The sequence below is a fragment of the Dermacentor albipictus genome, chromosome 2 (assembly GCF_038994185.2).
Source record: "Dermacentor albipictus isolate Rhodes 1998 colony chromosome 2, USDA_Dalb.pri_finalv2, whole genome shotgun sequence".
NCBI classification, from domain to species: Eukaryota; Metazoa; Arthropoda; class Arachnida; order Ixodida; family Ixodidae; genus Dermacentor; species Dermacentor albipictus.
The window spans coordinates 67,598,783-67,742,961 of record NC_091822.1 but is presented as its reverse complement, the minus strand read 5'-3'; the positions used below and the strand labels follow the sequence as shown (position 1 = coordinate 67,742,961).

Sequence of the window (144,179 nt, the reverse complement as noted above, 5' to 3'; positions counted from 1 at the left end):
GGAAACCCACAAAACTCGACGAATGGCGTCAGCTTTGGAGTTCCTTGAGCGTTATCAGGATGAAGGAAACAACCTATTGAAATCAATCGTGACTGGGGATGAAACCTGGATTGAATACGACACACCGGAAACAAAACGACAATCACAACAATGGATGCATTCAAATTCACCAAACAAACCAAAGAAATTAAAAAATACCTTCAACAACAGAAAGACCATGGCTACTGTGTTTTGGGATGAACAAGGTGTGTTGCTTGTGGAATTTATGGAGCCCGGAACAACAATCACTGCAGCTGTTTATTGTGAAACTTTACGACGTTTGCGTAGAGCCATTGAGAACAAACGAAGAGGAAAGCTGATCGCTGGAGTTGTTCTGATCCATGACAATGCCCGTCCACACACTGCTGGAGCAACTCAACGGCTTCTCGAACAGATGGGACATTTTCGATCATCCGCCATACAGTCCAGACTTAGCACCCTGTGACTTTCATCTTTTTCCTGGACTGAAGGCGTGGCTTGGTGGGAAGCGCTTTCAAACCAATGGCGACCTTCAAACCAACGCCAAGGACTACTTGAATTCATTGGCGGCAACTTTTTTTGAAGAGGGTATTGCAAAGCTTGTCCACAGATATGACAAATGCCTCAATCTCTTCGGTGATTATGTCGAAAAGTAACCGTAACTGTACTAATCTTTTGGTTATAAAACAATTGTTTTAGATGAACTTGTCTTTTAGTTATAGCCTATCGGAGGTTAAAAAAAAACGGCCCTCGTACTATTGCATGCATAAGGCGAGAAATCCGAAGTGACCTACTTGAAAACGATTGCAAGCTGTACACGTACACTTGTGACTGTTAGAGGTCATTCCAATGTAGGTGTGTCCCCTCTGGCCACATCTTCATTATTCTTCTGGTCTTTTGCCGCATGTACTCTTTCGTCACTTAGAAGCAGATGAGGAAGCCACCATGGCCGCAATTTGTTTAAGCCGAACAGGCATGATGCCTGTGGTAACCGGGAGCAGCAAACGGATGCGACTGCAAGGGATCTGCGCACTACACCGTTAAATGTCCGTGGATGCGTGCACACCACAAACGCCTTGCTCTTCGGTGCTGTGGCCGAGTATCACGTCGCTACGCTTATTTTCTCTACCCAAATACAGGGTAGCCGGTCGTTTAGGTCCTCGTTTAACATATCTGCCTTTACGTCTTCCTTTCGCGCTCCATTGCATTGTGACGTACGTTTTATTTCTTTTTTTAACGGTTGACGGCCGCTACTATAATAGGCTGAAATAGGAAGAATCAAATACAACTGGGATGGTCGGGGGCTGCTCTCGTCGGACTCATGATACCTACACTTAATATTACGATTTTGTACCTATTCCAAATGAGAGCGATAACTTCTGGTCACAGAAAAACGATGCTCTTCGCACAGCACTTTCGTTTTTTTCACGTTTAGGAACCGCAGTGAAAGGCAGGAGGATAGCACACCTTCCCAAAATGAAATATCCTAAAAAACAACCATCTGTTTGACTGCTGAGCGTATTGCTAGGGCTGATAATAGGCAACACATTTTAGGCGCTTTCAACGTTTAAACGTGAAAATCAAATACCCCTTATTATTTTTGTGGGACTTCTTCTTACACCTAATTCTCATGAATTGCTGAGAAATCCGCATTTATGTATGATTTGCTCTTAAGTTGTCCAGGTAATTATGCATAAACAAGTTGCCATCTGTTTCTTAAAAGTCAGTTGGGAAAAATAAATTAAGGCGCTGAAAGGCAAACCGGAATGCGAGGAAGTCTTGTGTCCACATTTCCCGCATTCACTCAATGAAGATATAGCTTGCCTTTAATGCCACATAAGTGTGATGGTGAACAACTAAGACAATTCCAAATGTAGCAAATCTAATACCTAATTTCGCGCATATACACTTGTGCAGCATTCAGTACACGTGCGCTGCATACGGATGGTTCGCGTGGATCGTAAGCGTATACAAAAAATGCGCCACTAGTTCACACTATTATCGCATTAAGAGCAAAGTACGCAACATTTGCAACCAGCCAAAGCGTAGCGCTCAAAGCATAGCAATGTCAGCGCTATGCCGTCCATCGTTGGAATCACATCTACAGGCCACGGCGGTGCATCATGAGAGATAAATCACCGTACATTCTAGCGATCTTTTGCTATGAAATCCACAAAACCATACTGGAAATTTCGTATACAAGAATGCGCGCGTTATGGCAAACAGGACTTTTGTAACAGCTCTTGAAGAAAGATCGTCGGTAAAAGACAAACCAGATGTAGTACAGTCGCCTTAAATGGCCGAAGGGGCCCCCAATACGGAGCTTCTGCGCCGACATACAAAAACTTAATGGGCTGAACGTTTTTACGATTACTGGTATTTAATAAACCAATCAACTGTCGACGTAGCCGTGCAGTCTTAGGGCTGCACGGCTACGTCGGCACAGTCACCTATTTAACGTGACTGTGCCGTTAACATGCACATTGAGCACATGGAAATGATGTCGCAGTATCCCTGTATTTTCTTCTTTCGCTTTGAACCTTAGACAGAAGCCTCCGTGGTCGAGTACTGGCTTTGGCTTTGCGCTGCTAAATCAAAGGGCGTGGGAACGAATCCTGGCGCTACAGGCCACATTTCGATGGAGGCGAATTGGAAACAGAAAGGCAAGTCTACCGTGCATTGGGTGAACGTGAAATAATCCCCACGTGATCAAAATGATTCCGGAGGCCCCTACTACAAAGTGGCTCACAATCGTAGAGTTGGTTTAGGCAAGTAAAACGCAAAAATTGAATAAAACAATGAATTACAGAGAATACATATATTTCTCCCAAAGCACTCATCCTAAAATTTCCATGTTTTCTGTTGCAAAGCACATCTCTGTAGGGCCCAATTGTTATATATTACTGATAAAATTATCGAATGCTTCGCCCGTTCGCCCGAGGCAACTCCTTTTAGTACGAAATGCCCTTATTACCTATACTTCAGCTGTTTTTAATCTATCTATCTATCTATCTATCTATCTATCTATCTATCTATCTATCTATCTATCTATCTATCTATCTATCTATCTATCTATCTATCTATCTATCTATCTATCTATCTATCTATCTATCTATCTTCTTACCCCAACCCATGTGGCGTAACAGTCTACCTGCTTCGGCCGGAAGGCATGTGATCCTTTTATTCCTGATGACTCCAGGAAACGAAACCTGATGCCACTAATTCTCACAAATTGAATCGTGAGTGCACACAACGTTCTCACGGGCCATTTGTGATCTACCGTAGTGCTGATGTGCTTCTTGTATGCTGTAGCAGAGCCCATGGCAAAGGCAAAAGCGCACGGTTGTGCTCATGCGTTTAATTTTATGAACCTCATTTGCCTCAAGAAATTGTGTCCAAGCTTTTGCATTTGCCTGTTCAAAAGGGGCTGCACCATGAATATCCTGGCGGTTTGTTTTAAGGGCACCAAATTTTATTAAATAAAGCAATGTATATCTTGCTGACGTTATTGCTAGCATGCGAGTGTTCAGATGTTAACCTATGGATATAGATAACGTTTAGCAGTTGTGTGCGTAGTTAACGAAGCTACGTTGAATAACTTTTAAATTATACATCTCAGGTTGCTCAAACAAATGAGCTGCTTCGAACCCGGCCTTGTCATTATGTAGCTGAGCAAAAAAAATATTTATTAAACGTTCCCTTGTAAGAGGTAAGAGCAAATATTTTGCAAATAAACGCTTTCTCAAAGCGTAACTGACCCAGAAAAACAGATTGTGTATTGCTTCATAAATGTGGCTTTACGAGCATGTTCCTTGCGGCCAGACCGCCCTTGATATGTAGTCACGTTTTAAATGCGTAAGCATTTATATGCCTACCCAAGGGGGACAGCTATGCCTCCTTCCGTCTGTTTCGTAAGACGAATCACTATAAAGAAACTAATGCCCTTCTAGAAGAAGGAATCACTGTATAAAAGTAAATTCGAAAGGAAAAACGTTGGATGTCTTGCGATTTGAGCCTATGGGGTGACGCTCAGAAAAGGAGTATGTCACCGAAGACAATTTTAATGGTATTGGAATGATGTTGTTTCGTAGATTTTAAATATGCATTTCACGAGCTTGTTCTCTCAACTGCGGTGTTAATAAGTCGACTAACAATTGAGACAAAGAACAAAAAATACCTGCGCTAAAGAGGCACGCTTGCAGAAAGGGAATATATCTGAACCATGTGAAAGTGATTGATTGAGTGAATAAAAATTTGTGTCCAGGAAAACAGAATAAAACATGCACCCGGCTCATTCCACAACGACACCGACACGTCTAGTCTTTTTGCCCAATCGCGAGCGAGCTGAACGACCAGGATTTGGCCTTCAAAGACGGCACTTCGCAGGAACGCATCACAGTCTTCCTTGGTGAAGTTGAGGCCCAACGACCCTCACTGCCAGAGCAAGTGCGACAAAGCAGGAGCCTCATGACAGGGTGCGCAAGAACAATTCTGGTAAAGGTCAGGATTTGACGTAATAGTTCTGATGAAACCCGCGAGGTGGAGAGCAGTTGTAGCATTTGTTACGATTGGGTACATGTTTTATTTTCCCTTGAATAAATGTCAGGATATATGCTGTTAAGGGGCGCCGAATTTAGGTAGGACTTAGTTTACAAGAGTCTGAGCATGGCCGCTTGGGTAGCTTAGAATGAGGCGGCGGAAGATACCCTTCTCTCTAACTGAAAGAATCTAATCATTTCATTGATCGTGATAAGAGTTCCTCTGTGTCTTTAAGAGAGTCGCCCTATCCGAGGACAGCGCGGTCGGTAAAGCCACGCACAGCCTCATGGGCAGACTCGTCGAGCTTCAGAGCAACCCTCTCGTTCGCAACGACGTGGGCAGGGAACGAAAGGATGGAGTGTGGGGAGCTGTCGCCGTATTTGGCAGCTTTCAAAATTTGAACTACTTGCCGGATTACCTAGCATTTCTGGAATGGCCTGGCTGCCGCTTTCGAAGCGCTATACACCCTCTCTCTCCGACTGCCTTGCACGGCGAGTGCAATGCCCACTTGCTCGGCCACCTCGGGGTCCGTCACCCGGACCAAGGCACAATTGGGGACTTGGTCCAGTGTGTCGGCGACGGAAACCGCAATTTCCTTCCTGTCTCGGCACGCGGCGTGTATAGTCGACTAAGCTTGTTTGGGTGCTGTCCTTGCAGATTTGCTTTAGTATCGTCCACGCTCTTGCCTGCGTGTCTTCGACAAAGTTCAACACTTTTCGCGTCGCGCATAAATGCAATCAGTTTACACAAGGTTCCGCGACAGACAGCGAATGGACCGATACATATAGGCGCGTCCTGCGCTATGCGGTAACATTTGTTAGGCGGTGAAACTTGGTCGCCCGATAAGGATAAACAAGTACATGTGTCGGTATAATTTCCGCTTTTGGTCTCGCTGCGTCTGTGTAGAACCTGTAAACATCATCAGAACATCTTGTCAGGCTAGTTAGCAAGTTTTCACCAACGCTCCACGTTGAGTCAAAGCACACCAAACACAGGCACACAAGGCATGCATAGCACCCTTTCTGTGCTTGTGTTTCATGTTCCGCTGTAAAGAGAATTCCATTGGCAACACGTGAGTGCCATATGATGTCTTATTACATTTATGGAAACATGACATGAAAAGCCCGTTCAATATAAGTTTTCTAGTGCACGTGACAAAAACCGGTATTGTTCTTGTCAAATAGTACTCTGGACCATGCATGGCTAGTTCAGATTTTATTTGGTTGCATGATTTCAAGTAGAAATATGCCCCCCAAATAAGTACGCAAATGTCAAGATTTTGTGATCCTATATATTATTACGATATTATCGGTAGATACCCGAGAGACGAGCAGCCATGAGAACGACGACGAAGTGGGTCTGTGCCCTTGGCGCGAGTGAATGTCGGCCTGGCGCTCTGGCTCCAGTCTAGTGTAAATAGTCTGTATATAGCCTCTTTTGTCTGTGTTTTTCAACATGTAACATTCTGGTGGAGGTCAGTGATCCCCCTCCTCGCCACGGAACTCCGGAGTGGTCGGTACGTCGAGCTTGCCACCAGGCCTCCCGGTGACGAGCCCGCCTCTGCAACGGCTTCGGCTGGTACGACTGCTCCGGTCGTCACTGTTGCCCAACCTCGTGACCCTGTTGTGTTCTCTGGCCGGGAGGGACAGGACGTTGAAGAATGGCTCAAGCTACATCAACATGCCAGCGCTAATAACAGGTGGGGCCCAACCATTATGCTCGCCAATGTCATCTTTTATCTTGGCGGCACCCCACGCGCGTGGTACCAGACGCATGACGACGAGATCAGCAGTTGGGCCTCTTTCATTGAAAAGCTACGGGAGCTGTTCGGCGACCCCATTGTCCTCAAGGTTGCCGCGAGAAAGGCTCTTGCGTCTCGCGATCAGACGTCTACAGAACCGTACGTTTCCTACATCTTCGACGTCTTGGCTTTATGCCGCAAAGCTGACGATGCTATGTCTGAATCAGATAAAGTGTCACATGTGCGAAAAGGCATCGAAGACGATGCTTTCAATTTGCTTGTTTCCGGCAATGTCTCGACAATCGACGCCATCATTAAAGAATGTCGTCGCCTTGATCAAGCCAAGAGTCGTCGTATTACACACCACATCACGCGGCTACCCATCACCGCTGCTACGTCGACATGTGAGGGTCGATCGCGTCAGGCCACCACCTGTGATGACGTTACCCGTATTGTTCGCCGCGAGATCGAGCCGCCTGTTCGCCAACTTTCTCCACGACGCCTCCCGATCCGCCAGCAACCACGACTGCCATGATTCAGGCCATAGTCCGAAAAGAATTTGAGAACATGGGTCTGAACTTCGTGTGTTCAACATATAAACCCAGCGTTCCCCAGTTCTCTACCGGCCCCCCTCGTCCCAGACAGTTCTTTTGCGCCACATCTCGCCGCAACCCGTCCGATTGGCGTACCCCTGTTGACAGACCAATCTGCTTTCACTGCTGCCGCATCGGCCACGTCGCTCGTCACTGCCGCAACCGATGGCCTCCACCTCCTCGGACATACGCCGCTACTTACTCCCGCACCTTTGGACCTTCTGTTCCCTATGCCACCCGCCGTGAACCCACTGCCGCTGATGCTCCTGCTCCGAACCTTCGCTACAGCCGCTCGCCCTCACCTCGACGCTGTCAGTCCCGTTCGCCCCAACCCCGCCGCTTCTCTTCGCCGCCTATCACCTCCCGGGCCCAGCCGGAAAACTAGGCACTGCAGCTTCTGGAGGTGAAGGTGCGTTGTCGACACTGCCCTCAAATACTCAGCTCACGTTAAATACGAACCAAAACGTTCTTGACGTTGACGGATATCCTGTCACGGCACTCATCGTTGCAGGGGCACATATTTCTGTTATGAGTGCTGCCTTCTGACGACGACTGAACAAGCTGCTCAGCCGAGCGTCGGCACGCGTCGTCCGCGTTGCGGATGGCGGTACTGTGCCTATCGTCGGCATGTGTACGGCAGTGTTAGCATCGCCGGCCGCCACACTCCTGTCTTCTTCACCGTGATTGCTCATTGCCCCCACGACCTCATTCTCGGCCTTGATTTTCTCTCCGCGCATTCTGCTCTTATTGACTGCTCTGCCAGTACCCTTCGCCTTGAGTTACCGATTCTCGCAGAACCTTCTGACGCACCCCAGTGCCGCCTACACCCCACTGGCTTTATTTGCCTGCCGCCAAAATCAATAGCCTATATTGAATTCTTGTCTTTCCCACCAGTCGCTGATTGCGAGTACCTCGTCACTCCTGTGCGCGGCATTCCACTACAGTATGACGTTACCGTGCCTCACAGTATACTTGCTATTACTGCGAACCGCACTTTCATGCCTATCTTTAACTTTGAGTTGGCGAAGCAAATTCTGCCGCAAGGTATTTGCCTTGCCAACGTTGACTGTCTCGGTGACCATCACGTGTGAACTTTATCAACCGATCCTTCATGCGAGCTTAGCAGGCCTCTCGTGCCAGCCTCGGCCGCCGATCCCAAGATACAGAAAATGGTTGCGACGGACCTGTCTTCGGTGCAGGCTGAAGACCCTTATCAAGTATTATCGGCCTACAGAGATATTTTCGACTCGATGATCGCCCTTTAGGCCAGACGCTCGCGGTCAAGCATCGGATTCTTACCGGCGATGCTACTCCTATTCACCGACGACCGTACGGAGTTTCTGCGTCGGAACGCCAAGTCATTCAAAGCGAAGTGAACAAAATGCTAGACAAAAACATCATTGAAACTTCTTCGAGTCCATGGGCGTCACCTGTAGTGTTTGTTAAGAAAAAGGATGGCACATGGCGCTTCTGTGTAGACTACCGTCATCTGAACAACATTACTAAGAAGGACGTCTACCCGCTCCCACGTATAGACGACGCCCTTGACTGCCTCCATGGTTACAGCTATTTCTCTTCTATTGATCTTCGCTCTGGATACTGGCAGATTGCTGTTGGCGATATGGGCAGAGAAAAACCGCGTTCATCACACCTGATGGCCTATACCAATTTAAAGTAATGCTATTTAGAAAATGCAACGCCCCTGCCACCTTTGAGCGTATGATGGACTCCTTGCTCCGAGGTTTCAAATGGTCCACATGTCTCTGCTACTTCGACGACGTCATCGTCTTCTCACCCACGTTTCACACTCACCTTGAGCGTCTCACAGCTATACTTGATGTATTTCGAAAGGCGAAGCTGCAACTTAACTTGTCCAAATGTCGTTTCGGCCGCCGCCAAATTACTGTTCTGGGCCACCTCGTTGATGCTTCCGGAGTAGAGCCTGATCCCGACAAAACTCGCGCTGTCCGAGACTTTCCGGTTCCGAAGACAGCCGCCGACGTTCGAAGTTTTGTAGGGCTATGCTCGTGCTTTCGTCGTTTTATTCAAGATTTTGCGGCAATTGCTAGACCCCTCACTAATCTTTTGAAGAGAGGCGTACAATTCTCGTGGGGTACTGCAGAAGCCGCCGCGTTCTCTCGTCTCGTTACCCTTCTCTCCTCGCCACCCATTCTCGCCCACTTCAACCCTGATGCCGCTACAGAATCGCGTACAGATGCCAGCTATCATGGCGTAGGTGCCGTCTTAGCCCAGCGTCAGCGTGGCCAGGATCGCGTTATTGCTTATGCGAGCCGCCTCCTCACACCACCGAAGGGCAACTATTCCATTACGGAACGAGAATGCCTTGCTGTAGTCTGGGCGATAGCGAAGTTCCGTCCTTACCTCTACGGTCGCCCTTTTTCCGTAGTCACTGACCATCATGCCCTCTGCCGGCTCTCATCGCTAAGAGATCCTACAGGCCGGCTCGGTCAATGGGCTTTGAGGCTACAAGAATTTTTATATTCCGTAGTGTACAAGTCTGGCCGCCTGCACCAAGACGCTGACAGCTTGTCGCGTTACCCTGTTGACGACCGTGACGCCTCCAATATTGCCAGGGCTGCTTGCGTATTCTCTGTGTTGCAGCTGCTTCATTTCGCCGACGAGCAACGTCGTGACGCCTACATCAGAGCACTCATCGACCGTTTTGAACACTCTCCGGCCGACGCCACACTACGCCTCTTCGTCCTCCGCGACGGTACTTTGTACCGTCGTAACCTTCATTCCGACGGCTCTGAGTTCGTACTTGTCATACCTAAACACCTGCGCTCAACCTTTTTAGAAGAGCTCCACGACGCACCAACGGCAGGACACCTCGGCATATATCGAACCTATGACCGTGTACGTCGCCGTTTTTTTCTGGCCGGGCCTTGCCCGTTCCGTATGACGTTACGTCGCCGCCTGTGAACTTTGCCAACGACGCAAGAAGCCTTCCCAGCTCCCCGCTGGTTACCTGCAGCCACTCGACATCCCTGCCGAGCCCTTCCATCGCATCGGCTTAGACCTTCTCGGCCCACTTCCGGAATCTAGATCACGAAACAAATGGGTTGCAGTCGCGGTGGACTACGCGACCAGCTATGCCGTAACCCGCGCTATTCCGACCAGTTGCGCAGCTGATGTTGCAGACTTCCTCCTGCATGATATCATTTTGATTAATGGTGCTCCGAGTCAATTGCTGACAGACCGTGGCCGTACGTTCTTAGCTAAAGTCATTGACGACATCATATGCGTGCCTGCTCAATACAGCATTAGTTTACCACCTCCTACCACCCTCAAACGAACGGCCTCACTGAGCGTTTGAACCGCACCCTTACAGACATGCTATACAAATACGTTTCAGACGACCACCGTGACTGGGACCAGGCTCTACCTTACGTCACCCTTGCGTATAACTCTTCGCGTCTCGACCCTGCTGGCTTTTCTCCTTTTTACCTCTTGTATGGCCGTGAACTTGTATGGCCGTTGAGTGGGTCCGGTGGTGGCATGGCAAACGCCCGTTTCAAGAACGTCTGTTTCACATTGCAGATTGCCGCTATCACCAGTAGTCCCGATGATCTGCTACCAGATTCTGCAACCGACACGCCGCACAGGCTCCTACCGCTATCGAGCAGCGCCCAAACCGACAGTGGTGTTCGATCTGCGCCGGCGCAGGGATGCGCTGCTGTTCCGGAGATGGATTTTCCGTCCATTAGCGTGCCTTTGAGCAACTATCTCTACCACACACGTCATGGTACAAAGGTGGCGCTGGCAGCATGGATGCCCAAGGCTATAAGAGCAGCTCCGTAGGATCACTACTTCAGTGGGTCCGGTGGCGGCATGGCGAACGCCCGTTTCTAGAACGTCTGTTTCATCTTGCAGGTAACATATAATTGTAAATGTTACACAAGTGATAATCGTTGTTTGCTGCTGCTGCCGGACCCTCTGAATCGTACTGCTGTTTTGAAAGAATTAGTGCCTTGCCTAAAAATGTCATTGCTGTTGCTTTGCGGTGACGTTGAGACCAATCCTGGACCAAATGTGGACGAAATGCTGTCGCAACTGCTGGCTGGGCAGGCCCGCATTAGCCATATAGCTAGCCTATCTTAAACGGTTGCATCCTTTGATAGTCGTCTAAAAATGTTGAGGAAATGGCGGCGACTATGTCAAACATTGCACCACGGGTAAGCGAACTGGAGCACACCGTCCGTGCGCTTCAATAACTAGTAGGCAAGCTAGATCGTCAGAACGATGAGTTAGAAAATCGACTCCGTAAAAAGAATTTGGTTATTCAAGGCTTGCGTGAGGAGCCTTCCGAGTCGGCTGATCTGCTTAAAACTGTATTGGAACTCGTATCAGTTAAACTCGGTGTAAAATGTGACGACATAGAGCGTTGCCACAGGCTTGGAGCTGAAAGAAAGGATAAACCTCGGCCGGTAATCATTAAATTACTGGATTTCAGAACAAAAGTTGCTATATTGAACAACGCCCGGAAACTTAAGGGAACTAATATATATATAAACGAGGACTACTCTGCACGGGTACGGGTGGCACGTAGAGCCCTGTGGCAGAATTCGCAAGATATGCGCAAGACTGCTGGTAAATTTGGACTTAAACACGACATACTCACGATTTATGGTGTTCGTTACATGTGGGACACTGATAAGAATGTCATTGTTCAGGCTTCAGCGCGTTCGCCATCAACGGTGTCAGCCTCTGTGCCTTCGGCTCCCGTGAAATCGGCTTCTGCAAAAGCGACTGGCAAGAATAGAGCTTCTGCTAATAATGCTTCGGCTCGTGTTGACTGACGCTGCGAGCAGAATATAACTGTCCTCAATGTAAATGCGAGGAGTGTACTCAACAAAGTTGAAGCTCTCAATTGTTTGGTGGAAAGCCACAACCCATCAATTGTCTGTCTTACTGAGACTTGGTTACATGAATCTGTTATTGATATCGAAATTTTGCCTCCCGGTTATGCACTACTTCGGAAGGACAGAGATGTTGGCCGTGGTGGTGGTGTGGCAGTTCTCATTAAAAGAAGCCTTAAATTTTCTTTATTACCTGAACTTCCTGGCATTGAGGCTATTTGGTGCAAAGTGTACAGCAGAGGTATTGTAATAGTTGTTGGTGTTATTTATCGCCCTCCGAACTCCGACGATATTTTTCCTGCTATCAATGAGTACCTTATTAATAACAAGTTGTGTGGTTGCAAATTATTCTTAGCTGGGGATTTCAATCTCCCATGCATTAAGTGGAGCACACTTACCCCAACTGGCCGTGATAGGGCGCTTTGTGCTTCCCTGATCGACCTGGTTATTTCATTTGGGTTAACTCAACTAGTGGATTTTGTAACGCGCGAAAACTCAATATTAGACCTTGTATTTGTAAACCAACAACTCTTATCGCACGGAGTTAAATGTGAAGTCACCGAAGGCTTATCTGACCACAAAGCAGTTGAAATTGACTTGAACTTAGTGTGCCCTCGACTAAGACCTGCATTCACAACCGTTTTGAACTTTTCTGCAGCTGACGATACTTCCGTACTTGACACTTTAGCCTCAACTTTTGATGACTTCCAATCCTGTAGTGAACTGTACAATGTAGACACGCTGCTCCTTAAATTTTGTGATATTGTCCATGAATGCCTGTCAAAGTACGTGCCCCAATAATGTAGTAAACGGAACCAAAGACACCCTTGGTATAATAGGGAGATAATTCAGCTCACTCGTCGCATTAAGCGGCTGCGTAAGTAAAGCCGTTCTGAGTGTAAGAACAATGCTTCTTTATTCAACACGTTTAAGTATAAATTAAGAGCGAAAATGCAAGAGGCTAAGAGCTTTTACTTTAGTAATACATTGGCTACATTTATGAAAAAAATCCATCTAGGTTCTGGAGATCGATTAGTCCTGCATCGTCTGTACCTTCTTCCTTTATTCTTCATGACCAATCCTGCTCCCAATCTGAAACTATAGCCAATGCCTTCAACAACTTCTTCGAATCTGTTTTTCCTACCGATAACGGCACCAATCCCCCATATTCCGCGTGCCGCAATCTGCCCTCTCTTCCAAATCCTGAAGTAACCTCCTCTGGAGTACATAACCTCATATTAAAACTTGATGTAACGAAAAGCCCAGGCCCAGACGGCATTCCTAATATGTTCCTAAAGAGGTACTCAGAATGGTGCGCAAGCTATCTGACTATAATATTTAAAAAATCAGTAGACTCTACAACAGTTCCCCGGCTGTGGAAATTGGCTAATGTCATGCTCGTATTGAAGTCAGGAAACAAACAAATATTACCGAATTATAGGCCAATATCTTTACTTTCCACCAGCTCTAAACTCTTGGAGCACATTATTCACAAGAACATTGTGGAATACCTAAATGCCAACAATATTCTTTCCCAATCGCAGCACGGTTTTCGTGCTGGCTATTCCACTGTTACGCAGTTGTTTGAATTTACGCATGACATTGCTTCTTCCCTTAACAGCCGAGGACAGCTTGATGCCATATTTATTGACTATTCTAAGGCCTTCGATTTGGTTTGCCATGCTAAGCTTTTAGTTAAACTTCGTACATATTTTGGTGACAGCAAGCTGGTTGATTGGATAGCTGATTACTTACGGTCACGCTCTCAGTTTCTTACGTATAACCACGCGAAGTCGTCAGAGGTACAGATTACATCTGGGGTGGCGCAAGACTCGGTGCTGGGGCCGCTATTGTTCATTATTTTCATAAATGACGTAGCAGAAATCATTGGCGATACTCAAGTTAAACTTAGAATATATGCAGACGACTTCGTAATCTACAACACCATCTCTGATGCTCATGATCAGGTTGCGCTAAATAACGTTTTTTCATTGTTTTGTAACTGGAGTGAAACGTGGCAAATGTCTATTAACTTAAAGAAGACTGTAGCAATGACCTTTTCAAACAAGAAGCAGCCCCTTTCTTTTACTTATACTAATGATGGGGTCGGTCTAATATATGTTACGCAGTTTAAGTACCTCGGTTTAACTCTAGCGTGAAATTTAAAATGGTGCAAGCATGTTGAAATAATCTGCAATAAGGCTCGTCGAAAACTTTGGTATCTCCAGGGCACGTTAAGCAACTCAACAAGAGAATGCAAATTGACTGCGTACAAAACTTTGGTCAGGCCCATACTAGAATATGCATTGGTTGTTTGGTCACCTCACCTCAAGCACGACATAGCTATGTTAGAATCTCTCCAAAAAAAAAGCAATCAGGTTCATTTTTTGTCGCTATGACCGGCAATTCTCGCCTACTTCGCATGCACACGTTTGAACGTTGCAATCTCTCGAACATCGGCGTAATTCTTATCGCGTTATCCTTCTTCATCAGATAGTTCACACCGGCTTGAGTGTTCTGGCGCCGATTTCTTTTGTTGCAGCTTCTGAACGCTGTACTCGACGATCTGATCCCCTGAACATTGTGCCCTTCAGGTCGAATATTGATTCTTTTAAGTTTTCCTTCTTTCCGCGGACAGTGGACTTATGGAATAAATTTGATGGGTCTCTGCGCAGACTCGGTACTGAGGATTTTGAAAAAGAATTGCGTAATTATGTATTCTGGTAATGTTTTCTAGTATTCTGGTGGATTTTGTTAAAAGTACATGAAATTGTATTTTTTTTTAAATATTCTGTACTCACTCGTGCTATGTCTCAGAAACTGAGACAGCAGTATTTGTAAACAAAACAAAAAAGAAACGATGCTACCACTGGACACTGTGCTTTCGTCCACCACAGCATCAACTAGCGCTTATGCCCGTGATGCTATCGCCCATGCTGACCATGCTCGCCAACTTCCGCGCGCTCGTCTACAAGTCTCTCAAGACAAACAAAAGCAGCGCTACGACCTCCGTCACCGTGATGTCAATCTTGTCCCCGACACCTTCGTGTTGCTTTTGTCACCATCGCGTACAGTTGGCATTTGTGAAAAACTGCTTTCCTGCTACACGGGCCCATATCGCGTGCTTCGCCAAGTGATAGATGTCACCTACGAAATCGTTCTCGCCACGCCCACTACGTCCTCTGCTGTGACTACCAGTGACATTGTCCACGTCGCCCGACACAAGCCCTACAACTCTCCACGTGCCTTGGATATTTAACAGCACCGTGACGGCGCTTTTGCCGCCAGGGGGTAGTATAACGATATTATCGGTAGATACCCGAGAGACGAGCCGCCGTGAGAACGATGACGAAGTGGGTGTGTGCCCTTGGCGCGAGTGAATGTCGGCCTGGCGCTCTGGCTCCAGTCTAGTGTAAATAGTGTGTAAATAGGTTCTTTTGTCTGCGTCTTTCTACACGTAACAATATGAATGGTACATGTTAACACTTCCTGATTTCTCAATAGCTGGCTGAGAATTCTGAGCATCAGATTACAGGGATAGTTTTGTTGTTCAATGAATGTTTTTGATTGATCTTGTTAAGAATTATGCAATTGAGCGTTTTGTTTACTTTGGCTTGAATTTTCTGCAAGGTACTCATAAGAGCAAAGCTCCATTCCAGTAGTTGAAAGCTACTGGGCAACTTAGCCCCAGAAGAATTTCTGCTATAAAGCAGCAAACCAAGCTAAGGGAGAACATGGTGGCGCGCGAGAAGAACTGGCTTCGCAGGGTCGTATGCAGTAGCGCCAAGCCCGGCGCAAGATTTTTCGAGCGTTAATTCGCTCGTTGTCAGAGACCTAAATTGTTCGGCAATTAAGTTAAGCAAGCGACAAAGAAAAAAAGTCCTTGGCGCATGCTGAGCAAACTTCGATGCCTAATGTGGCAGGCCACCCGGAGCAGTAGCAAGCGACCAGAAAGACAGGGCCGTGCTCATGGCAGTTGCGCAGTGGTTCTTGTACGAAAATAATGGACTGCAGAAGAACACATTGGCTACCACTAATAACTTATATGTCTTACCTTCATGCATCGACCCCCCCCCCCCCCCCCCGAGGACTGCACTTCCACTCCAACAGTGGGCACAGCGGAACACGACAGGGTCGGCGTATTAACTTCCTCTGAAGTGGAACATAACTAATGCCTAAGTATTTCCAGTGCAACGTGCACTAATATACGTCAGCAATAGCACAGTTTTTTTAAAAAAGCAAAGCTTCATATTCTTTCAATAGCTACTTATCCAACCATTAGATGGGGACGAAGAGGCAGGATATCGCCATCTCGCGGACTTGCCTGATTGTGATTCATTTATTTATTATTTATTTATTTAGGAGATACTGCAGGCCACGGAATGGCCGAAGCAGGAGTGGGAGAGTTACAGGAAAAATGTACACGACTAAATACACAATATTGCAGGCGTGGCAAAATAAGAGACAGGTACGTAACATAGTAATGTACAAGATCAAAATCACAGTTCACGACAGTATATAATGAATTCAGTATGCTTCCCGAATCAAAAATATGGTGCGGCAGGTTGTTCCAATCTGTTACCATGGGAGGAAACAATAGTATTTAAAATTGATAGTACGGGCAAAGATAGCGGTGAAATTGTGTGAATGGTATCGTCCTGTAGGACGCGAACATAACGAAGCAACGATGTCTGTTAGGACCAGAATACATTTTTTTTTCTAGACAGATGGAAAATAAATTTTAGTCTTGCGATTTTTCTTCGACATTCTAAAGACTGAATTTTATTTTTATTCATTACCTCAGTTTACGAGTCAGAGTGGCGAAAACGGTAGAAAATAAAACAAACATCTAATCTTTGGATTTTCTCGAAATTGTTAATCTATTTTTCAGTGAGCGGACCCCAAAGCTCAGATCCATATTCCAGTCTAGACCGTATTGCTGTATTATATGCGAGAAGTTTTGTGCGAGGGCGAGAGCTTTTAAGTTTATGCCTTAGCAAGCCTAATTTCCTGTGTGTGGAATAACAATTTTTTTCATTCCTGATGTAGGTGCATGGGACCTATTTTCGATGGAACCCGGGCTAAAATACGTTTACTTTAAGCAGTCTGTTCAAGGAATTGAATTTGAAACGCTCCCTATCGTTAAATATGATGTTCGCTGAAACCAGTGAGAAAAAGACAGCAAGATGCCAGAGAGCAATAATCAAGCAACAATAATTTTTCCCATTTTCCAACTACAACGAGGCATAATTTCGACGTCCCTCTTCGAATTCACAAGCATATAAAGCACAGAAAAGGAGGCGCACGTGGTTTATTCCAACAATAATTCAATGTCTGTAGCAGGAAATGTCACCACCACAATTATTAAGTCGTGTAAAATAGTGAAATTCTCTCTGTTCGGCAAAATTGAATAAAAAGCGTGTTTGCTTTTTCGCGACTGACAGCTGGAGGGTCATCTGAGCCAGCTGGCTCGATAAGGCAGCATTTTCAAAAACTGCGCTCATGTTCCAGCGCCTTCTGAACGATTGCAGCTGTCAGACACAGTCGGTAAGGTAAAACTTCGCAGACTTTTATGTGCAATAATTAGGAGGTGTTCCTGTGGAACTTTTGTTTGCTTCCTAGTTCAATTTATTGAGCGCCATAGCTATATTACGCGGTAGAGCTATTCTGTGTGCGTGAAGCAATTGGATTATTTCGGTCTTCAGTTTTTTTTGAAGTATACGAGTACTAAGCACGGAATGTGAGTCGAACGTGCAATAATATTGTCAGAAAATCTTTCCACATGAGAGTAAAGCTGTGCCCAGCGAAAAAGAATGTATTACTTCAATTATGCGCGCTTCGCAGCTGATGTATGAGCACAATATTGTCATTTTCGTGTATATTTTTCACTAATAAAGCAAAATTTTCCATTTCCTTTAAATACACGGGAAAAGTGATCGAAAAATTGTTATGAAAACGTTTCAAGGCAACCCGCTATAATGACCGTAGCCGGATAGCGGGACACTTTTTTGGCACAGCAGCGAGAGATAGCCTTTTAATATTTCATAGAAAAATATTTCATGGTGAAGTACAGCGCAAGACTACACTGTAGTTAATTTATACAGATTTTACGTATGTATTTGATGATAATGAGCCCTTCAGCATTAGTGCAAGAGTGGGTTATGCGCGTTATCAGAAGGGGCACTCCAAATGGTGTTAACTGTTCTATGCTGATAACGCACGTGCCGTTCGTTACTGGAAAGTTCCAGGCCCGCAGCTTTAAAGAAAGGAAATGCATCAAGGCAGATGACGATTATCGTTGTGTGGCAGAAGAGGCACGCCAAAGGGTGTAAACTGCTCTTAGAATGCACGCCAGTATAATTTCGTATGAATGAGTTCTTTTAAAAAGTGATAGCCCAAAATACGAAACATTGTTCCAGCGCATATTTGGACACGGACGAGGAGAGAAAGACAACACGAACGCCGGACTTCAACTGAATTTTATTCATCGGAAACAGGGCTTTATGTACACATGGGGAGGGTGTGGGGACTGCTAGTGCGCAGGACCACTCAAAAATATTTCCTTGGTCTAGGCAAAGGTCATTAGAGGTGTCAAAACAAAACGAAAAAAGAACAACTTTTTGAAGTCCGGCGTTCGTGTTGTCTTTCTCTCCTCGTCCGTGTCCAAATGTGCGCTGGAACAATGTTTCATAATGCTAATCATAACCAACTAGCCCAGCTGTCCATACTTGGGCCAAAATACAAATACCAACATCAACTGAGAGTGATGCAAATACTAGGAGCAGGCGTAATGAACAAAATATTTTTATGGCGCTAAACTACGGGGAAAAAGTGTCGCGACGCATTCCTCTGGGCCGCCATTGCATTTGGCTGCTCGCTAGCTTAATTTGCGCGGTTAGTCGCACCACAAATTATGGTGGAAACTCACTGCAATGGCGGCCCAGTGCAACGTCATGCAACGTCAAATTGACGATACGAAGCAGCCCTTCCTGAGGCACTACCCACAGCATATTCCTTCAGCCAATCAACAAGCTGGCATGGGGGCTATGTTGGACCGCCGCCACATATTCACGAAATTGCAGATGCATTGCATTGGCTTCTGTACGTCCCCGCTCACCTTGTTCTTGAAGCGCTAACGTCGCAAATAGCTGCCAAGTACAAGAAAAATTTATTAGTCGATAAATCTTGCAGCTCCACATCACGTTTCGTCAGCTTGATGAAAACGCAAAATTTCATTTTGCGAAACTTCCGTTTCCCGACACAAATTTCAAAGCACGTGACCTCTCGACAGCCAATTAGCGAGTAAACATGGCGGATGATGGCGGCTATGCAACCGCCATGCGTGTCGAGAATAGCGCCCATGACCTTTCTTTTTCTATTAGGGGAATGGAAGCGCAGCGCCGCGGTGCGGCTGTTCATCGCAGGTGCTTCACTAGGACATTAAGGCCCCCGCATTATCTACTAAAAACGATATACAAGTCAGAGATACGTTAGCAATGGCTGTCGCTGTAATATGGCGGTACGTTATTTTAGGGTCCGTAGTGACGCAGTTCAGTGATGAAAATGTACCCGTTTATCTCGTGTGCGAAGCCTCTGCGATGCATTGAAAAGAAGTGCGTGCTTCCCGGCGACACAATTCATCGTTTCTCATCGCTTGCCCAGTCGCTGCGTCTGTGTAGAATCTGTAAACATCATCAGAACATCTTGGCACGCTAGTTAGCAAATTTTTACCAACGCTCCACGTTGAGTCAAAGCACACCAGACACAGGTACACAAGGCATGCGCAGCACCCTTTCTGTGCTTGTGTTTCATGTTCCGCTCTAAAGAGAATCCCATTGGCAACACATGCGTGCCATATGATGTCGCTTCACGTTTGCGGAAACATGACATGAAAAGCCCATTCAGTATCAGATTTCTAGTGCACGTGACAAAAACCGGAATTGTTCTTGTCAAATAGTACTCTGGACCATGCAGGTTAGTTCAGATTATATTTGGCTGCATGATTTCAAGTAGAAATACGCCCCCGAAATTAAATACGCGAATTTCAAGATTTAGTGATGCTATATATCAATGGTACATGTTAAGCCTTCCTGATTTCTCAATAGCTGGCTGAGAATTTCGAGCATCAGAATTTAGGGGTTGTTTTGTTGTTCAATTTAGGTTTTTAATTGATCTTGTTAAGAAACATGCAATTGGGCGCTTTGTTTACTTTGGATTGAATTTTCTGCAAGGTACTCACAAGAGCAAAGCTCCATTCCTGTAGTTGAAAGCAGCTAGGCAAGTTAGCCCCAGAAGTATTTCTGGTATAGATCAGCAAACCAAGATAAGGGAGAACACGGTGGTGCGCGAGAACTGGCTTCGCAGGCTCGTATGCTGTAGCGCCAAGCGCGGCGCAAGATTGTTGTCAGGGACCAAAATTGTTCGCCTATTAGGTTTAGCCTATAATCACGAACATCGAGCACCGCAGACGAGCAAGCGAGAAAAAAAAAGAACTCCTTCACGCACGCTGAGCAAATTTCGATGCATAACGTGGCAGGCCACGCGGCGCCGTACCAAGCGACCAGAAAGACAGCACTCGCCGTGCTCATGCCAGTTTCGCAGTCCACTATCAAGTAATAACTTATCTGTCTTCACTTCATGGAACCCCTCCCCCCCCCCACTTCCACTCCAACAGTGGGCACAGCCGAACAAGACAGGGTCGGCGTAGTAACTTCCTCTGAAATGAAAACTAACTAACGCCTAAGTATTTCCAGTGCAACGTGCACACATATACGTCAGCAATAGCACAGTTCTTTTAAAAGAGCAAAGCTTCATATTCTTTCCGTAGCTACTTATCCAACCATTAGATGGGGACGAAGAGGCAGGATATCGCCATCTCCCGGACTTGCCTGATTATGATTTATTTATTTAATATGTATTTATTTAGGAGATATCGCAGGCCGCGGACTGGCCGAAGCAAGAGTGGTAGAGTTACCGGAAAAATGTACACGACTAAATATATAATATTGCAGGCGTGGCAAATGAGAGACAGGTACGTAACATAGTAATGTACAAGATCAAAATTACAGTTCACGACAATATTTAATGAATAAGTATGCTTCCCGAATAAAAGATATGGTGTGGCTGGTTGTTCCAATCTGTTATCGTGGGAGGAAACAATAGTTTTTAAAATTTTTTGTATGGGCAAAGATAACGGTGAAATTGTGTGAATGGTATAGTCTAGTAGGACGCGAAGCTTACGAAGCAAGGATGTCCGTTAGGTCTAGAATGCATTTCTTTGCTAGACAGATGGAAAATAAATTTTAGTCTTGCGATTTTTCTTCGACATTCTAAAGAATGAATTTTATTTTTATTCATTAGCTCAGTTCATCAGTCAGAGTGGCGAAAACGGTTGAAAATAAAACAGACATCTAATCTTTGGATTTTTCTCGGGATTGTTATTATCTTTTTTAGTGTGCGGACCCCAAATCTCAGATGCATATTCCAACCTAGACCGTATTGCTGCATCATATGCGAGGTGTTTTCTGCTAGGGCGACAGCTTTTAAGTTTATGCCTTAGCAAGCCTAATTTCCTGCGTGTGGAATAACATTTTTTTTTCATTCCTGATGTAGATACATGGGACCTATTTCCGATGGAACCCGGCCTAAAATACGTTTATTTTAAGCAGTCTGTTGAAGGAACCGAATTTGAAACGCTCCCTATTGTTAAATATAATGTTCGCTAAAAACAGTTAGAAAAAGACAGCAAGATCTCTGAGAGCAATAAAAAAGCCACACTAAATTTTCCCATTTGCCAACTACAACGAGGCATAATTTTGACTTTCCTCTTCTAAATCACAAGCACATAAAGCACAGAAAAAGAGGGGCACGAGGTTGATTTCAACAATAATTCAATGTCTGTAGCAGGAAATGTCACCAGCACAATTATTAAGTCGTGTAAAATAGTGAAATGCTCTCTGTCCGGCAAAATTAAATAAAAAGCATGTTTGCCTTTTTCGCGACTGACAGCTGGAGCGTCATCTGAGCCAGCTGGCTTTATAAGGCAGCATTTTCAGAAACTGCGCTCATGTTCCAGCGCCTTCTGAAAGATTGCAGCAGTCAGACACAGCCGCCAGGGTAAGACTTCACAGACTTTTATGTGCAATTATTGTAGCGTTCCTAACTAGAACGGCAACAGAAATGACATCATCTAAGTGAGACGGGTGTCGTCCGCCATTTTATTCCAACTTCTTCCTTCTCACTTCTCCCCTAGCACCTTCCTTCGTCTTCTTTCATGCGTCCAGCGCAGACCGCTTCACTCTTCCGGATTTCTTTTAATTACACCTCCTGGGGTAATACTTGAATACGTTTCCAATAGCGGCGCACTCCGTTTGGCCCGAGGCTCCGGCGTACCAGACATTCTTCAATATTCCATGCTGGCATGCAGTCTTAATAACTTGAAATGGTCCGCAATATTTTGAATTTGAGGGCACAGCTCCTTTCCTTACAAGGACATAGTCTCCAGGCTGTATGTCCGGTATCTCGCTACTGTGCCTTTTATCAAAGTTTCGCTTCATGCGGCGCTTGTAGATCTCCTGTTCTTTGACAGTTTTCCTTACTTCCGCAAGTTCGAGGTTCTCTAGGAGACCTAGCTCACGATCTGCAGGAAGTATGGGCGCTGTACCTGAAGTTACAAAATGAGGGCTGCAGCCTAAACTCGTGGTGTATGATCTGTTGTGATGCTTCACAGCGGCCTCGAGACAGCACTTCCAGCCACCGGCAAAGTCTGGATACATCTTCAGATACTGTTTGATGTCTCGTATGGCACGTTCCGCTAGGCCGTTTGCTGCCGGGTGGTATGGAGAAGAATACTTTATCATGATGCCGTGCTCCTGGGCCCACTTTGATAATTTGGCACTCCGAAAAGCCGGCCCGTTGTCGCAGACGAGCGTCTTTGTGTGTTTAAAACACTCAGCTTTGAGGAGGTCTATTACGCTGTTTGCGTCTTCTTTGCCAGCTTTAGCCGCAATCGTCCGTGTGCACTCATCTATGGAGAGCAAGAAAGCTTGCGTTCGCTTGACTCCTTCCCCCTTCTTTGTGAGCTCCGCGAAGTCCAAATGAATTACTTCGAACGGGATGCTTGAATATTCAGGGTTTGTCATAACGTCTGTCGATTGCTTGAATTTAACTTTGTTCACCTGGCAGAGGTGGCATGTGCGGATGTAATGGCTGATGTCGTTTTTCATGCCCGGCCATGTGAATCTCATGAGCAATTTCTTATAAGTGCGCCAGAAGCCATCATGTCCACCCGATTCAGGGGTGTCGTGGTATAGATGAAGAATCCTTGGAATCATAGTTGGTGGTACGTGATACCTTCCATTGATAAACTGGAGCTCTTCTGTACCTTCCCATAGCTTAATATGATTGATTGTATCTGGATTATTGCTTGATTCCTGTACAAGTAATCTTGATAGTGCGTCAGCGTCAGTGAGGAGTGGGCCAGGACGGTGCGAAATTACGAAATCAAATTGTTGCAGATAGTTCACCCATCTAGCAATGCGGCCTCTTGGCTGGGACATGCTCAGAAGTTGAGTCAATGCTTGATGGTCCGTGAAAAGTATGAATTTGGCACCTTCCAGGTAAGTACGAAAGTACTGCACAGCTTTTAAGACGGCCAGAGCTTCCTTTTCTGTGGTACAGTAATTGATTTCGGCGGGTTTCAGGGTATAGCTGTAGTACCCCACGACGTAGTGTTTGGTTTGATCAGCTTGTTTGGATGGCTTCTGGTATAGAACTGCACCGGTAGCATAATGTGATGCGTCCGTGTTCAGCACGAAAGGCAAGGAAAAATCCGGTATTCGCAAGATGGGGTCCGACGATATTAGTTTTACAAGCTCACGATAGACAGCTTCGCACTTCTCGTCCCAATGAAAAGGCACGTCTTTCTGAGTTAAACGTGTGAGGCACCTTGTTCTCAGTGCGTAGTCTTTGATAAACGCCCGGAAGTGTCCTGCAAGGCCAAGAAAAACGCGCAGGGAGTGCACATCATAAGGCTTTACCAGCTTGGAGATTCTCTCTACCGATTCTTGCTTGGTGCTTTTAGTCTGTCCATCAAACACCCTGCCAAGAAATACTACGGTATCTTGAAAGAATGCACTTTTCTTGAAGTTGACTTTGAGTTGGGCAAGACTGAGGGCATGAAGAACTTTTGAAAGATGACTACGGTGTTCGTCCTTTGTCTTTGAGTAGATGATGATGTCGTCGATGTACACATTGCAAAATGTGCCCAGGTAAGGTTTCAGAATGTCCGTCATAATCTTCTGAAACCACGCAGGGGAGTTTTTCCAACCAAATGGTAGGCGGTTGTACACAAACAAGTCAAATGGGGTTATGAACGCGGTGTACTTCTTCGTTTCTTCACTTAGTGGAATCTGCCAAAAGCCCTTGCAGAGATCTATTCGTGAAAACCAATGGCAACCACCGGTTTCGTCAATGATGTCGTCGATTCTCGGCATTGGATAAGGTATCAATTCAGTTTGACGATTGAGAGCCCGGTAGTCTGTGCAGAGGCGGAATGTCCCGTCTTCTTTAGGTGCAATAGTGATAGGAGAAGCAAATGGGGATACAGAAGGCCGGATGATACCTGCGTCTAACATTTCTTGCAACTCCTTTTTCAGCCACACCTTTTTATCTCTGGACATATTATAGGGGGTTCTACGAACCACTGTTTTATCTGCGAGCTCGAAAGGAACGACATGGGATTTCATTGCTGGAGGGTAGCTTCCTATGCATATAATCTCTGGGTACTTAGTCTTGATGTCTTCGTGGTGAAAAATTAGCCTTGATACACTAGGTTCTTCACCAGGGTCTTCTATTCTTATCGTGTCTTCGGCCATTACCTTGTCATCCCAATAGAGGTTCATCTTAAGTTTTTTCATGTCTGGACGGGACAAAAGAAAATCGTAGGTGACATTGGGAATGGCCAATACGTCACTGGTAATAGCATTTCCTTGAAATTCAATAGCCAGGGTTACCCATTCGCTATGCATGGTCACTGACCCATCGTAGGCTTGGACACGCAATGTTCTACCAGCGTGCAGACGACTGGCATCCACTCGAGTCTTGTTGATAATAGATACCGAAGCTCCACTGTCAACGAGAGCCTTCACTTCAATGTCATCTACCTTAATGGGGGCGTACAATAAGCTTGACGACACCAAATATACTGTCTCACTGAAGCTCTTTTTCTGGGGCTTGTGATGCACGGTAGACAGATTATGTGGAAGTAGGTTGCCGTGAACTGCGGTAATTGGTTCTTCACCATCCTCACAGTCATGATTTAAGCTTCCCAGAGATTTGTTTGTGAAGCTGTGTTCACATTCAGTTGACGGCAACGACTCTAGATTGGAATCAAGTTGCTCTGTTCTACCATCTGGCTGTCTTCTCGATGTAATTTTTGGCACTGAGGTCTGTAGAAAGTTCAGAAGGTCATCAAACGTTCTTGGACCTTTGAGCTGGACATGACTACGGATCTCGATACACAACCCTTGCGTTATCAAAGCTACAACAGCAGAAGACGACAGCTTCGGTTCTGCAGAATACAACAGGCGACGCTTCTCAAGACAGTACTCAAGCAGAGAGCCACCTGTATAACTGAACCGCAGTGCCGCATCCCATCTTTCTACTACGTTGCCTTCGAAAGCCCCTAAAAAGTTGCTTTTCCACAGTTCCCAACATGTTGTTCCATAATCCATGAGTTGCACGTCATACCATTTTCTGGCTATACCGCCCAAATAGCGGCGCATATGCAAAATCTTTGTGTCGTCGGAGTGCCACAGATTCTTGTCACAGGCGTACTCGAAAAAACACAGCCAGTAGTGTGCATTTTGCGATTTTCCTTCAAAAACATCTGGTTCAACAATACTTCGTGCTGACTGCTCTCGACTAAGCGCTTGGACGAAAGTTCTCATTATTTCGATCTGTTGTATAATGTTCCTTTGCAGTTCCATAACACTCAAGTCTAGGCTCACCTTCCCGGCAGGCGTTTCCTCTTTCAGGGTGCCACGTCGTATGGGTTCCAGAACGAGTTCGCTCAGTGTCTGCAGTTGTAGATTCACTGTCACCGATCCTGTTTGCACGAGGGCTTGGCGGCTGATTGCAGCTTGTTGCAGTACCACGTTGATCAGCGCGGTAGAACTAACTTCAAGAGGAAGGTCCGTCGCTGGCTCACCGTGCACTTGGTATCGGGTGAACACAACAGACTCTGATGACGCCTGGTCGACGAAAAACGTCACCCGCATCGCTGGTCTTCGAAAACTGTCGGCTGCGCCAAAATGTAGCGTTCCTAACTAGAACGGCAACAGAAATGACATCATCTATGTGAGACGGGTGTCGTCCGCCATTTTATTCCAACTTCTTCCTTCTCACTTCTCCCCTAGCACCTTCCTTCGTCTTCTTTCATGCGTCCAGCGCAGACCGCTTCAATTATTAGCAGGTGTTCCTGTGGAACTTGTGTTTGGCGCCTAGTTCAATTTATTGAGTGCCATGGCTATATTACGTGGTACAGCTAGTCTGTTTTCGTGCAGCAGTTGAATTATTTTGTTCTTCAGTTTTATTTGAAGTATACGAGTACTAAGCACGGAATGTGAGTCGAACGTGCAATAATAGTGTTAGAAAATCTTTCCATATGAGAGTAAAGCTGTGCCCCGCAAAAAAGAATGTATTACTTCAATTATGTGCGCTTCACAGCTGATGTATGAGCAAGATATTGTCATTTTCGTGTATATATTTCACTAATAAAGCGAAATTCTACATTTCTTTTAAATACACGGGAAAAGTGATCGAAACGTTTTTATCGAAACGTTTCAAGGCAACCCGCTATAGTTACCGTAGCCGGGTAGCGGTATACTTTTTTTGCGCAGCATGACAGATTGCGTTTTAATAGTTCATTGAAAAACATTTTATGGTCAAGTAGAGCAGAATAGTACACTGTAGTTCAATTATACAGATTTTACTTATGTATTTGGTGATAATGAGCCCTTCCGCATTAGTGCCATAGTGGGGTGTTCCTGTGGAACTTGTGTTTGGCGCCTAGTTCAATTTATTGAGTGCCATGGCTATATTACGTGGTACAGCTAGTCTGTTTTCGTGCAGCAATTGAATTATTTTGTTCTTCAGTTTTATTTGAAGTATACGAGTACTAAGCACGGAATGTGAGTCGAACGTGCATTAATAGTGTTAGAAAATCTTTCCATATGAGAGTAAAGCAGTGCCCCGCAAAAAAGAATGTATTACTTCAATTATGTGCGCTTCGCAGCTGATGTATGAGCAAGATATTGTCATTTTCGTGTATATATTTCACTAATAAAGCGAAATTCTACATTTCCTTTAAATACACGGGAAAAGTGATCGAAACGTTTTTATCGAAACGTTTCAAGGCAACCCGCTATAGTGACCGTAGCCGGGTAGCGGTATACTTTTTTTGCGCAGCATGACAGATTGCGTTTTAATAGTTCATTGAAAAACATTTTATGGTCAAGTAGAGCAGAAGAGTACACTGTAGTTAAATTATACAGATTTTACTTATGTATTTGGTGATAATGAGCCCTTCCGCATTAGTGCCATAGTGGGGTGGTCGGATAATGAATTACGATAGAATGAACTGTGGGGTAACACTTGACAGTGGAAATTATACAATGCCGGAATTTGACACTACGAGGGACACTTGCTCTTCTCGTCTCAATAAAAGCTTCCATACAGTTTACGTTTACCGAGAAAAACGTACAAGAGATTTTTGATGCGCTGGCAGCGGCAGTTGCGACGTATACGCACGTCATTTATTCAACTGCAAAGCAAGGTGCCCTGCAGTGACCATAGGATGGTAAGAACCCGAATTAGCTTAGACTTGCGGAGGGAACGGAAGAAACTGCTACATAAGAAGCTGATCAATGAGTTAGCGGTAAGAGGGAAAATAGAGGAATTCCACATCAAGCTATAGAACAGGTTTTCGGCTTTAACTCGGGAAGATGACCGTAGTGTGGAAGCAAAGAACACCAATGTTATGGACATCATTAAGGAGTGCGCAATAGAATTCGGTGGTAACTCAGTTAGGTAAGATAGCAATAAGCTATCGCAGTAGGCGAAAGAACTGATCTAGAAACGCCATTGTATGAAAGCCTGTAACCCTACAGCTAGAAAAGAACTGGCAAAACTTTTGCACTTAATCGACAAGCTTAAGACAGCTGACATAAGGAAGTATAATATGGAGAGAATTGAACATGCTCTGAGGAAAGGAGGAAGTCTAAAAGCAGTGAAGAAGAAACAAGGAATAGGCAAGAATGAGATGTATGCGTTAAGACAGAAATCCCGCAATATCATTACTAATATGGATGAGATAGTTCAAGTGGCTTAGGAGTTCCATAGAAATTTATACAATACCAGTGGCACCCACGACGATAATGGACGAGAGAATAGTCTAGAGGAATTTGAAATCCCAGAAGTGACGCTGGAACAAGTAAAGAAAGCCTTGGGAGCTATGCAAATGGGAAATGCAGCTAGGGAGGATCAGGTAACAGCAGATTTCCAGAAGCATGGTGGATAGATTGGTCTAGAAACACTGGCCACTCTGTATATGCAATGCCTCATGACCTCGAGCGTACCGGAATCATGGAAGAACGTGAAGATAATCCTAATCAATAAGAAAAGCGAAGCCAAAGACTTGACAATTATAGACCGATCACTTTACTGTCCGTTGCGTACAAAGTATTTACTGAGGCAATCGCAAATGGAATCAGGAACAGTTTAGACTTCTGTCAACCAAAGGACCAGGCAGGATTTAATACAGGCCACTGAACAATAGACCATATTCACACTATCAGGTCATAGGAACATATGCGGAATATAACCAACCTTTATATATAAATATATATATATATATATATATATATATATATATATATATATATATATATATATATATATATATATATATATATATATATATATATATTATAACACCAAGCTCGATCAAGTTGTCCAGCGCTGTTTATTCCATAAAAGGCAGCGCCCTCAGCTCACGCGCAAAGACGAACAACCGGGAGGATGATGATGGCTATGTACAAATGAAAACGACGAAGTACGTTAATAGTGCTTACACTAACTGCTCCCCGTCATGGAAGGGGCCAGCCTGGCCGCAGATTAGAGATTATATAAACGGGGAGTGAAGGGCTTCATCCGCGAGACGTGAACAATTTCGGCATTCTGGCGGCGCCGGTCAGTGACGGAGTGTACTGGGCGGACGCGATAGTTCACTGCAGATGTTTGCTGCACAACGGTGTATGGGCCAATGTAGCGTGGAAGGAACTCCTCACAGAGGCCTGGGGTGCGGACTGGAGTCCAAAGCAGGACTTGGTCTCCTGGGTGAAAACGTAGGCCATGGCGTTTGTTGTCGCAGTAACGCTTGCGCTCAGCTTGGGCAGCTTCTGTACTTTGCCGGGCGATTTGACGGCAATGTGCAACTCGGGCAGCAAAATCTTCTGGAAGCGACGCGTTAGGCGAAGAAGGTGCGAAAAATAGTTCTCTGTCGTATACGGTGGAAGGAGATCGTCCATACACAAGGAAGAAAGGGCTGTAGCCGGTAGTCCGTGGAATAGCAGTATTATATGCGAATGTCACAAAAGGAAGACTTTTATCCCAGTCAGTGTGGTCAGGACGGATGTACATGGAAATCATGTCAGACAGCGTACGGTGGAAGCGCTCAGTAAGGCCACTGGTTTGCGGATGAGAAGTAGAAGTAGATTTGTGGACGGTATTAGTGGCTCGAAGAACTTCCTCGAGAACTTGTGAAATGAACGCCTTGCCACGGTCACTGAGAAGAACGCGAGGAGCCCCATGGCGCAAGACGATGGCGCGCAAGAAAAAGTCGGCGACCTCAGAAGCGGCGCCGGATTGCAGAGGGGCAGTCTCGGCATATCTTGGTAAATGGTCGACCGAAGTGACAATCCAACGGTGACCAGAGGGTGTCAACGGCAAGCGACCATATAAATCAATGCCAACAAATTCAAAAGGTGCGTCCGGGCAAGGGAGAGGTTGTAGTAAACCGGCAGGAGGGGATGTCGAGAGTTTGCGGTGCTGACATGACGCACAAGAGGCAATGTATTTGGCCACAGTTGAGGATAGGCCAGGCCAGAAGCAGCGGGTCTTTATGCGGTCGTAAGTCTTCTGGAAGCCTAAGTGGCCAGCCGATACATCGTCGTGAAGTGCCTCTAATACGCGCAAACGAAGGCAGAGAGGTAGAACTGGGACCCACCGGTGACTTGTTGGGTGGTAAACGTAGCGGTGTAGCACGCCACCTTGAAGGCGGAATTGTCGATGTTGGCGTCGCAAGCGGCTGTTGGGTAGTTCGGCGAACCCACTAAGGCGATCCATGAGAGCTCGACAGTAGGAGTTGGCCCGCTGAAGCAAAACGAAATCAGAGCGTAATGAAAGCGTAACTTGGTCCAGGGGCGTTATCGAGAGTTGTTGAGAGGCAGGCGTAGCATCGGAACGACGTGGTTGGGAAGACGACGGTGCGTTACCTGGAGAGAGTGAGAGTGGGCAGCGAGAGAATGCGTCTGCATCACGATGGCGTTTTCCAGACTTGTACGTTATAGTGAAGTCATATTCCTGCATGCGGAGTATCCAGCGTCCTAAGCGTCCTGACATGTTTTTCATTGATGACAGCCAACACAGAGCATGATGGTCGGTGACGATGCTGCAGTGGCGGCCGTAGAGGTATGGACGGAATTTCTGAATCGACCAAACGATAGCCAGGCACTCTTGCTCTGTATTGGTGTAGTTCCGCTCAGCTGGAGAAAGTGTTCGGCTGGCATATGCTATGACTTGTTCTTTAGATGCTGTATTACGTTGCAGAAGTACTGCGCCAATGCCTTGTGCGCTTGCGTCAGTATGGAGTATGGTGGGGGCACGATTATCGAAGTGGCGAAGCACTTGTCTGGAAGTAAGATGCCGCTTAAGAGCTTGAAAAGCCGACTCGCAGTCGCTAGTCCACGTGAAAGAGGCACCGGTAACCATAGGCTTGTGTAGAGGAGCTGCTATTGCTGCGAAGTTGCCTATAAACCTACGAAAATATGACGCCAAGCCGAGGAAACTACGTAGATCTTTCTGTTGCTGGGGGCGAGGAAACTGAAGAACGGCACTAATCTTTTCGGGGTCAGGCTGGATGCCATCTTCTGAGACGACGTGACCCAATGCGTTTATTGCTTTGCTTGCAAATTTGCATTTTTTGTATTGATCTGGAGACCAGCATTCGCAAGCCACTTGAGAACTTCGTCTAATCGATGAAGATGTTGGCTGAAGTTAGACGAAAAGATGACAATATCGTCCAGATAACAGACGCATGTCTTCCATTTTAGACCATGAAGTACGTTGTCTATCATGCGCTCAAACGTGGCAGGAGCATTACAAAGGCCAAAAGGCATCACGTTAAATTCATAAAAGCCATCCGGTGTAGCGAATGCGGTCTTTTCTTTGTCAGTCTCGTTCATCGGAATTTGCCAATATCCTGATCGAAGATCAAGGCTGGAGAAATACTCCACCCCTTGTAGTGTGTCCAAAGCGTCGTCGATTCGAGGTATTGGATAAACGTCCTTGAGTGTGATCTTATTGAGCGCTCGATAATCCACGCAAAAGCGAACTGAGCCATCTTTTTTCTTTATCAGGACCACGGGAGACGCCCATAGGCTAGATGAAGGTCGTATTATCTTCCGCGCAAGCATGTCAGCAACCTGTTGTTCAATGACCTTTCGTTCGGACGGCGATACACGATAGGGGCGTCGTCGTATTATAGCGGAACCATCGGTTTCGATGCGGTGTGTAGCCGCAGGAGTTTGGCTTAACACAGGGGAACAGCTATCGAAACAGGCTTTGTGTTTTGGCAAGACCACCATTAAGGCTCAGGACTGCGCGGCTGTTAGGTCAGAAACAAGAACGGCTGGAGGAGGGAAAGAATCATCCAAACCTGAGGTTGGTGCTGGCGATGAAGAAGGGCAAAGCGTGACTAGAGAGATAGGTTGAGTGTCGCCGAGGGTTGCCACAGTCATCCCGTTGGGCAGCATCGCGGGATCTGGGGTCGTCATGCAAGCAGACAGAAGGGCGCGGCCACGTGAAAACCGGACGAGACAGGTGGCAATGATAATTCCGCGAGAAGTACAGCGGGAAGAAGGGGCGACTAGGGCATCTCCGTCGGCGATCTTACTGGATGTTACGGCTACAACGTCTTCGTGACCAGGACGCAGGACGTAGTCTGCAGCGATGGCTAAGTTCACGCATGAAAGTGAAAAGTCCGCAACAGGTTCAAGCTCTGTATCCGCGATGTGGACAACTTCCTTGCTACATGAAATGACGGCTGAAGCAGAATGTAGAAAGTCCCAACCAAGTATAAGTTCATGGATACACGTTGGAAGGATGATAAACGCGATGTGGTGGCGTATGCCGTCGATGAGAACACGAGCAGTACATTGTCCGTCATGGTGAATGAATGCATTATTAGCACCACGCAAAATAGGTCCAAGAAAAGGCGCTTTTACTTTACGGAGCCGGGAACACAGATCACTCCGAAGAACAGAAACGGCGGCACCGGTATTGATGAGAGCTGACGCGGGAACACCTTCGACAGTCAGAGAAAGCATGTTGGCCCGGCGAACAGGAGGAATTTGTGAAGACGATAAGAAGCAGTTTACCCTCCAAAAACTGCAACAGTTAGTTTTCCGAGTGCTGGTCGACAAAATGGGAAGTGGGACGAAGCGGTGATGTAGAGCGCCAGTAAGGGGATGGAGAACGACGTCTGGCCGAACGGGAACTATGAGGCAGACTGGGAGCAGCTGGTGGAGACGGAGAACGCTGTTGAGGGAACGAGTGCGGTCCGGGATAGTAGTCGTCTGATCGGCGAGTGCGGTCTCTTTCGTGCTCAGCATAGCCTCGCCTTTCATGCTGCTGGCGCCGGCGGCAGAAGCGAGATATATGGCCGCGTATACCACAGTAAAAGCAAACCGGACGACGTGGACGCCACTGAGGGTACGATGGCGCAGCAAATGCTCTGGTTCCCATCGAAGCCAAATGGTCATAGGAAACGCCAGTAGGCACGGAAGTCACGGTAGGGGTGGGTAGCGAAACAACATCCGCGTAGGTAGGTGTGGAGCGCGCTACCGGAGCAAGATGCGTCGTCGGTGTAGTCATCGCTGTCAACTCCTGCTTTACGACCTCGCGCAAGTCGAAGGTGGGGGTTGGTGCGCAGGCAGCAGGGGGACGCTTTAGGTCTTGTAGTTGAAGTTCCTCGTGGATAATGGTGCGGATAAGAGCACGTAGATCTGGAGAATGAGGAAGCTGAGCATCACTGCTGTCATGTGGAAGACGCATAGACTGCAGCTGTTGATGTGATGTGACACGTTGATGTGATGTCTTGGACAGAAGCCGTATTTTGCACGATTAAGGCGTTGAACGCGACAGGCCCAATGCCTTTTATGATGGGGTGAAGCAGTTCGGCTTCCGTCATGCCAGGATTCGCACGGCGGCACAGAGCCAAGACGTCCTCTATGTATGAGGTGTAAGACTTTTGGGGAAGTTGGCGGCGCATTCCCAGCTTCTGTTTGGCGACTTCTGCATGGCCAGACGACGAAGCGAAGTTTTGCCGCAGCTTCGAGGTAAACGTGGACCAATCCGCCATGTCGGATTCGTGGTTGAAATACCGCGTCTTTGCAACACTGGTCAAGTAGAAGGCGACGTGCCTCAATTTCTGGGTGCCGTTCCACTTGTTGCAAGAACTCACGCGGTCGTAGTGGTCGATCCAATCGTCTACGTCATCACCGCGGAGTCCCGCAAAGACAGGGGGATCACGCTGAGGGCTCGTCGCAGTTCAAGAGGGCGCCGCAGGTGGGGTCATCGGGATGGTAGGGTTTGAGGCACCAGAAGGGCCGCGGTTGGAAGTGTCCATTGTTGTAGGGGTAGCTGAGTGCAGGGGGCGACCGGAACGGAGCTCTAGGGAAGACGGGAACGCGAGAGGACGTCGGGATCTTGACGTACCTCCACCACTTTATAATACCAAGACCGGTCAAGTTCAGCGCTGTTTATTCCACAAAAGGCAACGCCCCCAGCTCACGCGCGAAGAAGACGAACAACAGGGAAGATGATGCTGGCTATGTACAAGTGAAAACGACGAAGTACGTTAATAGTGCTTACAATATATATATATATATATATATATATATATATATATATATATATATATATATATATATATATATATATATCAAACGCTCTCTCGTAATGAATGAAATATATATATATATTTCATTGATTACGAGAGAGCGTTTGATTCAGTAGAAAGCTCCGCAGTCAGGGTGTAGACGAGCCGTATGTAAAAATACTGAAAATTATCTATAGCAGCTCCACAGCCACCGTAGTCCTCCATAAAGAAAGCAACCAAATCCCAATACAGAAAGGTATCAGGCAGGGAGATATGATCTATCTAATGCTATTCACAGCGTGTTTACAGGTGGTATTCAGAGACCTGCATTGAGAAGAATTGGAGATAAGAATTGATGGACAATATCTTAGTCACTTGCGATTCGCTGATGATATTGCCTTGCTTAGTAACTCACGGGACCAGTTGCAATGCAGGCTCACTGACCTGGAGAGGCAAAGCAGAAGGGTGGGTCTAAAAATTAATCTCCAGAAAACTGAAGTAATGTTTAGCAGTCTCGGAAGAGCCCACTAGTTCACGATGGGTTCCGAGACACTGGAAGTGGTAAGGGAATACATCTACTTAGGTAACGTAGTGACCGCGGATCCGGATCATGAGATTGAAATCATCAGATGCAGAAAAATGGGCTGGGGTGCGTTTTGCGGGTATTCTCAGATCATGGAGAGCAGGTTGTCATTATCCCTCAAGAATGAAGTGTATAAGAGTGGTGTATTACTAGTACTCACGCACACGGCCGACACCTGGAAGCTTACGAAAAGGGTTCTACTTAAATTGAGGACGACACAACGAGCTATGGAAGAAAGGAATTACGGGTGTAACCTAAAGGGATAGGAAACGAGCTGATTGGGTGCGGGAACAAACGCGAGGTAATGACATCTTAGTTGAAATCTAGAAATAGAGATGGGGATGGGCAGGATATGTAATGAGAAGGGAAGATAACCGATGGTTATCTTCCCTCCTCATTATTTGTGTGGTGGGCGAATGCAGCCGCGATGGCCACAGTTCCTCCCAGCTGCATCTGCTGTCGTCTGACGACAATACAACGGCGTGGCAGTTGTGGCGGGGAAACACGCGGATGTGCGCCACGGTAAGCGCGATGGGGTGTAAAATTGGATTGTGCATTGCAGACATAGTCCACTGGAACAGTCGCAACTCCAACATAATTTGTAAAAATTGGAGGACCACACACTGTGCGCACGGCCAAAGAACAGACCGAGTTTGACTTGAGGCGTCGAACGCGGAGATGGGACTAAAACCAACGACATTGTGCCTGTGCGAAAGCGGAGAATACGGCCAGTGACTCTGCTTCTGAAGACCGTCAGTGAGAGCAGACACGAGAGTCCAATTATCGGAATCGAGCGCAGGTTACCCATAATGATCGCGCACCGGGGACCGCAAACAATTTTCAACAACAAAACCGCCTTCCGGGGTAATTGCCGCCATATGAATGGTTCGGCCCGAATATGTTTCTACGTCGATGCAGAACAGCCGTGAAGAAATACAAGTAAAAGTAGAAATTTCAAACATTCGGGTTTGGCACAGCTGTTTCGGGAAGTGCTGTACTCTGTTTGGCGTGCATTTAAATCTTGCGTTTCGCTTTAAGCTGAAGTGCTCATTTCTTCAGTTTGAAAATATTTACTCAGGTGCGTAACACAGAGTCGATCGCATGCTTTAATATTCTTAATTACATTATTATCCATGGTAGATTGTATAAGCACAACTGAACGAGGACGTAGACAGAAACAGATACATTGACACGCGCTTATACACTCTACCATGAATTCTAACCGTTTGGCCCGCGAACGTGTTTAAACCACGCACATTATCATGACATAGCAAACTTACGATCACATAAACAAAGGATTCAAATAGAATCAGTCACATTGCTTGGCTAATTTTATACCGTGATTGATGTTGCGAAGAATTATTGTTGTGACATGCGCAGTTTGATGTGAATTACACCGATAAGTGATTGCCACCTTCTTTTTCAGTTATAGAGTTTAAAAAATGATTCCTATGTTCAAGAGTCAGTACATCAATTTCCCTTCTGCATTTTGTGTACAGGTCAACGAACCGCCATGTCTACAAAAAGGCCATACTTTCAACTTGTCGATGGTGTTCCGAGACCCCCTATTATCGACCCGGTTGTGTTTAAGAGGAGCCTCCACAGGAAATTCAAGGAAGGTGATGTGCTGCTTTCGACATACCCGAAGAGTGGAACAAAGTGGCTTGTGTACATAATGCAACTTATCCTCAAGGAAGGCAAACCGGTGATTAGTTTCGCGGACTTCACGGCCAACGCATGTAGTGTCGAGTTCACGAATGACGAGGACCGGCGGACGAAGCTGCCGCTTCAAATACACTTCACCCACCACCCCCTTCGCAGAGAGAACATGGGCGAAGCAGCCAAGTTTGTGTACATTGCTCGCAACCCTTGGGACGTCTGCGTTTCGTTCTACCACATGGTCAAGGATCTCAGTGTTTACCGGTTCCAAGATGGCTCGTTTGATGATTTTCTTGAGGCTTTCCTGGCGGGAGACTTCGGATTTGGTAGCTACTTTGAGCACGTAGCCTCCGGATACGCCTTGAAGGACGAGCCGCATGTCTTCTTCACCACGTACGAGGAACTCAAGAGGGATACCAAAGGGACGGTACTCCGTCTGGCGTACTTTCTGGGAGAGCGTTATGGCAGAATTTTGGGAGACGTAGACAATGGCATGCTAGATAGACTGCTTGAAAGATGCACGCCACAATACATGAAAGACGTCATGGTCGTTCACTTCAAGAATACTAGCGATACCGGATGGCACGCGCAGGCAGCGCGTAACCAGATGACTAGCGCCACGGGCTACCAGGGAGACAAAAACAAGTACAGCATTGTTAGAAACGCTAAGATAGGCAGCTGGAAGGATACCTTCACATCAGACCAACTATGCCGCTTAGAAGCAAAAATCGTGGAAGAAGGTGACAGAGCGTCATTCATGAGCCTCTGGGAGGACATTCGACGGGAGGCCCGCTCTCTTTCGGAGCAGCCGTGACGGGGAACTGATAAGCTTATGCTCCTCCCCTTGTTTTGCAAGTTTCATTGGTTTGGCTTTACGGCATGTTCATGAAAACAGTGCAAATTTTCTTTTTTGGGAGACCACATGAAAAGGGTAAACACGTATTTTTATACATGTAATTAAACAATAATGGATTAAGGAGCTATTCCAGTCGTCGAGGGTGGATGGCCATCGAAGCTTTAGTAAAATACACAAGGTTAGGCTGGGGTCAATGAATTTTCATCATTTCGTCATGGCAGTGACGACAGCTTTGTGAATACTGTGATAGACCTTGATTAGTTTTGTAGCCACCTTAGACGGAATCTTGGTGAGGCGTCATTCTATAGATGACCGCTGTTGAGTAGATGACTGACTTGGATCACGAAATATCACGAGGTTGTGGGCTATAATCTAAAAGCGACAATACCTACTAGCAAGTGTGCTTTTGTGGTACCTGCTTCTTGCTGCAATGTTATAATAAAGAAGAGGCAAATGCAACATCTTGTGGACACAACTTGTCAAGTATTTTTTTGTAATGGTTCTTCCATTTCGTAAGTTAATTTGAAATCTTTGAGGGCAAACAAAACACATGCTTGTTGCTCGAAGGAGAGTGGTTCTATGTAAGTCCAGCTTATCGACTGTCCATTCGGGCCAGTGATGACTGGCTGCAGCTGTTCCAGAGAAGAGGAGAAAGGTGCCCACTGTCAGCCTCCTCTTTGCTGTTAGAGCTTCCAGCTAATCAGCGGCTTAGATGTGCTGCATCCGCATCGCCAGTAAAATGTGTCACCATACTTCCTTGGCCTTTATTTTTTCTTAAAGCCTTGCCCTTCTGTCACCTTGCAATAGATTGCTGTCCGGGTTTATCCTGTCTGGAAATATTGGTGATGAATTGGTTTGCTTTGAAGATGCGAATGATTTCTTGTGTTTCATGTTAAAAATGTGCAATGCACTCAGCGCTTCATTGATGCATACACGCATTCCGCATCTGATCAACGGCCAATATGAGTCCGAGAAGTGTGCTAAAGCATGTACGTACTTGAATATGCATAGAGGTTGAGAGATGCAATTTTTAACCAGCAGTCGTTTATAATAAACTTGCATTGCTTGTACACGGCCTTCACCTGGTTTAAAGCGTGGCCTCATGGACTGTTGCATAGAGTGACTGCAGCGAGGCAGAGAGCTCTATGACCAGGGCCAGATATTTTCTTATTCTTGCGTATTCCTTGAAGAAGAGCTCACGTGCCATCCCCTCATTTGCAATTCTTCACCAATTATTCATCAGCAGAGCAAGGTAAAGAAATGGGAGCATAAGTAACTGACGCACATAAAACTGTTGCCTATCAAAGTGACGAAATAAAAAGACCTGTTTCTTTCATGCTACTCGCTGTCGGTGCCATTTTCTTCAAATTGTCGTGTAACACGCTGCCCGAGGCCGGCGTTCGAGCTCCTGTGCCCGTGGGCAGGACCAGAGCAGTCGGGCTACGCGCCCGAGTTCTAAGCCTAGCTGCCCGGCCAGAACGCCGCCGCCGCGTCCTCGTGCCGCCTGGCCGCGTGCTTCTATCTCCAAGCCAGAGCAAGGGCGCTCCGCTCGCCCGGTCAACCATCCTATACCCTGACCTTTGGTGAGACAGGGACAATTGCTTTCATCAACTTGTCGCCGCGTCTCCGCGTCGAGACTGTTTTGCGTCCCTGCCGTCGTGGCAAGCCTGGACACGCGCACTAGTCATAATACCGTCATAATAGCCCCAAGTGTGTTTCTTACTGCCGTGATGTCTATTTCAGTGTTTATATTATGCTTTCTGTTAAATTCTATATATTTTGAGCCTTTCTTTAGTTGCATTAAAAGTTTTTTTGTGTGTGTTTTGAAAACCAACGTCTTTGTCCTCAATCAGGTTCTCGGAGGCCCCTTTTAAGAGAACCGTTAAAACCTTTCAATACACGAACGTTTGTCCCCAATTGGGCATCACGTGGTCCTAGCTTACGAACATGGAAATCATCTTCATGCGTTCAGTAAGACCATTGGTCCGCGGGTCATAATGCGTTGAGTGTCGCTGGTGGAGGCGCAAGAACGTGGTAGTTTTGCAACATCAGCTGTGAACTGAAGGACAAGGTCGCTAATGATCCCTCGAGGATTACCATGATGAAGGATAATGCGAAGCAGCATAAACTTTGAAACCTCGCTTGCTGTTGCAGAGGGTAGTGCTGGCGTCTCGCTCAACCGAGTCAATGTAGCCGGCACAGGCGCTATAACGTAAACGTATTCCAGACGTTTCCATTTCTGCAATCAGTCCTCCGCGATTGGTCAAAATTTTTTGGACAACCCCCCCTCGACATGTCTGTTACGCGACATCACAATACCCGCGATAGCTCCCCATCTGATATGACATGTAGACACTGATTATGCATGATTTAACCGTATAAAAAAAACAGATTTTTCTGATGAGACGCATTGTCACCATTATCTCTCGGATATTGATCCAAAATTTTCGGGCTGCACCCACTTCACCTGCCGGTCACGCTACATCAGAAAACCGCAAGAACTCAGCGCGCCAAAGTGACGTTTGCGCTTTAAAGGTGCAATAATATGCCGAAGAAAACTGAATTTCCTTCTGAATAGCCACAGGCTGCCCTGTTCCGAAACGAATAAAAGATGGCTGCCGCCGATGGCTCAAGCATTGGCTACACGCACTTGCCGGGAAGCATGACTGTGTTTGCGTGTATTAAAACATTTTGCCTGGTAGTGGAACGTTTTCAAACTCTTTCGGAAAGTTTACGACTTCGTTCTGCCAACTGGTCTTTACTGAGGATCCGTTTTAGCGTGGTTCTTACGATTCCATTGCATGACGCCGTGATTTTCGACCAGCCACCGCAAGCTAACAAGGGAAAGCGGACCAATCGCAGACGCGGGCCCTACCCTCCTCATCCGGTTATCAGTATTCAGTGCAGTGGCTCGGCCCCATCAAATCCTTCTCCACTTGAGCGTGCTCCTCACCTCTTATAAGCCAATTAGATAAGACAAGACGCTGAGTGTAGGCAATGTTATTCGTTTTTCAAGCTAACAAAAGTAGCCTCCTATGAACGAGAAGAGCGTTTGATTGATCTGTTCGGACAACTCTGCGGGTGACCAGCCGATGTTTGCGTCGGGGGTTGCGAAAATTTTACGTGTGGAGATACGAAAAAAAAACATATTGAAAGAGTTTTACGTTACAGGGCCCACATATTGTGATCCAGCGGTCCCCTTTGGAAGGACGCCGGGAACAGTCTTACCAGGTCAACGCCTACTTGCTCAAACGGGAAACTGGGTGGAACTACAGGCTCAGAAACCGGATGGAGCTGGAGTAGGTTTTTCTGACTTTGACACTCTGCGCAAGTGGCTACGTATGTCTTCTTTGTGTTCCGCATTTGATGCCCGCGAAATCATTCTTTGTCACGATGCAGTGTCCGCGTGAACCCTAAATGACCTGAAGTAGGGTGATCATACGCGACGCACAAAAGGAGAGCGGAGGGCTTCTGGCACCACTAGAAGAAGCCGTGCACCTGTCGCGGATAAATTTTTCTTATGCAGCAGTCCATCCCGAAGCCAGAAACTACATATATTCGACACTCTCACGGCCGAGAAAAGTGGCTCTAAAATAGGATCGTCACGTTGCTCTCTTGCGAAGGTTGTGGTTTCTAGGAAATCCTGTTGTACGGATCCTATGAGAGAGTCAGAACTGTCAGCATCGCATTCCATTGTACTAAGAGGCATCCGGGAAAGCTTATCGGCATCAGCATGGCGTCGACCACTCTTATAGGATACAGTGAAGATGTACTCGTGGAAACGCAGGGCGCATAGCGCAAGGCGTCCAGGTGGATCGCGATGATTCACGAGCCAGCACAAAGAATGATTATCGGTGACCATCATAAAGTGACGCCTCTACAGGTACGACCGAAATCGCTGCACCGCAAGAATAAACACAAGACATTCCTGCCCTGTCACCACGTAAGTTACGCTCGTGTTTTCTCAATGGCTGACTTCCATAGTCGATGACGTGTTTTTGTCATCCCAGCGTTGAACCAGAACAGCACCAAGACCTACACCACTCGAATCTGTGTGGACTTCGGTTGGGTCGCTGTTGAGTCGGGAGGATGGAAGTGCCGGAAGACCACTTCAGACGTGAGCAGAAATTTCAGCTGTCAAAAGGAAGCAGAACAATCAGGCGTCCACTCGAAAACTGCGTTCTTGTACAGGAGGCTTGCCAAGGGATAAGCGGTTTCAACAAATCGTGGAATGAACCGCCTAAAACAGGAGCAGCTCCATAGAAAGCTGCTAAGTTGTTTTACAGATTTAGGTGGTTCAAATGCTTCAACAGCCTCAGTCTTCGCAGAGTGAGGTCTGACAACGCCATTATCAACTAGATGTCCCAACACCATGGCTTGACGCTTGGGTGGAACATCCAACACGCTCACTAGAGCTGAGCTACTTGCTGAGCCTCTAAAGTAGTTTCGAGTCCGATAGGCGCGGATGGAGGGACTCGTCTGCAGCTTCAAGTACAGCCAGTAACGCCAGCGTCTCCTCTTTGGAGAGAGCGAGCATGATGCCATAAGGGAGAAGTATGGGCAGGGCGGCGTAAATTGCCCATAATCCAGAGTGCCCTTTAACTACCGACATTGAACAATGCGGAACCAAAATGTTCTTATTTACACAGGCGGAATTAAGAGGCTCTGTTGCGGCATCAAATGTGGTGGAATCGGTACCAGAGCAAATGACCTGAACGCATACCGGGCCTCGTGGGGGAACGACAACGTCCTCAGAAACTCAAAAGCTGGACATGTTTATCGCGCGTGCCACTACCGCGCAGCCGGCTATCCAAGGTTTCCCATCTGCAATTACCGTGTGTTTGATACTGCGCGTACCTGCGACGAAAAGTCTACGAACTTTTGGCCGGGGGGTTCAGCGACGCCTCGATCACGTTCCCCTTCTCCGGCTCGTTATACCCCACCGACCCGTCGCGAATTTTCTGACGCCTCTAGGGGCAGGTCCCCTAGCCCGCGCCGGAGAAACTAGAAGGAGCGACCTCCGGGGGTGAGGTTGCAAACCGTCTAGCTTTCCAAGAGCCCCCATCACCGACGACCGACGACTCTAAAACTCCGACGTATCCAACCGCACCCCCTGTAACCGATGCCGTCTGCGCCGATCTTGTCGTTTTCATTGACATCAACCAAGTGGCCGCTCTCGTTGATACTGGTTCGCATTTTTCGATAATAAGTCAAAAGCTGGCGACAGGTTGAAAAAAGTGAAGACGCCGTAGACCGGGCCTAACATCAGAACTGCCGGCGGCCAGTTGATGACGCCGATCGGAAAATGCACAGCCAGGATAGTAATCGCCGGTGAAACCTTCGTCGCCACCCTCGTCATTCTCTTTGAGTGCTGCAAGGAACTTATATTGGGCATGGATTTCTTGAGAGAGTACGGTGCAGTGATTAATGTCCGTGGCCTCGTCGTCACATTTTCTACGAGCTCAGATGACGTCGACCCCGCGGAGCACCAGCGACCCCGCTTACGTATCGCCGATGACGACGTCACGCTTACGCCGCGAAGCGGTGCCCTAGTACCTGTTATCTGCGACAACTTGAACACCGGGACTGGTGTCACTGAGCCCATCGACGCACTGGTACTGAGTCTAGGCGTTTCCATCGCCAGGGCCGTAATTAACGTACACGACGGACGTGCTGAACTCCTGCTGACGAATTTTACCAGGGAACGTCGACACATTGTTAGAGGCACAGCTGTTGCTTACTTCGGCGAATTTACCTCAATACAAGGATGCCTCTCAGTGGAGCACGTGACGGCCACCGAGGCCATGCCTGCCCCTGTGGTCGATAACAGTCCCACCTTGTCACCCGTCAAACGTAACAGCGTTCTTGAGCTCATCGATGAGTTTAACAACTGCTTTTCATCTACGTCACGAGTCAGCCAGACGCCGCTCGCTAAGCACCGTATCGTCAGCGAAGCCGACGCCAGACCAATTCGGCAGAAGCCTTATCGTGTGGCACCGAAAGAGTGCGAGGCGAAACAAACGCAAGTGAAGACGATGCTTGAGGACGGGGTTATTCGGCCATCTAAGAGTCCTTGGGCATCACCTGTCGTGTTGGTGAAACAGAAGGACGGTAGCCTGCGCTTCTGCGTCAACTATCGTAAACTCAACCAGATCACAAAGAAAGACGTTTATCCGCTGCCGCGTATCGACGATTCACTCGACAGGCTACGAAACGCACGTTACTTTTCGTCGATGGACTTGAAAAGCGGCTACTGGCAAATAGAAGTTGATGAGAGAGACCGTGAGAAGACGGCTTTTGTGACGCCCGACGGACTTTATGAATTTCAGGTTCTTCCCTTCGGTTTGTGTTCTGCGCCAGCAACGTTTCAGCGACTAATGTACACGGTACTCTCAGGCCTCAAATGGCAAACCTGTTTGGTGTACCTCGACGACGTGATTGTTTTCTCCGCCACATTCGAGGAACACTTACGGAGACTAAAGACTGTCTTTGAAGAAATACGCTCAGCTGGTCTAACTTTGAAACCTGAAAAGTGCCATTTTGACTTTGAAGAACTTCAATTTCTCGGTCACGTTGTCAGTCGTGAAGGCGTCCGACCTGACCCTGATAAAACATCTGCCTTTGCAAATTTCCCAATGCCATCAAATAAAAAGGCCATGCGACGTTTTCTGGGCCTTTGCGCTTACTACAGACGCTTTATTGCGTACTTTTCGCGCATCGCATGGCCAATAACGCATCTAACCAGAGAAGATGTCCCCTTCGTATGGGGTGAAGACCAGCAACGGGCATTTCACGACCTACGGCAACGGCTGCAGACGCCTCCCGTGCTCGCACACTTTGATGACGACGCTCCTACGATTCCTCATACCGACGCTAGTAATATCGGCCTCGGCGCAGTGCTTGTACAGCGGCAGGACGGCGCCGAAAGAGTGATTGCTTACGCCAGCAGGACGCTATCAAGAACGGAGGCAAACTGCTCCACGATAGAAAAAGAATGTCTCGCACTGGTGTGGGCCGTCCTGAAATTTCGGCCATATTTGTATGGTCGGTGTTTCACCGTTGTCAGTGATCATCATGCACTTTGCTGGCTGACTAATTTAAAAGATCGAGCTGGCCGGCTAGCGCGCTGGAGTCTTCGTCTCCAAGAGTTCGACTTCACGGTTGTCTACAAATCAGGGAAACGACACACCGACGCCGACTGCCTTTCTCGGTCTCCTGTTCAGGCTGCAGTGCACGACGATGATGACACGGTTTTTCTAAGCGGGCTAGATACTGTCGCCGTTTCACGCCACCAACGCGAGGACGCAAAACTGGTTCGTCTTTTTGATTACTTAGGGGGCAGAACAGGCAGCGTGCCAAGGTTATTCGCCAGAGAGCTGCCTTCATTTTGCTCTCGCCACGACGTTCTGTATAAAAAGAACTTTTCACCTAGTGGCAGCAGCTACCTACTCGTCATTCCCGCATCTCTTCGCGACGAAGTCCGACACGCCTGTCACAACGAGCCGACCGCTGGTCACTTGGGCTACACTCGGACATTAGCAAGAATTAGGCCAAAGTACTATTGGCCGAGACTTGCGTCGATCGTGAAACGTTACACACAGACATGCCTGGATTGCCAGCGCCGCAAAGGCCTACCCGGCAAGCCAGCTGGACTGCTGCATCCTGTTCAGTTACCGCAAGCGCCGTTCGAACAGATTGGCATGGACCATTTAGGTCCGTTTCCACTGTCTATTGCCGCAAATAGATGGATAATCGTCGTCACGGATTATCTTACGTGATACGCCGAAACAGGTGCTATCCAACGTGGAACAGCAGCCGAAGCAGCGCGATGTTTTGTCGAAGCCGTCGTCCTAAGGCATGGCGCTCCCGCAGTGGTGATAACAGACAGAGGATCTGCGTTCACGGCTGCGCTTCTGGATACCGTGTTGCGACTAAGTGGTACCACTCACCGAAAGACCACGGCTTACCATCCCCAAACCAACGGGCTGACAGAACGTCTGAATAAGACTCTGGCATATATGATGAGTTTGTACATCGACGTCGACCACAAGAACTGGGACGAGATTTTACCATATGTTACATTTCCATATAACACGGTTCGCCAAGCGACAACACGCGTGACGCCTTTCAACCTCGTTTACGGACGCAAAGTGACAACTATGTTGGACGCAATGATGCCGCACGAGTGCGGTGACGACGAGACTGGTGCTGAGGAGTTTACGCAACGCGCAGAGAAAGCCAGGCAGCTTGTGCGTTTGCAAATCAAAGAGCAACAGGAATACGATGCCCGACATTACAATCTTCGACACAGACCCATCACGTACAACGTCGGTGACCAGGTGTGGGTCTGGACTCCGATTCGTCGGCGGGGGCTGTCTGAAAAGCTCCTTCGAAGATACTTCGGCCCGTACACGGTCCTGCGCCGCATCAGTGATGTTAATTATGAAGTTGTCCTGGACAGCCATAGCTGCTCCAAACGCCGGCAGCATCTGCCCGAGGTTGTGCATGTGCTTCGTATGAAGCCATACATTTCCTCATGACCTCAACTTGCACCGTCTGTGCACATCCTTCGGACGTTCGTGCATCGGGACGATGCCTCTTTCTTCAAGGGGGGGGGGGGCAAATGCCACATCCTATATGGTCACTGCAGGTATGTGTGAGGCGATGAGAACGACGCGGAAGTAGCGCGCGAGTGGCAAAACAGAGACGACAACGACGTCGCGTTGACTGCGCTGATAAAGTGCTTCCATACGTCCTCTACGCCGGCTTTCCCGTCTTCTACGAGGCTGCGACAATATATATATATATATATATATATATATATATATATATATATATATATATATATATATATGCTCTGTTCTAGGTTAGCCCACTCAACCCAACCCAACTGACCCAACATTACAAACGTATGTTTTTTCACACTGGCATTCCTAATGCTGTGCATTCCAACATAAATTGCGATGAGGAAATGCTATTATGAAACAAAACATGAAGGATTAGCGAGTCTGAATGAACTCGCAGAGGGCAGTGATCGCTCACAACGACAAGTACTCTCAGACACTGCGCAATAGTTAGAAGCACAGTTGATCTTTCGTGGCCTTATGCATACAACTGCGCTTAACCAAATTCCAAGAATATTTTCCTCCGAGAGCGGTCCGCCCTCGAAGCGGCCAATAGTAGCTCAAAGAGCAGAGCATTAAGTGTGCAAATGGCATAGAATGTGTTGTGCTGTCTCGGCACCCCATTTCACGCCACACTGTTGGTCACTCCTAATAGGAATCAATAAGAAATTGTAATATCGACACCCAGCCATATGCAACTCAGCAACGTCGTTTTGCAACGGGAGTGGCCAGGTGAGATGGAGAGTTATTATAGAGATGACGGTTCTTATGAAGCATTTTAGGAAATAATGAATTTGTTGAAAAAAATGGGGACCAAATCTTTGTGGAAGTACGCCTCAGTACACTGGAAAAGGCCGGGTGTCATAAAAAACAAAGATATTAGTCTAGGTGGCAGGCAAAGTCTGAATTTGGGGTCGAGAGAATACAACAGCAAGTTCGTCAAATCGTTTCAATTCCTCAGTACATTTGTGACAGCGAGCAAATAATTCCAGTCGCCACCTAGCACCAGCCTTTTACAGTGGTATAGACGCCTCCAGTTCTTGATCATAAACGTTCCCTTAGTACTATGCTTGGCAATTTGTTCGTCATCGGCCATACGTCATAGCGTATTCCTTAGCGACATGCTTTGGGGATTACAAAACTAATAAAAAGCCATATTCTTGACTCTTGCGATTCTGGGAATACTACAAACATGGGTTTCCCGAAGCACTATCCTAAACAAAGAGTTTCGAATAGTGTTTCTTGCCTTACATGTGCTAAACACAAGCAACTCTGCAGCAGGTTACCGTGCGCGTCCCTTCCGACTGTCTTTACTGTACAGCAAGAAAGCACACGAATACATTAGAAATCAGAATGCTGTCTTGCGCACCAGAACAAGAAAAAAATCGGAGGACGCTTAAGCTTCGCCTTCAAGAGTGGAACGCGAAAGCGTTCCCGTCTACCCGCCAAGGGGTGTAAGACAAAGGGCTACGGCGCAGCGACTACGCGCCCCGCATCGGACGCGGTGAGCGTCGAGCAACGCAGCGTTCGGCGCGGCAACCAAATGTGCGCCTGAGCAAGCGACGCACGCCTGAGCCTTAGAAACAGCTCGTTTCTACACTCCAAGAACAGTTTACACCCTTTGGCTTGCCCCTTCTGCCACACAAAAATAATCGTCATCTGCCTTGATGCGTTTCCTTTCTGTATCGCTGCAAGCCCGGAACTTTCCAGTGACGAACGGCACGCGCGTTACCAGAAGGGGCACTCCAAAGGGTGTAAACTGTTCTATGCTGATAACGCGCGTGCCGTTCGTTACTGGAAAGTTCCGGGCTCGCAGCGATAAAGAAAGGAAACGCATCAAGGCAGATGACGATTATTTTTGTGTGGCAGAAGGGGCAAGCCAAAGGGTGTAAACTGTTCTTAGAGTGTAAGGCAACACCGCATTCACTAGAGGCGCTTTTGTACCGCTTTGAAGCATCGAACTCGTGGCTCAGTGAGTCCACTCCCGGCCACCGCAGTGAACGGACGCGGAATGTCTTGCTCCCCAGGAGCGGTTACAGCGGCCCTTGGCCGCGGTTCCCGGTCAACGGAAAAGCCTTCTCCGGGCTACCAGATGGTTCTACCACAACTTCCTTTAGGTGCTAGTGTTTTGAACACTATTTTTATCCACGGCGAAGTTAAAGCACGGCCTTACCATGTGGAGCACTTCAGAGACGCGCTTTCAAGACTGATGCTGCTGCCGGAAGTGGTGGCCCTCGGGGCTTATCAGATGAATCATGTGTGGGCCGTAACTTTTTCGAACGAGGCGGCAAAAAAGAAGATACTTGACGCTGAAGCATTTCTTGTTAAAGAACATAGATGCGTGGTCATTGACCCGTGCAATCAGGGTGTCAGGCTCAAGCTCTTCTGGCTGCTGCACGGTGTTCCTGATGAAGACGTCCGAACAGCGTTGGCACCGTTCGGGAGAGTGACCGAAGTGACGAGGGAGAATTGGAAAGTACAAGGCTGCAATGACAAAGGAACCACGACATGGTCTGTGGTCCTTAAACTCAAGCCCGGAATGACAGCAGACGACCTACCACATCAGCTTCGGGTCGCGGAAGACCTGGCTCTCGTCATTGTCCCAGGCAGAGCACCCCTCTGCCTCCGGTGCCATGGCACCGGACACATTAGACGAGAATGCCGGATTCCACGCTGTGGGCTGTGTCGTCGCTTCGGCCACGACGAGACCCAGTGCGTGAGAACGTACGCCAACGTTGCTGGTCCAGGCAGGAGCGAAGACACATCGGAGCTCCTTATGGATCAAGAGGATGCCGAGGAGGCCGCTAAGGAAGCAGCTGAAGGGGCGGATGCTCAGTCTACATCTCTGGAGATGAAGACCGAAAATGTGAACTCGGAGGGGACTGATAAGGGCAACGTGCCCGATTCGACGCCTCCAGCTGCCAAGGTTCAAGTCAATGAAAGTGGTGTTGAGGCGACGAGTGTGTCTTCAACTATCCAAGCAACCCCAACCACCGCGGTTGACGAGACAGTCAGCATCTCCGAGAGCATGGACATGACTTCCAACGCTAAGGGTGCCGGAAAACGGTTGCGCGACGATGTTGAGGACCGCAGCCGAGACACCGACGGCGCGGGTACCGAAAGACCGGCACAGAAAACCCAGACAGGCCGAAGGTCGACGTTGAAGGTCAAACTCAACGTGCCGCCAGACAGACGGCTGCTACACGGGCCACCTCCGCCTTAGCGGAGGTAGTGTCTCGGGAAGAACATCCAAAACCCGATCTTTGATCGGGAATGGGCCTGCGACTACGTGGGTTGGCAGTCGTCGGCTCGAAAGGGACGGCGATGTTCAGCGAGCATCACCGCATACCAGAGTCCGTATCTTTCCTAAGAAAAATTGTGTAGGGGCGTACCCTAAATCTAACTAAAACAATGGCAGACGCTATTAACCTCACCAGTCCGCTTCGTTTGGCGACATTAAACGTCAGAGGGTTGTCGCAGAGGCGAAGACAGTGTCAGATAAGTCGCATGTTACTAGAAAAAGACATTGATTTGATGGCTGTACAAGAAACAAAAATTGAATCTGAAGAAAGAACGGCTCGATTGGTTGAAATTTTCAGAAATAAGTACAATGTATGCGTTTGCCACGCGAGTGGTACTTCTGGGGGCTACCTTTTGTTTATTAGAAATAGCATTGGGATAATAGAGCAACAAGTTACTTCATGTGAGGGGGGGCGTTTGCTTATTTCTGATTATTCTTTTTCTGGATTGCTGTGGCGGGCGGTTTGTGTATATGCCCCTAATAATGCTCGAGAACGTGAACAATTTTTCGTTTATCTGAGGTCTTTCTTGCGGTGTGAAAGACACGTTCTAATGTTTGACGACTTCAATTGTGTATGCCGGCCGATAGATCGATCGAATAAGCAACTTAGCCACGATAAAAGTGCCGCACTTCTGCATGAAATTTTGTGTGATGTTGATCTAGAGGATGTTGGGAGTGTTCTTGGTTCTTACAGTCATATGCAATATACGCATTTTCAAAGAGACAGCCACTCAAGGTTAGACCGCATCTATGTTCCTGTTCACTTAGTTCCACTACTTTCTGAATATGGTGTAGAATGTATCAGTTTCAGTGATCATTGTTTGGTAACAGTTACGATATGTATGAAAAAGAACGAACAGAAATTTAATTGGCACCTATGGAAACTTAATGACAACCTTATGCAATATGAAGTATTTCTTAAAAGAATAAAAGAGAAATTAGACGCTGTTCTCCTTGAGGATGCAAAAAATGTTGTAGAAGCTTGGGAGATGTTCAAAACCGAAGCGAAAACAATTGCTTTAGAGAGAGCATGCGTATTGCGGCAGAAACAAAAGCAAGAAGAAAAGCAACTGCAATGCACGTTAGCATACCTGTTGAACATGGAAAGCGGCGGGGCTGGTATATTTGCACAAGATATTAAACAAATTAAAGCGAAACTTGAAGTGATTGATGAAGAGAGATATCGTGGCGCGGTTTTAAGAGCACGCGCTGAACGTGTATGGCTGGGTGAAACGCCCACCAAGCGAGCTTTAAGTGAAGAGATGAGGTACGCTATGACCAAGGAAGTAAAAGAAATCGTTTTTCAAGGGGAGCTTACAAATGACGGGGAAATGATAGAACGTGCTTTCGTTGACTACTATAGCACGCTGCTGAGCAAGAGGACAAGCGAGATCTCTGCGTTTAAGAGTGAATATTTACCTCTTATGCCGAAAATTGATGGTCAACTCAAGGATGCCCTTGAGAGGCCGATTTCTGTAGCAGAAATTGAAAAAGGCTATAGATGACCTTAGTGTAAGGAAATCGCCTGGACCGGACGGACTTGGGGCAGCGATATATAAAATTTTCAAGGTTGAAATGGCTGAGGCTCTGCACCGCGTCATAACCAAGTGTTACGAACAAAAATGGACGCCTCCTTCTTTCCGACAGACACACGTAGTACTGATACCTAAATCAACAGACCCCAATAAACTTCAATCCGTAGAGACCTACCGGCCAATAAGCTTAGCAAATATTGATTATAAAGTATTTATGAAGGTGCGCGCCCATCGCCTTCAAAATGTAGTCAAATCCCTAGTAAGTACACATGAGACATGCGGTATAAAAGGCAGGACTATATTCACAAATATACATATAGCGCGAAGCATACTTGAATGTTGCGATACGATGGGAGATTATGTAGCTATGCTACAACTAGATTTGGCCAGAGCTTTTGACAGGGTGTCCCACGAAATCCTGTTTATGCTTCTTGATTATGTTAATGTCGGATCAGTCATTTTGGACGGGGTAAAAATGATATATGATGGTTGTACCACAAACTTAATTATTGACAACAAACTGAGCAGGCGGATTGCAGTAATGTCTAGCATAAAGCAAGGCTGTCCGACCTCGGCCTTGCTCTTTGCACTTTATTTAGAACCTTTCTGTTTAAAGCTACTACATAGCCATAATATTCGCGGGTACACATTCCTTGGTAGAGAAATAAAAGTTTTAGCTTATGCCGACGACATAGCAGTGTTCTGTCGCAATAAACAGAGCATTGCAGAAGCTGCGAGGGAAGCCCAAGCTTTTTGCAAGGCTTCCGGTAGTGCCATAAGTTGGTCAAAACGTTTAGGGCTTTGGTACGGGAATTTGCCAGATGCACCAGAGGTGTTTTGCAAAATGCAATGGAGTGTATTACCCGGCACTTATCTTGGGGTTCCGCTCAGTGCCTACCGTGAGCCAATCGAATACTGGACGAGCGAGAGAGACAGAATGAAAGAGCAAACTAACAAATGGGGAGGCCACAACTTTTCGATGTTTGCTAGAGCCAAAGTATGTAATATCTTTTTAGTAGCTAAGGTGTTCTACGTCCTGCAGGTGCTATGCATGAGCCGATCTTCAATTCAAAAAATACACAGAGTGTTTGCAGAGTTTATTTGGGGTTCGGTGTGGGAACGCACGAGCAGAAGTAATTTGTTTCACACATTGCGCAATGGGGGACTTGGTTTAACGCATTTGTTTTTCAAGCAACTTGTATCGAGATTTGTTTTCTTCCGCGGCCAAAGCGATGGGTTTCTGCGGACGGTAATCCAAGTGAGATTGCGCGACGCTTTGCCCGATTTTCTTGTATCGTCGCACGCAATCAAACCGATGGCACTAAAGGGCTATCTGCGTGAAGTTTCCATGGCGATACGTCTTCTAAACGCTCGTTTTTAGAAAGACTACTTGTTTGCAGTGTCACGAAAACAATTGTATAAGAATCTTGTTGAAGTGTTTATACCTACACCAGTGTATCGTTCTATGTATTACTTAGGGCCTGAACGAGATGTTTTCAAGCGAGTCAATAAAATGCCTGCACGAGCTAACACAAAATCATTCTTTTTCAAACTGCATACCGGCACACTGCCTGTTAAGCCATGGCTAAGAAGCAAGGGCTTGCTTGTCCCATGGTCAGACAACTGTCTTATATGTAACAAGGAAGAAACTGTCGAACATATTTTTCTTGACTGCCACGATGCCCGCTTTCTTTGGGACATCCTGCAAAGAACATTAAAAAAATTACCGACGATTACGTTACTTCCTAATGCGAAATTTGAGCGCAGCAAATAAGTTGTTTCACCTTTTCGATAGATTGAGGCAAAGAAATCGAGCAACACATGTATGCGCTATCACAGAATTTTTTTTTATTTTTCACACGTATTCCTTTAACCAAGACTCCACTAACAGTTCTTGACAGTCATGAAGGAAGCTTTGTGGTCGGAGAAATAGACTGATATATGTTCGACTTGGTACACCAATGCTTGATTCTCAAAGACGAGATCTATACAAGTGCCTCGCGAGGTTGTCACAGCCGTGGGACGCGTTACGAGCGAGAGGAACGGGATGTTCTCCCGCATAAGTGTTAGATCTGGCTCTCTGATTGCCACCGCACAGGGCGAACGGCAGCGGCAATTTCGGCTCGGGCGGTGCACATATACAGATCCGCCGCCACCGATCTGGCTCTCTGATTGCCACCACACAGGGGTTGCATTGGAGGAGGAGCGAAGAAAGGAATTAAGTTCGAGCCGGCGCTTTGACAACCGGAGACTCGCAGGAAGAGGGGGGAGGGGGGCGGCGTGTACACCCAGCGGCAAACGATGGGGGCAGAAGCGCGCGCAGCAAGCGGACAACACGATAAAGGGAGGAGGGAAGAGATAGCAGCGACTGACTGATGCCACTGACGCCGATAGTGAGTCAACCTCAGCTGCGGAGTTGGTTTCAGGGACAACGCCGCCGATGCCGACACAAAGAATATGATACCCTCGCTTCCGCAGCGCTAAGCACCAGGTCTAGCCGTGGGAAGGTGGTCACGTATTCGTCGACGTGCCGGGGTCTACGTGAAATAACCGGCGCGTCGGCAACTGAAGAGCACCCTATCCGCCACACAAGAACAGGGGGGGGGGGGGGACCCTTTCCTCCTCTTTCTGCATGGCGGCGACGGTGTTCTATGCAGTCACGTTATCTTGACTCTCTAGCGGCGTCAGCGGCATCCAGCGGTATCAGTCGGTCGCTTCTAGCACTGGGGGGATGAAAGGGGGCGGAGCTGGTTACGAGGCCGGCGACAACGCCGACGACGACGCGAAACCCAGGAACGGACGCCAAAGAGCTGCGCTCTAAAAAGGAGCTTCCTATCAATGCGTTCGGAATAACGTTTTTGCCAGGTGCTGAACCAGACGATGTGCCGGTGGACATGTTGATGCTATTGTGTATGCAAAGTGTGTGGCGAACTCGTATGGCTGTACGCAATGCTGATGTTGATGCAAGGCCAGCAATGCATTATTTTACTGAGAATGTTAATTATACAAGCGAAGTGTTGAAACTGCTAAGTGATCCGCCAAATTGGCTTTCAGTGTTGGACAGTTTGGCTTCGATGAAGCCATTTTAACATGACACGTCAGCCTTAGTAATGACTAGACGTTTTAACATTCGGTTTTATTTGACAATATTTGTATGTACTTGCCAAGCCGGTAATAAAGAAAAAAAACTCGTGGCTCAGTGGTAGCGTCTCCGTCTCACACTCCGGAGACCCTGGTTCGATTCCCACCCAGCCCATCTTGCAAGTTGTTTTTATGGGAAGCATACTAGCCGCACAACCACGCTCTTCCTTGCTGCGCCACGCGCGGCCGCGTAGCTACCATATGACGTCATAACAGCTGCAAAAGCGGAGGCTCAACTCGTGCGCTTGTTTGCGGCCGCGTAGCTACATAGCCGGGTCTCAGCTCGTGTGCTCGCCTGCATGAGTTGTTTCTTCGTCTAGCCGAACCAAATATAGCCAAACAACAGCAGTTCACCAGGTTAAACAGTGGTTGAACCACTAAAATAAAGGCTAGTATGCTTCGCATCCTGGGCTTAACCTTAGCCGAGCCACAGCCATTTTTATTCATGAAGTGCCTGCTGGGATTTATCGCTCACGGCCAACGCCGACAACGCCGACACCGCCGCCGACGACACCGGCTTTTCTGCGACACGAGCTCCTTAACGCTATCGCGTTAATATTCAAGCTAACACAATCTATTATACATCGGGCCATTTCTAGGCCGACGCGTCTCGTTGGACCTACAGACGCCGGACTCTCAACACAAGACGCTCAGCGCTCTGCTCCGCGAGCTACTATTACTTGCTCGGATGGCTTGCTGCTCCCGTAGGAAAATTACTTGGGGATGTGGCCTAAATATTGTTACATGCACAAGGCGAGAAATACACACTCACCCACTGGAAAGCGGTGGCATGCTGCATACGTACATTTGTGACTGTTATAGGTCATTCCACTGTAGGTGTGTCTAATCTGGCCACATCTTCATTATTCTTCTGGTCTTTTTCCGCATCTACTTTTTCGTCACCTAGAAGCGGATGACGAAGCCACCATGGCCGCAATTTATTTAAGCCGATCAGGCATGGTGCCTGTGTTCCCGGGGCGCCACATGCGGATGCGACTGCAAGGGATTGGAGCACTACACCGTTAAATGTCCGTGGATGCGTGCACACGACAAACGCCTTTCTCTGCGGTGCTGTGGCCGATTATCACTCCGCTACGCTTATTTTCTCTTCCGAAGTACAGGGTAGCCAGCCGTTTAAGTCCTCAGTTGACATATCTGCCTTTCCGTCTTCCTTTCGCGCTCCATTGCATTGTGACGTACGTTATATTTATTTTTTTAATCGGTTAACGGCCGCTACTATCATAGGCTGAAATACGAAGAATCAAATCCATCTGGGATAGTCGGGGGCTGCTCTCCTTGGAATCATGATACCCACACTTAAAATTCCCATTTCGTACCTATCCGAAATGACAGCGACAACTTCTGGTTACAGAAAAAACGATGCTCTTCACGCATCACTTTCGTCTTTTTCCTGTTTAGGAACCGGAGTGAAAGGCAGGAGGATAACACACCTTCACAAAATTAAATAGTGTAATACCGAAACCGATCAAGTTTTCCAGCGCTGTTTATTCCACAAAAGGCAACGCCCCCAGGTCACGCGCGAAGAAGTCGAAGAACAGGGAAGATGATGATGGCTATGTACAAATGAATACGACGACGTACGTTAATAGTGCTTACACTACGTTTATTCTATACGTTTGTTGAGATAGTGCAAAATGAAAAGATGGACCATCCAGAAGGTAGTGCGATGTACACGCACCACATGGTAGACTAATGCGCCTCCAAAGACCTTGTCTTTCTGTGATGTCAATCATATTTGAGTTGCATTTTCCTTGTTTGCGTTGTTTTTTTTTGAAGACGAAAGAAACCAAATGGCGGTATCAACTGGTTCTCGATAAGCAAACATGCAAAGCAACAAACAACCACACATGTGTTTCTGTGTGTTGCATTATTTCGCCAAGTAGAAATGATAAAGCTGCGCCAACTAGAACCATAACTCACCCCCTGGCACCTCCCCCCACGCCCCGTTACTTTCCCAACTCAGGTAAAATCTCCTAATATGAAGTCTGTGCTTAATGTGTGACGCCGTTTGCCAAAACAACAAGCGTGATTAGCTCTGATCTCTTAGATGAGCCTAATAAATGCAATGTATGTGGGGGGCCCTCCGGACTTCAGCAACTAACAGGCAAATAATCTTAAGGGCTGCCCCATACTTTCATTAGCGTGTCGTTGCCTTAAATGTGGCTTTGCTTATTCCTTTACACACACAGACGCATTGTGTTAACACTAATGTGAGCCTATTCGTTAAATTGCAGTTGTACGCAGTTTACCAAAATATGTGGACACGTATGTGAGTGAGCGATGGGTTGTTCTGAAACAAGAACTAGTTTTATTTTTAGATAACACTTTTCCATTGAGCCACAATTTCAAAGAATTCTCAGCTTTAACTTGTGTTGTCTTTTTTGATTACTAGCTCGTTAGGCAATGGTCTATTGTCTGTATTCAATTATCTTTTGCATCTCGTAGGTTTTGGCACTCGCTGCTTGTTGTAGTTAGCATGTACACTTAGAGAAAATTCTCGTCACAAATTCGCAGGGCCCTTCTAATGTACAAAATTTTGACATCTTATTTCCAGCCTACCGACCATGTCGTCGCAACTCATTCGGATGCAGGAATTGTAAAATCCTGACTTTCTTCTGAGGAGGTAGTTTGGTAGCATTTCCGGCTACTCACACTTTCATTCAATGACACTGTTCATAACGCGCCATCCATCTATGTCCATCTATGTTCATTGTAGTTATCTCTTTTTTTTTGCGCTCTTGAAAAAAACTGGCCTACAAGCCCAAGGGCTATGGTTCGTTCATTGGGTCCCCCAGCACTGTCAATATAAGTTTTCCAGTAAACATGCGCTGCATTGATGGGGCTCCAAAAGAACGAATACGTAAGCTGCGAATCTTCTGAAGTTCAATGACAACATTTAGTCTGGTATCCTGCGCCTCTTCAAGTTCTTGCTGCTCTCTCTTTAGATTGTGAGTATAGGTTAGGGACTGGATTCCAAGGGAAGGGAAGCGTAGCAGCGGGCGGCAGAAAGTTAGATGGGCGGATGAGATTAAGACGTTTGCAGGGACGGCATGGCCACAATTAGTACATGACCGGGCTTGTGGGAGAAATACGGGAAATGCCTTCGCCCTGCAGTGGGCGTAACCAGGCTGATGATGATGATGATGATGATGATGATACGAACGATTTTTGTTTTCTTCATCGTCACAAATTACTTGCTCTATCACTTTTACTTGTAAGACATTCACGTATCATTCATTCTTTATGCACTAAGTGCACCAATGATGTACTTTTTTCCTTTGTTAATACCCCCATCATAAATTTGAGACTAAAGCGTACATGCGATGACGTTTAATATTCTGACATCTTTATTATTTTGCTCGTATAGTTATAACGTCCGGCGTAGCCATGGTAATGCGCCATTAGACAGTCATCAATTCCCATTATAGGTGCCAAACCAGCAAATGAAACGCGTTCATCCTACTTTTCCATTCACAAGCTTCCTCTTTCGATGGTTTGCATGGCCGCGATAGCCTCTTGCCTTATATCCCTCCAGAGGTCCATAACCGAAGACGTCTTTTCCACCTTCTGTATCATAGCTTCCATCCGACGCAATTGTTCAGGCGAGAAGTACTCCTTCCAACTGCCGATTGTACCTTTCCTCACAAAACTGTACTTTTGGGGATCACCTTCGTAACCTTCCGTGAATGTCACCGGCCCGCGGGACTCACATTCAAACAAGGTTTTCGACGGTTTACTAAAATCGAGGACGAGGAGGCCCCTCAGTTTCTTGGCCGTGCAACTGTCCAGTATCTTCGGCAATATAGTTTGATTCGCTCCCATATGTGCAGCGTAGTGTTCCCCCAGAAACCGAGCCAGTTTTAAAACTACGGCTCCAGTGTCCTTCAAAAGCTCCTCGTAAGTGAGAAAGCAGACGTTCGGCTCGTTTCTAAGTGTGTACCCAGAAGCCACGTGGTCGAAGTAGCTTCCATGACCGGCACCGTCTCCTTCCAAAAAGTCATCGAAAAACTCGTCGAACGTGCCGTCCTGAAAGCGGTACGAGCTAAAGTTTGTCACCATGTGAAAAAGCGAAACGCAAACGTCCCACGGGTTCCGAGCTAAGTAGACGTATTTCGCCTGCTCGTTCATGGTGTCTCTCCGCGGGGACACGTGGGTAGCGAAAAGGCGCAGGGGAAGAGCGGGCTGCCACCCTTCGAAATCCGTGCCACCCAGGTATCTCATGTTGTCCGAAAACTGTTCGTAGGTGTGGACGCCTTCGCCTCCATTAAGAATGCACTGGGTGATGTACACCAACCAGTGAGTGCCGCTCTTTGGATAAGTGAATACAACGAGGTCCTTGCTTCGGGCGCGAAAGTTCAAGCTTGACCGGAAGAGTTCCGCGTCGTAATTGGGATCTCTGGGCACGCCATCGATCAGTTGAGTATGAGGCTTCCTACGTGCCATCGTCGTTGCCTTGCAGTCTGCTAGCCTGCGGAGGGCAAAGAAAATGGGCCTTCGTATAGTTCAACCGTACATATTCATTAAAACAAACTCCTTGCGCTTTTCTCTTAATTGCGATCTACTTTTACCTTAAGTGCCTCCCAATTATGAACAGCCATCTACTATTTTTTTTTGTGCGTTAACACTATGGAACCGAATGTATCGATTTAAAACCATGTAATTTCCATTCCACACTTTAAGCCTCAACTAAAGGGGCTATCTATTTGGATTGAAGAAATTCCTGTACTGACCTAATGTATATTGCTTGTAAATGTATCTGCCTACATGTCTCTGAATTCGTTTACGTAATCTCATGACCATGCGTTTCACCGTCATTTCTCTGTTGTACCGTTTTTTACTCCTTTCTTCTCACTTTCTTTCTGTGTCTTGTTCTCATTTCCCTTTCGGATTTTGTATCTCAGCAGAGCATTTATTTCTCCCTTTATCTGCTCTACACACTCAAGTGTGCTTTTCTTTGTTTTGTTTTTTTAATTCACCAGAACACTTTACTTAGGGACCCTTTCTACATAAAACGAACACTGTATCCATTTATCAATAAAACTGAATGGGGTTGAAAATCCGCAGTTTTCTTTTCCTTTATTTATACTATGGCTCGTCCACTCGTCGGGCTCTGATATTCACAATGATTAGCTCTCCAGAAAGATAACACAAAAGCAACATTTTTGTTCAGAAAGATCAGAAATGTTAGAAACTGGGCCAGCAAGTAATATAGCTGAGTGATGTGTTTACAGTACTTGGCCACAAGAAGTATTTTAAAATCAAAGTATGAAGAAAACAAAATTATGAGCTTAGAACTGAGAAATGCCAGTTCAGTTTTCCTGCGGGTAAATGTGTGCGTGCATGTGCGCCAAAATACACTCTCACAACCAATCAATGAAGATTTGGACGCGTGTGTTTAGATTTAGATGAACGTGACAGAATGACCAGTAAGATATACACTATAAAGGGAAAACACGGAGAAGGCGGGAGATAGAAATTAGTGGCAATGAGCAACACGAGAACGTGGCAAAAGCGGGAGCTAACGTTTCTGATAGGTGGAGTTGTCCTTTTCAAGTTACAAATGATTTTAACAACAAAATGGAAGCAACTGATATCATAAGCAATGAGATTAACAAATGCAAGCGTAAACCATAAGCATGGAGAAACAGTGCTTTACTGCGAGTCGGCCTAGTTGAAATTGATTCATCGTGCAACTTTGCGGTAAAAAATGGGGACAAACAAAAACAAAGAAATCGGTGGCGCTTGAGAATATTTCTTTGTTCCCGTTAGTTTAGCGCGAAGTTTCACGAATAAGCAGTGCATGTTGGCGAACCTTCCAAAATTGTCAATGGACAAGTCGCTGCTGGTTGCTAGGGCACAAAGGTTGTGTTCTGCTTGATGACAAATCATGACATCCACTGCAGCTTTCGTATATGTAAGGTTTTAGGTGTTATTCGCATTTTAAGACGAAAACCTAAAATGAAGTCAAGTAGAACTTGCTAAAGGCACGACATGTGACAGCATGAATTCATTTACTAGTACTGAAACACTTCTCATGTCTTTCCTATATTCAATAGCAAATGGTTGTTTTCTTCCTTGACAGAGAGACGGGATGCCTAAAAATGTTAGGCTAGAAATTTGATGGGAAAATGCCAGCATTTCAAAGCTTGTTGTTGTCCGAGTTGGTGCTCAGATGCCTTCGTATAACGGATGCCAACGGTACAAGTGGGAATAACAAACAAAACAAAACACCGTTTTGCGACGGTATTCACCACGCTGGCTATACTATAACAGACAGTGCCACATGAGTGCACACTGTCTAATGTTTTGCAAACTTTCAAATGTATGTACTGAACAGAAGCTGCTGATGATTGGGGCTACGCAATATTAGATGTACTCAAATTTCTCGAAAAATTAACACACAGCTTTTGAGATACATTGTAACAGTTCACTAGACCACCTAGAATGTGAACCTTCATGTAGCAACCTCAAAGATACCTCCACAAAAACACATCCGAAGGCAACCTTTTTGCGCCTTTCTAATGGTCTGTAACCCCATCTTAGTTCCTGCATGATCCTGGAGGTGGTTTTGTCACTTATAGAGGACAATACCTTTAACTGATGCTAACGCAGAGAAATTTCTCTAGCTCAGTTAATTTCAGTTCTTTTTTAGGGAAAGAGGCAAATTCGGCCACATCGACGGTAAATTTGCGTTAAGACCTGGAGGAAAGAAGAGTTGAGCGAGATGAGAAACCACTGCACCGATGCCGTGACGACCGGTAAGTTGAACTGCAGAGGGGGTGGTGTGATTTGATTTCAGTGACCGTAAATCACCTTCATATTAGCACGCGAAGTATGTTTGATGATCACACTGCAGTGTTTTCAACAAATTCCCGGAAGTAAACTACAAGGCGGGGACGTCCTGGGTTCGTTTACGCAGCACATCCAGCTGCTACGATGTGGCCCTTTTGTACGCCTAGCTTTGTTCACAATTTATGTACCTGCTAAAAATATTCACATTTAGGCGGCCTAGCTTCCAATAACAGGACGCTCCAACAAAAAAAGTAGCAGCGGCAAATCTCGGCCTATGTGGACACATGTCTAGCCCTCAATATGAGAAGATCGTCGCGGTGCTGCGCAGACGCCTATGCAGGCAAATTTTCCTGGAGCCGCACGTGAAAGAGTTGCCTTGGACAGAGTCCCCGTGTGGAGTCTCAGTGGACACATGTCTAGATGAGTTTTGGCGCTGACGAAACAATCAAGCTTGTTGCGTATCTGTGTGGTTTGCTGCTGGTATCTTGTAACCGCGTCAGAGAAGTAGTGCTACGTCAGTGCGCCTCGTCATGCAAAAAATCGATTTTTCGTATTTAACCTTGGTTTTGTGAAATAGCACTCTGTTTTGGCACTGCAATATTATTTAGGGTTGGTCCGGCGACCATGCTCCTTGAAATTACAATAACGTTTCATGCCAATAACAGCACCTTGTTGTTGTCCAAACTCCTTTTGTGCGTAGAGCAAAGTATAATGGGCTGACGTCTTTCTCTGTAAATATGGCATCAAGCAGGAGGTAACGACAATTATCACTTCGACGTCATTTTAGCTTGAGCGCCGCGATTTCAATGTTTGATTATTTAAAGATAACCTTGGAAATGAATTGAAACTATAAAACTTGCAGTCAATTTACATTACAAAAATTAACTTTACAGAAATTATACAGGAAAACGAACAACCATATCTCACAAGACGTTGGAAAATCTAGGCAATTGCTTCATCCGAGTTAGAAGAAAGCGGGCTTTCAAGGTTGGATGCGCTGATCTGCTCAATTAGGTACAACTTGTTTCGAATGATTCTTTGTTGTTGATGTGTTCTCATAGATCTCTAATATCACCCGCACGCGTAATTTAAAGCTAAGGGTGAAAACTTTACCGACAATATTTTAAATGACTCCTAAATGCAGAGGGAATCCTAAACTAAGTTCAAATGCGCATGGTCAAGAACCAATCACACTTATGTTGTAATTCCAATAGTATTGCTTTTATGACTGGAAGCGTTGTAGTTGCAAGCATGGGAAAAAATATCGGCGCACTGGGATTTGGTTAAATTCCATTCGCGACAAGATGTCCGAATTTTAAAAACAAAATGGCATTTTCGAACGTTAGCCCTGGCACCTTTCCTCCTTTTTTAGATTGCTCATACCTCCTCCTGTTTACTGAAGCACCATTTTGCTCTATGTTTCACTATTGCCGCATTCTGCTTCTCTTTCTTTTTTCGCATTCTATGTGCCGCGTTACGCGGCGATGAAAGCAACACTTCTTCACGCTGAGATACGGTACACAGTCCCAACCTCGAAGAACCGTTATAGGCTGTCGAACGGGCCCGCGGCGCGGCGGAGAGGCTCGGCCTCTCTATGCAGACGTGGGAGCGGCCCGCTGCGCGCTAGGGCATGCCCTAAAGGACCCTTATAAAGTTTTTCATCCCTCCATCCATCTGACGTGCGTCTTGTGCGGGCGCTATATGAAAGGCTCCTGTAGCCTTGCGCGGGAGTTTCATAAAAAGAAGAAAACTATTGAACGTCTCTGGCTGTACTGTTGAGCTGATTCCAAAAGGAGCAATCCTTGCCTCAATCCTTACACTGGGTTTTATAATGTATTACCTCCTTCCGCCGGCAACCTCCTCTTTTGACACAATCTTCGTCCATGCCCTCGTCAAGACTGGCGTAGTGAGCGAGCGAAGGAACTTTATTAGAAATGCCTGCAGAACGATTAACCTTCCCCTGTAAGGGAGGCATCACCGTGACGCGGCCATGACGTCTTCCCGTCGTGTGGCGCCTCTACTCCGGACGTGGCCACACTACTCCTTTTGGGCCACCGCGCCAGTCCCTCTTTTGGGGTGGCTGCCTCCCTCCGGTTTCACTTGGTCGTTGCCTTTCGAGAGCCGACGACATCTGCTGGACGGCCTGGGCTTGGACCTCGTGATCGTAGCACCTCGCTGCCGCATGGAGACGTGGCGGGATCGTTGTCATTGTCGCAGCTTCGTGCGTATTCTCGGCACAGTTCCAAAGGATGCAAGCTGCAGTGTCTCTTTCCTTTCGGCACATACAACACAGGTCACTCACATAAGCAATCCGACACACGTGCCTCATCAACACTGGGGTGAATAACGACCACGTCTGAAGTTGTAGATATAACACCGGTTCCTTACGGTTTAAGCCTGGATGAGGTGGCGGCATAGTCGTTCTCTGCAGTATGTACCACTTCGCCGTTTCGTTGTAGGATGTCATTCTATCCGCGGTTTCCCATCACCACATCGGGTCGACCGCATCGACCGCAGTAGCACCGGCAGTGTTGGTTATTCCTTGCTTGTCTCTTGCCCTCTCGCAAGTTCGTTGCGTTTCGTCTTCCTAGCTGCTCCTTTTGGACGAATCACCAACAGCTCCGACTTGCTTGGGAATCAGACGAGCCCAGACCCGTCCAGCTGCTCTTCGATAGTGTCAACCGCCACTTGCGATGTACTTTCGATGTTTCCGTCGCTTCCTCCTGGGACCTAGAGCGATATGTCGCCGGTGTGTCTCGGACCCCCGCGACACACGGGAACCACTCGGCCACCCCTATCATTACAAGGTTGAAAAGTAATGGCGAGATGATCAAGCCATATAGGTCCCGACCCTGCCGACATTCTTGCTTTGGAGCCGCAGGTCACCGGCGATGATCTCGGCGGTCCGCTCCGTAAAGAATTCCTTGATGTACGCATATGTTTTCTTGCCCATGTTTAGCCATGACAGCTGGGCCAGGGTCACAGAGCGTCTCACTTTATCAAAAGCGCTCCGCAGGTCCAAACCCAAGATTACTCGCTTGCCTTTGGTTTTGGTAGTATCATCGATGATTTCATTTTTCAGTTGTATCATGGTGTCCTGAATTCCGAGCTCCTTTCGGAACCCGATGACGGTGTTTGGGTAAAGCCCCGAATCTTCCAGGTACCTCTGCCACCTGTTCATGAGTACGTGCTCCAACGCTTTGTCCTTACAGGGTGTAAGCGAGATCGGCCGGAGGTTCTCAATGGTGGGTGGCTTGCCCGGCTTGATAATCAAGATGATCTTGGCTGCTTTCCACTGCCGGTGTAGCGACCCGGATCGCCAGAAATTTTTGAAGTATGCCGTGCGGTTCTCGATGATCGCTTCATTCAGATTTGCCTTCTTGTGCGCTTAGGTTCTCGCCGCTTTGTTCAGGCTGAAGTAAGAGGCAGTACGAACGAAAATTCGCTCGCAGCTGCTGACGCACATACGCCAACGGTTTGACAGCGAGTGTCCATGGTCATCGAGTGAGATGTGTTCTTGTTTCCCTGTGCGCGCGTGACAACGTGCTAGTTCATTCTACTTGTAAGCGAAGGATTACAAGTTTATACAGCCAAAAAAAACTTATATCCTTACATCCTATAGCTATCTAATAATTTCCTATCGAAAACAGTGCTTAGCCTTTTAAGTGAAACTGCTACATTTCTCTTAGCTGGAAAGCCGTCGCCTACCTACCATTGATAGGTTTAATTCAATCTTCTCAACGCGTCTTTTACATAAGTGACATCTAAGGGGGAGTTATGCTTGCAATTAAGCTGTTAGCAAAAAAGCAAATGCGAATGGTACATTAATGCTCAACCTTCATTAATGCAACGCATGATCCTGAGTAGATCCTTGAACCTACGCAAAACGTGAATGAACATGTCACCGTCGTATTTTGCATAGCCTATGCATATACTTCAAGGCTTAACACGATATTACCTATCACCCTGTAATTGGGCATATCCGTGACCAATCTCGCGGTTTGAAATACGCAGATGTTTCAGACACACCGACGTTGCATTTCCTCACAGGAAATGTACCTACCAGACACTCGTTACGCGTAAAACGTCCTATAAAAGTACTGAGCATAAGATAAACACCAGGCGACTAATATTTCTAGAGAATTTTCTAACAGAATGATTCGTCGTTGACGCCTGTCTTGATTTCACGCAGACATTCCAGTGAATTTAATTTGTGGTATGTAAGAAATGCGCACATTGCCCCTTCGCCATTCTGTGGAATATCACGACAATAAACAGACGTAATTCAATGGGCAAAATATTTAGAAGATATTTAAAAATATCGGCCGAGTATCAACAACTTTCAACTCGCAGTGCCTTGGAGGGTAGTCCCTTCTCTAAACGTAAACATTTGTGGCCTTTACTCGAAACATTGGTGCTGCATAAAAGCATTGTTTTGGTGAAAAATGAGAGCTGAAGTCGCACGACAGGATCAAATCGTTTTGCGCCCTCATACCAGAGGGCAAATTAACTTGAAGAAGCTCCAAAGTTAAAGCGTCAGGCGATTTCTTACAGCTGCCGTTGGAACAGTAATGACAAAAGCAGTGTCATGGAGACCGTTTGCATGCGTAAGTTTTGACAGGCATCATCGAATGTGTACAAAGGGTCCCAGCTGATTTTAGCCAGAGCTTAAACATGGCGAATACAATTTAGCTGTACAGAACAAAAGTAATGTTGTTTGCCGCCGCTTGCAGATCCTCAAACTATATTTTTATACCAGCTAATGAGATGATTAGTCTCTATTAATCAACTTCTGACATCACATAGATTAAAAATGCGAATTAGAAAATTGTAGAGTGGCATGAAAGCCTCCCGATACAGCGATACGTAGTACATAAAAATGTTTTTGCGAGTTTGAAAGAAGTCCGCAAAAGCACGCCAAATTGCCGCACGACTGGACCCTCGTGGCACTTTGAGTGTATTCGGGGACTTTTTTCACGCTCGGAAAAACACTTTCATGTAGCACGGATTCAGGAACAGAAAGCTCTATCGTTAGCGTTTCATGTCGCTCTACAATTTTCTCATCGACACTTTTCATCCAATCATAATATTTAGGAAGTTGAATAATATATTCGCTAGTTATATAGTTAGGCGGCATATAATTAATGATAGCTTGAGTATCTCCAATTGGCGGCGAACAACATTAGCTTAGTTCTACCCAGCTTCATGGCATTCCCATATTTTTAATCTCTGGCTAAAGTTAGCTGGGACAAACTGTATATGCATCTGTGCGTCTTAAGAGCGCGTGCGGGTTTACTTGTATATGAAAGTGCGCGAGTGTGTCTATGCATGGGTGAGCCTGCGAACCTAGGTTTATGCCTGCATTTTCGTGAGCGTCCGTCTGTACGCGCGTGCTTTGTGTCCGTGCATACGCGTGTGCGTTTGTGTGTGTGCGTGCGCCAGCTCTTGGTGCGCTTGCATGCCTGCGCGTGTTGTGGGAGCGCGTGTGAATGTGTTTGTGCGAGAACGTTCGCACCCGTGTTTCAGCATACATGTGTGTGAACGCGTGTGCGTGCGTGTGCGTGTGCCCGGGAGCGAACGTTTCCCTTCTTGCAACTACTCTAAGAGACAAATCGGATATAGAGTTTGTTAAAACACATATATAAATCCACGAGACAAGAACCAATGAGAAAGCACTTATACCATCTGTTTCTGAAAGCGAAACCGACGCAAAAAGAAATCGCCTGCGACGTCGCAATTGCCGCTCTTGACCGACACGGCCCCATGGGAAGCTTCTATTCGATTCACCTTCGTAATCGTCCTTCCGTCGGCGGCAGTGCAATTTTTTATTGCAGTGACGTGCTAAATCTGCACTGTCATTGCGTCGTACATCCTTTCTTTCACCAAGCACGCTATCACCAGCACACGTTCACAGCTGTATTATTATTAAAATTTTGCACTGGTTCACTGCGAAAAAAAAATCATTCACCCGGGAACTCCCTTGGGAAGTTATCTTTAAGGTATGCATAAGCATGGTATGGCTAGCTTATCTCTACGCAGCTTGGTACATGAGCAACGATATGAAACTTTATCCTGCCAGTATAAACCCTTATTAACGTTTATTGGTCATTAGCAACCTCATCGAACTCGATCCGACCCTTACTAACACTTATCGGTCGGTATCAAGTAAATCGCAATCGATGTCATCGTTATCAATTTTTATCTGTACTTGTAAACTTTTCAGACATGATCTGGCCCTTATCAGCTTCCAGCGCTTCTTATCAATTTTATGGGACTTGAGTCGCAACTTCTCAACCTTTACCGGTGCTTTTGGGACCATTATAAGCCCTTATCGGTCTAGCGCGTTATGCAACGGCGTCGAACCATTATCAGTGAAACGAGCCACATAAATTGTCATCACTCCTTAGCGTCCTTATCAACTTATCGATAGCTTATCTGTCTGTGTTGCGCGACGTTCAGTGCATGACCCTTCAGAGATCGGTGGCATTAAGGTCGATGAAGGAACGCCTGAACGGAAAGCACATCGCGCGCCCACCGCGACGAGCCGGGATGTGGGCGTTTGGCATTAAATTTTCTCAAAATCAGAATTTCACTGAAGTCTACAACGGTCCAAGTCGGCTCTACACGTGGCCCCACAGATGACTTGTGTCCCACCATTACCAAATATTTGAGGAAAGCCGTTATTGAAACTGTTCTCCTTTGACTTTTGTTTTGCACTACTGGTACAACGTGTCGCAACTCGGGTGCAGGTCGTTATTCCAAACGCGTCGGGGACTATAATCAGGCCTACTAACACATCGGCGAGTCAGACTGGGGGGGGGGGGGGGGGGTTGCATTTATGTTCGCCTGTGCCTACAGCGGTTGGCACAGACAATTTGGCTAATCATGGATAGTTCCAAAGAGCTCAGAATTCCGCAGTGGAACGGCAGGGGGTACTCCGACAAGAGGACTTCGTTGCAGCAATATTTTACTCGCTAGCTAACATACAACACGTAATAGCACCGCAGGAAACCTGATTTCTGCCGCATCCCTCCTCAGTTATCGGGCCGTCTTCGGGTAGCCCGGAGGTCGTGGAGTATGCACGTTAGTTGACAGGAGACTTAGGTACTTGTCTAACCACATGAAGCTGGCGAGTTGGAAGGTCGAATACTTCATGGTGGATGGAGCCTCTATTCAACACGAGACAACTCCACGAGTGGAGTAACAGCGTGGTTATACTCAACATCAACAGCGATCCCTAGGACTCCCGACAGCAGTTCAAAACGATACTCAAGAAGTCTGTCGACCGGACCGGGACCCATCCCATGGTAGTCGTGGGGGAATTCAACGCCCCGTACGGACGTCATGTCTAAGACACGAGCAAGGGCCGGGGTCTATGGCAGAACGCCAACAAAATGTACTTCACACTCATCACGGACAAGACGTCCCCCCCTCCCCCCCGAATCGGCCACTCGTTGAACCAGAACACCACCCCCGATCTGGCGTTCATGAAGAACATCGAGGGAGCCGAGTGGAGTAACACCGCAATGGATTTTGATAACGAACATTACGTGCTTGAGACCCGCTTCGAAGTCACCCGAAGTAATTCAAGAGAGGTGGCCATTACAGACTGGGACCTTTTTCGCAATCTGCGCGGCAACGAAAGCGCACCCAACGAAAGCCTAGTTGCGTACTGCTTGGGTGTCCCATTGTTGTAAGGCTTACTGCGACAAAATTTTTCACTGTAGCCTTCAGCAGTACAATGAAAGTGCTGGAACACGTCCCGTTCTACATTGTCATAGTCCATCGATTCCTGAGATGACGAGGGTGGAAAAACCTTCAGCCTTTCCCCATCCAGACACAAACTCACTTTAGTTTTCTTTGGGCAATTCCTGACAGATAGCGACACGCTCAAATCTCTTTATATATGCATCTAAGCCGTCTCAATTCTCAATAAACCCTGAAATTAGGTCGCGAGGGTTAACAAATGGTCGTTGACTTCTCTCTGGTTCGCAGGCTGGAGTCGCCGATTCTGTTCAACCTCCCACATTGGCCAAGTTAATGAGTAGCTCCAGTGCTCGCTCTTTAAGCTGCAAAATTGGCTTGGTTACCTCGCGCTCCATGACTCCTTCCCCGGGAGCTTTCGCAGCCTCGTCCTAACCCCTCTCGGTTTCTTTGTTTACCCATTTTCCCAGTTCAGTGCCATGGAGACGCATAAGCTCTACGAACGCTGTGAGCTCCAAAAAACACATCTCGCTGACTATATGGTGGTGCAACTTAAAGCAAATGGCTTTGTTTTGTCGTGTCCAGGATACCAATTTCGTGATAACAGATTCCTGAATCGCGAGCTGTTAAACTGAGGCAGAATATCAGTTCTGGAAACACGAAGCCCTTTTCCCCCCAAACAATTTTCATGTTCATTACCAGAAAGACAAACAAGAGAATATCTAGAAGGGCACAGAAAGCACAGAAAAAGCAAAATACAGTTAGACACGTTAGTCCATGTGAGAAGTTCGAATCATTGTCAGTTTAGAACGCGGAAAAAGTGTCGTAGGAATCTCGGATGTCAGTGTATTGTCATCGATGGCACTTGTGCTGACGTCCGTAGCAGTATGGTAGGCAGTGGCAGACAAGGGACGCGAGCGCATGGCAGAACCGACCTTGGACGTCGGATGCCAAAGCTCATCCAAATACAAGGCTTTAATAGGCTAATGCCGTCCAAGTGCTGCTGCTAAACGTGAGCGGCACCCGTATTGGTCCCTTGGCTCGCGGTCCTGCATGGGCACCTCTCAGCAGCGTCGCTCCAGGCCTCTCGGCCCCACAGGCGACCTCTGCTGTCCGCAACGCAGCTCAGCATCAGGAGCAGAAACCCAACCAGCAGCAGGCTCAGCAAAAGCACCGCCAACAGCTGATGTCATCCTGATTCTGTCCAGGCTTTGAGGTTAGGGCCTGGACTTATGCACACCAATCTCGAGAGCAGCGATCCTCGATGGCCACGTCTCCGAGCGATCCCTTCTCATTGTGTTTCAGTCTATTCTCTCCTCTCGTTATTCCTACCTCTAGTTTTGTGCCAACCCCTGATTGGGTGATGTTATTTCTCCCTTGTCTGACAGCTCATGCCACCGCCGAGCAAGACCATCTCCTTTGTAGGCCATTCAAGGGTGTTTGAAGCTACCGCTATTTCGCAGTGTTTAGTCGCCGCTTTGTTAGCAGTCCTCTACTTGCCTTTACAGCCCCACCACAACGCTCTCCACTTTCTGATTACAGTGATTCAAGCATGACATGTTTCGAGCCCGACCTCAAGATTATATAGCTGCGAAAATAAATGTTTAATAAACATGCTTCTGTAATGAATATCCGGAGAAATATTTAGGTGTCATTAGGTAGCATGCGAAGATTTATTAACCACAGGTTTGTTGTCCTAAGATCAGGTGCTACGTCAAGCGATCGGGCAGAAAAGGAAGTTCCAGATCCACCCACAACGGCTCTAAGTGGCTCTCGCTAACACTCCCATGGCTACATCTAGTAAATATAACAACCTAAGATAGTCGATGGATTACCGGCCGTCGCCGTAGCCTAATTGGTATGACAACGCACACGTAATGCGGAGGTTGTGTGAGCTACCGCGGTATTGAGCTACCGCGGCGGCGTTTCCCCATCCACTTTCTTGGGTGTTTATGTGTACTAGTAGAACCCTGGGAGTGTTAGCCAGCGCCACCACTCACAGACCTTGGCGGCGGACGTGGAACGTCTTTTTTGCCGCAGGCGTCACGAGAACGTGATCTTTTCGGGTGAAGGCAACTGGTCAATAAACCCACATATGCTACCTGAAGGCATCAATCATCAATCATCATCAAGGTTTTGGAACCACATAAAATTATTAGGCAGGAAGTCAACAACAATACAACAACATATCCTAGACGAAGATGAAAACAGCCTCGAAGGAGAAGCGGAAGAAATTACATCCGAAAAGCAACAGCCGAATCTTTCCAAGGCAATGACGAGGTTATACTTGTTGAAAAAAAGAGCATGAAAGAGACCCAAGGGGAAAAGCATCTGGTGCTAACAAATTTAAACTGGAAGAAAGCGGAAGAGAAAATTCCTAAGCGTACAGCCACAGGGCTAGACGAGGTTCCCATTAGGCTGATAAATGAACTAGGACCAAAAAGTAAGGAAGCTCTAGTGAAAGCAGTGGAAAGAACTTTAAAAGATAGGCGAATACCAGACAGCTTGCGACATGGTAGAATGAATTTGATTTATAAAGGAAAGGGGGAGAAAGACAGAATTCACTCGTATAGACCGTTGACCATTGCATCGGTAATATACAGGCTAGCAATGCAGGCAATCAAATTAAAGCTTCAAGCATGGACAGAGAATAATGGCATTTTAGGAGAGCTTCAGAATGGTGTCAGAATAGGTAGGCGTTTGGATGACAACTTGTTTGTTCTTACTCAGTTTATTGAAATATCAAAAGCAGAAAGCAGACCGTTGTATATGGCCTTTTTAGACAATACAAACGATGTCCTACGACAACGTGGACCGCAACATATTGTGGGATATCCTGGAAGGGGAAGGCTTAGGTAACGATTGTATACAGCTTTTGAGAGAGATTTACATAGAAAATACCGTTTGCGTTGAATGGGAAGGGATGAGGAGCGAGGAGAAAGTTCATATCAACTGAGGCAGGGGTGCCTTTTATCCCCGCTGTTGTTTATGATGTACATGGTGAGGATGGAGAGGGCGCTAGAAGGAAGTAATATCGGGTTTAAACTCTCATACAAACAGGCGGGTACAGTAATAGAGCAGCAACTCCCAGGTTTATTTTATGCGGACGACATTGTGTTGCTAGCTAACAAGCAAAGTGATTTGCAACGTCTGGCTAATATCTGTGGACAGGAAGGTAACGATTTAGGCTTGAAGTTTAGTGTTAGAAAATCAGGTGTTATGGTATTCAATGAAAACAGTGAACAGACAGTGGAGATACAGGGCCAAGAAGTACCTCGGGTAACAGAATATAAATACCTTGGTATATGGATAAACGAAGGCAATGAATATATGGAAACACAGGAAAAAACCATAACAGTAAAGGAGAAGAGAAATGCAGCCATAATGAAGCACAGAGCACTATGGGGATACAATAGGTACGAGGTCCTCCGAGGTATGTGGAAAGGTGTAATGGTTCCAGGACTTACTTTTGGAAATGCGGTTGTTAGCTATAAATCAGGGGTACAATCAGGGCTCGACGGGAACCAAAGCTCAGTGGGTCGCCTCGCATTGGGCGCTCACGGGAAGACTACAAATGAAGCTGTGCAGGGTGATATGGGCTGGACTAGTTTTGAAGTGAGGGAAGCTTGCAGTAAAATTGACTATGAAGAGCGGCTGAGGAATATGGAAGAAAGTAAATGGGCTGGGAGAGTGTTTAGTTATCTGTACAGGAAAAACATTGATTCACAGTGGAGGAAAAGAACTAGGAAGCTTACCAGCAAGTATGCGGCTTGTAGGGTGGACAGCACAACAACAAAGGTCAGGCGGAAAGTCAGAGAAGCTGAATTAATCTCATGGTTGGCGTCAATGGAAAAGAAACCTGCCATGAGTAACTACCTAAGAGGAAAAAACGAAATCAGGAAAGAAAACATTTATGATAACTGAAAGGGAAGCTCATTACTTTTCGACGCGAGATCAGGATGCCTTAGAACACGCACCTATAAAGCGAGATATAAGAAGGAAGAAGAAGCATGTGCTTGCTGTGGTAAAGCTAGGGAAACTACGGAGCATGTTTTATTAGGATGTGAAGACGTCTACCCAGCGGTCGAGTTAAGCACCACTGGCCTCCTTCAAGCCCTTGGGTTCAGAGGGAGCAGTGGTAAAGCAAACATGTCCGCAATAGACATTAGTAAGAGGTGACTGGAGGACTGGTGGAAGAAAAGTAGGGAAACGACAAAAGACGGAGACGTACAAAAGCACAGTTCATAATAGGGGATCTGAAAATTTGGGCGTGGTACTTCATAGTGTTTCTTTTTCTTTTTCATTGTTTAACCTAGGTAGAATATTAGGCAGTATAGTAGCAAGAGCTTGGTGGCGCAAGCCACCGCCCCGTTCCAAAGGGGACGCTCATAACATCCATCCATCCATGCCGCTCAATTAGAGGCCAACAGCTCCGCCGTAAGGAAACAGTGATTCTGGCAAATATGGTCCCCTACCTGCCCCGTCATTGAGGTACGACACTGCCTGATCTACAACGAGAGCTTCTCTCAAGCCGTGGTACCATTTTGAAGACCAAGCACCTGGCCGGATATGTCTTGTACCCGTTTTGGCCAGTGGATATCCAGTGTTGGGAATTGAAGTAGTACCTCCATCAAGAAGACAGTTGATAAGCAATAAATTTTACCTAAGTTGCGTAACCTCTAAAAACATTCGTACCTTGCCACATATCTCGATTGTGGCGTTTTCAGTTTGACTCAAAAACACCGACAAAACACAAATACATTTTTTCAATATTATGTATAGGCATAAAGGTCTCCGACAGTGTGCAGCTTCGAGCGTACATGCGCTTCGATGCAAGGCGAATGGCAAGCTCGACGTCACCAGTCAGCCTGCTGCTAAACAATATTTACTTTTTTTTTTGTTGACGTGACACCTCTTTTAGCTAGGCTACCACGAGGCGTCACTTGCTGAAAATAAATATAACGAAAAAAGATATAGTAATATTGCCTATATCATTGCAACCGGGAAGTCACATGCCCTCGGTGCGGTATTGTAGAGGAAAAATTCTGCAGAAACCATCACATGACTGCTGACGGTAACCCGTTCAGCACCGAATAAAATAGTGTATTTCCTCTCACAAAACGAATTATGTATGAGGCATGTACTGCCGCGGAACTCCCCTTTCGTTCTTCCCTAGGAACACTACGTGCCATCTAGCGCTTATGCCGCGAAGCATGTGCCTTTCGTCAGAAATGTATGGAATACCGTAGCACGCGGACGATGGAGGAAGGAAACTGAGGGGAGGCCCTACCCCCTCCGCGGGCTAGGAAAAAAGTGTGGAGGAAATGACGTAGTCGGTTATCCTCTTTTTTGCAGATTTTTTTATTTCTTTACCGTAGTGGCCGCACCTTTCGGGTCCCAATGGCGGCTTTGTTTTGGTTCTGTGCGCTCACACGTGTTGCTCCGTAGGTTTCGTACCGTGGCAAAGGTGCCGTGTGGGCAAGTTTGCGTTGCTCTCCGTGTTTTGTGGCGCTGCGTTATCTGGACCGTGCTCTCCCGGATGTTGCTGTGGCCAGGTGGGACACAAGGAACTAAAGTTCGTGAAACGAACGCGCATGCAACGCTGTACGCAATGTACCACGCCACGGCAACGGCATCTCCAATTACCCCTGTCCTGCGCCAAGCGATTCCAAACAGCACCCACAGATTTCCTAATTTCGTCACTCCATCTAGTCTTCTGCCGTCCTCTACTGCGCTTCCCTTTTCTTGGTACCCATTCTGTAACCCTAATGGTGGAACGGTTATCTAGTCTGCGCCTTACATGACCTGCCCAGCGCCATTTCTTTCTCTTAACATCTATTAGAATATCGTCTATGCCCGTTTGCTCTCTGATCCAAACTGCTTTCTTTCAGTCTCCTAAAGTTATCCCTAGCATTCGTCGTTCCATCGCTCTTTGCGCGGTCCTTAACTTGTTCTCAAGGTTCTTTGTCAGCCGCGAAGTCACTACGCCGTATGTCAGCACCGCTAAAATGCACTGACTGTATGCTTTTCTTTTCGATGATAACGCTAAGCTTCCATTCAGGAGCTCACGATGTCTGCCGTACGCGATCCAACCCATTTTTATTCTTCTGTGAATTTCCTTCTCATGGTCCGGGTTCCGTGTGATTAGTTGACCTAGGTAAACGTACTCCTCCAGACTCTGGAGGCTGACTTGCGATCTTGAACTCTTGTTCCCTTGCCAGGTTATTTATCATTATCTTTCTCTTCTGCCTAATAATCTTCAGTCCCACTCTTACACTCTCTCTGTTAAGGTCCTGAATCATTTGTTTTAACTCGTCTGCATTGTTGCTGAATAGAACAACGCCACCGGCAAACCGAAGGTTGTTGAGGTATTCGCCGTCGATCTTTACTCCTAAGCCTTCCCAGTTTAATGGCTCGAATTCTAATCGACACCGTAGTTTCCAATTGCCTGGTTGCTTTGTTTCCCACTTTTGCATTGAAGTCCTCCATTTCTACTGTGTACCGCGTTTGCACTTTTCTCATCGCTAATTCAACATCTTCATAAAATCGATCTACTTCCTCATCGTCGAGACTGGACGTTGGATCGTAGGTTTTTACTATCTTTAATCTATACCTTTTATGGAGTTTGATTACAACTACTGCTACCCTCTCGTTAATGCTGTAGAATTCGTCAATGTTGCCCGCCGCCTTTATGGACTAGGAATCCTACCCCGTCGGCCATTATCGGCACTATTTTGCGGTCGCGCCAACTACACCGACGTATTTTCGCGTAATGGGGCCATATATTGCTTTCTAAATTATTTCAATGATCTAGTTCCTGATTGTGGAGCAGCAAATGTCCATTGGCACATAACTATTTATCCGAGTAGCCGTCAAATATGTCCATTGAAGAGCGGCACGCAGGTACTGGCACATACAGAGTAAACTAAGGTATCAAGGATGTTCATTGAAGGGCAGTGCAGATCGAGTGGCACATACCCAGTGAACCTAGTCGATGTCAAAGGCTGTCTTCAATCAACGGTACTGGCCTATTCCAGCACCCACAGGGATTTACCTCATTGTGAAAGAGGTTCCTTGTTGATCTGACTCATGCACATCATGCCACAAACCCAGTGACCCAAGTAAGTACAACCGTTGGTTTTGAGCCCTGCTCTCTTAGCGCACCAGCCCGCTGCGCTAATCAATCGACGTAACCAAACATAGCTCCCGGAAAGTGCACCAAGGGCCCCAAGAATACTAATGCATTAAAAAATGCGGCACAGTCTATCTCAGGAAGACTGGCGACGGTGTAATGCATTAGCATGCAATTATTATACGACAAAACGCATTGCCACCGTCAAAATGATTTAGGTATGACCCACGCACTACAGCGTGACTACTCTTTCGCACTTCCCTAAGAACACTCGGCACAATTTAGCACCGCAACCGCGACGCCTGCACATGGTCTGCGAAATTCAATGCGCGTCGATGCATACAAAGCGCTAAAAAATGCGTGATTCTATAACCTGGTTCCTCTCTCAAGCTTCTTTCTAGACACGCTGCGCCATCTCGTTGCACTGTCAAGAAATCCACGTACGGCCTCCGATATGAGAAATGGTGGCACAGCGGTGCCTTCTAGAGCTGAGAATTGATCCCGAGCGTACCTCATCACGCTCATTGGCACATATTAATTGACCAAACTTGGAGTGATGTTATTTGAAGAGCGGCGCATACTCAGTCAACTTGTAGTCCAGCCTCCCAATGCGGTGAGTTGCTGTCATTCACGTACGCGTGTGACGTAAGTTCCACTCCGCTTCGCGTGGGAGAAAAATAGCGGATTTTTTGTGTCATTGCAGAGCGGAAAATCCACAGTGGCACATACCTAGGTACCCAATTTGACGTCAAACACGTACAATAATGAGCGAGACACACCTAATGGTACATACCCAGCGACCCAAGTTGGCATCAAAGAGGTTTATTGGCGACAAGCACAGACCAAGTAACACATACTAATATTGTAAATCGGCGTCAAAGAGTTTCTATGAATAGTGATACATACGCAGTCCGAGGTCTTACAATGATTCGTATCGGCGTTGAAGGGGATCGCTGAAAATCGGCACGTAAGTAAACTTGGCGGCCCTGCGGCCATGGGGCCCGCGAAGTACGCCCGCAGAACGAAGCTAACTTTCGAACGCTGCTGCCGGACCTGAGGCACCGTCCTTTATTTATTCAGGGATGCCTTACCCTGCCGCGGAACTCTTCAATAATATACAGTCTGACGGACCCGGCCTTCTAAGCAGGGATGAGCAGTGACGTCGGCAGTATGAAGCGCCTACCTAAATAAACAGCGGAGAGCAGCACCCTCGAGACACCCCTGTACCGGCAGTGCTGGCCAGCAGGCCCGGATCCTGCTCACTGTAGACGCAGGTGAAATTTTACATCCGTAGCTCCACATCGCTGCTGGACAAGTACCACATTAAGATAGCTTCGCTCCCTTCTGCTCTACGCCATGATGTACCGCCGCTAGGGCGACAGTCTTATACCCACTCCCGGCCTTCATGCTGGCCTTTCCAGAAGCGGCTGCGCTACTTCACATTCTCGCTGTCCTAAAGCAAGAGGTCCACGCAGTTTCGTACTCCACAATGGTAGCCGCTTGGAACCCTTGCACTAGTGTAATTAAGTTTCTCGGCCGTCTGTCACCGCCACCCGCCTTAAGCTACCCATCATCATTATGCGTTGGGTTTTCTGACAGCTGCAGCTATCTACCTGGTCGTGCCTTACACTAAGCCAGTCAGCCAACACTACGCCCAGGTCGCGTTTTTATCTCCTTATACGTCTCTCGAGCCTCCACTGATATTATCTTATCCTACTTGCATCTGCGCAACTATATCCGCGCTCACCACTGAGTCTTTGAACCGGCATATTGATGTGCTCATGACCCCGGTCGCATGGCACGACCACAAAAGCACTGTAAACTCCTCCGAGAATCATGAAACAGTAGATCCTACAGCAGACAGGCGACGACAAATGCCCGGCGACCGGAAGCGCCCGGTCTTCGTTGTACACACCTCGTCATCTGCTCCGTCATTTGGAAAACGCATCACTCGCCCTTAGATTCACTACGCCTGCTTTCGTCACGGCGTCGGCAACGTCATATCTATAAGCTCTCAGGGTAAGATTATGACATCCGTGGTTGCTTGAACTTATTGTTCCTCTCACGCTGGATGATACTAGAAGTCATGCAAGCCAGAACCTCTCGCAAATGGCAGCTTTCGCGAAGTCGACTACTGTACGGTAACGACGCCACAATTCCACGATGCCCAACGCTTAACTGTGCGTTTGTCAGCCACATTTTCTAAAATGGCACTTGCATCAGTAGGCTTACGATTTGTTTCAGCGTAAAACGATTGGAATGGGCGCAACGAACACGCAGAAAGACCACGTGTCAGCTCTCATCTGAACCACGCGTGTCTCCAGCACACTGGCATTGCACCCATGACAGTGATATGAGCTTCGCCGACGCTCCAGTCGCAATTCGTTGGCCGTTCGCTACGCTACACGCCCTTGAGCGAAGCTTGTGAAACGTGACGAAGAATTCACGTTCCTTTGCCATATGGATGAAACAACGGAGTTTCAAACACAGGCCCACGGCTTCGGCATCTCTTTGACCTTGACTTACCAGGCCCCACTCAACGAAGTACGAGTGAATAAATCTGAATGCAACAGTTAGTCTCGATACCCTACAGGGACTGTTACCTCTTTCCCCTTTTAAGAAACCGACATCCTGATCTCGACTCCCAGGGACGAGCTTCTGAAGTGCGCCCTTGCGCCCGTTTCGCCTGTTTGTTCACGACTCGGACTTATCCTTGTATACAACTGCTTTAGACATCACACAAATCCTTTAAATATGCAGTATACTGTAAAGAGTCATGCGCTTGGACTAGAACGATGTCGCAAACTCTGTATGTAGATCTCTTGTTAGCTCGGACTTTATCGCGCCTTTGTTTTCTGCATTTATTCCTTCGTTTTTTACCGCCTTCTGTCAGGTTCCTTCAATTCGCACATTCTTGGGGCCCTGGAAAAAAGGGGCTCCACTATTCCACCAAAATCATTTTGAACAATATCAGTTTCTCTCTTTTCGGCGTCGTGCTAACTGCACGTTCGTGCTGGACAGAGGATGTGTGTGCCAGGCCCACTACCTCCACATACATGAGGCACGCGAAGCATGCGCAGAGAACGAAACCCACTGCCGACGTCGGCGGGCGCACCCGAGGCACCGTCCTCTATTCCTCCTCGGATGCCACGCCAAGAAACCCTTCAATAAAATGGAGATAGCCTGTGCTCATCATCTCCATATATACGCTGCCACATACTCAGGAACCAAGTTTGTCCGATGGTTGGTTTCGATCCCTGTCGCCTTAGCACTACAGCCCAATGCGCTAGGCATTAGACCACGGATTACCCTGCGACCTAGACACAGGTAGGTGGGCAAATGGTTATATAGAAAAACAAACATACTTAGATAGAAACATAAATAGATATATACTACCTAGCTACATAGGCCTACTAAAGTGGATGAAGTACCGTAAGAATACTAACTCATTATAATCGGGACAAAACCCATCTTACGATGACTGTCAAAGGTAATGCGTTTCGCATTGAACCTAAATAGAAACACAATACATTACTACCCTCGTAACCAGTTTAACAACGCCGGTACGTACTCACGAATGAAACTGCCGCGGAGCACTGTAGATAGATCGCTTTGGCTACACCAGGGTGGTTAGATTGGTATGAAAGCTGGCAGATAGGAAAAACGGTGGGTTATGGCGGCAGAGAAGCAGGGTCGATAACTTCGTGTCAACTGATGAAGCCATGTGGCTCCACGTGAACTTCCTTTCACCGCGAAGCGGCGCGTATGTTACAGAGTTGTTAAACCTGGAATCCTGGGTGAAACTGCACGCTGAATTTTACTGTTGCTACATCCGGCACTCATAGCTTGGCTGAGACTTTGATGATCAACAAATTCTGCACAATTACTCTGGCAGAGCTGGGTTATTTCGCACACAAAAAGAAATACTAATACAAATACACCGCTTCGTAACGTGTATAATATCCTAAAGTAAAGCATTATCCTTTTTCGCGGAAAAGTAACAAAAACAGATAGTGCGCTATGGTTCAGATGAACAGAGAAGTCTTGCTGTTTCGCACCTGTTCTTGATCACCGAGGAAATGCACTAATGAAAGCGATGGCTTCATTTTGACTATTCATGCCGAGTAATTGCCTAATGTTAATCTTGTCAAATGTATCTTTCGCATCTAATTGTCGTTAATAAAAAAAGACGAATTGCCATCCGGGCCCTGTGAAAGTGGATGTCCAGAGAAACTGCGGAAAGCCGCCACTTGTACTGCTGAGGAGCGTACTCTCTGTAAATACGAATGACTTATGTAGACCGCGAAGGTTTTACCATCAGACCGCGAGTAACATCTGATTATCAAAACCATTGTAGTAACATCTGATGGTACCAAAACCATTGTGACCAAGCGGTAATGACAGGTTTGACATAACGACGTAACATAATGTCGCGTCGTGAAACGTCGCGTGATGACATTATCACGTCAAACTTTTCGTTACGTTATAATGACATCGATACGAGACGAGATCGTCTTATGACGCCACGTGGTGACGTCATCCCGTGAAATGTGAAGTTGCGCCATGACGTCGGCGTCAAGTGATGTCACCTGAACCGCAGAAGATCCTGCGTTAACATCCGATAAACACAAGACACTAAGTGGTGAAGCCACGTTTCACATGATTAAGAATCGTCATAACCTCAAATGTCACGCGAAGACACCATCACATTCACATCAAACGTTTCATTACGTGATAACGTCATTGTCCCGTGAATAGATCGCCTGACGACGTCCTGTGCTTACGTCATCATGTCAAACGTGACGTCACGCTGTGACATCATCGTCAAGTCTTGATGTCGCCTGGTGACGTAATGTGGTTGCTCTAGTAGGAGCTGAACAATGTGCGCTTCATACTTCTTTACAGTTTCTTGAATTGGTACACATTTTTCTGTGAACATGCCAGAAAAAATCTAGACCAACTGTTGGCAAGTAGCTTCGTTGTAAAAAATGTCGCACAACCCATCTCATGATGGCTGTCGATGGTAATGCGCTTCCACTGAGTCATTAAAGCGACACAGTATAATTCTACTGACGAAGTGAGTCATGTATGGGGTGCGCATTGCAGTGGGATTCCTGCTTCTAGCTTTCCTAAGAGCACTCGATGCCACTTGGCGCCACCACCGCTACGCCTGCACTTGACTTCCGAAATGCATGGCGTGCCGCTGGGTGCGAACGCTGAGAAACGCGTCATGCCGTAACAGAGCTCCTCTTTTGCGCTTCTTTCTGGTCACACTGGGCCACCTAGTAGCACTATATCCTACCTACCTGCTTCAATGTGTGGCCGGTTGTCAAATGGGTAGCGCATTGGGCTGCTCTAAGGTGAGAGGATGATCTAAGCCAACCATTGCACCAACTAGGGCGACTGAGTGTGTGGCAATGTGTACATACTTGCCGCTCTTCAATGATCCTTTGTCGCGCTTACATGAGTCGATGCTGACGCGGGGCTGGGCACGTACCACTGTTCGAAGAATGATCTTGGCGTTGACAGGGACTACTGGCTATGTGCAACTCGGTCTGTGAGGTTGTCCAATAAATCACATCTATACCAACAAGGGTCACTGGGTAGGTGCGGGAAGGTACATGTGCGCTCTTCAATTACCGTTGTGGGCTACTTCGTGTTCTGTGATGTGTGTTTGTCTTCTATCATCATCATCATCAGCCTGCATGCGCCCACTGCAGGGCAAAGGCCTCCCCCTACCTCTCAAACTACCCCATTCATGTACTAAATGCGGCCATGTTTTCCCTGCAAACTTCTTAATTTCACCCGTGCACCTAACTTCCTGCGACCCCCTGCTACGCTTCCCATTCCTTGGAATCAATCCGCAACCCTTAATGACCTTATCTTCTGTATGTCTCGTCAAAATGTTGCGCAATCCAAGTCTAATATGCTATACCAGCAGGTCCAGTCTTCAACCTGGGCTGCTAAGCTCAGTAAAAGATTTCGCGGCTCTATCTGACCGGCTGCGAGAGAACGAAGTGCGGATTCACCCAGCGTCAATTCCTGTGCTTCTTCCTGTTTCTTCATCTGTAACCACACCAGATCACGTGGCCACTAGGTCAGCGACAGAATAAGAAGGACAAGTGACTAAATTGCTTCCCCTATTGTCTCAAAAACGCGCATTTTTTTGCCAATCTCTTACGGTGGGTATGTTCCATATGTGCAAAGGAGCAAGTGGGTCCTTCTTGCAGACAAGCGTACATGGTCACTTGAAAAGTCATTCGGGTGGGCACAAAGGTGACGGGGCGAGTCTGAGCTCTTGATGAGCAGAAAGGAGTCGTCATTGCGAGGTTGACAATGCAAGTCAATGTGCACTAAAACATGAGAGGACGTTTGCTGGCTTCAGGGACAGAAGACGTCACGAGGACTCTGGAGTGCGAACGTTGAAGGACGCAACATTTGTGTGAACGTGCGCAGGCGCAGGGATTCAGCGGTGGCGTAGATGTAGAACATCCCCCTCGCGTGAAAGACGACCGTAGTTCGAATCCCGGTGCCCGCGCAATTTTTCACCGGATAAAAAAAAAAGAAAAATCCGCGTTTTGATAAAGTTGCATAAACAAGGCCTGGAGTGTGGCCTGATCCCCGTGACCAGAACCGATAAGGCACTCCCTCACCAGAGCAGGATTGGCCACCCTGGTGCAGCACTTGACCAGTACTTGGCCAGGATGCCAGTAAGCTATCACAGGAGACGGGAGATCTGATCAAGAAGCGCGAATGTATGAAAGCATCTAACTCTACAGATAGAATAGAGCTGGCAGAAATTTCCAAGTGAAATCAACACGCGTAAGACGGCTGACATAAGAAAGTATATACGGATTGAATTGAACACGCTCTCAGGAACGGATGAAGCCTAAAAACAGTGAAGAAGAAACTAGGAATTGGCAAGAATCAGATGTATGTGCTAACAGACAAAGCCGGCAATATCACTACTAATATGGATGCGATAGTTCAAGTGGCTGAGGAGTTCTATAGAGATTTAAGCAGTACCAGTGGCACCCACTACGATAATGGAAGAGAGAATAGTCTAGAGGAACTTGAAATCCCACAAATAACGCCGGAAGAAGTAAACAAAGCCTTGGTAGTTATGCAAAGGGGGAAGGCAGCTGGGGAGGATCAGCTAACAGTAGATTTGTAGAAGGACGGTGGGCAGATTGTTCTAGACATATGGCCAACCTGTATACACAATTCCTCATGACTTCGAGTGTACCGGAATCTTGGAATTACGCTAACATAATCCTAATCCATAAAAAAGGGGACGCGAATGACTTGAAAAATTATAGGCCGATCAGCTAACTGTCCGTTGCCTACAATGTATTTACTCAGGTAATTGCAAATACAATCAGGAACACCTTAGACGTCCGTCAACCAAAGGACCAGGCAGGATTCCGTAAAGGCTACTCAACAATAGACCATATTCACACTATCAATCAGGCGATAGAGAACTGTGCGGAATATAACCAAACCTTATATATCATCATCATCATCATCATCATCAGCCTGGTTACGCCCACTGCAGGGCAAAGGCCTCTCCCATATTTCTCCAACAACCCCGGTCATGTACTAATTGTGGCCATGCCGTCCCTGCAAACTTCTTAATCTCATCCGCCCACCTAACTTTCTGCCGTCCCCTGCTACGCTTCCCTTCCCTTGGAATCCAGTCCGTAACCCTTAATGACCACCGGTTATCTTCCCTCCTCATTACATGTCCTGCCCATGCCCATTTCTTTTTCTTGATTTCAACTAAGATGTCATTAACTCGCGTTTGTTCCCTCACCCAATCTACTCTTTTCTTATCCCTTAACGTTACACCTATCATTCTTCTTTCCATAGCTCGTTGCGTCGTCCTCAATTTGAGTAGAACCCTTTTCGTAAGCCTCCAGGTTTCTGCCCCATAGGTGAGTACTGGTAAGACACAGCTATTATACACTTTTCTCTTGAGGGATAATGGCAACCTGCTGTTCATGATCTGAGAATGCCTGCCAAACGCACCCCAGCCCATTCTTATTCTTCTGATTATTTCTGTCTCCTGATCCGGATCCGCAGTCACTACCTGCCCTAAGTAGATGTATTCCCTTACGACTTCCAGTGCCTCGCTGCCTATTGTAAACTGCTGTTCTCTTCCGAGACTGTTAAACATTACTTTAGTTTTCTGCAGATTAATTTTTAGACCCACTCTTCTACTTTGCCTCTCCAGGTCAGTGAGCATGCATTGCAGTTGGTCCCCTGAGTTAGTAAGCAAGGCAATATCAACAGCGAATCGCAAGTTACTAAGGTATTCTCCATTAACTTTTATCCCCATTTCTTCCCAATCCAGGTCTCTGAATACCTCCTGTAAACACGCTGTGAATAGCATTGGAGAGATCGTATCTCCCTGCCTGACGCCTTTCTTTATTGGGATTTTGTTGCTTTCTTTATGGAGGACTACGGTGGCTGTGGAGCCGCTATAGATATTTTTCAGTATTTTTACATATGGCTCGTCTACACCCTGATTCCGTAATGCCTCCATGACTGCTGAGGTTTCGACAGAATCAAATGCTTTCTCGTAATCAATGAAAGCTATATATAAGGGTTGGTTATATTCCGCACATTTTTCTATCACCTGATTGATAGTGTGAATATGATCTATTGTTGAGTAGCCTTTACGGAATCCTGCCCTGTCCTTTGCTTGACAGAAGTCTAAGGTGTTCCTGATTCTATTTGCGATTACCTTAGTAAATAGTTTGTAGGCAACGGACAGTAAGCTGATTGGTCTATAATTTTTCAAGTCATTGGCGTCCCCTTTCTTATGGATTATATATACCTTATATACCTTATATACCTTATTTACCTTATATACCTTATAAACCTTATATATAGCTTTCATTGATTACGAGAAAGCGTTTGGTTCAATTGAAACCTCAGCAGTCATGGAGGCATTGCGGAATCAAGGTGTAGACGAGCCGTATGTAAAAATACTGAGACATATCTATGGCGGCTCCACAGCCACCATACTCCTCGAAAAAGAAAGCAACAAAATTCCAATAAAAAAGGCGTCAGGCTGGGAGATACGATCTCTCTAATGCTATTCACTGAGTGTTTACTGGAGCTATTCAAAGACCTGGATTGGGAAGAATTGGGGATAAGTGTTAAAGGAGAATGCTTAAGTAACTTGCGATTCGCTGATGATATTGTCTTGCTTAGTAACTCAGTGGACCAAATGCAACGCATGATCACTGACCTGGAGAGACAAAGCAGAAGGGTGGGTCTAATAATTAATCTGCAGAAAACTAAAGTAATGCTTAACACTCTCGGAAGAGAAAAGAAGTTTATGATAGCTAGCGAGGCACTGGAAGTGGTAAGGAAATCCATCTACTTAGGACAGGTAGTGCCCGCGGATCCGGATCACGAGACTGAAATAATCAGAAGAATAAGAATGGGCCGTGCTGCGTTTGGCAGGCATTCTCAGGTCATGAACAGCAGGTTGCCATTATCCCTCAAGAGAAAAGTGTATAACAGCTACGTCTTACCAGTACTCACGTACGGGGCAGAAACCTGGAGGCTTACGAAAAGGGTTCTACTTAAATTAAGGACGACGCAACGAGCTATGGAAAGAAGAATGATAGGTGTAACGTTAAGGGATAAGAAAAGAGCAGATTGGATGAGGGAACAAACGCGAGTTAATGACATCTTAGTTGGAATCAAGAAAAAGAAATGGGCATCGGCAGGACATGTATAGAGGAGGGAAGATAACCGATGGTCATTAAGGGTTACGGACTGGATTCCAAGGGAAGAGAAGCGTAGCAGGGGGCGGCAGAAAGTTAGGTGGGCGGATGAGATTAAGAAGTTTGCATGGCCGCAGTTAGTACATGACCGGGGTAGCTGGAGAAGTATCCGAGAGGCCTTTTCCCTACAGTGGGCGTAACCAGGCTGATGATGATGATGACGCAGGCAGTGGACGAAACAAGCTGGATAAGGAGGCTGCGACCTGATCACTGGGCAAGCGTGGGGTGCAGTCGTCAAGTACTTCGCCTACTTACCAGGAAAGCTCTGGTGGAAGGGTTGTATTGAAGGCCAAGCAGAACGTGATGTCAGTCATAAGAGCCGCCTAAACCCCTAGGTGTACCAACCAACACACGTAAGCAGGTACCTATAACCATCGGACGGGGGCAAGGGTCCGAGGATTTACAGATGAATGTCGTCGAAGTGAGCATTGGGGCGCGAAAATTGTCCACATGGTGGTTTGTCATGTCGTTGCGCCTTGAAACTGTGGCAGGCTGTACGAACAGGAATTGAGTCGCGCACGTCCCTACAGGAGGCCAGACGTAAAGCTCAGTGGGAAGGTCTTGAGAGGCGCGTACGCCAGAGCGAGTGTATCAAATTAAAAACAGCACAACGAAGAGAAGGGACATGGATGCGGGTGGGCCTCGCTAAAACGTCGCACCAGAGCGCGACGTGATGGTCGGTAAAGAAGGCCTGCTCCAGGCGGAGCGAGGTAAGGTCCGGCGGCATGGAAGCTCTGGGTCGAATACTTGTGCCGTCCCAAGCGAGCATAAAGCGGCGTCAGGAAGACCTGCGGTGGCGTTGATGCGGATACGGCTCGGACTCTCAGCTGTACTTACTGTTGAGGCAGCTTTGGCATGGCGCATGTCAGTCATGGATTCGGCGAAGAAAGCAAGATGACGGCACTCTCAAGAGGAGTGGATGGCGGTGAAGGAACGTAAGGCTGAAGCCAGAGGCTTGTTGCTGGTAAGCATGATAATTTCTCGGCCTTAGAGGAGTTACCTCAACCTCTTCTATGGAGGGCAGGCGGCAAGCAGTTCCCGTTCAAAATTGGTATATTGGCTCTCAGTGTAGCGCAACATCCGGGAAAAAAGTTACAGAAGCTCTAAAGTCTCCCTACATGCATTGAATATGAAATCAGTATGACTCTTCCGCATAATAATTTCCACTTTTTATGTACTCGAATTGGGCAGAGTGAATTTCGGGTGTGCGCAAGGGCAGCTTTGGGCAAGGGCAGTTTGTGGGCAAAGGCAGTTTTGAACGTGGGCGAACACAATTCTTAAATTCGGAGAAGTCAATTTGAGGACTGGGCCAGGTCGGTTTTCAAGGTGGGTCAATGGAATTTTTGAATCGGGCACAGTGAATTCTGTGGGTGGGCCGCCCACCATTTGGGGTTGGGCAAAGTCAATTTTGGGACTGTGCCAGGTCAATTTTGAACGTGGGTAAACTGAATTTTCGAATTGCGCAAAGTCAAATTTTGGGGTGGGCCAGCTAAATTCTGGTGGTGGTCCAAGTTATTTTTGTTGTGACCCAGGTCGGTTTTTAAGAATGAACAACCGAATTTCAGAATTGGGAGCACACATTGCAAGGCGCAGCAGGTAATAATAATCCCTAATATTAATCCGGATGCACGGGAGACGGCCCTGACCCGACTGGGATATATTTGTCAGCCAGCGTAGGGATTAACTCATCCTCAGAGGTCGTTCGTGCGCCCTCACGTATGGTTCTACCAATGACTTGCCTCGAATTAGACTTAGTATTATTCACATTAAGCAGGTGCTTAGGCAAGTTTCAGGTTCTACTGTTACGTATCTGACCATCTATGGAATTGCAAACCTTGTTCAATAGCTGTTTAGAGATATCTCAGATATCTTTTTGCGTAGCCTACGATTAAGTCTCTGGCTCTTTCATCTCTTGAGAATGAATTGTTTGGCTTCTAACAGATGGGCTAACCTGCTGGCTATTTTCACAACAGGATGGTCGGTGCATACCTTATATTTTGCATGCCGAACGTCCTCGTGGTCAGAATTAATTGGAAATCCCCTACTATGGCGTGCGTCATCATCGGATGGGAATTTTGAGACGTAAAACTATAGAATTTAATGAAACGTTTAACCTTTCATTCCATTTGAGATTGATTATAAATGTCCTCATGTTTGTTTCTACTTAGTCACATACTCCTATGGCATAGGACCGCCAGTAAAGTGCTTCTCGAAATCTCTAGCATTTGGTGACGACTTTCAGTGACATTCAGAAAAAAAGACATTCAGTGAAATGAACAATGCACTCTGCGCACAAATCTTGCGCACATAAAAAAATATCTCTCTAAAATTTAAGCACAACTATACGTTCACTGAAAAAAACATTTACGATAACAAATTCAAACCGAAAACAGAACGCTGACCGAAAAATCACGCTGAAATCTATATTTCAGGCGCGTAAAAAAAAAAATCAGCCATCCTACGCTACCTTTCTGAGCTTTCCATTTTCTTTATTCAGTGAACAATGCGTATCACAAGCTTCATCAGCCGCTCTGAATATTAACTTATTCGCACTTCCACCAAAGTAAAAGAGATCAGTCCCGCACGGTGGAACATAGCAGCGATCGAGGAAGCCCCTTATGATTTCTCTGCAAAAAGAAAAAGAAACAATATTTCTTTAATATCATGTACTATTATCTACTTACCCTGCAATATTGAGTAACCCTAGTTTCTAAGCCTATTGTTCGCTCTAATCTAAGGCCACGTATATGTAGATGTTTTTGCTATTGCAGCCACCTATGGAAGTAGAGAGCGTGGATGTGACGCGGCTGTATTGTTGTAGACTGCCACGAGCCTACATTACTCGCCATCGTGCATGACATCCTTTGTTTCCCTTACAATGTCCACCCACAAATTCATAACGTCCGAACCGCTGGTCTTTTCGGTAATCCTAGCCTCCATATTTCGCAACTGGCTTTTCGTGAAACGCTGCCTCCACCCACCTACTACACCATTCCGAACGAAGGAATACTTCCTCTTGTCACCCTGGTATCCGACATTCGCGTAAACTTCACGACCCTTGAAGAGGCCCTTCATTGCAGGATTCTCCTTTCCCGCTAAGTCCAGAACGAGCGCGTTCCTCATGCTCTCCACCGTCGACCTCTCCAGCAACGTGCCGAGCAGGTGTTTGTCCGTTTCCAGAGCCCTGCCGTATCGTTCGCCAAGGAAATAGGCAAGCTTAAGCACCACTGAGCGCACGTCCCTCTTGAGCTGCTCGTACGTGACGAAAACACGTTAGGTTCTTCTTTCAGGGCGTAACCGGCCAAGAGGTGGTCGAAGTAGTCACCGTAGCCGAAGTCGCCTCTCAGGAACGAGGCGAGAAACTCGTCGAACGTCCCGTCTTGGAAACGAAACGGACTGAGATTCGACACGTGGTGGTAGAAGGAGACGCAACAGTCCCAGGGGTTGCGTGCCACGTACACGTACTTCGCGTTCATGTTGAGACGATTCTTCGTGGGTGGGTCCAAATGCGTCATCAGCGCTCTGTACGGAAGTGTCCGTACACCATTGTACGGTTTCCAGTCCTCGACGCCGGCGTACTCGAGAGATCGACCACTGCTCACAAACTCTTGATAGCTCCTGATGGGCCGCCCTTCGTTGAGAACCAGGAGCGTCAGGTACTGCATCCAATGCGTCCCGCATTTCGGATACGACATCTGCAATATGTCTCCCTTCGCTGGCGTGAAGCGCAGGGCTTTTCTCAAGATCTCCGGCTGGACGATAGCGGAGCGCCGGACGCCGTCGATGACTTGATAATAAGGCGACCTCAGATTCATGGTTGTCTTCGTCACGAGTCAATGCCAGGCACTGACGCTCCGCAATTTTCCAATGCTAGCCTAGTTCGTGCACATCAGGCGACGTGCTTGTCGACTGAGGGCAGTTAGCGTAGCAATAGCGAATAATAATCGCAAAAATAGGTGGAAGGATAAAAGAAGCCTTGATGAACCGTCTTAGCAAAGTCAAATATCCGTGTCACTTGTCATTCGAAATTGTCATTCGAAGCAAACCTGTTGTTATTCTACTTGGAAATCCATGCCTTGTCAAGTACATTAATAGCAGTGAAGGTGTTTATAGTCTTGAATAGTGTGATGCCCAGGTAATATTTAACCGTATGTTTTAACGGAAAGATTTTGTATTCCCGTAGGAGTAAGGGCGTTGGCGCGTAAAGGAGTGAAGGTGATTAACCGGATGGCTTGGCGCTGGAACTGCTGTAATGGAAGTAAATATGGGATATACGTACGGTGCCGTCGGCAGGTCGTCTGGCACCCGGCGTCCACAGATCTTCTGGCACCCCCCTTCTACCCGTGGGTAGTCAGAAAATTTCTGGGGAGAGGGAGAGTGATGTTTCAGCAGCAGGACAGGCGCGTTGGATACCGCACATGTCTCCCTCCCCCCCCCCCCCCTCCTTTCGCTTTCGTTCCCCGAGATCGCGAATGTGGCAGTCATACACGCTCTTTTATATTATGCACGAAATAACACAGGGTGATGCAGTGATAACTTGTGGTAAGCGCATTTGCACATCTTGTATCATACTGTGAGGCTTGGCAGCCAATACCGACGCAGCGTCGTGGTAAATATGACTGACGACTAACAAAAATAGTTTTAAAAAGTTTTAATCAACAATTTTCGAGGCAATATCGCATTTGCGAAACTGGAGCCCAAGAGTCATAGGTTGCCCAACAACAACTTCACAAAAATCGTCGTACGTACTACGGCGTGCAGTATTTTGGCTGTTGGCAGCCCTGAACCCAAACGAAAATCAATTATCATGTCAGTGACGCTGATCTCCGTACCCTATAAGAAAACGCCACCTGCTTCCATGCTGCGCGGGCGCCAGTACTATGAAAATCACGAGTTCCCTTCATTCTTATCCGCAATCCCTTTTTTTTATTTGCTGCTATTGCGAAACATGATTACCTGAGCTGCACTACAGCCACACGATTTGGAACGAAACAGAGCACGCTGCGCGCCGATCCCTGGCGTAACCATGGAAAAAAACGAGACGGCCGCAATGAAGCCTGTGCCAGCGAAATCTTGCGCTACTGGTGCTCTGCACTCTCAATGATAAGGATAGAGATGTCGACGTAACTGGTGCACTATTTCATATTTCGTTTGGCACAGCCATATTGAGCCGCCCGTAGTACCAAAGTGTTGCAGGCACTAGCACTGAAGACGATTTTGTCTAGAGAAGTTTATGTTAAGGTAATAATGACCCTGGGTCCTCAATTCACGAATCCATATGTTTCTTATAGAATTGCTAATTAAGCAGTTATTTAAGATATCTTTGTTCATGTTCTGCCACATATTCCGCGATACCGAGTGCCTAGTGGTCACAAAGACGCACAACCTGATAGAATATAGGACAACAAGCTCACAAAATGCGCCTTTTTAAAATATTCCGTGCAGCTGAAACAACATACTCTATTTGCGACATGAAGTCGCACAACTAACTGATAAAGAGACGGTTAGCTTGGAATTGGAGACAGTGTCTTTATTGAACGCCGCGAAACTGATTCAAAAGTAGTACAAGCAATACAAAACTCATAAATGGAGATCTGCATACATCCTGATCACACAGAAACCATTTAGGGAATGAATTTTCTTAGCCCACACATTCGTATGTTGATAAACATACGGAAGCAGATTCGGATGTTGATAAAGCTGCAGCCGCAAAGTCTGCGGCACTACTCAACTGGTAGATCGGGTACGTGATTCTGAAGCTGCGGGTTGCCTTAGTATTGTTTACCATTTACGCTGAGTCATGCCGCCGCAAAGAGAGGGGGCCTTCAGACATATATGACACCCCCCCCCCCCCGTCTCAATTGACACCCCGGGCCCATATAATGTGTCGTTTCAGCTTCACGGAATTTTATAAAAAAGGTGAATTGGAAAGTGCTTGCGAGCACTTTCCAAAGCTTTTACTTACAAAAGTGCATTTGATCTCGACGCATTTGACTTCGCATACAGATTTGCCAAAGCCTTCCGCCGATTTCAGTAAATTTTATCTAGGGGGAGTTTCTCTTGAAAAAACATTTACACCACACCCGATCGCTTGTGTACGTAATTTACTGCTAAAGCCTTAATTAGACTGCTCACTATAAACTTCTCCTATGCGTTATCCACAACGTGGCTCTAATTTTAGCCATACGCAACGAACATGCATTATGCATTGAGAACTCGGGGGAGATCTACCACGAACCTCGTATAGCACAGAAAAATACGACAAAACTGAGAGCATAGTAACTATTTACAACGCCCCTTATTGATTCGGAAAAGGTAAAGTTTCGGCATACCTTACACACCGCGTAGCTCCCATTTGATGCAAACAAAAGCGAGCCGAGAGCGCGAGTGGATTCATATCCTCTGTGTCCTCGCGGGCCTAGTGTTGGCGGTGACGTCATCTCAATTATTAGAGACGCGTTGAAGACAGAGGCTGCAGTGTACCTTCGTTCGCCGCTGTTGCCGCTCCTCATCACGCCAGCGTCATGAAAGCCAGTGTACGCGGTCAACGAGCGAGAACTGTTCAATGTTTGCCCGGGGAAACATCAGGCCATGCTTGTTCATTCCATAATTAATTTATTAACCAACCAGTAATCTGAGCTGCGACATTTTTTTACAAAGACTGCATTTGATCCCTACACGTGTCGCTTTGCACAGAAAGGTATTACATAGTGTTTCTCTTTTGTAGCTGAATTATATCTCCATGGTATTCTTAGCTCTGTCGGGGCAATGGGCTAAATTCCCGTTGCTTGCAAAACACACTCATATCACTCCGGAGGGCCTACGTACGCAACTTATTGCGTCACCCATAACCAGCCCCGTATAGTTATGGCATGCAAGCAAGGTGTCATGTTTAGTTCACTAGGAAAACAAGCAACTTCTAACAACGTATTCACATAGGAAAAGAAAAGAGGGTTCAGTTATTATTTACAAAACTCTTAATTAAGGTAGAAACGGCAAAGATCCCCCATACATTAAGTTTAACCTATACTTACAGCAAGAACCATAGCCTGCCATTGCCTTGCAGTGTGACACCAGCGCGTTTTTTTATCTCTATATCCTACTTGGGACGCTGGCACTCTCTGAGTGACTGGGACACTGGTGAGATTGCGGTAAAAAATTGGGTCACAATGGACAAGGTGCTGGTTTCGCTGATGATGACGATGGGGCGCACCAGTGTGTGCTATGAACGCGTATGTTCTCGCTGGATTTTCAAATGACCCGAAATGGGTAGATAGCAACCCGTAAATAATTTCGAAGAGCTGGAATCGAATATTCAGCAGGCATTCTATTACTGTAAGGAGATGGGTCACTTCGCCTGAAATTGCCCATATAATATGCCAGTGTTCGTTTGCAAAAGCAATCTTCCTACTAGCATCGATCTGCTAAAGCCATCCATGCATGACGGATCTAATTGTAAATGGAACAGAGTCTAGGGTACTCAGGCACTTCGCGGCCACCATGGACGCCGTCCATCCGAAGTATGTGAAAACCGATTACATCATGCCCGAATGCGCGTGGGTAAGGCAGACCGTCAGCTAAGAATTAGTGTGCCGACCGATGGCAAAGGTACAGAAGACGTTCGAAGTAACCCCAGTAAGCTTGCAGCTAATTGATATTGATATTATCGAACTGGTGAAGAGGCTGAGGCAATTCATTGGCATCCATTTGCCTCGTTGTACTACAACACAGTTGTTGAAGCATTCTGAACCTCAAATAAACACACGTTACCTATCGCCAGGCGACCGCGCCGAGATTTTCTTCTACCGAATCTTTGGCGTAGCGTGCCGGCTGAGTCCATGTGCATGCAATAGCACCTCTGGCTCGGGAATAAACGAGTCTCACGAGACAAAACGATTCCATAGTTTCGATTAGGCCATCAGTATGTTTAAATAAACAACATTTTTGCATCCACCATATCTATAGAAACTGCGAGGGCTAATACCACGTGTTGCAAGCATACGTATTATGTGTGCTGGCACCGAATACTGCCAGTCGCATGTCGCATTCACCGACGCTTCTCTGACTGAGATATTACTAACCATACTCGTAGATTGGAACAGAATGTTGAAACAAGATGGTGTGACATTTCCCTAGCGCGAAAAATTACATACAGCAATCAAAATTTGTAGTAAAAGTCCGTACAGCGTCCTGGGTTAGCGGTTCACTTTGAATATTTTTGCGTCGTACGCTTTTACAGGCTCATTCCAAGAGTCATTTCGATTGGCCGTTGTGTCTACTGCTGACGGCGCCGCTCCACATCCGGTGTCCTTCGCAGCTGTCACCCGGAATGAGAAAAAAAAAACAGTTCCCGGTCCCGCTGTGCGGAAGTCAGCTATTCTACCACGGAGTCATGCCAGCTTTCTTTTTTTTATTGCATGGAAGTATGAGTAGTTTCGTTTGAAATTTGTTAGTTTACATTTGGACAAACAAGAGGAATAAATGCACGCATGCTACACAGTCCAATGAGAGTTCAAAACTCGGGCAAACAAAGACAAGCGTCCAGACGCGAAATCCATTCAGGAACGAGATCAAAGGTTGCAACCAAACTACGCACTTGAGCAGCCTCTTCTCTAAAGACAGAGCTTGTCCAGCGAGGTGGCTTGGCATGTCTGTCGATCATTGTTGGCTTCTCCATAATAAGTAGAGTACTAATAAGCTAAACAAATTATATCACAAATCAGCTGTCTCTTTGAGAGGAGGGAACCGCATGCCATAAGATAAAAGAGGAAAGTCTTTTTGGATCGCCCTTTGTAAAATGTCACAAACATGAAATGCGTCACGACGAAGAATGAAACATCCTATTGTCTCGGGTTGATTGCAATATCTACAATTTGCATTCCAGGGAACATATCATTTTTGCTTAAGCCATGTTTTAACTGACAGGGTGGAAGAGTGCAGAATAAAGAAAGATGTTTTTACCGCTGCCGTAATACACATTCTACGCACACGGGAAAGCACATCTTCAAGAAATAGTGATAGATACGGCTTCCGATGTATAGGTTGAGGGAAAAGGTTATGTATAAGTGCTATATTTAGCGATGCCCGATCAACGCTATTGAAATATTCTAGAGTTAACGTGGCTGTTCATTATGGAAATTCATCTAGTTGAAGTAACAATTGAACAGAATTAAGGGAACTTGTACAAAACCAAAGAAAATGGAGGATAACGGGGTACATTTGGTGGCTCATTTTACCGCGGGGGGGGGGGGGGGTGACGCTTGATTTTGTGAGACTACCACTCCGGCCGGGAGCGGTAAGGCCTCTTCTACACGTTCACACGATGGCTTCTTTATCAAGAATAACAGGAATAGGTGTATAAGTGAGCCTTCTATCTCCTTTCTTGATTCTGTATTTGACTTCTTACGCAACCGCCTTTGATATGCATGTGACTGGTCTCATTGCTCGGTAAGCGCGTGCGTAACCAGTGGATACTTATGAACAATGTCATCCTTGGATTAAACAGTTGTAGCTCTCGTCTTTGCCCACCTTTCTTGCGTCTGTCGATTTAATGGTGTTAAGTTATTAGTTCAGTTATGCAAAACATACTAGCCCAAGAATCAATTCTTCTAGAATTAAAAATGACAACTTCTTGCTAAAAGCACATGTCGCTGCACGTGCGTTTGGTCGCTAGCAGCGGAATAGTGCCCTATAAAAGAATCTTAGCACGCGAGGACACACGCGATTTGATATGCGCGCCGCGGAGCGTCGATACATTCACATGTTGCATTGCATTTGCATGTTACTACACCAGGTAAAATGCCATGTACCAGATATATAGGTAACCGTGCGAGTCAGCACAATAATATTTGGGGTAGGAGAAGAGGTTTAAGGTCATGTATACAAGAACCCAGGTGGTCAAAATCATTCCGCTGTCCCCCCCACACTGGGGTTCCTCATAATCAGATCGTGGTTATTGGACGTAAAACGCCATACATTTTTACATGCATACAAGAATGTAAGGCCAAACATATATTTTTAACCTGATTACATCAACGCGCTTAGGTGCCCATGTCACCACCAGGTTTTAGAGGGAATGCAGATAAATTATCATCACCAACATCATTAGCATCACATGGTGCCACTTGTCAAATCAAGCTGGCTCGATCAATCCCCCGCGTTTGAAAAGGGACCCCAGTAAATAATCACCGTCATCATCATAAGCGTCGTATCATGCCATTTGCCTTGCTACGTAGTATGCGCGCCGCCTGGCGTCTATACGTGCGCCTTTTGCATTGCAGTGACAAGTTATTACATCAGGAGGCACGCCATGTTGCAGTTACAGAAGTAGCGTTATAATGTATATACAGAAGTCGTGAGGAAGAAAAGAAGATTGAGGAAATCCATAAATATTCATGTAATGAAAAAATGCACCAACGATTACAATACTCCCTAATGTGCGATTTCTGCTCCGCTCTAAACGTGTTTTCATTTCGCGTGTCAATATTTTGTATTATTATATAGGCACACATGTTATTTTAGGAAGAGAAGGCTGTGAGTAGCGCGCTTTGTTTCGATATAGACGACGCGCGCTTCTCTGGCACCATATCGTAGCCATCATCGCCGCCCAGCCCGTTTTGCGCGGCATTATGCATCTCCTCTCACGATTTCATTCCACCAACGACGAGAGCGACCCTCGGGCGCCACATCGAGCCTTGCTCGTAGCCGCTCGCTATCACACCTTGAAGGAGCAATGATAAACGTCACACACGCTTGTATCGCGCACTGACCTCAGTGGCTGAAGCATCGGACGAGCGTAGCCCTGTCACGTTGATTTCTTCTATCGACACGTGCTGACAATGCGCCTGATACGTGTCCGGAGAGAAAAAATACCGTCCGGAGTCGGGCTAATGATAAGAGAAAAAACTTGACTACACATATCCTTTTTGCGTTATGATTTCCTTTGCATCTCAGTTACCCCGAGCCTGATTGTGAGCTTCGAGTGAAGTATCGCTTGCAATCTCGCAGGCTTCAAGTACCACAACCTTTTCAGAAGTGACAAAAATGGTCGCAGCAGTGAGTATCTGCTATGCTGCAGTAGACACCAAACCTGAAGTGTTCATTATCTTCAAAGAAGGTTTTCCCGCTAATAATGCGAAACATTACATGTCAAAGAAGGCAGAAAATCCAGCGATTGTTAGAAAAATAAGTCTTAAGGTATAAGCAATAAAATCACGTATTTAAATGCTCTGATTGACGTCAAATTTTTCACGGCGGTTCCTGTAGAGAGTAACATTTATGGCTTTTTAAAAAAAATGCGGTAAATTTGATTCTGAGTGGGAATCCAAAACGGGCTTTCAGGGTAAGAGAGGAGCACGCCTACCCGACACGCGACGGCTCCATGGTTGTGGCTGAGAAAAGGTGTGCCTAGTGCATGGCATACGTTTTGTCGCAGCCATCTGGCTACGACGTCAGAGTAAGGTGGGCTCAGTAAGACTAAGGTTACTTCATCATCGTCATCAGCCTGGTAGGGCAAAGGCTGTAGGGCAAAGGCCTCTGCCATACTTCTGCAACTACCGTGGTAACGTACTTATGGTGGCCACGTTGTCACTGCAAACTTATTAATCTCATCCGCCCAACTAACATTCTGCCTCCCCCTGCTATGCTTCCCTTCCCTTGGAATCCAGTCCGTAACTCTTAATGACCATCGGTTATCTTCCCTCCTCATTACATGTCCTGCCCATGCCCATTTCTTTTTTTTTTAATTCAACTAAGATGTCATTGACTCGCGTTTGTTCCCACACCCTATATGCTCTTTTTTTATCCCCTGACGTTACACCTATCATTATTCTTTCCATAGCTCGTTGCGTCGTCCTCAATTTAAGTAGAACCCTTTTGGTAAGCCTCCAGGTTTCTCACCGTACGTGAGTGCTAATAAGAAACAGCTGTTAAACACTTTTCTATTGAAGGATAATAGCAACCCGCTGTTCATGATCTGAGAATGCCTGCCAAACGCACACCAGCTCATTCTTATCCTTCTGATTATTTCAGTCTCATGATCCATATCTGCGGTAACTACCTGTCCTAAATTGATGTATTCCCTTGCCACGTCCATTGCCTCGCTACCTATCGTAAACTGCTGTTCTCTTCCAAGACTGTTAAACATTACTTTAGTTTTCTGCAGATTAATTTTTAGACCTACCCTTCAGCTTTGCCTCTCCAGGTCAGTGAGCATGCATTGCAATTGATCCGCTGAGTGACGAAGCAAGGCAATCTAATCAGCGAATTGCAGGTTATTAAGGTATTCTCCATGAACTCTTATCCCCAAATCTTCCCAATCCAAGACTCTGAATACCTCCTGTAAACACGCTGTGAATAGCATTGGAGAAATCGTATCTCCCTGCCTGGCGCCTTTCTTTATTGGGATTTTGTTCCTTTCTTTATGGAGGACTACGGTGACTGTGGAGCCGCTTTAGATATATTTCAGTACTTTTACATTCGGCTCCTCTACACCCTCATTCCGTAATGCCTCCATGACTGCTGCAGTTTCGACTGAATCAAACGCTTTCTCGTAATCAATGAAAGCTATATATAAGGGTTGGTTATATTTCGCACATTGCTCTATGACCTGATTGATAGCGTAAATATGGTCAATTGTTGAGTAGCCTTTACGGAATCCTGCCTGTTCCTTTGGTTGACAGAAGTCTAAGGTGTTCCTGATTCTGTTTGCGATTAGCTTAGTAAATATTTTGTAGACAACGTACAATAAGCTGTTCGGTTTCTATCTTTGTTCGGTCTATCGGTTTCGATGAGAAAGATATTTTTGTGATAGATTCTCAAGATGAAGCTAATTTGCATGGCTATGCAGAAATACATGATAGCTTATTGGCAATTGAAAGATCTGATAAATTATTGGAATACATATTATGAATTTCATAAAAATAACTTATTGTTGATTGATATTGATAGCTACCGTAATGGTAGACCTAGATCTAAGAACAATTTATTAAAAAGGATCTTGATTATGGTTTTGCTGTTACAGCACATAAGGCGCAAGGTTCAACGATAATAAGGTATTTGTACTACTTTAAAGGATATTCATTAAATACAAATATCAGTGAAAGAAATCAGATCTTTTATGTTGTAATGACTAGAGCAAAAAAATTATCAATAGTTTTATAAAAAGTTAGCACATCACTTTACATTTATATTTAGGCATAGTAAGATAAGAATAGTTTTTTTATAAAACACTATTGTATATATACAAAAGTAAACAATAAGTGTAAAAAAGCTTGATTTTTAGTCAAATAAACTTTATAGTTACCTAAAAGTTTTAGGGGAGGGATTCCCGAGCGGCCAAAGGGATCAGACTGTAAATCTGACGGCTCAGCCTTCGCAGGTTTGAATCCTGCTCCCTCCACCATGCGGGTGTAGTTCAATGGTAGAACTCCGGCCTTCCAAGCCGATAGCGTGGGTTCGATTCCCATCACCCGCTCCACCTTAAACTAGTTTTATAAAATATATAAGCTCGCATGGCTCAGGTGGTAGAGCACTCCCTTGGTAAGGGAGAGGTCACCAGTTCAAGTCTGGTTGTGAGCACCATATTTGAAGTTTTTTGTTTTTTGTTGAAAAAAATGGAGTAAAAAATGGCTAAAGAAAAATTTGAGCGTTCGAAGCCGCACGTAAACGTAGGTACAATCGGTCACGTTGACCATGGTAAGACTACTCTTACAGCAGCTATTACAAAAGTTATGGCTGAGAGAAACGGTGGTTCAGCACGTAACTTTGATGAGATCGATAGTGCTCCAGAAGAAAAAGCGCGTGGTATTACTATCAATACTTCTCACGTTGAGTATGAGTCTCCTAATAGACACTATGCTCATGTTGACTGTCCAGGTCACGCTGACTATGTCAAGAATATGATTACTGGAGCTGCTCAGATGGATGGCGCTATTCTTGTATGTTCTGCTGCTGATGGTCCTATGCCTCAAACTCGTGAGCACATACTACTTTCTCGTCAAGTTGGTGTACCTAAGATCGTTGTTTTCTTAAACAAGTGTGACATGGTAGATGACATGGTAGATAGCTGATCTTTGGCGTCCTCTTTCTTAAGGATTAGGATTATGTTAGCATTCTTCCAAGCTTCCGGTACGCTCGAAGTCATGAGGCATTGCGTATACAGGGTTGCCAGTTTTTCTAGAGCAATCTGCGCACCATCCTTCAACAAATCTGCGATTACCTGATCCTCCCCAGCTACCTTCCCCTTTTGCATAGCTCCCAATGCTTTCTTTACTTATTCCGGCGTTACGTGTGGGATTTCAGTTTCCTCTAGACTGTTCTCTCTTCCATTGTCGTCGGGGGTGCCACTGGTACTGTATGAATCTCTATAGAACTGGCACTTGAACTATCTTATCCATACTAGCAATGATATTGCCGGCTTTGTCTCTTAACGCATACATCTGGTTCTTGCCTATTCCTGGTTTTTTCTTCACTCCTTTTAGGCTTCCTCCGTTCCTGAGAGCATGTTCAATGCTATCCATACTATACTTCCTTATGTCAGCTATCTTACGCTTGCTGATTACCTTCGAAAGTTCTGCCAGTTCTACTCTAGCTCTAGGGTTAGAGGCTTTCATATATTCGCGTTTCTTGATCAGATCTTTCGTCTCCTGCGATAGCTTACTGGCATCCTGTCTAACGGAGTTACCACCGAATTCCATTGCACACTCTTTAATCATGCCCGTATTCCCATATATTCAACACTAAGGGCCTCTTCCTGAGTTAAAGCCGAATACCTCTTCTCTAGCTTCATGCGGAACTCCTCTATTTTTCCTCTTACTGCTAACTCATTGATCAGCTTCATATGTGCCAGTTTCCTTCGTTCCCTCCTCAAGTCTAGGCTAATTCGTGTTCTTACCATCCCATGGTCACTGCAGCGCACCTTTCCGAGCACGTACACATCATGTATGATGCCAGGGTTGGCGCAGAGTATAAGGTCTATTTCATTTGTAGTCTCGCCATTCAGGCTGCTCCACGTTCCCTTTAGGCTATCCTGCTTGCGAAAGAAGGTATTTATTATCCGCATGTTATTTTGTTCTGCAAGAACTACTAGTAACTCTCCCCTGCTGTTACTAGAGCCTAGGCCAGATTCATCCACTGACTGGTCTCCAGCCTGCTTCTTGCCTACTCTGGCATTGAAGTCGCCCACCAGTATGGTGTATTTTGTTTTGACTTTACCCATCGCCGATTCCGCGTCATCGTTGAAGCTTTCGACTTCCTGGTCATCATGACTGGATGTAGGAGCGTAGACCTGTACGACCTTCAATTTGTACCTCTTACTAAGTTTCACAAGACCTGCCACCCTCTCGTTATTGCTTTGAATTCCGGTATGTTACCAGCTATATACTTATTAATCAGGAATCCCACTCCTAGTTGTCGTCTTTTCGTTAAGCCCCCGTAGCACATGAGGGGCCCGCTTTTTAGCAGTGTATATGCTTCTTTTGTGCGCCTAACTTTACTCAGCCCTATTATATCCCATTTAATGCCCTCTAACTCCTCCAATAGCACTTCTAGACTTGCCTCACTACATAAAGTTCTCGCGTTAAACGTTGCCAGGTTCAGAATCCGATCGTAGACTGTCCGGAACCAGGGATTCTTAGCACCCCTGCTGTGTCGCAGGTCTGACCGACACCGTGGTCAGTTGCTTCGCAGCTGCTGGGGACTGAGGGTCGGGTTTTGATTCTTGTATTCATACAGAAGGTTGTGGCCAAGTACTGCACCAGGGTGGCAATCCTGCTCTTGTGAGCAGGATTGCCACCCTGGTGGATTGCCGGTTCTGGTCGCCGGGATCAGGCCGCACTCCGGGCCTGTTTATTCAATGTTATCAGCACGCGGACTTCTTTTTAATCCGGTGAAAAATTACGCGGTACCGGGATTCGAACCACGCTCCTCTTGAACGCGTGGCGGATGCTCTACCTCTAGGCCACCGCTGCCCCTATTACTTAAGGTGGCGTAAACTGAAATAAAGTGAGCTTAATGAAGGTGGATTATGGTGGGTTATGGTAGGTACAAATTAGAGCAATGTCAAATAAAGCGGATTAAACTTTACATAAGTTAGGGGAAGGTGACGTAGCGGAAATTAAGGTGGCTTAAGGTTCTCGCAAGTTATCGCAAGGTAAATAAAGCGGATTAAGGTAGAGTTGTGAAAGACACGTGAGACTGTATGACGCCACGTAATAAAAACGTAACCGATTCGAGCACTTTCGAATTACTTTCGAATTGAGATCACGTAAGGATACTTAGGCGACTGTAGAATTTTTGCGGTTTTTATTAGTGTACAACAAAAACACACTACAATAAAAACGAGGAGGCTGAAGTGCCCTTGACGGGAGCACTTCTTTTGGTCGTGTCTAACTTCATTTCTCCGAATTCTTGCGCGCCAGTACCAGGACGTCCACTGTGACTGACCACAAGTAGAATAATTTTCTGGATATGGAGCACGAGGCATTTGTAAAAAAAATTACAGGAGGACTCACCTAACGATGGCTTTCGCAAGTAGTGCGATTAGCAGTAGAACAAGGTCGCGAGACACCATATTCCTGATGTCAAGCTTATTTAACATGCGTAGAGGTCATTCGGAGACATTCGTTGCTTCGGCTAAATGTGTAATACCCCCTTACTGGGCCATTTGTTTGCCAAGGCTGCCCACGAGCGTGGCAGCATGACGACGACTGTATGAACCCAAAGCATTGGCGACAATGGAATGACTCAGGATGAACACCGCCAAACAAACGACAAATGCGGTTTAATGACAACAGTATCACGACAATGATATGTCGATTCTTAAATGATGACGAGCTTTAATGACTATAGCATGATGAGGACAGTGAGCTGACGACTAATGTATGACGACGATGGGATTACGGCGATGCTGTGATGCAACTAGAAGAAGATGTGGGAATGATGACAATAACACTACAACAAAGTCATGACAACGTCGGTATGGCGACGAATGCATGATAGGGACTGCCTGACGACGACGCAATGATAACGATGGTACGACAACGATGGCATAATCACGACGGCATGAGGACACCACCAATCCAAGATAATTGCGATTAAGGGATAAAGTTGGTGGATCGGTGAAGGCGGTATGACGACAATTGGATGACGTCGCTGAAATGATGACGACGGGAAGTTACACGTGACGACGGCGGCACGATGACAATCGTATGATGACGACTCTGTGGCGACGATGGCTGACAACTTGGGCGTGACGAGAGTGGGATGTCGAAGTTAGATGGACAACGATGGAAAGACCGCGAAGGTATGAAAACGAATGCATGATGACGACGCAATGACGATGGCGTAACAATGGTATGAGGACAAAGAGAACATGACGAATTGGCAATGGCAATGTCTTTACGATGACTGCATCATAAAATATGTATAGTAATGATGGCCTGACCACGGGAATATGATTTGTCAGATGACGAACATGGAGTGCCGACGATGTCAGGACGGCGACAGTTTGAAAACGGATGCATCATAGAGACTTTATTTTACGACGGGATGAGTACAGTGTAAAAATAACGATTGGATGATGACCGTATGATTATGACAAATTGACGATGAAAGATTGTCGGCAATGTAACGGCGAATGCATGACGACGACGAAATGACGTTACTGAAGTAACAGCGATAGTAAAAGGACAGCTTGACAGCGAATTTTTCACGATGCTGGGAAAGCTGCTCAAGACGGAGGCATGCCGAAAATTGGATGACGAAGTTCAAATCACGACACAGTAACGGTCATGACGCCATCATGATGTAGGTGTAACAAGTACACGAGGACTTATGGTGACGATGGCATGATGATGAAGGCATGATGACCATAGACTGCTAAACCTAGAATGACGACGATGCATCGAGCACCTCGGTATCACGACTAAGACTACATACGTTTTCCGAAACTACTAGAGAACGTTGGCCACTGGGTTGCAGTCGAAGGCGTGATGACGACGACATGACGAGGCAGATCATGAAGCTCGAATGACGACGTTTGAAAGACCGTGACCGCAAGTCGACAGTGGTAGGACAACGCATGTTGAATTATGAGGACGATGACGTGACGATAATGGCATGACATGAGTCGGATGACTAAACTGGGATGGCGACGGAGTGGCCCAACCTGGTAGACAGTTTGGGCCGCTAGGTCGGCGTAACAGATACGCCGACCTAGCGGTGGATAGATAGATAGATGGATAGATAGATAGATAGATAGATGGATAGATAGATAGATAGATAGATAGATAGATAGATAGATAGATAGATAGATAGATAGATAGATAGATAGATAGATAGATAGATAGATAGATAGATAGATAGATAGATAGATAGATAGATAGATAGATAGATAGATTTGAAACGGCTGAAGCAGGCAAGAAGTGCTGGTAGCATAAAAGGAGTAGCCTACACAGAAGCTATTGCTCGCACCATAGAGCTGCGCCACCCCATCGTTGACCGCACTGTTGTTGCTACAATTCTTCTTTGTCAACTTTCTTCAATGTTTGCCTTATCAACGGGTGAAGAGACTAATAACCTCCTGTAGGAAAGTGATTATAACCTGATTTTTGTGTCGTTTAGTGATTGTATTTCGCCGCCCAAGAAAACACAGATAATATTCGTGAACTGAGACGCTTATGAAGAAGTTGCGAAAAGGGCAACTTCTGCAATGGTAATGAACAGGGTTAGTTGGTTTTTCCTGAAATTCTTATTTCTTATACTAAATAATAATAATAATAATAATAATAATAATAATAATAATAATAATAATTATTATTATTATTATTATTATTATTATTATTATTATTATTATTATCGTAAAGATAATAGAAGAGAGCGAATAATAAATACATATCGTTCTCGCAGCCTCAACGGCGGAACTCTGACCTTGTGGCTTCAACAGCTTATTGCCTAAAAGAGAACACCGATACTACGAGCAAGAATAGTCACGTCCTGGCAAAAATGAAGTATTCGAGAGTCTTGTCGCTATTCGAAAGAACTCTGAACGAAATGTATCACGCACGAAGCAAACTGAAGATCCCCACGCGGCCGGGAAGTCCCACAGGCTGAACCGCTGTTACATTACTATTCTAACCCAAAAGCGGCCTAGAAACGTCTGTGTAATCCTAGGCCTGCCACAAACAATGTGCGTGCTGGCTGCTAGCGCGGTTTAAGAGCAATGAGATCGTGAGCGACGAGTTTGCGACGAGCTTTTTTTACGATTTCAGGAGACGGGGAGTGGGTGCAAAGCATCAACAGAGCTGCTTGTCAGGTACATAGCACGGTGTCACCGACTATCGCTATAAGCTAGCCACATAACGCGTGTTAGCTATATTGGCGCGCAGATGGTGCTCACTATGGCACTCCCTCCCCATTGAGCTGCCGAACGTTACAGGTCCACTCCAACGGTCGCTGTGTTTCGCCTCCCGCTGGGCGGGTACCGCGCCGTTGTTCGCGAGGAAGTCGTAGTTGCTCCTTTTATCGCTCTGACAAGTGTCACCACAGCCACGGGGCATGCCTGGTCAGAGTTCTCCATATGAGTCGTCGGTTTCACGCGATCAGTAAAGACGTCGTCGCGCCGGCCATGAATGTCCGCAGGAAATTGTTTGTTTGTGCGATGGAGCACTTTCAATTGCCCATCGTACTGTGGTTGGAGTGGTCGCTGCACTGTGTCATGCCGCGCAAACACATGGGAGAAAGACCAAAGTTGCGAGCGCATGTGGATGGGTCGCGGTGCTGGCTGACGAGGTCGTGTGGCACGAAGCTTGCCCATGATGTCCCGCAACTGACTGGCGCAGTCGCCATGAGCAGCATGTCTTTCGTCAACCTATGTTGTGCGAAATTCTCTAGGCAGTCGCATTTCGCTTCCACACACCAGCTCGGTGGCGCTGCAGCCACTGTCGGCATTCAGCGTTGTACGGATATTAAGAAGGACGAGCGTTAGCTCTTCTGTCCAACTGTACCCTTCTGTCACCATCAGAGCTTCTTTCAACTTGTGGTGAAAACGCTTCACAATATCATTGCTCTGAGGATCGTAGCCAGTTGTTATTACTCGAGAGGTACCGATCAGCAGTGTTATGATTGCGAAAAGAGAAGATTCGAACTGCCGGCCGCAGTCAGTCGTAACTGTGTTTAACAGAAAAGCATGAGCGATTGTGTCTGCGGTGATGTCTACCATAAGCACAGCTTCAATTCAGCCTGCAAAATGTCCACGCAGGTAAGTTATTACCACTGGCCATAACAAATTGGTAACAATCCGACAACGTCCAAGTTGACATATTCAAATCGTACGTTTGGCGCTTGGGACTCCGCCAAGGCCGTCACACTGTGGCTCTTAGTTTTGGAGCGCTGGCAGGCGATGCAATGTTATGCCGACTGCCGGTTGTCTTGGTTCATACATGGCCAGATCTTTCTCGCCGTTGCGAGCTTTTGTGTGGCCCGAACAGCCGGATGTGCCAGCTTGCGCAGTGGCTTGAAGGCGCTATGACGAAGGCCAGATGGAACGAAAGGACGAGGGTTGTCCGTGGATACGTCGCAGCACACTCGATCTTTTGAGTCAGGCAACTTTGACATTTTTAAGGGGTTACTGTTGTCCGCAACTTACTCACTTCTTGATGAGCTTCCTTATATGAAACCAGCCGAGTTAAATCAATTCCCTCAGGAATGTCAAATGCGTTGACAGGACTGCGGGACGCGGCGTCAACGACCACATTGTTGACGCCGCTCTGGTGACGGGTGTCTGAAGTGAACTCGGATTCGGAATACATCTGACGTAGCTCACGGGAAGTGTGCGTTCCTCTTTCCAATGTCGGGAGATCAGGGCGCAAAGAGATTTGTGGTCCGTAAGCGAAAAGGAATCCGTGCCTTCTAGATCGTCGCGAAAATGCCGGTGGAGGCATCAATGGCAAGCCGCTCTCAGCTGAAAGTATTGTAGCGTTCTTCTGAAACGATCAGCTTACCGGAGATGTTAGGCGCCAGAGTCTGTTGCTGAGCTGCTGCAGCACTGCGCCCATGGTTGACTCTGAGGCATCGACCATGATGCACTGTTGTATGCCTGGCTGTGGATACACGAGCAAAGCACGATTCGCCAAAGCCTCATTAACTGGATAGAAAGCGTTGCATGCTTCGCCAGTTCAAGTGACGGTTCCCACTGTGCTCCCTGCAGTTGCTAGTAGCCTGTGTAGGAGGTGCAGTGTAGCTGCGGACTACGGTAGAAAACAGCAACACAAGTTCACCAGTCAAATGAACTCGCGGAGCTGCGGTTAGTGTTAGGTTTCGGGAATTCTCGCACACCTTTGAGCTTTTCCGGCCGGGGAGAATTAGAGAAGGAAGGTGAGCTCGGGCACACCAAGCTGGAACTTATTGTACTGACAACATTGCCATGTGCAGAAAGACATCGAAAACAGTTCGCAGGTGTTCCTCGTGCATAGATTGAATGGCGCGAATAACAAGATCATCCAGGTAAATGTGGCAACACTCCAGACCACGTAGGACACCGTCCATAAACCGCTACGACTTCTGTCAAGAGTGTCTAAACAAAAAGTTCAGTCCAGAGTTGCGAAGACCGAATGACATGCCATGACATGACAAGAATTTTATTTGATTCCTGGGGGACTCAAATTTTTGTCGATGCTGCGATATTGACCAAATGACATTCGAAGAAATTCAAATTGGCCGAAAGATGTTGCTATCGCTGTCTTCAGTACGTCCACTAGGGCCACTAGTACCTGGTGGCATGCCTTCATGAGGTTTCCCTTGGAGAAAATTATAGAACCGTGCAAGTTCGCTGTAATGTGAATGTGTGATAAGGTAGCGATCCGGTACAGCCAGTCGATTGAATGCCCTGGAATCTGCACATGCTCGCCAATGATGTGATGCGGGTTTTGGTGTCATGTGAAGCAGAGACACCCAAGGGCTTGACGATGGCGGGATGATACCAAGCTCGAGCATATGATCGAACGTTTGGCGAACCTAACAAAGCATCTCAGGGAACATGAGACGTGGTTTGGCATGAATGCGTGAAGGAGCGCGAGGAGGAAAGCGGAGGAGGAGGGTATGACGAAATCGGGAGCAGGAAGGCGTCGTGCCGCGCAAGGCGGTTTCTGCGGCGACTATAGCTACGAGCTGGCGCCAGAGTAGCGCGCGTCTTCTGTTCACCGGTGACGCCACCGATAACACATATGAAAACAAAGCGCGGCGTCACCAGAGGTCTTTCTGCGGTGGCTGCTGTGGATCGCGCTCACTCGTCACCCACCCGCTGCCTCTCGCCATCGCCACATTAGCGAAGCAGTCGCGCCATACTTGGCTTCGTTTGCAACGTGCCGCACGAGACAGATTGTCCGTGCTGGCCAATATATCACGAAATGAAAACGCCTTTAGATGTGCGCTGAAATTTCGCATTAGGAAGTGACGTAATCGTCGGTTAATCTTTTCACCTATTGTCTCATTTAACTTCTCATTTACGTTACCTCTTTTCCCAGCGCCGGGTAGCCAGCCAATGTTTACACTGACTAAAACTGTTCATCTCTTCCTCTTTATTTGCTCTTCCCCTATTTCATTAGAGAAGGTATTTTCTCGTCAAGTCCATTCCAGATGTAGTCATTACTATGCGCAATCACAGGAAAAAATATTCATGGCAAAAAAGACGATTTATTCCAAAAGCACGAGCTAGTGCGCCGAAGATGAAGACGCGAACGATGGTGATGTTTATGCATAATTGAGGCACATGACATCTATAACACAACTGGTCACACTAATTGCCCCCGTGGGAAAAAGCGGCCAGCCTGGCCGCAAGGTAAAGCTAGCCTGAAATGCCGATGGAAAGACTTGCGGCAGGAAACATGCACGATCTCTGACCCGTGGCAACCTCGTGCAGTCGACATATCAACAGGTGTAATGCTGTAGTTCCCAGGGCAGGTCATCCCTATGCCTTCGCAGGGGCGGATGTATGAAGAATGAAGCTTTTCACCTAAACCAGAAATTCGCACAGGGCCCGAAAACTCTTGAACTTGCCTGGAGCTGCGTTCCGGGCGCAGCTTGCGCCAAGTTCCCACTGAGAGAGAGAGAGAGAGAGAGAGAGAATGAACATCTTTATCCTAGAATTCCTTAAGGATTGTCTTCGGGGTTGTTTCCTCTTTCCAGGAAACCATATGCTTTCACCGCGTCGATGGCCCTCGCTACCAGCTGACTCTAGCCTGCAAGGGTGGAGCTGGATAGGGCTCTCTCCCAGAGCTCAGGTGTGTCGCTTGGATTGGATGTGCCCAATAATGATTTTGTACAGTCCTCTACCATGCGGTAAAGATTTCTCTGTGTTCCACAAAAGTGGGAAAATGGACAGGTGGTAAAGCGGTAATTTCTAGATAGGTGGGATAAATCTTTATTTTGAAGTGCTCTCAGAATACGGTTTTAGGCCCGTGTTTACAACATTCTCATCTGCATAGTAGTGCGGAAAATTTTTAATGCTTTGCGCATAAGGATGCGGAAAGCATCGTGATGCTGGAAAAAATTGTTGACAAAAGTGATAAGCCAGTGAGAAACCATCACTTTGGTTAGCTTTTTTATGCGATAGTGGGAATGTTCAACGTTTAACCTATTATAGCGTACGGGCATTACCTGGCAAGATACCAGAGGGTGAGGGTGCCAGGGCTCCTCCATTGTGCTGCGAGTTCCGATAGTGAAACATCAAGCATTGAGACGCACCATCTCCTTGCCTGGGATGTCATGGTGCGCTGGTGCCCACAGGATCTTTACTCGTGTCACGGGGAGTAACTTTGGAAGTATTTGCCCCAAGGTTCCGTGAATTCTGCTTCAAGAGCAATTGCGGCACGCTTGTTAGAAGTCAATAATGACGGTGGCTCCGGTCGCCTCCGTGATCGCGAAGGCGCGATGGCGTTCTCATTGGGGATAGAGACGCTTATCAGGTGTTCCTAGCGTATGATGGTGGCGCATGTGGAGTCTCTGCTGCTGGGGTTCAGGGTCGCGTCGATGTAAGTGATGGCTGCCGCACTGTTTGGTGATGCCTTTACCCCTTGCAGTCGTTCTTTCCGCGTCGTGGCTAGAGTGCATGCTTCTTGGTAGCGGTTGAACCAGGATCTGGCTCCGTATGCACTACGGTGGCAAGATCGCCGTCTGCGGATGGTCCTGCAGGAGCGCTTTAATACCACGTCTCTCGTCGTCTTTAATATCACTCTCCGTTATTGCGGTGCAAAATTGCGCCCGTTGATGGGTCAGGTGAGCCTGGACGAGTTCTTCGGTGGCGTTGAGAAGCCCTTGCTTCAGCAGTTTCTCGTTAGGTGGAGTGTTTTGTAAGCCCACGTATAGGCTTTGCAGAAGAGGGTGTCCATTTTCTTGATGACGGTGGCAGAGTGCGTATGGTATAGAGCAGGCGACTCTGGAGACAACTAAGGTTCGTAGAAAACGCAGCCCGTACACCTGCCCCATGCACTTCTTGTTTTTAATAATATTCTTCGCAGCATGTGCGTGACTTGACCAACCATCGACTTTAGTCCATTTATAACGATGATGTTTGTTCGGTCTTCGAGGAAGTGCGTTACGAGCTTTTTGTTGCTGAGGGAGGGGGAGATGACGTGCCCGTCCATGTGTGTGGGTAAGGTAGGTGAATCTAAAGCCCCTTGATAATTTGAAAGTAGCGACACTCTCCTCCTCACGGCGCTTTCCTCCTCGATTCTCCTCGCCCGCCGGCTGCGCACGGCGCGCTTTTCCTCCTAGGCTCCCGTGGACGGGCTGGAGGATTCTATGGAGGCGCGTTATTTTGGGACAATTGCGCGCCCTAGTGGGGTCGAAAATCTTGAGAAATGCTGATATCGGCATCGATAGTGCTGGAGGCAACGTTTATGAGGAGGCTTGGTTTTTCTTAAAGCCGTATGAATGGGGTATACCGATGTAAAGGGAGCTTTAAGGTGAGTTCTATATTCCAGACAATTTTTCTGCCACACGATCAGGTGCTTTACTTCGTCCGTCTGATCTAGTATTGATTGTGACACATGCCTTTGTGTGTGTCTTATTAAGCGAAAGCCTTAGACCTCTGTTTCAAGGTCCCGTTGTAAGCTACAGAAAATATCACGTGACCGAAGGAAGCCGGGCATGTGCAGCCGCGTGTAAGGGATGATTAATGATTAGCAAAGTAATGACTGATTAGTGATTGGATTAAGATGAATTCGGGTGTATTAAGGATGATTACGGTGCAATAAAGTCGAGGAAGGTGCATTAGGGTTAATGAAGTGGATTAAGGTGCATAAACGAGGAATAGGTTGGATTAAGGTGGATGAAGGTAATTAGGCTGGATGAAGGTGTGTTGAGGTGCATTAAGGACGATTATAGTGGATTAGGGTGGATTATATTGCAAGAAGGATAAGGGTGGATTAAGAATGAATAATGTGCATTAACGAGGATTAGGGTGGGCTAGGGTGAATTAAAGTGAATGAAGGAGGTTTAGGGTGGTTAAGGTGGATTAGGGCGGACTAAAGTAGATTAATGCGGATTCGGGCGGATTAAGGACGAATATAGGGGATTAGGGTGGATTAAAGTGATTGAGGAGGCATTAGGGTTGGTTAAGGAGGATTACAGTGCATTAAGGGGGTTAGAGTAGATTAAGGTCAATTAGGGTGCATTAAGGAGGACTTTCGTGGATTATGGTGGATAAAATTGAATGAAGGAGGATTAAGGTCGATGAATGTGGATTCGGTGGAAAAATGTGCATTAGGATGATTATGGCAGACAAATCGGCCTTAACACTCAGTGAACCATGATTCACCTTAGTCCGCCCTAATCCACATTATTGCTCTTTTATTCAGCTTAATACTTCCAATCCACCTTAATACAACCTAATCAACCTAAATCCCCCTTAAAGCACCTTAGCCTACCCTATATGGTTTAATCCCTCTTTATCAACCCTAGTCCATCATAATCCACCTTAATCGTGCTTCATCCACCTTAATTCTCATTCATGCACCTTCATCCTACTTAATCCTGCCTAATAGTCCCAATCTACCTTAATAACCCTAATCCACCTCTATCAAACCTAAACCAGCTCCATGGTCACTAATCCACCTTAATCTACCCTAATCCGTCCTAATCAGTCCTAATCTTCCTTTATCAACTATAATTCACTTTAATCTCCCTTTATCCACCTTAATCCTCCCAAATCCTCTTTAATACACCCTAATCCACGCTAATCGGTCTTAATCCCCTTTCATCACCCCTTCACCTTAATCCACAATAATCCGCCTTTATCCCCCTCCACCCACCTTAACCTTTATTCATGCATCTTAATCCTTAATCCACTCTAATGCACCTTAATATTCTTCAACATACTCTAATCAACCTTAATCCTCCCTAATCCACCTTGTGTCAATCACTAATGATTCATTAACTTGGGTAACCATTCTCTTATACAGGGGTGGACATGCTTTGGGTCACCTCTGGCCTTCCTTGGGTCACGTGATACTTCCAGTTTACAACGCGACCTTGAAACATAGAGATCTAAAGGCTTAACGCCTTAAAACTTAAAAAAAACTCAATGTTGACTATCTGACGTTCATCACCAGCAATACCACAGGTATACATGCCCCTAATTTTTTCAGGGCACAAAGCAGAATCTATAATGCCGCACTTGCGACTGAATAACAACAGTTAGCGACGTGCGAGGTGATGCAGGCGCCCCAGAATATTGAGCATACTGAGGACAACCGCAACAAAAACGCTGGTGAGCAGGTCGGAAGAATGAAAAAAAAATGCAGCATTACGGCATGCTTTGCTACGAGCTGTAAGATACCTTAGCTCGCAAACAACGCTGTTCTTTGTCGGAACAAAGTTCTTTTGGCCAATGTCATGCAGCCACTGTTTCCTGCGCAAGCCTTCACGCTTTCATTGTGGTATCATAAATAAGGCATAACCATCTTCAGGCTTCTTGCTGCAGTTATATGCGCAACAGCCTGGCATAGCTCTAGCACTTAGAGCAGGAAAGACAGCGTATACGCCGAGCTAAGGCGCCGAGCCAGCAGTGCTCAGGAGGAAAATGGCGCGAACGAAAAAGAAAACACAAGCAAAACTCAAGATCGGCGCGTTTCCAAGGGCAACGGCAGAGAGACCAATCGTCGTGCAGAAAAACGGGGGCAAAACTGTTTGCCGCGGGGGGAACACGCAAGGGGCGAGGAGGAGGCGAGGAGGTCGCGTGACGGTGGCAGAGTTCAAAGAGTGTCGCTACTTTCAAAATATCAAGGGGCTTTAGGTGAATCTGCTTTGAACTTTTTGCCAGGAATTACGTGTAGTAGTTCCGTCTTCTCAGAGGTCTAAGCCAGTCTAAAACGCTTTGTATAGTCGTGAATTGCATCGGTCACGGCTTGTAACTCCTCCTACATCTCCCTCATGAAGCCCGTAGCAGAACTGATGGTAATCATCTGTGCATAGCCCATTCTTTAACGCGATAGAGTTAAGGAGCTCGTGTCGCAGAAAAGCCGGTATCGTCGTCGTTGACCTTGAGTAATAATTCCAGGAAGGCACTTCATAAATAAAAAACAGCGTGCACGATGGGCTGGGTGGGTATCGAACCATGGTGCCCGGAGTGTGAGATGGAGACGCTACCACTGAGCCACAAGTTCGACGATTTAAAGCGGGACAAAAGCGCCTCTAGTGAATGCATTGTTGCCTTAGAAACGTGCTGTAGATTGTTATGCTGCAGTGTATATCGGCAATTATGAGCATGTAAATTACAGAAGTCGCAATTACACGAGTAGCGAAGTACGTTGCCGCTACATTTCTTCTGCGCTCTGCGCACACGCAGAGCCATCTTGCGGGAAGCACAGAAGACCCCCTCCTCGCAATGCGTGGCGCTGCCCCGACACGTGGCGCGCCACTCATCCGCTTCTCCCTTTCGGACCGTGAAGAGACCGGTGCGAGGATGCCCCAATACCCTTGCGTTTAATGAGTTTTCTCGCTCTCTCCCCTTCGAACTTCCAGCATGCGTCACTCGAACCCTCGTGTTTAGGCGACGCGGCTCCTCTTTCCGCTCACAGCGTGATTCCTAGGTGCAGCATCCGATGCGGGACGCCTCTGCTGTAATCACTGCGCCGTAGCGCGTCTGGTGGGATAGCGTCCCATGCGATGTGTGTGGAGCTGCTTGCGAGGAGTTATGCGTCTGCGTGGTGCTCCCAAGTGAGATCGAGGACGATCCCATCGAGGCGTCAGCCCCATGATTGCGTACGCCTTCATGGTGCGTTGCGGCCCGGCTGTCCGTGCCGATCACGACGTTTGGCTCGCGTAGATCGTTTCTCCCTCCGAGACACCGAGTTCTTTGGTTCGTTCCGCTTGCTCAGGCGCACGTTTGGTTGCCGCGCCGAACGCTGCGTTGCTCGGCGCTCACGCATGATTAGTTGGTGCAAAGTCCGATGCGGGGCGCCTCATAAGTGATCGCTGCGCCGTAGCGCATTGTCTTCGACCGCTTGGCGGGTCGACGGGGGCTACACACCTTGGCACTGCGAACGGGGTGCGAAAGCGCTATCGCGTTCCACTCTTGAAGGCGAAGTTTAAGCGTCCTCCAAATTTTTATGCCTCGGATCTCATTTAGCAGGTGGGAAGCGAGCCAATCCATCAGGGCCACAGTGAAGAGGAGAGGTTAAACAAGACGCTTGCTGTGGGGTTCCTCGACCTCCAACCAGAAATTGGTCCGTGGCCTGTTCTCCTATATTCAAGACAGCCTTGCGGTCCGCCTAGAAATCTTTCTTTTTTACTGTTTATCTTAGCGCTAAAGTCTAGTTTGTTGGGATTGGAGAATATGGTGTTATGTTTTCCATTGTCAAACGCTCCTTTCAGATCTAATGCAAGGATGGCCGTGGGCGAGTTCCGTGTGGCTTAGACGTTTAGTCCCAGTAGATAAACAAAAATACTGCAGAAAGTGGAAGGGAAAACTTACCCATGAATCATTGGTAAGAGCATCGCACGGCTATTGCGAAGACGTGGGTTCGCACCCCACCTGCGGCCAGTTGTTTTTCTTTTCATTCACTTTCATTTAGATTAATGATAATTTATGCAAGATAATTACTAAGCACACGCAATTTCCCCATGCTTCCCTTGGTGTCTTTGTTAGCTTCTAATCATACCATGGCGGTGTTCTGCGGAGTGCGTCAATGACTAGAAAATATGCACAGGGGAAAGAGTGCTGACTTCCAACTTCTATCGCACTGTCGCACCTTGAGGCTGATTACTTGCCCGGGTTGAGGGACAATCATGGCTACGTGCTATATAAGCGATATGGCGGGTCTTTGTTTGTTAGCTTCTAATCATACCATGGCGGTGTTCTGCGGAGCACGTGAATGGCTTTAGAAAATATACAGAGGGGAAAGAGTGCTGACAACCAACTTCCATCGCACTGTCGCACCTTGAGGCTGATTACTTGCCCGGGTTGAGGGACAATCATGGCTACGTGCTATATAAGCGATATGGCGGGTCTTTGTTTTCCCTGCTTCTCCTTTTATCTTTTAGAAACCTGTGTATATATACTGCTCTTCTGTAAAATTACAACAATTGAGAAATCAGCGTTCTTTCTCCTCTCTATTTTTCCTAAAGCCATTGACGCGCTGCCCAACACACCGCCATGTACTATTTATTACCAGCTCGCCCAAGCTTTCGATGTTTTACTCTTGCCATAACTTGGAAGTGCCTGGATATTCGCGGTTTAGGCGCAAAAAGATTTCGTGAAGAAAATTAAGGTCACGATTTGATGGAAGCAGGAGCCCCTTGACATGCCTTCATTCGTTACAGTTACGAAACCGCGACCTAAATCGTAGACCAGCTTGTATCTGTGCAGTCTATTTGTGAACACATCTCAAGGATCCAACGAATGTTTATTTATTTATTTTTTGCTTATTGCTTTATTTATTTATAAACTCTCAGAAAAGTTTACACTCTTTGGGGTCTATAGTTTCCACAAAACAATATTCGTCATCTGTCTTGCCCGCATTTCCTTTCTTTAACGCTGCTAGCCCGGTACATCGAAGTCACGAACGCCATGTGCGTTGTAAGCATGACAGAGCATTCTCGACAGGAAATAACGAGCGCAGCGTTTTCAAGAACGGAAAGGCTGGCAAGACAGATGAGGATTATGGTTGTGTGGTGAACATGCACTCCAAAGGGTGTAAACTTTTCTTAGAATGTAGTACACAACATAGACGCACTGGAGCAAGAACGCAGTAGAATATATACGCAGGTGGTCGTTATAGAGTCAAAGGCAATGCACAGAAAACAAGGGGGAAAATCTAAAAGCAATAATGCATTTTACAGTTTAATAAGCGAGAACTATCACAGAAAACAAAAGGACGAATGAACAAGTTTCATTGAACATTCGTTTTTAATTTTAAGAAAACATGTACCAGGTTTTTACGAAGCTAAAGTAGGCCTGGATATTTTCTGCTAGCTACCCTGTAGACGTCTCAGGCATGGAGTTTCCGGCAATAATTACTGGAGAGAACTCTGGAGCTAGAACCATTTCGCCACCATGGAAATGATGGGAAGTGCATGGATTATGTTTGATCTTCGTGCTTGTGGATTCAGACGTTATTGTGGTTTTGTTTATTATGCTTTATATGCCTTCGCTGTGGTAAATTTCAGAGGGAGCTATACTTTTCGAAGCGCAGAAGACGTTGCGAATACGCACAGTGGCTACTAATCGCAACGGTTCAACTTGTTGAGGAGGTCAAATCCAAACGCGTCAAGCTTCTCGAGGCACTGGCTTGCTAGAAACAAATCTCGCTTGTCGCTGCATACGACGGTGGCGTAATGGTTTCAAAACTGGGCTTTTGTCCAGAGATCCGCTGCTGCAATCCTGCCATAGGAACATTTTAATAATGTCTTTTTTAATGCTTAAGCCAAAAGTACAAAGTTTAAGCAAATCCACCTACTTCCCATATTGCGACAGAACTGCTTGTTGGCTTAGTTGGTGCATGCTGAAAGACGTGTTTTTTGCCGCAGGTTAAAACACACACACAAGGAATACACATAGAAGACAACGCAAGTGACGGTTCCAACTAATTTAGTTTGGGTGGTAACCCAGGAATATCTATATACATACGCGCATGCGCAGGCTGTTCACGAACCTGCAGTCGAACAATCTCGTTTCCGATTTCTAGAGCAAGACAGATGTATCGCTAATGCAACTTCAACCTTTTTTTCATACAATAAGCTGCTATTACCTGTTTGATTTCTGCTTCTACCAAGAATCTTAATCTCATGAAAGCGTGATTTGGTCACTCAGGCGTTGCAGTGCGCTCGAATATGTGCCACGACATCTTCCTGGGTTAGCGGCAAACTAAATCAGCTGGAAGTGCTGCCCGTGTTGTCCTCTATGTGTCTTGTTTTGTGTGCAGTTTAACTAGCGCCAAAAAACATGACTTTTACTTCCCATAATTTCTGTGCTGGTTCAACCACTCCCAATGCAGCTCGCTACACTCTAGTGCCACAATTCCCTCTAGGAATTATTGTATGGATCTTTTGTGGTACTAGGTGACGATTAACTATCCGCCAAAGTAGCAACATATCCAAGTTTGTAGTGTTTATGATTTCATGGTCAGTATGCTACAAGGTTTGTGCGCATATGGTGATAAACAACTCAGTTGAGCAAACATAGAAGCTGGGTGTTGGACACACATGCCTCCGCTAGCGGTCGCCACAATTTATTCTTTGTCTAGACAGGGTAGCGTCCCAGGATCGCGCCCATTGTTTGACACACCTTATCTTCTTTGTATTGGCGTCACTCCCAAAGCGTTTGTTCTATCCTGTACGTGCCTCGAGAAAGTCGCCACTTCTGCTGGTGTAGCGTACACTGCAACTGAATAAGCCTCATCGCATGCTTTCGAGCACGATCTATCAGCGCAGGCCATTTAGGGAGTTTCACGGCCCTGACAGTTCGCCCACATTCAGGACCGAAGGTAGGACATCTTTTGTTGTTTTTCTTGTTATGGTTCTGTTCACCTATGACAAAATACAATGCTTCCCTAGTATGCATATAGTACAGCTACAGCATTAAAGGTCAATACAAAAACACTATCGACACGGTCACCCTCAAGTCATCTGACGCAATTCCGTGGTACATGGACAGTAACCTTTCACTGTTAGGCTAGTACGCTACTAAGTTACTAAGGGTAATACATGAAAGAATGTACGTAAGGAGGTCCCAGAACATAAGCCTATAAAGTCACCTCCCTAGAACTTCATCAATTAGTCAAACCTGTTGCAGAGTTCTGAGATGCTATGACAAACTCATTTCTTTACACTGATTCGTGTTCTTTTGCATGGTTTGTGATAAAACGTCCGGGCAGAACTGCTTCGAAAATTAAGTGCACCTTTCTCTGAGACAAAAGGTGATGTAGAAGTAGTGACCAAGCGTTCTAGTTCTCGTTTATTTTTTCAACGATACGGCTTCCTACTCTATGCCAATGCTTTATTTCAGTTATCTGATAGGTGAGTCAAAGTGGTAGGTTCCTTTTCAACAACTGATTTTTCCACAATAATGTATACCGTAGTATGAGACGCACCTTCGCAAAGAATTTTTCTTCTCAGCAAATTTCTCTGTAGCTCAGCTTTTTATTACAACTCCTTGTTCGTGGAAGTTATTTGTCACTGTGCGAACATACAATGACATCACAGCATAATTGCGCCGTAGTGCTATCAGACTATCGAACAAGGTAAATCCATGCTACGAAAATTTACACAATGGCAGGAGGTACATGAAACGAAAAGTCGAAAAGGGCGAAGCTACAAACGTTCTGTGTGATGCACTTTAGCGAAACAGCAAGAATTTCTACCAGTAATATTTCTCGGGCGCTGTCATTTACACATATTCCCTTCAAGGAATCATGGGAAGAAATGAATACGTACGTCTCAAGACTTCATTATTTATTTTTAAGGAAACAAACACGAAGATTGGCCACTTTAGCGTATCCCCAAGCTCCCGAAAACTTCTCAAAACAGAAAAAAAAGAAGGTGAGAACAAGACGAAAACAACACATAAGAAACGTATTAATAAAGAACGCTGGATAGAACAAGTCACAAGAACATAACTACCACAAAGGGCATCACCACGAGGCAGCACGACTTAGTCATTTGTGACAGCTATTGCATCACATTGGGGAAATATCCCCCCAAAATCTGCACAAGGATTCATTGAGCTGAATACATACGACTTCCTGACTATTCAGAACCACAGCACTTGACAAATCCGCCTCCTGTGCGGTAGGCCCTAATCTGAAATCTTTGTGCCACCGGAAGCCTGGCAGCTTTTTCTAATGGGCAAAAATATACCACAACCTGGCTTTTAGTTGTTTATGTGAGTTCTCTTCTCAAAAGGGGGCCATATAAACTGGGGAAGGTGTCTCAACGCCCCTTGCCTCCGCCCCCCACAGCTTTGGTGAAACTGTGGATCATCCGACACTGCTGTGGAAGAAAGACGAGGAATGGATGCCGGGTACTAAGCGGTAAAATATCTACAAGTGTGCTGCTGCCAGGTGCTCGGCTATTACGGGAGTTCCAGCATCTCGGACAGACACCCACCTATTGTGCAATTCGCAGCATGGCATGACCAGAATATAGATGTCTGAGAGCCAGGCCGTGCTACAGCTCTACTCATAAGAAATACCGGTAGGTTCTCGACAGCACCGGCATTCGAACCCAGTGCCTCCCACATACGAGGTGGGCGCTCTACCATTTCACCGCCGCTTCGTTAGTGACGTCATTTGCGGTGGCTACTCGGTACACAAAATGCAACTCTATAATCGACGACGCATCTGAAATGGAAATTACTTAAAGCGTGCTGAGAATGTGTACATAAAGTATCCGAAACACATTTTACCAAATCTTGTGAGTGCTGGTTGAAATAACTCAATACTGTTCTAATTTTTCAGAACTCGCCGCTATGCCGGGACAGAGGCCCTATCGCCAGATCATCGACGGCGTGCCCAGGTGTCCTCTACTCAATCCAGAAATCTTTCGCAAAAGCCTTCTTTTTCGTGCCGCGAATGGCGACGTCGTTCAGAGCTCGTTCCCGAAAAGCGGCACGCATTGGATACAGTACATCACGCAGCTTGTTATCAAAAAGGGGGAAGCGATCACTACGCACTCAGATTTTGCCAGCAACCTCCGCTCTATCGAATACATGGGTTGCGATGACTGGAAGCCAGCTCTTCCCGTGAGACTTCTGATTACACATAACCCTCTAGAGCGTGAGACCATGAACGATAAGGCAAAGTACATCTACATCGCTCGCAACCCTTGGGACGTATGCGTCTCGCTTTTTCGCATGATGACGGACCTGAGTGTTTACCGCTTTCAGGACGGCACATTCGAAGAGTTATTTGAGCCGTTTGTAGAAGATGACCTGGGTTACGGAAGCTACTTTGACCACGTAGCAAAGGCCTATGCTCTGAAGGACGAACCCAACGTATTCTTTACCACGTATGAGGAACTCAAGAAGGACACCCGAAATATGGTGCTGAGGCTTGCTTACTTCCTGGGAGAGGCTTACGGCATGCATCTTGAGAATGACCCGCAGACGCTCCGAAACATTCTAGAATGGTCCACGCCTGAGCACATGAGGCGCGTCATGATCATGAGCCTGCAGGCTAATGATAATCCGCAATTAAACAAGCTGTTTTCCAGAGACAACATGAATAGCAAGCAGGGTTACGAGGGAGACTGCAACAAGTTCACAGTGGTGAAAGAAGCGAAGGTTGGAAGCTGGAAGGATTATTTCACACCAGTGTTGCTGAGCCGTTTCGAGCAAAAAATAAGAGATGCAGGTGATAAGGCTTCCTTCATTACACTATGGAGCGACATACGTCAAGAAGCAATCGACCTGTCTAAACATTAAGCATCGTATCAACCATTGATTAAAAGTCACTACCACTTCCTGGTATATTTTGCGAACAATGGTACCTATGATATTCCTCAGGAATAAATAACTTTTTCGATTTCTCGTGGTGATCAATTATTGATACTTTTGGCAACCTTCCTGTCTTGTCGCGGTGGATGATTGGGTTTTGTTGTAATTTATTCTAGTAAGTGAACTGTGTGAAGCCCCATATAAGGATGTAGACGCGCTTTCTTTTCATCCTCAGGTTACTTACTTTTCATTAAGAATATTGCACCCACTCCTATTAGTCAACACGTTGCATAAATTTGTCTGATCTAAGAATAAAGGGACCGATGGCATTGAGCGTTCTCCTCCGTGCCTCTAAGACCTTTTTTTGTCTTCACGCTGCTCGTTATTAGGTAACTGCAGCATTGCAGTATCTGCGCATCGTCAGATGAAATTTTTAGCAACAACGCAGTGTTTAGCCCTAACACAAACTGTATATGAGCCTAATGTCTTCAGGTGTCATACTCGAGCAGTTCATAACCTGTTAACATGTCAATAACGTGTCGTAATGCAGCGGAACACCAAGACTTGCGTAGAACAGGCCAGAGTGGTTTAAAATATGTGCGTAGCACCAAAGCGTTCCAGCAGACGAAATATTTAACGGAAAGGATATTGGGCACATATTCAAGTTTAAGATTCGAACCCAAGCGTCCAAAGAAATGGCTGCTCGAAAAATACTTTGTTGTTCTCTCCATATTGCCCGAGAGTGTACATATTCTTGCGCGATGTCAGAAACAGCTATGATTGTTTACGCGCGTGTAGAAATATTGTTTTTTTACAATATATTATCGAGCCTGCACGTCTAAATTTCCCAACAGGAGAACTGACCCGGGTACAAGTGAAAACGAAAACAGACACCGAAACCGGCGCAAATAAAAGTTGGATAACGGCTCTCTACATGCATCCATGAGAAGAAACTAGCCACATTCGCCCACCCTAGCCCTCTCTCCCCCATTGTTCTGCTTCGTCCTTCGCGAACTTTGTTAATTCTTTGCTCTACGATCTATCTAGAATTCAGGTGGGCAAAAACTTTTAAATAGTTTTCTCGTAGCAAAAGCCACGAAACGATGTTTTCGGGTGCACAAGACAACAGCTGTCACTGCTCCATTTTTAATCTTTGCACTGAAATTAGGAGAGGTAGATTCGACTGATAAACTTCATAATCATAATCATCAACCTTGTTACGCCCACTACAGGGCAAAGGCCTCTCCCATAATTCTCCAGCTACCCCGGTCATGTGCTAATTGTGGCCATGTTGTCCCTGGAAACTTCTTAATCTCATCCGCCGACCTAACTTTCTGCCGCCTCCTGCTACGTTTCCCTTCCCTTTGAATCCAGTCCGTAACCCTTAATGACTATCAGTTATGTTCCCTCCTCATTACATGTCCTGCCCATGCTTATTTCTCTTTCTTGATTTCAACTAAGATGTCATTACCTTCCGTTTTTTCCCTCACCCAATCTGCTCTTTTCTTAACTCTTAACGTTACACTCATCATTATTCTTTCCATAGCTCGTTGAGTCGCCCTCAATATAAGTAGAACCCATTTGGTAAGTTTCCAGGTTTTTGCACTGTACGTGAGTACTGGTAAGACGCGGCTGTTATACACTTCAGACTTATAACAGCTGTGTCTTACCAGTACTCACGTACGGCGCAGAAACCTGGAGGCTTAGGAAAAGGGTTCTACTTAAGGTAAGGTATACTTAAGTTAAGGTTCTACTTAAGGTACTAAGGTATTCTCCATTATTGCTGGTCCCCAATTCTTCCCAATCCAGGTCTTCGAATACCTCCTGCAAACACACTGTGAATAGCATTGGAGAGACCATACCTCCCTGCTTCACGCCTTTCTTTATTGGAATTGTGTTGCTTTCTTTGTGGAGGACTACAGTGGCTGTGGAGCCGTTATAGATATCTTTCAGTATTTTTACATACGGCTCGTCTACACTCTAATTCCGTAACGCCTCCATGACTGCTGAGCCTTCGACTGAATCAAATGCTTCTTTGTAATCAATGAAAGCTATAAATAACGGTTGGTTACATTCCGCACATTTGTCTATCACCTGGTTTTATAGTGTGAATATGATCTATTTCTGAGTAGTCTTTACAGAATGCTGCCTGGTCCTTTGGTTGACGGAAGCCTAAGGTGTGCCTGATTCTATTTGCGATTACCTTAGTAAATACTTTGTAGGCAGCGAACAGTAAGCTGATCGGTCTATAATTTTTCATGTCTTTGGCGTCTCCTTTCTTATGGATTGGGATTACGTTAGCGTTCTTCCAAGATTCTGGTACACTCGAAGTCATGAGGCATTTGCGTATACAGGGTGGTCAGTTGTTATAGAACAATCTGCCCACGATCCTTCAGCAAATCTGCTGTTACCTGATCCTCCCCAGCTGTCTTCCACTTATGCATAGATCCCAAGGCTTTCTTTACTTCTTCCTGCGTTACTTGTGCGATTTCGAATTCCTCTAGACTATTCTCTCTTCCATTATTGTCGTGGGTGCCACTGGTATTGTAAAAATTTCTATAGAAATCCTCAGCCACTTGAACTATCTGATCCATATTAGTAATGATATTGCCGGCTTTGTCTCTTACCGCACACATCTGACTCTTGCCTATTCAAAGTTTATACTTCACAGCTTTTAGGCTTCCACCGCTCCTGAAAGCATGTTCAATTCTATCCATATTATACTTCCTTTTGTCTCAACTGATTATATTAATGAGACGCAAAAGCAGAAGCCAGCTGGCTGTGACGGTATTACGGATGGAGCCATGTAAGACATATATACTGCGCTACTCTGAGAAGGCAGGCCAATAATAAGTGGGACCGAATTCAACGGAATGGTGTGCCGGTCTTGAACTCCCTGTACCTGCCACAACAGAGGCAGGCAATGCATCCATAAGAACAAGCGAAGCTGTGAATAAAGTTCTTAGCTGCATACACGACTGTAAAAGCACGGCGGAAATTCAGGCTGCAAGTGCCCGCGCACAGAGTAAACATCGTAGAAACACGACGAATAATCCCCATACTGCATGCCAGTACAGCGAAGTTTGAGCATCCGCTCACTCGAACCACTGGGTGCAAAGTTGAATAAGAACAATACGCAGATCAACAATTGTCAGGTTAATGCAGCAGTATACTAGAAAAATTTTTACAGGAGGCTGTGAGGACAGGTACCAAAAAGAAAAAAAAAGATTTTAAGAACGTTATTTACGTTTGGGCTAGCCTGCGGGAGCCTTGTTCACAATGAGTGAAAATAGGCACGCTTCGCGATTTTTACGCATGGCGCATGACATGATTAAGGCATTTGGCATACACTGGCAGAAAATTGGCGTCGTTTTAGTAAAGAGTGTGCGATGTGGTTTGGATGAAAATTGATTCTAGATAAAGCGTGAAGAGAGATTTTTCTCCTTGGCCGTCGTGCGTGCTTCTCGTCTGTTCATAGTACGTAACGTACTTCGGCAGTGCTCCGCCAGTGCATTTGACGCAACATGTTGTTCATTGTCATTCCTGTGGTGTTGATGTCATGTACTGAAGTTGCTAGTCTTGCCGATGTAGACGTATTGGCAATCGGTACATGATATGAGGCAAATGACGCCCGGAAACTCGTCCTAGTCCTGGCGGTCCTTCGTAATGACTAGCTCGTGTGTGAGTTTCCGCATTGGAACGTACGCCTCTTGCACGTCACATGATGGAGGGACCCGTGTCACGGTCTGGCTGATGCCAGGGACGCACGATATTGCGGCTGGTTTTTTTTGCTGTGTTGCGACTGAACAGGTGATTCGCGAGCCAGCAGGCGTCGGGCAAAGTCAATATAGTACTTGGGCTACCCACAGACCATTAGGTCCTGCCGTATGATAACATGGCCCGCCACACAGTCTTCCGCTGTTGTGCACACTTTGTCTGCCCGGCGAAGAAAGCGGACAACGAATATATTTTTGCGAAACCGGGTGCACTGAATTCTACTGAAGCCGTCTTCCCGTGTGCGCGTGCTTTTGAAACACAAGGAATGAGAAACTGGGCATATTGCGTTTCAAGCCAGTGTCCAAGGACGCTAGCTGGCCATTATATTCCACTTCCAAGGTGAATTTCATTGCTCCTTACATACTGGTCAAGTGAGCCCAGAGCACGTGGAGAATACTGAAACAGTAGTCAATGTAGAGAACAAATGTTTTTGACGTTTCCGGGAAAGAGGACAACGCCTAAGCTTCGTCATGAAAAAGCGAAAGGCATAAGAATGAAGCTACGCGTCTTATAGTGGATGCATGGCATATCTATAATGGTGGATGTGCGTGCGTGAGTCAGCCTTCGATTACTTTGTATAAGGAAGAAATTGTGTGCCTTAACACGTAGACCGGCACGTAGATCTCTCACGTAGACCGGCACATGTACCCGACTGACACGTGGAGATACCATTCCTGAACTTGCGCAGATGAGTTTTGTGTCTTCTTTCTTTTTTCACCTCAGTGCTCCTATAAGTTGATAGTCGGCGTTCGTGTTGTCCACTTCTCTACTCTTGTGTCCTGTCTGCACGCCTCACCTCTTTTTTGCAGAATGAATCCTTACCAACTAGCTCAGCTTTCTGTCGTTCTAAGCCTAAGCTTCGATAGCCTGAATCAGTAGGTTAGCGGCCGTGACAGAAATAAACGCTACCATTGCCGATCCGTGATTATGAAAATAAAATTTCTCTTCGAATGCAAAATGTGTGTTCGGTAAGAGAAGTCGAGTAGCCTATGTAGATCATGCACCACGATGGGCGACCTCGACTGGCGATGGAAGACGCGAGGTGCCTGTCGAGTGTGGCGATGCGAACTTGCGCTTTGAAAAAGTTATATTGCACTGAATGAAACTAAGATGTAGATGGTCATAAGGGTTGTGGACATGGGTAACACATTTGTCGCGCAGCGGCTCCGAGGACCTTATGAAGATAGTTTGGCAAATTCTGGAGCGAGGAATGGCTAAAGTGCACAAGGAACAAAAGTTTCCAAAGAGAGTACTTTGAAGTCAGACTAAAGACACAAATTTTTGGCTAGGCAAGGTTTACGTGCAGTGAATTATCAGTGAACGTACTTCATACTTCAGACTTCATTTTTTCATACTTTTTATATTTTTTCATACTTCAGACTTCATACTTCATTCCATACTTCAGCGTACAAAAATAGAACTGTATAACCCTATACACTTTTGTCTACAGACATTCTGCAGACATTTGCCAACAAACGTGAATTTTCATTATTTATAGACAGTCTATACATGCAGACATCTTATAGACTAGTCTTTAAGAAGTGCAAGGTCATAAGTCTATAGACTGTCTACAGACTACTCTATAGAAATATCTATAGACAGTGTATAGAGGTTATAGAGACATGTCTATAGATTTTTACTAACACATTTGTAAGAGCAATGACCGCACCTGATTGTACTTGCCTTCTTTTTGTGGTCCCTAACAATTTCAGAAGACACTTGCCCCGTGCTACGCATGGTGATGAAACAGCTGCACACTTGGGTTTCACCAGAACATACAACAGCATTCAGGGCCGATCCTACTAAGCTAGCATGCGACAGAATATAGAAACGTGTGTGGCCTGTTGTGTCACTTGCTAACAATTCAAGCACACTAATACTGTTCCTGTCGAACTCCTTCCCCCTGTAGGACCACGATCGTCTCCTTTGGAAATGGCTGGAGCATATCTGCTCGGCCCGTTCCAGCGCTTAACAAACGAGAACTGCTGGAATATAGGCTGCGCCTACCATCTGACGGTTTATGCTGAAAGCAGAGCGATGCCAATGGCCACGGCTATTGTCGTTTCGAGCTTCCTCCTGTCCTCCTTTATACAGCGTCGTGCACCCGCTCGTATTATTGTGAGCGATCGTGTTCGCCAGTTCATGGCCGACGTAGTCGAAGAGGTATACTGCCTCTGTGCTAGCCATTTTTGCCACGCGACTCCGATCACCCGCAGACAAATGGTCTCATCAATCGCACTAACAGAACTTTGACCATCATGCTTTCGATGTAAGTCAACTCCACGCACAAAAACATGGATGACATTTTGACATTGATCACATACGCTGCAGTAATGCAAGGCATGAAACCCTGGCTACAGCCCCTCCTATCTATACACGACCCACAGCTTCCTTGACACCACTCTGCCTTTTATTCTTCATGTGGACTCTTCTATCGCCACTACTTTCTGCCGAGCTGAGAAAGCACATCGCATAGATCGGCTCCGTACGCTGGCGTCCCGGAACCGCTCCGATATCAGCTACGATTCAAGGCATAAGAATGTGTCGTACGAAAACGGGGACGTATGGCTTTGGACGCCTCTTCGCAAGCGCAACCTGGGCCACAATTTTCTGGCTCATTACACAGAGCCGTTTGTCACCACCAATCGCCTAAGTGACGTTACCTATTCCATTGCATGTCTCATGTCTAGTGGCTATAGTTCTGAGAAGGCGCAATTGTTCACCTCGCCCGCCTGAAGTGCTGTCATCCACGTGACTTTGAGTTCACGTAACAGTTATCCTCCCGTCAGGCTTGCCCTGTGAAGGGAGGAATGTTACGCGAGAGCGACAGCAGGGACGGAAGAAGAGGACGAAGTGCGTTTTTCTTTGGAGCGGCTTGCTGTCGCGGCACCACTCCGTCCCTTTCGTTAGCTTCAAATAAACACACATTGTCGTAATAATATATATATATATATATATATATATTGTAATGAAGAAGAAGAGCACCAGGACAAGGCCAGCCAGATCGTCTGTTACGTGCCTGCAGTCGAACCAGTGGGCCAACAGACGCTACCAACTGAACTGTTCAAACACTCCATTACAATATATACATATACATATATATATATATATATATAGACATATATATATATATATATATATATATATATATATATATATATATATATATATATATATATATATATATATATATATATATATCACGAACTTTGCAGGGGCACGTAGCAATGTAAAAACAAACAAAGAGAGGGGGAGGGTCAGTTTGTTTGGGTTTGCCCTCCCCCCCTTGACAAAGGTCGGTCGGCCACTGAAAGGAGAGATAACGGAACTGTGTGATTGGGCATAGGGTTACAGCCACACGAAGGACAGTGAGTGGCCAATCGGTAAGGCATTCCATACGATGACAAGACACGGCGATACTCCTGCAAGCTCGTGTTACTCCTAACCACAAGGTAACGGGACCAGGTATCCCACCAATAATTTGCAACATACATACTTGGCAAATCAGTTCCGCGGAATACCCCTAGGTGGAGGAAGGTTCATGAAGGGAACAATTGACATCCATCCGTATTTTGCACGAGGCTACACCAGAAACCCATACAGGCTTCTCAGAAACAAAGTTTCGTAGTTGAAGAAAGGTTTGTCCTTGGCCGGTATTGTTATAGGAACGTCTTATGACGCATGAGAGCAGGGGCTGTGAGCGACGTCCTCAGGCAACTAAACAAGACCCTGCTTATATTTGGCGAAAATAAAGGCCGGGTTATATGCAACATGTTGGTAAACTTCAAAGATAATTGGACTAATTATGACATTTGCAGTAAATTATCCATGCAACTGAGCCGACTCTTTAAGCATGTGTTTCACGAAAAAAGCAGAATTTATCCCGCTGCCCTGGGAGAACTGCAACTAAACCAATAGGAAATTTAGTGAAAATTGATGGGGTATGGAGGCAGGGAGGCCACCATGGTAAATGTTATGGCGAAGTAACATGTGTGTCGACAAATAAATGGCATTTAAAATGTTCTCAATATTGAATGCTCCAAAGCATTATATGCGGGCAAGTTTTCAAACATAACAGTCATATACAATCAACTTTTTAGAGTATGTACGTTATATTTGCAGGAATCTGAAACTTCTATTGCAACTCCCCGAAAGAAACAGCTTTTCTGAAAACTGGTTCGTACTTCTTCAAGGTTGTACACATGTGCTATCTTTTCTTCTTGTTAAGGTGGTGCAGTCATGTTGGGAGCCATGTTGATGACAGTCATGTTGGGAGCCATGTGGCAGCCATGTTGGGAGCAGTTCATATTCCCCCACCAGACGACGCCACTCAGTCATGACTGAAGAAATGCTTTACCGATGCAGCACAGCGTTATCGGAAAGACGCATGCATCCGTGTCGTGTTCTTTTTCTCCTTTCCCTATCTTTCCAGCGGTATTCATGACCATCCCGACGCACTTACCACGTGCAGATGTCGAGGTATTATGCATTTGTTTTCTATTAGCTCTCCCGTTTCACTTATTGTGGCGGCAAGAAGGAGTGTAGGAGTGTATAGGAGTGTATAGCAGTATGCGGAAAAAGCTTGGTACCGGCTGATGTCTATTTTTCCCTTTCACCGGCATGTGCGGCTTGTCGTGGCTAAACTGTGTGAAAATGCAAGTTAATCAAGTTTGGGAACATTCTTCTGTCTCCTTTTCCATTTTTCTTAAAACATTCATATGAAATACAAAAGATACACATAGAAAAGTGCTACTATGGAGGTACAGTTACTTCTAAAGCAAGAGCCTTCTTAAATTGCTTTGCGAGAGCTCATAGTCGTTCACTTGACTTACAACTGCACACGCAAGACTCTCAAGGGATCACGAAGAAATGTTGCAACAAAATGTGATGCGATGTAGATTGAGAGAAGAAAAGTATTCAAAACAACGCTTCCTTTCCTTATGCATGTGAAGGCGGCGATTGTAGAAAGGCACTATTCTGGCCGCATTGTGTGACTAAACAGAAGCAAGAACAAGGGTAATTATGGACTATTTTCTCAGCACCGGACTAGACTCCATACATTACAGAAACCACTGTGTTACGTGGTTTCTGTATCGCATTTAGCTGCCCTAATCAATTTAAATCTCCTTTATTCTGTCAGCTTTTCTCCTCCACCTGTAAACCTGAACTTAGGCCAACCTCTGCCTTTCTTACACTAAATTATTCTTATCCTGAATGCAAGATGTGTCTCTGCATAGCATTTTATTGAACATTTCAAGGAATTATCGCTTAGCGCTGATTCTAGTATTGCGTTGTGTGTGCCGAAATTCTTCATTTGGTTTTTCCACACAACATATGAAGACATGAACACGCGCAGGTCCATCGGAAACAAAGCGTCTGGCACGGTTAAAGTTAGCCTGCAGCATTTTAGCTCCCAGAGATGGTGAAGGCAGCCTTCCCTTATTTTCTGAAAGCCCTAGCATGTCCCCACCTGTAAAGACCCACGCTTCCCATTCATATATTTAGAAGCTCGCTATTGCACTGTTATCTCATCGCGTGCTGCCCTCCGCACCCTCAGAGCTTTATTCTGAGTACTACTCCTGGCCGATAAGCCTTAATAAACACAGCCCAGCAAGAGACAGGTCGCTCGTAGCAGCACCCGCGCTTTGCATCCTTCGCACAGCTTGCCCCCCATTACTGGTTGAAAGGTGGGACCTCTTTCATTCCTACTGTCTGTAAACTGTATACTGTATACTGTCACAGTAAAAGTATATCAGGCGTGGCATCGGCGTGAGCGATAAAGCTGCGTTATCCTAAATTTCTGCCTTGTAGCCAGTAAACAATACCGGTGATGTTTTTTTCTGTGTTTACTGCTAAGGATCGCTAGTCTGAATAATCGGGATGGATAAATTTTCAGCTTTATAGCAGATTCCGCGCATCGCAAGCCTTTGAGGCCGATTGCATCAATAATATATCGTATGCACTGTGTGCAGATTTCACAAATTTATGGCAATAGCTTTCTCTAGCAGGAACCAATTTTTTCTACAATATAGAAAGGTGCACTTCACTTTTAGGATAAACCGAAATGCAAATAGTCTCCATGATCGCGCTAATTATTATTTCTTTTCTTGCTTTCTATACATTCGACATAAATCGCCTGAGCCTTGATGTTGTGTTGCGTATTTCATTTGCACTGGTTTTGTGTTTCTTGAGGACGGCACAAAGTCATAAGGCGTGATTTTAAGGATGTTCAGCATTCGAGGCTTGTAAATTTCGTCTAGAGAGTATGTACCATAATTTGTCTCGTAATATCCAAGAATACCCGCCCTCGTAGCACAATTGCTATGACGTTGAGCTGCTAAGCTCCAGCCTGCGAGTACGAACCCGGGAGGGGAGGCTGCGTTTTCATGGGGACGAAATGCGAGAACCCCTGAGTGCAGAGGGGTCCACTGTTAAATGGAACACTTGAGTGCGGCGCATGTCCGGATTTTTCTTTCTCTCAAGAGTGCACTCGCCTAGATTGGCAGCACAGCACTTGTGGTTGATAAGTCCGACTCCTTTTGACCCACCCGTGCAGTGCGCTGACATTGCTTTCGCAGTCACTTGAGGCTAGGGCGCAAGCAAAGTGAGAGCTGCACTTTGTAGTGTTTCCTTTACCAGTAGACTGCACTGCACATAGCTTTAGCTGCACGTGAAAGAAAACTGGGCGGTCACAATAAATCCGCAGTCCCACACTGCGGCGCGTGCCACATAATCAGATTGTTGTTTGGGCGCCTAGCATTACAGAACCACCAGTTCTACACATACCACATATATTTAGTGACGTACCTAGCAGAGAAAGAGAGGAAACGAAGAAAAGACAGGAAATTTATGTATACAGTATGTTTTGGTGAATTTGTCACCTGAACGGGGGGGGGGAGAGGAGTGATGTGGGAGTGAGAGAAGGCAAGAACCATATTTTGTGCCTGCACTGGACGATACTCTGCGTCTCTACAGTCATGCTCCCAAGTCTTTCCCCTTGAAGTGTTGTGGAAGAGCCTGAATTTGTGCCGGGATAAAGGGGCAGTGCGAGGGCAGGCTCCCAGGTCCCTTCCTTCTCTAACAGGCCGATCGCCCAGTTTTCTTAGAGCATGCACACCAGTAAGCCTGACGTTGTTCGCCAAAACAGGAACGGCGGCAGAGGAGGTGATCGATATTCTCTTAGCATCTGCATTGAGAGCACGTAGGCGAGTCCACCATTCAAATGCTATAGGTGTACTAATTTGAGTGCTACTCGATCCCACAGCCGATGCGCCAGTGCTTATCATATAGCGAGAAATTTAGAAATAACGACAGTAATAATCACGGATCTGGGCTATATAAAGGGCGGGTGGAGTCTCTTCAGTGAGCATGATATTACAGTTAGGATGGCGAAGGTCTCTTGCAGTTTGACACTTGGTATGTCATAACAACTGTCGGTCATTGAGCGCGGGTATGTGGAGCAGCGTCATCGGCCGGTTATTTGTCGTCAATGCCCTGATGTCACAGCAGTCATGGAAATATTACCCATATGCTGTCATATATATCGTGTCCTCTACTAGTAGAACATTCGCAAACTTATCTACTTTCGGACACCAATTACTCGTAATTTCCACAGCGTAAATGTTTTACCATTTCAATCGCTACCTTAGAGTCACTGAATATTGAACGTTTGAAAGGTGGTTCATATTCAAGTCATTCGACATCCACTCGCCTTACTCGCTTCGCTCTTCGCAGCTTTATGTAACCTCATAAAACTTGCATCTTACAAAATCTACGCTACGATTTCAGATACATATAAAATCCGCTCCATGATTCGATAGCAGCAGATGCGTTTCGGCGAGCACGTCTGAGCACACTTGTTGCTATCACAGAATCTCGCCGCCATCCGTACACAAGTACACGGTCTGTAGTGTCAAGCGCTAAAGTACCGCTGGGATCAGCTCTAGTCTTCGTTTAGCCGCTCACGTACGTCTGCTCACCTGTGAAACGTGCGCACGCCTTGCTTGTGTCGATCACCTGCGTAGTACCCCACCTGCACACATAACCGCTGCAGCGGGCATGGCATCAGCCTTGGCGGCTTTAAAAGAGAGCCAACACCAGTGTGGCTTTATTCGGCAATAGCAGCTGCGCTTCTGCAAGCACGTATCAGCACACTTGTCGCTATTACAGGTTTGTACGTCTATAAGATTTAGTCCTTGTGTCCCCTGTTCGTGTAACGTCTGCTGTTGAAAGTATTGCACAAAAAGTGTTTTAAAAGTCTTTTAAAAGAGTGTTGTTGTTATAAGTGTTTTAAACTTGCCTTGTCGTTGTACGTAGAGCTATCAAAACAATCTGAGCAGCTGGGAGCTTGGTCGGAACAAATAGCAAAGAAGTTTGCTAAGAAATGCAGAGAAAAAATTGTCTCTGCTGATACAGTCATCGATAAGGTAAAGGCAGAAGTTCAGACTGTTTTCTCGAACGTACACTGCTCACTTCCTTAGTACAAGAACATTAGGTGGAAATGACTTAAGACCACGAACTAAACGTAAATGTGGAAATGAAAAACGAGTCGCGGCGCTGAAACGGTATTCTGGAGAGCCGTGTCTATCGTATAACTTCGGAGGCTGACCTGCGTCTTCCGTTGATCGGTCTACCATTTTTGAGATAGGAACCTCTAATAAGTGCCCCAGACTACTTTCACTCTTACATCTTATTTCTAAACATCTTAAGCGCTATCTCTCCGAAGATTGTATGCCAGCTATCGATTTCAATGCACGCAATATTACGAAAAACACCCTGTCGAAATCTATGCTCTGCTGACATCACCAGGTCATCCCCGCTCATTCTTCACCTTCTAAGAGACATGACTTTCTTCATATGAAAACATTTATGTTGTTCTCTTTCATATGCTTCCGAACGTTGTCTTTCTTTTTCGAGTAGCCACAGCGGAGTGGCAGTATTCATCTCATCCAGTGTCCTACAAACGGAGAACCGGCCTTAGCCTTTGTTGGAAAAAGCGAATAAGTAACAAAAAAGCCATCACACAAGAATGAAACGATAATTTGCTGCATCTAACGTTAACCTTCGCCATCGATATCAGATTTTTATGCAATGAATTGGATGCAATACTTAGCACATTCGCTGTAAAGCAGAACAGCGTTGCCATAGTGGGGGACATCAACATTTTTCACCATAGCATGTGCACTTATATCGATGCAGAAAAAAAAAATATTCAGAAAGTTATAGAACTCCCACTCAATGGCAAATTAGGTCAAGATACTCTACGTATTGCAATGCGCTCAATAAGCTATCGTGAGAAGGCAAAAGACAGTAATATGACAGCGACATTAATCAAGCCAGTAATGATAGAAATGAGCAATGGAAAATATTGCACTCCTTAAAGACGAACAGAAATGAGAAAGCTGTAGGAAGGTTGCAATCTGAGGGAGAGCTTCTTACGTGTTCGTATGACATTGTTTGTGCATTAATTGAGGTTTTTTGGTGAACACCTAATCAGTGCCACTAATTATTTGCGTCAGCCAATCGTTGTTCTCAATGCTATTTTCTCTCTTGGCCCTACATGTCCTGAAGAAATGACTACCATATGACGCAGCCTAAACTAACCATTGGTGGCCTTCGCAAATAATATTCACCCAAGTATAAGATATTTGCACATGTCTTTCGTTACCCGCTTTCCCACATTACAGATATCATGTTCAAGATAAGCGTATTTTTGGAAGAACGAAAGAAACGAAAATAATTCCAGTTCACAAAAAGGAGACCGCACGCTCATTTTGGACTGTCACCCCCATTTCCAAATCACTTTTAATTGTCGAGATATCTTAAAATGTATAGAGAAGCCTTTAATTATATAGCTTTCTGAATTACGCTTGTTATCACCTCTTAAATTCGGCGACGGCCCAGGTCTTTCAATAAACCTAGCACTGCTTTTGTTTACGGACCAGATTAAGTTTTCTATAAACTAAGGCTTCTATGCCGGTGCACTATTCGCTGACCTTACTGACGCCTTTGATTCTCTTAGGCATAAAGTTCTTGCAGCTAAAGTTACCTCTTTTGGAATTGTTGGACCTGCCCTAGCCCTCATCAAGCGCTCCTCATGAGCGAGACCACAAGCTTTGTATTTCTGAAGTCATACCTAACTTCAAAGTTACAACAATAAGCACACGACAAAGCTCCATAAATGGGCCACTCCTATTTTCGTTTCACTTTAACGATTTCGCTAACTATATTTATAACTCCATACCTTTTCTCTACATCGATAATACATAGTGACGATAGACACATCAATTATTGCCTGAACTACTAGGCTTAGTAATGATCTTCAGAACTTGATAAAATGGTGAGAACTCAACTAAACTAAAGAACTCAACTAAAGGTAGTGTTATGATCTTTAACTTTACCTCTAAAACTTCACGCTAATCACCATGCAATTATATTTGAGTCCCTTGAATATATGGGGCCAAGCAATGCTCTTCCCTAAGTGTAATTTCATACTCCAACTTACAATAGTCTACACACTTGTCGCACGTAAAACAAGAAATGAGCCATAGTATAAGTGTAGCAATAAAAGCGCGATATTTAGCTATCCTACGTTACTATCATTATAGCATGCCTTCATCCACAGTCATTCCACTTACTATATATCATCTTGGGGTAATACGTATGCCACACATTTACTCCCATTACAGCATTTAGGGAACCAAGCCATGTGGTTAAACATCTTCAGTGTTTTCAGCGCCAACGCCCTTGCACTCCTTAAGGAGTACACAATCACTCCATTGCGCTATGAATAATGATCACCTAGTAATCGTGCTATCCAAGACTATAAACAACCTCATTTTGATTAAAGTACTTGGCAAGGTATGCCTTTATGATTTCAGTAACACCAGCTTTGCTTCCAACGACAACTTTTTGCTACCCCGAGTGACTATGAAGTGACCATGAAAACGCGCTTCTCAATTTGCAGCTGCAGCATTTTGGAATAATTTCCCTAGCTACTTAAAACAATGTGTATCGTTTGTTACATTTAAGAAAAAAACTTGTCCTGTTTGTAGAAGAAACTTGAGCTTATGCGCCCCGTGTTCACTCCTTTCGTTTTGTTGTGTGTAAATAATGCTTAATAGCTGTGCTTGCTAGTTGTTGCTAATGTATCATCCCTGCTGCTCACTCCCTTTGATGCACTTTAAAAGAGGAGGTCGCTTTGCAGTGTTGAACTATGGGACTTCCTTCTGTAGTTCATGCTCATGTGTACCACCTTTCTCAATAATAAGCGTTATCTTGATACTTTTCTAATAAATGAAGTTATTATGATATACTATATGATTGGTTCATTTATTGACTTAATTAATTAATATATCGACGATTGATTGATTGATTGATTGATTGATTGATTGATTGATTGATTGATTGATTGATTGATTGATTGATTGAGTGAGTGAGTGAGTGAGTGAGTGAGTGAGTGAGTGAGTGAGTGAGTGAGTGAGTGAGTGAGTGAGTGAGTGATTGATTGATTGATTGAAGTAGCCCAAATTAGTTATGCTAAATTTGTTATGTGCCAGATTATATTTTTAGCTTATCTTTTACCAAACAAGGAGGCATGGTTTATGATGCGCAATTTAAGAATCGCGTAGAGAGTAACTTTTTCTGAATAGATGCCAATCTCATTTGAATGTCTCGTGTACATTCACACATTACTGCTTTGTAACGAAATAAGTATTTCCTATTTTCATTAGAAGATATTGTTCTCAATACCTCGTACTCATTGTTTCGAAACTGCAGAACTAAATTTGAGGTGAACCAGTTGACCTTTAAGATAAGAAGCGATCAAAGATACAAAAAAACCTCACACGGGTTCTGGAGCCCCAAGGTCTAATCGCGAGAGTAGGCTTTACGCGCTTTGTTGAATGGTGCTTTCACATGGTAGAGCTTATTTATTACACTACTTTTGGCAGCACGTTCACTGAATTGTCCTGCTATAGTTATATTAAAGTAAGACTGAACACAAGTTCGTCTAGTTTAGTACTAGCTGTACGGAAAGGAATAACTGAAAGAAACACCCCTATAACAACGTGTAGCAACAGCACTGAATTAATGGAGCCAGGCGTCTGGAGGCACACAAGCAACAATGGCCAACAACGTATACTTCTGGTCGCCCGCATTTGAGACGGCAGCACTATATAGGTCCTACTAGCGCAGAAAAGTCAGGTGGTGGACCTTGAACGTAGTTAATGATGCTGAGAGCAACACGCGGATCCAGTGTGGAAAACAAATGCATGGAATCGTTCCAGCCCTGAACCGACTCTTGAAAGGCAAGCTTCATCATATACCGTGTGTCCCAGTTAAGCTCTTCAGCTTGCCAGGTGTCCCAGCCGTGTCCCATCCAAGTCATTCAAAGAAAAAAATATTTAAATACAGCGTGCAAAATACTATTATAAGATCTACGCCGATCAGTCATCAGAGGTCTGAAGTGCAAGACCTTAACATTTTTATTCTTATCATTTAACACTCAAGCCCAGACCCAACCCAGCTGCTTTTGTAACAATTCGTTGATATCGAGAAAAGAAGATCGCAAGCTCTCATTTGCAGCTGTGTGGATAGTCTTTGAGCATTAAGTACACCAGTCAGTCAGTCAGTCAAGAACTTTATTGAGGTCCTGAGGGGTCTAAGCCGTTGGAGATCGCACGCGGCGAGCTCCTTGGGCCGAAACCGTAGGCGACGCCCAAGTCGGGACGGGAACGTGGTGACGCTCCGCCAGTTCTTGGGCCCTCTGGACGGCCTTGAATTGCAGTTTGAGGTCCGGGCTTTTGAGGGCTTCTTCCCATTCGGGCTCACTGGAGAGAGGGCCCTCTGGTAACGCGGTACATTGCCAAAGCATGTGCGAGAGTGAGCAGTAGGGTTCTGGGCAGTCTGGGCAATTTGCCGGGATTTCTGAATTGTAGTGGCTTAATAGGCCTCGTGACGGATACGAGTCCGTTTGCAGCATTCGAAACGCGGCCGCCTGCGCGCGCTCGAGTTTGGCGTGCGGGAGCGGGTATTTCATTCTGCCTTTCCGATAGTGTGAGGTGATTTCTTGGTATGTGAGTAGCGGGTCATTAAACTGAATGTCCAGCCCCTCGGAGGCCGTGGGACCGTCGCGGCGGGCAAGTTCTCGCGCACGGTCATGGGCCGTTTCATTGAGGTTGGGTTTTTGCGGGTGGATGTCTTTCCCCATGTGAGCGGGGAACCAGGAGAGGCACCGTTTGCACTCGTTTGAGCTCGCTAGTAATATATGCGCTACCTCTTTCGGTACATTGCCGCTTTCGTAAGCCCGAATTGCAGCACGCGAATCCGTGAGGACATGGGTAAATGTGGGGTCTGCCATGGCGATGGCTACGGCTATCTGTTCGGCTTTAGCGCTGGTGGTCGATTTAACCGATGCCGATGACCGTAACGTTCCGTTGCCGTCCACAACTGCTATCGCGAAAGTTGATGTATTGCCGTACTGGGCCGCGTCAACAAATGCGGTGGCTTCACGATCCGCGTCTGTGCGGTCGAGAATCGCGCGGGCGCGGGCCCGACGCCTACCCACGTTGTATAGTGGGTGGACGTTTCTGGGAAACGGTGAGACTCTGTAGCTGTCTCTAATTTCACTCGGTAGGGTAACAGCGTGCTCGAGATAGGGAGATGGGGAGACATTAGCTTCGCTTAGAATTAGTCTACCGGCTTTGGACGAGGATAGGCGGAGTATTTGCGCCATAGTCTGAGCCTCGATCACTTCGTCGATGTTGTTGTGCATGCCTAGCTGATCAACCTTTGCTGTACTTGCTCTTTGTGGAATGCCCAAGACCTGTTTGATGCTCTTGCGCATGAGTGTGTTTAGTTTCGTCTTTTCTGTTTTCGTCCAGTTGTGGGCAGAAGCGACGTAATTAATATGGCTCATAAGGAATGCGTGGTATACGCGCAGAAGGTTATCTTCGCAGAGACCCTTCCTGCGCCCTGAGACTCTGTGGATGAGTCTGATCATATTTTCGGTTTTGGCGGTTAAGTGCTTGATCGAGTGTGCGTGGCATCCGGTGGCTTCGATTAGGAGCCCAAGAATGCGTATGTGGTCGACTTGTGGAATCTGTTGGCCGTCTCTTGTATGTAGTGCGATCGGAAGTTCGTCTAGAGGAGTTAGGTATCGGACTCCTTGGCAAGACTTGCGATATAGTAAGAGTTCCGATTTCTTGGAAGATAGCTTCATTCCTGTCTCTAGTAGGTACTCCTCCGTGGCATCTAGGGCAGACTGTAATGCCTGCTCCATGTCTGCCAGGGAGCCTCCCGGGCTCCAGATGGTGATGTCATCTGCATATAGAGCGCAATTTACGTTCGGGATGTCTCGTAGTTTGTCTGCGAGTCCCTTCATCACTATGTTAAAGAGTAATGGAGAGATGACTGAGCCTTGCGGTGTTCCGACGGAACCCAGCGTGTAGCAGTCCGACTTAAGTTGTGAGACTCGCAGTCGGGCTTCTCTGTCCTTAAGGAAGGAGCGCACGTACTCCTGAAATCTCTGGCCGAGGCCGAGGCCTGCCACAGACTCCAATATGAAGCGGTGCGAGACGGTGTCGAATGCTCTCGTGATATCGAGGGCGAGGATGCCTCGAACGTCTCTTGTTTTAACGTCAAAGACCGGTCTTTTTAGGAGCAACATGACATCTTGCGTGGAAAGGTGGGGTCGAAACCCTACCATGTTGTGTGGGAGGAGTTCGTGTTCCTCAATGTAGCGTGACACTCGGTTTTGAATGACGTGCTCGGCCACTTTACCCACGCATGAGGTAAGAGAGATAGGGCGTAAATTGTCGAGGTTAAGTGGTTTGCCGGGTTTTGGGATAAGGACCACCGTGGCCGTGCGCCATTGCGTTGGTACCTCTCCTGTTTCCCACACGTGGTTGATGTCTTTAATGAGTAGTGTAATGGCCTGGTCGTCTAAGTTACGTAACATTCGGTTGGTTACCCCGTCGGGTCCTGAGGCCGACCTGCTGTTGAGGTTGTGTAGCGCCTCTCGAACTTCTGCTTCCGTGAAGGCAGCGTCTAGTTCGGGAGTGGTGTCACACTTTATGCTCGGGTAATCGTTGGGGTGAGCGTCGCCTAATGGAAGGTAACGTTTGGCGATTTCTGCCAGGAAGGACTCTTCCGTTCCCCCTTTCGCTTTATGTAAGTGTAAAAGTCGGTCCAGCGCGTGGCTGTGATTGTCCTTTGTTTGGCTGTCGTCTAACATGCGTTTCAGGAGGTTCCACTTACCTCCGGTTCGCATGCGGCCGTCGACCGCCGAACATAGTTCCTGCCATTGGAGTCTTGTGAGCTCCGTACAGTATTGTTCGATATCTCGGTTGAGTATCGCGATGCGTTTGCGCAGACGTCTGTTGAGACGTTGTTTTCTCCATCGCGCAAGTATCGAGGCCTTGGCCTCGAGTAAGTGTGCGAGGTGAGGGTCAACCCTTGGGACCTCCAATTCCGTTTGTATGGTTTTCGTGGCTCTAGCTACGTCGCCCTTTATCGCAGAGAGGAGCTCTGCGAAGGAATCGTACGTGTTCGTGTCTTCCTTCCGTAACTGGCGGAAGCTATCCCAGTCTGTAAGGGTGAAAGACCGGGGTGGGGCCGCCGTGTTTGGTATTTCTGTGCGTATGACGAAGTGATCGCTGCCCAGGTTCTCTTGCGTATTCGTCCATGTGTAGTTTGCTACATTTCGGAGTAACGTGAGGTCCGGCGTAGTATCGCGTTGTGTCGACGTACCCAATCTGGTGGGGAACCTGTGGTCCGTCACCAGGGTGAAGGACAGGTCGTCGATAGCGCGCGAGAGGTTGTTGCCGCTAGGCTTGATTGTGGGGTAACCCCACGACGGGTGGGGGGCGTTGAAGTCCCCTGCGATAATGAGCGGTGAGTTTCGTGCCAATGATGTGGCTTTAGTAAGGATCGCGTGGAAAGATTGTTTGTAGTGCGCAGGGGAGCTGTAGACGTTTAGTACAAAAATGCTTTGTTTTAGGAGTCGGTTAGGTACGAGCTCGATTAGGATCGCCTCGATGCGACTGTTTTTCGGAAGGACGTTATGAACGATATGCGCGAATTTTCTATTAACGAGCGTGGCGATGCCTCTCCTGGCGTCCCCTCCTTTTTGGGAGACGGGGCTGTACCCTGAGAGCGTGAGGGTTTCGCATAGGGTTTCTTGTAATAGTATTACGTGCGGCTTTTTGGGTTGAATTTTGAGGTACTGTTGCAGCGAGGATTTGCGTTTCGCGTAGCTAGCGCAATTCCACTGCCAAATTTCTTAGGTGTCCTGTGTCGTGTTAGCCATGATGGTTTTGCGGGGGATTTATTGGTGACGAGGGGTGCGTCGTCGTGTCCATCTGTTGTGGCTGACTAGCTTTGTTTTTAATTTTTATGGCGACTTTATTTTCGACCACCTCTACACGATTCGTTAGGATACGAATACTTTCTAGGTTCTCTCGCGTGAGGCGCAGAATTTCGCCTAGGGTGTCTTGCGGTGCATTACTCTCTTCTTCCGTCTCTGGGAGAGGAGGGGGCTTGCGTTTGGCTGTGCTAACTTTTACGTTTGTCTCCTGGGGTGGTGCTTGTTTGGGAGCTTTAAGGTTTTGAATCTCCTGTTTTGCGTCATTAAGCTGCGCTGTAAGCACTTGTATGGTGGCCCGGAGACCCGCTAGTGCATGTCGTAGGGCTGTGACTATCTCGCTCTCATGCTCGGGCAATGAAGACCGCGTTACCTGTCTGGTAGATGAAAGGTCCCGTTGCTGCTGCTGGTGATGTCTCCCTCGTACTCGGTCGGCCCACGTCAGTTCGGTGGGGCCGGATGTAGGGCGCCCCCTGGAGCAGGACCGGCTGTTGCGTCGTCCCCTGGAGCGGGATCGGCTGCTGCGTAGGGCGCTGCGGCGCTCGGGTGTCGGCGTGACCGAGCGACTCCTTGTGGTCGCTACGGGAATGCCCGAGGCGGCACTCGAGTCACTGTGACTGGCGCCGCTTGGTCCTTGGGAGCGGCTACGGTCTCGTCGGTTGCGTCTGCGGCGGCGTCTCTGTCGAACGATGTAAGGGACCTGAAACTTGCGCTTGCAGTCCTTGTCGGCGGTGGGGTGCGGTCCGCCGCACAGGGTGCAGTGAGGGGAACACTGGTGATCTTCCGCTGGAGTTTTGATGCCACACTTCCGGCACCACGTCGTACTGGGGTTAGGGCAGACATCCGCGCGGTGACCGATGTTGCCACAGTTGTAGCAAACTTCTGTGTGTCTGCGAAAGAGTGTGCATCGAACAATGCTTGCTCCGCAGTAGATGTAATTTGGTACTTGCATTCCTTGGAAAAGGATTGTCACGGCTGTGGTGTTCTTGATTCTCTTCACCTCCAAGGCGTTGGGGTTGCGTTTCGTGACGATCAGTTCTCGGAGTTGGGAGTCGTTGAGCTCGAGGTCAATGCCTCGGACTACGCCTTTGCAGGTATCATCGGGTGGCGCCGGGTATACTGCGACCCGATACGTAGTATCTTTCATGCGAATTTGTTGCACCGTGGCGTATGCTCTTGCATTACGTTCGCTGGGGGTGCAGATGATGAAGATATTCTGAGTTACGTTGGGGCAGATGGAGTCTTCCATGAGGTCTTGAGGAGCCAGGGCTGCCGCCATTGCCAGGGCTTGCTCAACCTGCACTGGTGTAGATTTGGCCACGTTAAGACCGTCTCGGGGTCTCACGATTATACGGAACGTGTCCCTCGGTAGCTGAGGGAGTCTCGAGGTAGCAACGAGGCGCTGGTATGCGCTGTTCGGTCCGGCGGTGCGATCGCCGTCCCTTCGTCTGCCACGAGTACTTGAACTTGCTCCTTGTGGTTGACCGGCCTTTACCTTGCGCGATTTGCGGTTATATGCCGCAATCCAGCCCGGGTCATTCGCATCTTCCGGCGATATCGTCACACCGGTGACGATTTCCATGGCGGCAATGACTGACTTGCGGTGTTAGGCCTAGGCCTACCCGCCTTTGAACGACGAGGTTGAGAATTCGAATGCAGAAAATGTTGAGAAAGAATCCACCCACCGAAATAAATCCGGTATCCACGGAATCCGTGTAACTTGCTGCTTTTGTTGGTACACAATTCACTGCGATTTAGCGTGAATAACCTCGTGAAATCATTGATGATATCGGGAGCCGATGTTTGCACGTCCGCACTAGTCGGCGCCCCATTACCCAAGTACACCAGCAATCTTTTTTTTCAGGGCACACAACATGGAGATCTTCGCAACCATACCTGGCCGTAGGCCTTACCGGCAGATCATCGACGGCGTGCCTAGGTGTCCTTGCCTCGTTCCGGAAACTTTTCGAAAAAGCCTCAAATTTCGTGCCGCCAAAGACGACGTCGTGCAAGTCAAATACCCCAAAAGTGGAACCCATTGGGTTCAGTACATTACTCAGCTCATTCTTGGGAAAGCCGGCCCGGCCACTGGATACAACGAGTTGACCCAGAACTTCCGCGGCATCGAGTACACCGATAACGCCGACTGGAAGCCCGCCATGCCAATGACACTGTTCTTCACTCACCAGCCACTTCGCCGCGAGGTCATGAACGCAGCGGCCAAATACATCTACGTCGCTCGCAATCCATGGGACGTATGCGTCTCGCTTTTTCGCATGATCACGGACGTCCGCCTGTACCAGTTTGAGGACGGCACTTTCGAAGAGTTCTTCGAAGCTTTCATCGAAGCTGACTTGGGCTACGGGAGCTACTTTGACCACGTGGCAGCTGGTTACGCCTTGAAGGACGAACCCAACGTGTTCTTCTTCACCTACGAAGAACTCAAAGGTGACACCCGATGCACGGTTCTCAAACTCGCTCATTTTCTGGGCAACAGTTACGGCAGAGCTTTGGAAGAGGATGAAAATAGGCTGCAGAACATTCTGGAATGCTCCAGACCCCAACATATGAGAAAGACGATGGTGATAGACTTCAAGGCCAACGAGGCGCCGCAGTGGGACGAACTGTTTGCCGTCAAGAAGGCCAGCAGCAAGCAAGGGTTCGAAGGAGACAAGCAGAGGTACGCCGTGGTGAAGGAAGCCAGGGTTGGGAGCTGGAAGGAGTACTTCACTCCAGAATTACTAGCCCGTTTCGAGAAGAAAATACAGGAACAAGGGCCTAAAGCCTCTTTCATGGAACTGTGGAAAGGCATTCGCGAAGAAGCGATTTTATTGTCTTGCAGTAGTGTGTAGTATATGGCGACAGCGTGCCTGAGGCTAGAAATTTGAAGGACTCTATCAACTTCAGCAAGTTGCAGTGAAGTTACACTAACCAGCTCTTTATTTATGGTGTGTATCAGCAGGGAAGACACGCGGCAGGTTAAGCATTCGCTTTGACCTATCAGTCCTCAATTTTGTTGAATATTGACATTTCTTCCTCTATTTTTTTCTTTAGATTACTGCCACCCAAGTAATATTGGTAATTATGTCCGCAGAACAGCATCTATTTGAAATGTGGTGTTGAAAAGCAATAAAAATATGACGTTACACATTTTAGTTTATCCACATAGAATAATGTTGTAAACTAACACTTTGCTAAGCAGATTGTGATGCGCGCGTGTGAAAGGAGACGAAGCAATTCTTCGGGCCCGTTATGCAGAGGTGGACATCGCACATGAATAGGCTCATACTCCTCACTGTTCTCTGTGGTTCCTTCGTCAGATTGTCCATCGTCATAGGTGGCCCATTTCTCATCTAATAAGTCCCAATTGCATTCACTGATTTCTACAAGAATAACCTCTCCTCCGCACCACACCTTCATCGTCGTTAACCTGCTACACCAAACTGTTCTCTAGTGGTTCGAACATCTAGTGCTTCGATAAGTACGCGAACATCCTTATCGGGGTCCAGACAGAATTCTAACCTCTGAAATGGGGAAAATAACAAAGCAGCAACTGTAACAAATAAGGAACCGCATGCAACATGTTCAGATCACTGACCACTTTGGTGTCCTATATCAAGGATGTACGGAAGCCTGTACGTAGCCTGCTGCGGGCATAGGCTATGTAAGCGAGAGAACATATCTACATTTGATCCTCTCAGCATCCTATAAACAACACATGGAATTATGTTCGTGGCCGTAGCAGCATTTAGTAAGTAAAATATTGTTTAGGATGCGCGCTTACCATTGATGTTCTCCTTTCTTCCCTACATTCTTTTTTTACCTCTCCAGCGTTGGTAAAATTAAAAAAACATATTGCTGCCTATACTGATGTAGTTCTTCATAATCGCTGCAGTTTAGTTTCAACGTGGTAACTATCTAGGTCGGCCTTGAAAAGTGTTTTTCTTTGCGTTCGTTATAGTACACACGGGCTG

At 46.4% G+C, this 144,179-nt stretch overlaps 4 protein-coding genes and 2 non-coding genes across 7 annotated transcripts; 5 read left to right on the top strand and 1 right to left on the bottom strand.

The window, feature by feature from the left end:
- The first annotated feature begins 21,795 nt into the window (after positions 1-21,795).
- Positions 21,796-38,361, top strand: LOC135903185 (sulfotransferase 2A8-like). Its single transcript, XM_070532894.1, has 2 exons — positions 21,796-21,887; positions 36,073-38,361. Exon 2 carries the CDS (start codon positions 36,087-36,089, stop codon positions 37,044-37,046), a length of 960 nt encoding a protein of 319 aa, XP_070388995.1. The 5' UTR covers positions 21,796-21,887; positions 36,073-36,086; the 3' UTR covers positions 37,047-38,361.
- Positions 38,362-57,181: 18,820 nt separating this feature from the next.
- On the bottom strand, positions 57,182-58,153 carry LOC135903186 (sulfotransferase ssu-1-like). The gene has a single exon (XM_065433589.1). The coding sequence runs from the start codon at positions 58,151-58,153 to the stop codon at positions 57,182-57,184; it is 972 nt and encodes a 323-aa protein (XP_065289661.1).
- A 17,049-nt stretch (positions 58,154-75,202) lies between these two features.
- LOC135903255 (3-alpha-hydroxysteroid sulfotransferase-like) lies at positions 75,203-143,292 on the top strand. Of its 2 annotated transcripts, none has more exons than XM_065433675.2 (2): positions 75,203-75,327; positions 142,070-143,292. In XM_065433675.2, the coding sequence occupies exon 2, from the start codon at positions 142,080-142,082 to the stop codon at positions 143,055-143,057; it is 978 nt and encodes a 325-aa protein (XP_065289747.1). In that variant the 5' UTR covers positions 75,203-75,327; positions 142,070-142,079; the 3' UTR covers positions 143,058-143,292. The 2 variants fall into 2 exon arrangements, with proteins under 2 accessions (XP_065289747.1, XP_070388994.1); XM_070532893.1 differs by lacking the exon at positions 75,203-75,327 and adding an exon at positions 129,470-129,529.
- On the top strand, positions 98,542-98,612 carry TRNAG-UCC (transfer RNA glycine (anticodon UCC)). The gene has a single exon. It is a non-coding gene; the product is annotated as a tRNA-Gly (tRNA).
- TRNAT-GGU (transfer RNA threonine (anticodon GGU)) lies at positions 98,644-98,716 on the top strand. The gene has a single exon. It is a non-coding gene; the product is annotated as a tRNA-Thr (tRNA).
- On the top strand, positions 116,945-120,156 carry LOC135903254 (sulfotransferase 1B1-like). The gene is made up of 2 exons (XM_065433673.2): positions 116,945-117,117; positions 119,089-120,156. Exons 1-2 carry the CDS (start codon positions 117,036-117,038, stop codon positions 120,051-120,053), a joined length of 1,047 nt encoding a protein of 348 aa, XP_065289745.1. The 5' UTR covers positions 116,945-117,035; the 3' UTR covers positions 120,054-120,156.
- Positions 143,293-144,179: the final 887 nt, after the last annotated feature.

What these genes read in the sequence shown, in the direction of transcription:
- LOC135903185 (XM_070532894.1), top strand. Translation starts at nt 36,087, where the DNA reads ATGTCTACAAAAAGGCCATACTTTCAACTTGTCGATGGTGTTCCGAGA.
- LOC135903186 (XM_065433589.1), bottom strand. Translation starts at nt 58,153, where the DNA reads ATGGCACGTAGGAAGCCTCATACTCAACTGATCGATGGCGTGCCCAGA.
- LOC135903254 (XM_065433673.2), top strand. Translation starts at nt 117,036, where the DNA reads ATGCTTTCGAGCACGATCTATCAGCGCAGGCCATTTAGGGAGTTTCAC. An exon ending in GCCCACATTCAGGACCGAAG is followed by an intron (nt 117,118 to 119,088) that starts GTAGGACATCTT and finishes CTAATTTTTCAG; the next exon opens with AACTCGCCGCTATGCCGGGA.
- LOC135903255 (XM_065433675.2), top strand. Translation starts at nt 142,080, where the DNA reads ATGGAGATCTTCGCAACCATACCTGGCCGTAGGCCTTACCGGCAGATC.